The sequence below is a fragment of the Equus quagga genome, chromosome 12 (assembly GCF_021613505.1).
Source record: "Equus quagga isolate Etosha38 chromosome 12, UCLA_HA_Equagga_1.0, whole genome shotgun sequence".
Classification (NCBI taxonomy): domain Eukaryota; kingdom Metazoa; phylum Chordata; class Mammalia; order Perissodactyla; family Equidae; genus Equus; species Equus quagga.
In genome coordinates this window covers 38,317,757-38,461,935 of record NC_060278.1, presented here as the reverse complement: position 1 = coordinate 38,461,935, position 144,179 = coordinate 38,317,757, and the positions used below count along the sequence as shown (strand labels likewise).

At 41.5% G+C, this 144,179-nt stretch overlaps 3 protein-coding genes across 3 annotated transcripts in view; 2 read left to right on the top strand and 1 right to left on the bottom strand.

The window, feature by feature from the left end:
• The window catches only part of AHCTF1 (AT-hook containing transcription factor 1), an 87,133-nt gene extending 75,777 nt beyond the window's left edge, over positions 1 to 11,356 (top strand). The window contains exons 33-36 of the mRNA XM_046678290.1: positions 1,634 to 3,470; positions 8,000 to 8,133; positions 9,930 to 10,012; positions 10,892 to 11,356. Coding sequence (XP_046534246.1) covers positions 1,634 to 3,470; positions 8,000 to 8,133; positions 9,930 to 10,012; positions 10,892 to 11,081 — 2,244 coding nt within the window. The 3' untranslated portion in view covers positions 11,082 to 11,356. The remainder of the gene's footprint in view (positions 1 to 1,633; positions 3,471 to 7,999; positions 8,134 to 9,929; positions 10,013 to 10,891) is intronic.
• A 17,949-nt stretch (positions 11,357 to 29,305) lies between these two features.
• LOC124248155 (kinesin-like protein KIF28P) lies at positions 29,306 to 80,767 on the top strand. Its single transcript, XM_046678009.1, has 23 exons — positions 29,306 to 29,338; positions 30,828 to 31,022; positions 41,051 to 41,254; positions 44,786 to 44,821; positions 48,865 to 49,089; positions 50,435 to 50,589; positions 54,079 to 54,190; positions 55,877 to 55,944; positions 57,986 to 58,095; positions 59,655 to 59,776; positions 61,190 to 61,280; positions 62,276 to 62,330; positions 63,836 to 63,959; positions 65,086 to 65,230; positions 67,585 to 67,703; positions 68,334 to 68,441; positions 72,723 to 72,997; positions 74,243 to 74,377; positions 75,633 to 75,799; positions 76,036 to 76,144; positions 76,401 to 76,546; positions 76,847 to 77,037; positions 78,227 to 80,767. Exons 1-23 carry the CDS (start codon positions 29,306 to 29,308, stop codon positions 78,377 to 78,379), a joined length of 3,078 nt encoding a protein of 1,025 aa, XP_046533965.1. The 3' UTR covers positions 78,380 to 80,767.
• A 131-nt stretch (positions 80,768 to 80,898) lies between these two features.
• On the bottom strand, positions 80,899 to 119,502 carry SCCPDH (saccharopine dehydrogenase (putative)). Its single transcript, XM_046678731.1, has 12 exons — positions 119,227 to 119,502; positions 117,482 to 117,594; positions 110,274 to 110,354; positions 107,768 to 107,897; positions 105,387 to 105,436; positions 94,880 to 95,010; positions 94,095 to 94,212; positions 92,635 to 92,754; positions 92,489 to 92,545; positions 83,988 to 84,099; positions 82,587 to 82,668; positions 80,899 to 81,535 (listed from the first exon to the last, which is right to left on the bottom strand). Exons 1-12 carry the CDS (start codon positions 119,414 to 119,416, stop codon positions 81,430 to 81,432), a joined length of 1,290 nt encoding a protein of 429 aa, XP_046534687.1. The 5' UTR covers positions 119,417 to 119,502; the 3' UTR covers positions 80,899 to 81,429.
• Positions 119,503 to 144,179: the final 24,677 nt, after the last annotated feature.

Sequence of the window (144,179 nt, the reverse complement as noted above, 5' to 3'; positions counted from 1 at the left end):
TTATAAAAATCTTTGTTAAGAAAACATAAGCGTATAAGTATTTTGTGGAATACAAAAGAACATATCCTTTAAGTAAGAAATTGTTTTTCATGAAAACCAAAAGGGTGTGTTAAAGATATCACAGTTTTAACAGTTTAGTTTTTGTTTAGTATCTGGTTCAAATAAAAGTTCTTTTAGCCATGAGAAAACAGATACTAGCTGCTTCAGAGACAAGTGTGATGCTAAAACTGTTCAGAGCTTGTATTTGAAAACAATTGAATACAGTTAAATAGGGTTTTCCTCTCGTGCGTACAGTCATGCACCTCATGGCAGAGTTTCAGTCAACAGTGGGCCAGAATGCATAGCTGACGGTGGGTCCCGCAAGATTAGTACCATAGAGCCCAGGTGTGCAGTAGGCTACACCGTCAAGGTTTGTGTGAGTACACTCTGTGATGTTCACACAGTGACAAAGTTGCCTAATGATGCATTTCTCAGAACATAGCTCTGTCGTTAAGGGATGCACGACTGTACTTGTGGGAGAGTGATATTCAACTGGTTGGGGTTTAATTTCTATACACTCCAGAAAGAAATTTTTTTTCCGGAATTTAATGATTTATGGTTTCTGAAAATTCCACCAAATCTCTTTAATTATCATCAGGCAACTTTTATATGATAAATGAATTTAAGATGAAGAAAAACCACCTCTTCTCATTATTTATAGAAATTTGTATGGTATTTGGGAAGTTTCTTGACTCATAAAAATGTTGTGGTTCTCCATATTCATTTTCATGAGTATTCTCATTGTGAAATAGATGGATAAAGTCCCTAATCCTTCAGCGGGGAAGCTAATAAAAACCGTGGGCATGGTGTAAGCGGGAGTCCTCATTTCTGGATCTTTCCAGTCTTTCATCTCACTGAATGTTTGGGGAATGGAAAATGTCATTGTCTAGGTGGGTGGTAATGTTCTACCTTCTTGGTCAGGAGATCTCTCTGTTACTTTCTGCCTCCTCCTTTTTCTCCCCTTCCCTTACCAAAAGGTAAATGCAAGGACCATTCCTTCTTCCACCAAACCCTTGCAGGAGAGGTACTGAACTTGAAAGCCTTAGGAATTTCATGGTTTATGCAGCCCCAGCAAAGGGAAGAGGATTGAGTCTAGCCCAAGGGAGCTTATGTAGGTGAATTCTTCTTCAACCTTATGGGGATCATGCTGTTTAGAAAAAGTGTGGTTAGTTAGGTAATATGGGGTTTATCATTAAAACACAGTTTGGGGGTTGTTTCTTTTTCTCCGGTTAATTTTTTTTCTTGGATGAGAATAGAATAAGTCCTTAATTCTTCTCACAACTGTTAGCATCATAATAATTTTCAAAGTTATGTTAAGACTGTCTTTTTTAGCCAGAGAAATGTGGAATTTCTACTTTAATTCCATTCAGAATCTCAGAATCTTTTTCTGTCTAATTATTTTGCCTGAGTGAGAAAATCTGCTTAAATGGATATTTTATAAAGTAAACCCATAAGTATATGCCATTATCATATTTAGCTTATGTTTAACAATTCATACACCACAAGTGAGATGGTCATTAAAAAGCTTTATGCTTTTGGTTAAAATAAATATGTACATTAAAATTCCTAATTTCGTATCTTTAATTCATTTTAGGTGATTGAACGTGAAGAGCTGGAAGTTCAAGATTCAGGACAAGAGGCTAGAAGTCTTTCATTTAATGAGTTGTATCCCTCAGGAACTCTTAAGCTTCAATATAATTTTGATACCATTGAGCAACAGTTTTGTGACTTGCCTGATAATAAAGACTCTGCTGAGTGTGACATTGCTGAAGTAGATGGGGAACTTTTTGTGGCTCAGAGCAACTTCACCTTGATTTTGGAAGGTGAAGAAGGAGAAGTAGAGACGGGTGATTCTGCAGCATCTAATGTGTTAGCTAAAGCAGCTAACACAGCACCTGAGGAGAAACACGTATACAGTGGGGAGAACGATAATCATGGACATGCTGCAAGTCTGCCATCTGTCATAACTAGTGATCACGAGTCCCAGAAGGTGGAAACATTACCATATGTGCCTGAACCAATTAAAGTAGCAATTGCAGAAAATTTATTAGATGTAATTAAAGATACAAGAAGTAAAGAAATTACTTCAGATACAATGGAACAGTCTATTTGTGAAAACAGACCTTTAATAAGCCAAAAGGTAATGTGTTCTACCAAGTTAGTCAAATCTACATGTAAGACTGTTCAGGAAGCAAGTACAGTGACTATAAATGTCAGCCCGGTTAATGACATGATTTCCTCCAGAACTCGCACAAGAGGACAACGTGTCCGAAACCTGAATGTCAGATCAGCACAAGAGGAAGAGTCAGCAGACGTTGCTGCCCCTGAGCTGCTGGGGCTTTCAGTTACCAAGAAAAGTCGGAAAACAAAAGAAATCTCCGAGGCTTCTGAAAGTGCCTGTGCTGATGTCAAAGGAACATCTCAAAACCAGCAAATACCTCAAAATTCTGTTACTCCTAGGAGAGGAAGGAGGAAAAGAGAAATTAATCAAGACACATTGGAAAGTATTAATTCTATGGAACAAGGATTACAGGTTACTCCAGGTAGAGAATTAAGAAGGTTAAAATCATCTCAGCTTGTGGAACCTGCAACTGAAGAAACTTCTTTTAGAAAAGAAGTTAACCTTTCATCTGTTACCAAAAGGACTCCTAAAAGAGCTAAAAAATCTGTAGAAAATCAGGAAAGTGTTGAAATTGTAAGTGATCTAAAAGTTAGTAAAGTAGCAAGTCCTGGCAGAAGTACCAGAAAATTAAGAAGTGCTAATTTAGAAGCTTCTGAGAAAGCAGGATATGAACAAGCTGGGAAGTCCATTGAACAGCAGCTGCCTACTCAACACAGCAGAAGGGTTCAAAAGCGAGAAGTCGGTGCGTCGCATGTCGAAGACGACTCTGAGCTTGAGTCGTCTCAGTTGACTCTTCGGGCAGAAGTTGATACGCCTGCTACACCCAGGAAACGCGGTAGACCAAGAAAAGTTAATCCGTCTCAAGATGTAGGATCTGAGGCTGTTAAGGAAGTGAGTCCCAAGAAGAGAGAAACTCCCAGCATCCCGAGGAGATCTACAAGAAACACCCCGGCTAAACATGACAGAGCTGACGTTGGAAAACCAGCTTCAGAAAAATCCATTTTAGTGCCAAATGAGGAACTTGTTCCAGTGATGAGCTCTAAGAAAAAGCTTACAAAAAGGACTGAGAATCAAAGCCAAAAACATCCATTGCACTCAATATCAGAAAAATGCGTGGATGAAGAAATAACACGCAAAGAACCAAATGACCAAGAAGAAAAATTACTTGTCACAGCTGCTTTGACTAAATCTTCCCGTAGCACAAGGACTAGATCTAGCAAGGCCATCTTGTTGCCAGACCTTTCTGAACCAAAAAATGAGTCTTTTTTATTTTCTCCTCCTTTGTCAAAGGTTCCAAGGAAAGAGAAAGGTACTTTTATTTCTATTCAAAGCACAATTTTCGTCTCATTCAGAGTCTTCAACATAAAATTCTATTGTTTTAGGCCCGATTTGATTTAAGGCAGTAATTGGTTATTTCTCCTAAAAATAATTTGTAGTTACAGGGAATTTCTCCCCCCCTCCAAAAAAAAAATAATGGTAAAATCTAAAGATTTTATAGTTCAAAGTTCATTTTTAGATTAAAGAATTTTCTGGTTCATTATGACTTTTTAAATCTTATGTCACTTGACATAGGTTTAATTTTTTAGAATAGTATCATTTCTCTTTATTCTGCCCTTACATCATAAGTGACTTAAATTTACTTTCTCCACAAATAGAATCAGCATTTTATTTTTATTTTTTTTGCTAAGGAAGATTTGCCATGAGCTAGTATTTGTTGCCAGTCGTCCTCTTTTTGCTTGAGGCATATTCGCCCTGAGCTGCCATCTGTGCCCATCTTCCTCTATTTTATATGTGGGTTGCTGCTGATGAGTAGTGTAGGTCTGTATCCAGGAACCAAACCCAGGCCACCAAGGTGGAGCATGCCAAACTTGACCACTAGTCCAGGGGACCAGCCTCAAGAATCAGCATTTTTAGTCTTGTGCTACTGTGTTTGGCTCATGTCCCAGGTGATGGCCACCATCTCAAATTGTTTTGAGGAGAAACAGCGATATAATTGTATTGGTTAGGATACAAAAATTATTTAAATCGGGTTCCCCATTGCCCAGAAGCTGGCACACCTGCACACCCAAGCTCCCTAATTGCCCGTGATGAGCTAACGATTGTATTGTCTGTTTGGTGTAGCTCTTAGCTTCTCAACAGGAGTGATGTCTCCCAAAAAGGTGAAAGTACCTTACTCTTTATGTGTAAAGCACAAATAGTCGTAAAGTACACAAACAGGTCTACAACATATCTGTGCTGTTAAGATTTCTTGGAGGAAAAAATTTCATTGAGGGAGACAATTAAGAAAAGTCTCAAAAGGCAATAATGAAGAAAAGCTTGAGACACTGGTGTAAGCTGAATAGATCCCATTAGGATGGTTCTTTGCAAAAGTGATAAAAATGATTAAGTAAACTAAATGTAGTTGGTTATTAAGTTGTAGCTTAAGATTTGGATTTCAGCACAGCAAGCAGCTCAGGGACTTGTAAGTAAAATGGGTGGCTTAGTTGTCTTATTTTATTTAAGCTTTTTTAATCTGTTGCATGTTTTTTTAAATGCATTAGTGAACATCCTATATAGTTGCCTCCTGACTTGAGGAAAGCCAAGAGAATGATAAACCATGTTAAAAAGCTGCAACCAGAAATTTTCTGTCTTTAGCATTCACCATGCAAAAACCTCTTTCTTTCTTTTTTTTGGTAATTATTTTAGATTGTTGTTGAAATCATCAAAGAACAGAGAGTGAGCAGACTAAGCCAAAAGCTGAAACCTGAGTGACTCTTGAGTATTAGAGCTTGTTTTTTAAAAAACCCAATAAACTGTAGTTTATGTATGTGTGTATATTCTGCCCCCTCGACTTATTTCATGAGCATTTTTGGATACTCTCAAATATTCTTCAAAACCTGAGTGTTCATGGTTTTGTATTTTTTCTTTGTTTAGAGCCCATATGTGACATTTCATCTCACTGCTGTGCCACAGATTGCTTAAACATTCTCCTGTTCAGTATTTGAATTGTTTTCAGATTTTCTAGTATTAAAAATAAGCCACTTTGGAACCGGCCCTGTGGCACAGTGGTGAAGTTTGGTGTACTCTGCTTCAGTGGCCCAGGTTCATGGGTTCAGATCCTGGCCATGGACCTGCACCACTCAACAGCCATGCTGTGGCAGTGACCCACATGTAAAGTAGAGAAAGATTGGCTCACATGTTAGCTCAGGGTGAATCTTCCGGGGGGGGGGGGGGGGGGGAGGGGGTGCAGAAAAAAGCACCTTCTAGTATGAGATGATGAGATTAGAGACAGAAATTTGGAACTGGGATTTCTGCCACTTTAGGTGGACAGAAAGTTATTTAATCTTTCTAAATCTTATTTTCTCATCTCTACAATAAAGGTAATGATGCCTAGCCCACAGGGTTCTTGTTGAGTATTCACTACATTAGCAGAACAATTACCACCATGATTAGTTTCCCTTCTTCTTTTGTCCTCAGATTATAGTTTCTACATTCTTTATAATACCTTTTGTCCCCTTGTGCCTATTTAAGATGTATTTTTAAACCACCTTTAGTGAAGGGGGTGAGAGAATAATAGATACTGAAATAAATATTAGATCTGTGATTAGAAATCTGGAGGTGGTGGTCTGTTGAATCAAAACCTGTCAAAGAAACAAGTATCTTAGAATTTTATTTAGATGTGTTTTACTAGCTAAAAGAATGTGAAGCTTGACATTTCAGTGGATTTTCTGTAGTTTCCAGGACTCAACAGCAGCTCTTTAAGAAGGGCCTGCTGTATGCCTGAGGCTTTACTAGGGTAAACGTTCATGGGTTTGTTTGCTTCTCACTACACCCCAGTGAAGTAGAAGTACTCTTACTTCCGTCTTTCCACAGTGAGGAAGTTGAAGCTCAGTGAGGCTGAGTGCCCACGTCACCCCGGTAATAAGTAGACAGTGGTGTCCTGGAGCCGACTTCTGAGTTGGTGAGGTGATGAGGGCCAATTGTTAAATGTTCAGAAGTTTTGCAGTCCAGCCATGGTGAGAACATTTATACCACAAAAATAGGCACATGCTTTAAAGCAGAGCTGCCTATTTTTTTTTCCAGAAAGTTGTTTACTAGTACATTACTGGGTTTGAACCTAGGACTTTCAAACTCCTTAAGCTTTAAGTAGCACTGGCCATCAAAACTTACCCTCAGAAAACTTACAGAGATGGGTGAGGAACTGACATACAGAGAAGTGTGATAAAGTCTTGTCTAGCTAATAGAAGCATGTGGAATGAATAGTGGGGGCTGAACGTTTTTGCACATGATAGTGTGTTTTTGTATTTCCTTATTTATTCCTTTGAAGTGGAGGGGGAAACTGTAGGTGAGGAATGTGAGCTAGTCTTTGAAAAGCCAAGAAGCCGCTGCTCCAGGTAGCCTAGAAAGAGAAAAAGAGAGTATCATTTTCATAGAATAGAGATGTGTTTGACTTTTTTAACACCAAAAGGGGGAAGTTGCCACCAGTGACCCCAACCGTTGCCATTTCTGCCACTTAGCTGAGAGCAGAGATAAATTTTATTTCTGACCTCACTCCTGGTTTTTCTTTTATTAAGAATCATATAAAAGATTTGACATCTTACAGAATTCTTGATTGTCCTGGTGGTGAAATAACATTGAACTATAATTTGAGCGTTTTATTTCAAAGGTTTGTAAATTATATTCTTAATTATAGCATCCTAACAAATACATCTGTAAAGCACTTATCATATGTCCCCCATTGTTTTAATCCTTTAATCTTCACAGCAACTTTATAGGTACTATTAATCCCATTTTATAGAAACTGAGGCACAGAGAGGTGAAGTAACTTGCCTTTGGTCCCAAAGCTTTAGTGAATTGAGAAGCTGGGGTTTATCTCCGGCATACTGGTTCAGCTGCACCATGCTGGCTCCGTAATTACACTGCTGACTGCCATTAACTTACTGGATTTGTAGTAAACACAAAACTTGAGATCAAGTCTGTGATAAATACATATTTTAAACAAGTTCTTAATTAAACCGTTTTATTTATCTGTGGAATATCTTCCTATCAGCTTGTTTTTCTACAATTTTTCCTTTTATGGTGTAGACTTTGCTGTTATTCCCCTTGACTGGAACAACTAGCTCAGAATGAGCTGGAAAGAAAGAGGGTTTGAGTCTCTTCTTTGTAAATAAAATTACTTTTGTAAGTAAAAACCTTGTCTCGGTGCCGGCCCCGTGGCGGAGTGGTTAAGTTCGCGCGCTCCACTTCGGTCCAGAATTTTGCTGGTCCGGATCCTGGGCGTGGACATGGCACCGCTCATCAGGCCATGCTGAGGCGGCTTCCCACGTAGCACAACCAGAGGGCCCTACGACTGCAATATGCAGCTGTGTACTGGGGGGCTTTGGCGAAAAGAAGAAGAAGATTGGCAACAGATTTTAGCTCACGTGCCAATCTTTTAAAAAAACAAAAAAACTTGTCTCTGGAATAGTAAGAATTATAAAGCGAAAAACTAGCTCAGGTTGTATATGAGATTGATGTTTTCCCTCCCCAGATTGATGTAGTAAAGATTAAAACTAGTGGAATAATGCAGTTTTGTATCTGCTTTTTAAGTTCTGTTATTATATTGTAGCATTATTTAGTTTCAAGTATTAAATATTTCTGAAAATTTGGTTTACCCAAGTGATGTTGGGATTTTTCCTATCATTTCTCTCTCCTAACTTGGGTATCATGTTATGATACTGGCATTTTCCAGGTTTGGGGATGTTTACATCTTTCTCACGTGCATCATTTGTTCCAAGCTTTTTTAAAATATATGTATGTGTGTGTATATATATGTAAATAGATACAGATACAGTGTGTTTTTTTCCTACCTTTCTTTAGCGAAAAAAATAGAGGCTCCTGAACAGCTGAAAGAATTAGTTTCAGATTTATCTTCTCAATTTGTCTTCTCACCTCCTACTTTAAGGACCAGACGGAAAAATGCATCTAATACATCCAAACTTGTAGACGAACTGGTAAGAAATGCATGATTTTATTTGTATGCTTGTTTAAACAGGCTTTTTTTTTTTTATTGAGTTAATGATAGATTACAATCTTGTGAAATTTCAGTTGTACATTAATGTTTGTCATTCGTGTTGTAGGTGCACCACTTCACCCTTTGTGCCCACCCCCCCACCCCACCTTTCCCCTGGTAGCCACTAATCTATTCTCTTTGTCCACATTTTTAAATTCCTCATATGAGTGGAGTCATACAGAGATTGTCCTTCTCTAACTGGCTTATTTCACTTAACATAATTCCCTCAAGGTCCATCCATGTTATTGCAAATGGAATGATTTTGTTCTGTTTTGCAGCTGAGTAGTATTCCATTGTATATATGTACCACATCTTCTTTATCCAATCATCTTGCTGGACACTTAGGTTGCTTCCACGTCTTGGCTATTGTAAATAATGCTGCAATGAACATTGGGGTGCATAGGACTTTTGGGATTGCTGCCTTCAAGCTCTTTGGATAGATACGCAGTAGTGGAATGGCTGGATCGTATGGTAGCTCTATTTTTAATTTTTTGAGGACTCTCCATACTGTTTTCCATAGTGGCTGCACCAGTTTGCATTCCCACCAGCAGTGTATGAGGGTTCCTTTTTCTCCACAAGCTCTCCAACATTTGTTACTATTAGTTTTAGATATTTTTGTCATTCTAATGGGTGTAAGGTGATATCTTAGTGTAGTTTTGATTTGCATTTCCCTGATGATCAGCGATGATGAGCATCTTTTCATGTGCCTATTGGCCATCCATATATCTTCTTTGGAGAAATGTCTAAACAGGCTTTTTCTTTTTTAAGCAGTATTTCTTGTATAGACTTTTTTAAAAAGAGCAGATATTTATACTAAAAGCTTAAAATTGTCTTGTCTACACTTTTGGGGACCCTGCCTTTAAGACAGATCTGTGGTATGTTACTGATGGTGTATTATTGGGGGCTGCAGTTTAAATCACCTATTGGGGAAAGGCTTTTAAATTTTAGTGTCCCATCAGAATTAGCTAGATGTATTTATTTAAAATGCAGGTCCCCACAGGCCACACTTGGAGAGACAGTATTTCAGAGTTGATTCCATCATCTGTTGCACATTACCCTAAAATAGTTCACGGTTGACTGTGAGACCCGTATATTTACCAACATTAATTAATAAATGTTTCTTAAATTATCCGCGATGAGCCAGTTATTATGCCAGGGCAAAGACATAAAAATAATTCAGGTAAATTCCTTGTCTTTCAGGAGCTCAGTTTGATTGAAGAGACAAAAACACACATAATTATTTCACAGCATGATAAGAATAGTTTATACCCAAACAACCCTGTAGACAGAAGGTAAAGAAGATAGGTATTCCTGGAAAGGAAACAGCAGATGCCAAGGCACGGAAGAATGGCAGTGCATGGGAGTGGGGGCCTGTTCACAAACTAGCAAATAGCCATCTCCATCTTTTAAGTAGATTCTATGCGAAATGAATTCTAGAGAGGAAAAAGTAGTTGCCGGTGGACTAATTCTTATGAGATGATGAGAGACTGGATTTGGACAGAGGCAATGGGAACCAAAGGGCAGTGGACAATAGAAACATTCCCAAATGAAACTGTCCAGACTTGGAAACCAGCTGAATGTATGGGGATGAGGGATAAAAAGGAGTCCACTCGGGACTTGTTGAGTTTGAATTCATTAGCACTGTTTGGCTGTATTCCTTGACTCAAGATAGAACTTTTTCTATGTAGATTTCAGATGTTTAATTACTTAATATCTTTTAAAAATTTTAATCTATAGGAAGATGATGCTCAGTCAGTAGAAGCTGTGGGGAAGCAAAAAGTGAGAAGAGCCAGGACTGCAAAAACAAAGCAAGCAAGCAAGTATGACTTCTTCTATGCTGTAATTTTTATACATTTTGTTTCTTAAAATTAGAGTTGAGAAGAGTCTTGAATTAAAAAGAGACATTAAGCTCATCAGAAAAGGGTAATTTTTCCTTGCCTTTATCAGCACTGGCTCCTTGAGATTGTTAGGTTTCTCTATCGCATGGAAGCCCGTTCATCCTTCTGAAAGAAGGGTCTCGGGTGGGGACAGTTAAGTACCCAGAGAATCTTGCTGTTTTTGCGGGGGGTGGGGGGGATGTTTTACCTTTTTCTTAGTAAAGATAGATAACTATTAGTAAAAAATAATTGTAAACTTAAAAAAAAATCCTGTGATTATTTCACTAATAGCAATAAAACTTCATCTATGGGGGAAATTACTCCATTTCAGATTTATTTGTGCACAGTCATGGTTGAATTTCATGAAAGTACAAAGTAATCCATTTTATCTTACCTTAAAAACTGATTTAATGAGACTTTTAGCCATAATTAATAACACTGTTTACATATAAATTGACTTTGTATGTATGTGAAAAAATATATTATGAAAATATATACGTAATTGCCACTTGCTGGTGTTTGAGAGTTGCCTTTGCCGTTTCTCATACATTTCATGAACCTACTGGGCTCTCATTCCGTGGACTGACTACTGGTACTTGGCCCGTCATTGTAACCCAGCAGTATTTGTTCATACATATGAAAACGTTTAAAAGAAAATTCAGCAGTATTTGTTTTTGTGTATCCCAATTCACTTCTCTTTTATAAAATGAAAGCACTAGGATAGGGTAATCATAAGGTTTCTTTGAATATATTGGGAAGCCAATTATATTTTATATTATAATATGTTTCTTCTTACTTGAATTGTATCTTCTTTTTTTTCAGAAACACAGAAAAAGAAAGTTGGTCACCTCCTCCAGTAGAAATTAAGCTGATTTCTCCCTTGGCAAGCCCAATTGATGGAATAAAGAGCAAGCCAAGAAAAACTGCAGAAGTAACAGGAAAGGCTCTTGGAAGGAGCAGAAAGAAATTGTCTGCCTTCCCAAAACAAGTTTTACGCAGAAAAATGCTGTAATTTTTTTTCAAGTTTTTAATGTACACCTATTTGTAAAGTCATCAGAATTGTGTGGATTATTAAAAGTCATCTACTTTGGAAGAAAATAATTTATATAAATTATTGTAAATTTTTATAAACAGAAGGTCTTCAATAAGTAAAGTAACTCCATATGGAGTGTGATTCTTTTAGTCCAGGCAGTTTTTTTCTATTTTATATTAAGACTTCATACATTTATATAATATGTAAATATGGCTTACTACTGAAATGTTAAATAAAGTGTATACTTCACAGTAGTTTGTGTCTGTTAGATTTTTGAGAGGGGATTTCCGTTTTAATAATGATTTTTTATGCTAATAGATATTGATCCTATTTTCTTTCTCTACAGTTAAAAGTATTATTAGACCGCTCTTAAAATGAGGATGATTGAACTGTTGATTTTTTTTTTAAAGTTGCTGTTTTATAATTTATGCACTTTGCTTCTGTAATTAAGATTTCTAATCATAAAATGTTTTTTTGGGTTTTGGTTTTCTTTTTTTGGCTGTTACTATGTTGAAATTGAATTACGGACATGTAATTTTGCCACTTTTTTGTAGTTTAACAAATTTTGTATATTCTACCTCAAATGAGTAATTTTCCAAGTAATGCATTGGTTAAAATATAATGTTGGCATTTTTTGTTCAGCTAGCTTGGAGGCTATTACCTTTAAAGCCTCTTAATTATTTAGAGACTAATTATCCAGGTTAGACTGACCGGTTCACTGCTCACTAGCAACTTCTTACAAGGGTTTGAGAAGGAAGGGAGATGTAACACGGATCCGTTCCATGCTGTTCCATGCACCTGTGTGTGCCCTGATACTGACAGAATGAGAAGGCGGAACAAATTTTATAGTGTTCTTGCTGTGAAGGAGGTTGCTACTGAATAACAGAAGTCTCTTAATATTCAGGTTTTCAAACTTTGACGGATTCTCATAGCACCTCAGGCACAGACTATTGAGGATGGGGAAAGAGTGTGAGTGGATGTGGAACAAGGAAAAGAAAAAAAAGTGAAAAACTGTTCTCTGCAGTATGACTGTGCAATTCAGTGGTGATACTTGATGTAGGCTGTAAAAGTGATCAATAAGTAAATGTTAAATAATTTATAACAGGTAATTGATAGTATGTAACGAATGGGCCATTAATAATTGATTGTCTAGAAACAAACTGCTTTTGTTGGCTAAGCTTTTAATGTTTTAGTGTGAAGCATAAGCAGTGTGCTTTCTACATTATTTTTCTACCAAATAACAATGCAAATAATGGGAAAATGATGAAAATGCCTATGCCAAGTGTTGACAGTGTGAAAGTGGCAGTGCGAGTGCGGCCTTTTAGTCAGGTTAGTGATAAATGTTACATGGCCTTGTTGAAAAGTTAACTATGACTTTCATTTTATTAATTTTTTAATGATAGTTATCAAACTTGTATTTAAGCTGCTTGTCATTTATGGAATATTAAACTTATTTAAATGAACTTGTTAAATGAGTAATTTAAAGATCTAAACAATTCAGTAAACACTTAATTGCATTCCTTTGTGCAAGTAGCACAATAAAAAAATTGACGAGAAATGTACTGTCAAGTTAATAATTTTTTAAATCAATGCATTTGGTGAATATAGACATGTGCTATCTATTTTTAATAAATGTACTTTTTTCCCTCAGTAACAATAGATCATAAGCAAACAAATTGTCAATTCTGAATGAACTATATATTTTAAATGGAATTATGTGTAAATGTATTTATATAACTTTTTACAAAAACTGATCATTAAATTGTGTTGCTACAACATTTTAGGATAAAATATGGATTATACTCATTCTGAGACCTTGTAGCAATCATTTATCTTTGATTATCAATGCATTAGTTAAATTCCAAGATAATTCTGAACATTTGACCCATTTGGTGAACTTCTGACTTTGGGTCAAACGCTGTCCTAGAGACTGAGGATGCAGAGGGAGATCCTTTGTTCTCCAGCAGTTTACAGTCTTATGTAAGTAAATAGTTGACAGTTATATGCTGCATAATGATGCTTCCTGAAGATCAGTACCATATAGCTTAGGTGTGTATTAGGCTACGCCGTCTAGGTTTGTGTAAGTACACTCTATGATGTTTGTACAACATATGTACTTTATTTTTGTTGTACAACAACAAAATTGCCTAACAATGCATTTCTCAGAACAGATCCCAGTCGTTAAGTGACACATGACTGCATAGCACTATGTACCGTAATAGTAACGTAGATAACTTCACACCCAGAGAAAGGGGTATAGTTAATTCTGCCTGGAGAGATCTTGAAGACTTCCTAGAGAGGGAAGCATTGGAGGTGAGCCTAAGTTAGGATAATTACAGTTTGGATGTGCTAGTCAGAACAACATGCAAAGGCTTATTTGACAGTAGCCGATCTTGAATGGGATACAAGGTAACGATGACCGGATACAAGGTCTTCCTTCTCACTTGTACAACTCCCTGCTTTTTCTCTCTTGTCCATCAGTATTCGACACTGCTGCGCACGTTTTCAATTGGTATCAGTTCTGTCCTGTCCCTTAACGTTCATCTAAATTGCAGAAAAAATTCCAGCACTCAGGCAGATATATAATTCGATAACTGTATACACAGAACTAGATCTCTGTAAGTATAGCCACTGTTTGTCTTAGAAGGTGGCATGATTTCTCAGGCTGCTGACCAAAAAAAGTGTCAACGAATTAACTTGTGATCAGTAAATTAAATGTTCTGGCAAAAAAAAGGAAATAAAACCATTTTATAACCTAACCCATCAACACACTGAAAGTTATTCCAGGGCTGTGGCCTTTAATATTGCTCGAACGAGTAACTGAGTTTTTAAACAGTCAGTCAGGACATGGAAGGAGGCACTGAAACAGCTGCGTGTTTACACAGCCTTTAGGCTCCATGAAAAAAAGTCTGCCACCAGAGTTGATTAGCTTAGGTTAGACTAGTAGCAAGGAGGAAAGGGGATGAATTCAAGAGATGATTCTGAGGGCAAGAGGTTGTGGATCACACCTGGATAGCTGTAATGCCTCGGGTGACGTGGACCCTGCTTCAGTTTCTGACTTCGTATCCAGTCTGTCTTGATTATGGGATCAGAGAACCAATGTTAGGAGACTTTCTTTGCTACATATAAGAGGCAGTGCATTCTCAGGAGCCTTGAAGTCATGAACTTGGTTGGATACCTGATTATTTCACTTACCTCGTAACACTGAGCAACGTGTTGAGCTCTCTGAGCCTTGGTCTCATGTGTAAGGTGAAGGTATTGATATCTCAGAGTTGCTGTTAGAAAGACTAGATGAAATAACATAAATCAGTGAGCATCGTGCCTGACAAGTTCTCAATGTTATCTGCTATAGTTTTTCACCATAATCTCTTTTAAATGGTCTTTTTGACATATAGTTTACATACTGTAAATTCACTCATTTAAAGGGTACAATTCAATGATTTAAGTATATTCACAGATACATGCAACCATCACCAGCTGTAGAACATTTTTTATCACCTCAAAAAAGAATCTTTGTACCCTTTAGTTATCCTTACTTGCCCAATTCTAAGGAACCATTAATCTGATCTCTGCCTCTACATGTTCCTCGTTCTGTACCTTTCATATCAATGGGATTATATAATATGTAGTCTTGTTCCTGGCTGCTTCCATTTAACGTAACGTTTTTAATTAAGGTCTATCCCTATTGCAGCGTATATCAAAATTTCTCAGGGGCCGGCCCCGTGGCCCAGTGGTTAAGTTCACAAGCTCCGCTTCAGTGGCCCAGGGTTTTGCCAGTTCGGATCCTGGGCACGGACACGGCACTGCTCATCAGGCTACGCTGAGGCAGCGTCTCACATAGCACAACCAGAGACACTGACAATTAGAATACATAACTATGTACTGGGGGGCTTTGGGGAGAAGAGAAAATAAATGCATAAAATCTTTAAAAAAAAATCTCTTTACGGCTGGATAATATTCCATTGTATGAATATACCACATTTTGTTTATCCATTCAACAGTGGTTGTGGGACCTGGGCCTTGCTTGTTCAGCAAAAGCCCCCAGGCCCATTGCAGCCATGTGTCCTGGCTCCCTTCTGGGCAGGCAGCCCAGCTACCGGGATTTGTAACGATCTGGGCCTGGCCAGCCCGGATCCTCTTATCCCACGAGAAGAACATCATGTCTTACAGGGACACAGCCCCTCCATGTGACCTACTGTTCTGGGAACGCTGGTTGTACCAAGGACAGCCCCTTGGCAAGCCTGCAGCCTTTGTTCCTCTGCCTACTTAAGCAAGCTTCTCTTGGGGGCCGGTTGTGGGTGCACACTTCCATCCATCCGGCTGCAGCTGGACACGCTCCTGTAAGTAGGACCCAATAAACCTATATGTCTCGTTCACAGTCCCCGGGTCGTTTCTTCTGTCTCGGCAAGATCTCCCGCTGTCCTAGCCCAGCCGGGCCTGTGGTGGAACAGTAGATATTTAGGTTGTTTCTACCTGTGGACTATTATGAATAATGCTGCTATAAACACACAAGTGTTTTGGACAAGTTTTTTTGGACGTGTTTTCGTTTTTCTTGGTTATATACCGAGGCTTGGAATTGCTGAGTCGTATGGTAGCTGTTTAATCATTTGAGGAACTCCCAGATTTTTCCAAAGCAGCCACACTGTTTTATATTCCCACCAGCAATATAAGGGTTTCACTTTCTCCAATTCTGGCCAACACTTGTTTTCGGACTTTCTTTTAGCCATTCTAGTTGGTGTGAAGTTATCTCATGGTTTTGATTTGCATTTCCCTGATGGCTAATGATGTCAAGCATCTTTTCATGTGCTTATTGCCCATTAGCATATCTTCCTTGGAAAAATGTCTATTCAGATCCTTTGCTCATTTTAAAATTAGATTATCTTTTTTATATTGAGCTGTTCTTTATATATTCTGGATACAATTCCTATTAAATAGATGATTTGCAAGTTTTCTCTCATTCTACGGGTTGTCTTTTCACTTTCTTGATGGTGTCCTTTGGAGCACAAAAATTTTGATGAAGTCCGATTTTTAAAAAATTAGCTATGGTTTTGGTGTCATATCTAAGAATCCTTTGGCCAATCCAAGGCCATGAGGATTTATGTTTCTTTTATAGTTTTATCTCTTAAATGTAAGTCTTTGGTCCATTTTGAGTTAATTTTTGTATATGGTATGAAGTAAGAATCCAAGTTCATTCTTTTGCATGTGGCCATCGAGTCTTCCCAGCCTCATTTCTTGCAAAGGCTGTTATTTCCCCATTTTGGCAGCCTTGCGAAATCAGTTGACCATAGATGGCTTGGTTTATTTCTTGACTCTCAATTCCATTACATTACTCTGCATGTCTCTCGTCGTGCCAGTACCACACTGCCTTGATCACTGTTGGTTTGTACTAAGTTGTGAAATTGGAAAGTGTGAATTCTACTTTTTTATTTTTTTAAAGATTGTTTAGGCTATTCTGGGTGACTTGGAATTCCCTGTGAATTTTACAGTCAGCTTATCAATTTCTATGAAGAAGTCAGGTGGGATTCAGATAGAGATTGCGTTGAATCTGTACATCAATTTGGGGAATATCACCGTCTTAACGATGCTAAGTCTTCTCATCTGTGAACAGGGGATGTTTTTCCAATTTTTAGATCTTCTTTAGTTTCAGCAATGTTTTGTAGTATTCAGAGTATATATTTTGCACCCCTTTTGTTAACTTTATTCCTAAGGTATTTTATTCTTTTTGGTGCTGTTAGAAATGAAAGTGTCTTCTTAATTTCATTTTCAGATTGTTCATTTAAAGTGTATAGAAATACAATTGATTTTTGTGTGTTGATCTTGTATCTTGCAACTTTACTGAGCTCATTTATTGGTTTTAATGTTTTTTTTTAGTGGATTCCTCAGGATATTCTATATACAAGATGATGTCATCTGCAAATAGAGATCATTTTACTTCTTTTCCTATCTGGATGACTTTTATTTCCTTTTCCTGCCTAATTGCCCTGGCTAGAACTTCCAATACAATATTGAATAAAAGTGTCAAGAGTAGAAATTCTTGTATTTTTCCTGATCTCAGGGGGTAACGTTCAGTCTTGACCAGTAACCATGACTACTACTCATGGATTTTTCATAGATGCCCTTTATTGGATTGAGGAAGTTCCTTTCTATTCCTATTTGTTGTGTGTTTTTATCAAGAAAGGGTGTTGGATTTTGTCAAATGCCTTTTCTGCATCTATTAAGATATGTGACCTTTGTTTTTTATTCTATTGATATGATGTGTTACGTTAAATCATTATTTTAAAGTGCACCCAAGATTTGTTTTAATCAGATGTAGTAAGGTGACAGGTAGAGAGACAGCTGCCTTAAAATTCCCAAGAGAAGGGAGCATCCCACACTGCCTTATTGTGGTTTCTGCAGGAAGGAGTGGGCAGAGCATGGTAGGTAAGTTTGAGCAATCTTAGGATGGGATAGTGTGAGCGATTTCAGTGGGCTCTGGGCTGTAGGGTGCTCTCATCGTCAGGTACCTGGTCGTGGCCGATTTAGGGCAGGGAAAGTATTGGCTTGGTGGAGGAGTTAAATAAAGGAGGCGTTTGGGAAATGGACTTTGGATTGGTTGGTTCGTGTGAAAGGCAAGTTGTTTACTATCTCTAGGAATTCAATATCCCTAGGAGGGCCATCTCCTGGCCCCAGGTCAAAGCATCATAAAATATAGAGGAAAAAAAACCATGATTAATACAGTCATTTTCCAATGTTGAGCCAACCTTGCAGGCCTAGGATAAATCCCATTTGGTCATGGTATATAACTTCTTAAAATATGTCTGTTGCTGGATTCAGTTTGCTAATAATTTGTTGAGGATTCTTGTATCCATATTCATAAGAGATATTGGTCTGAGGTTTTATTTTCTTTTGATGTCTTTGTCTGGATTTGGTATCAGGGTAATACTGGCTTCATAAAAATAAGTTGGGGAGTGTTCCCTCTTTTTCGGAAGAGTTTATGAAGAATTGGTATCAGTTCTATAAGTTTTTGGTAGAATTCAGCAATCACGCCATCCAGACTTTTCTTTGTGCATAGTTCTTTCCTTCCTTCCTTCCTTCCTTCTTCCTTCCTTCTTCCTTCCTTCCTCCCCCCCTCCCTCTACTACTACAATCTCTTTACTTGTTATCGGTCTATTCAGGTTGTCTGTTTCCTCTTGAGTCAGTCAGAGTAGTTCGCGTCTTTCTAAGAATTTGTCCGTTCATCTAAATTATCTAATTTGTTGGTACTCAGTTACTCGTAGTATTCCTTTATAATCCTTCCTTTGCTTCTTTAATCATAGTTTCCTTTAGTTCTGTGAATATGTTCATAAAGATTTAAAGTCTTTTTCCAGCACTTGGTCACTCTCAAGGATAGTTTCTGTTGCCTGCTTTTTTCCAGTGTGTGGGTCTTACTTTCCTGTTTCTTTGCATGCCTCATAATTTTTTACTGAAAATTGGTCATTTTAGATATATTGTAGCAAGTCTGGGTACTGCTCCCCCACCCCTCCGTAGTTTATTATTGTTATTTGCATAGTTGTTTGCTTAGTGACTGGCCGGATTATTTTAGTGAGGTCTGTCCCAGCCCCACCCCTGCCTTTGTTGTTGCTCCTCAGGAAGGCACAGCTTTGGGGATGCCCTGGGCAACCTGGATAGCAGTGGTCTTGGTAGGGCTCCCTTCCTCTCTTGACCACACCAAGCTGTGAAACTCCACTCATTGCTTGCTCATTGCTCAGTTCTCTACAAACTAGTTCAGTCAAATTCTGATTCCTTTGAAAGGAATAGTTTCTGAGATCAGTGATACTTTTTCTGACCCCAGGTGGGTTCCTCCCAGCTATCTTATTCCCCGGTCTCCCCCTTGCAAACTAGAGGGCTTGTAATTTAAGCTGTATCTTGGTTCTCCCAGTTGCCTTTCAACACAACCTTCCCTTTTTTTTTTTTTTTGAGGAAGATCAGCCCTGAGCTAACTGCTGCCAATCCGCCTCTCCTCTTTTTGCTGAGGAAGACTGGCCCTGAGCTAACATCGTTGTCCATCTTCCTCCCCTTTATATATGGGACACCTACCACAGCATGGCTTTTGCCAAGCGGTGTCATGTCCATACCCGGTATCCGAACCAGTGAACCCCAGGCCGCTGAAGCAGAACGTGCGCACTTAACCACTGTGCCACCAGGCCGGCCCCCACAACCTCCTCTTTCTTGAGAGTGCCCTTAGGACTGGATTTCCCTAAGGGGGCAAATGCAGTCCGTTCCTTTGGGAAGAGACCAGGTGCTGTCCCTTCAGGTAAAATCTATAAGCCAGGGCTCTGGATTCAGGGTTGGGGACAGTGGCAAGCTGCTCTCTGAGTGACATCCCTGCTCCAGAAGCCCAGCATTTGGTGAATGTGAACAGCAGCCTGAGATCCTCTCAGCTTGTCTCTCCTGGCATGCGACCACCACCTCATGTGGGGCAAGGAGGATCAACACCCCAGTATTCTCAGCATAATGCCACCAAAGTGAGCCTCCGTTCCATGAGTGGGAACTGGGTAGAAGAGGGAACCCCAACCTCTCCCCCACACTCTCCTGGGACTGAGCCTCAATAACAGGTAGATGGAGGCGGCATGAGAAATGCTGGTATCTTGCTCCTCCCAGGAAGAAAGTCCTCCCGCTGGGACTGGGGAGAGAGGGAGCCCTGGGTTCTGGCTCCAGTGGTCTCCACCTTGCTGAGCCAGCAGGGGAGAATGGGAATGAGGAGGAGGGTGGGAATGGTCGTGCTTCAAATACCACAGATTCTCCTTTTGTTACTGAAACCAAAGTGGGTTCCCTCCCGGTGAGTTGAATCAGACTCTCCATCAGAAGCAGTCGTCACACAAAGTGAGGTACGTCTGCAGCAAGTAGGCCATGAGGAGTCATTTTCAAAGTTGTGGCTCTCCAAGCAAAGGGAAGCAGGGACATTTATTTTGGATGGAGAATGAATATTCAAAAGGGAGAGGAGGGTATCCTCTTGCGCAGGCTCAGGTGGAAACAAGCTTCCGCGTACACTGCAGGTTATGGTAACAAGGCCTAAGCTCCTCCTGGAGAGATCTTAGCATTAGAAATAAGGGCAATGTCATAGGTGTAGCTCTTGTGTGAGGCCTGGTCTGGTTCAGGGTGGTTGGTGATTTCATCTCCTTAACATGACAAAAGGAAAAAGAACAATTTGGAAAAACAATTAACTTCTTCTGAACCCACCCTCGAGTTCCTCAGGGCAATTAGTTTGGTGACAAAATCCCTTCTCTAGTTTTCTCCTGCTCCTCTTTCTTGAAGGGCACAGGTCAAAGGTCCATCTTCTGTAACTGCTTCCTGCTGGGTAGACGTATTGTCATAGGGACCAGCAGAGGAGCAGAATTTCCAGCTAATCTCAAGTAGGTTTGTGGGTCACACAGGAATGGCCGCAACGTGTTCTAACAACCATGGGTAATTTTATAGCCTCGGTGCCTGTAGTGTTTGTTTAGGATCTGGGCATGCTATCCTTCCCTCCCCTCCAGATTCCACCAGCTCCTTTATAGTCTAGATACTGGGTTGCCCATTCTTCTCTGATGGACCTAGTCTTGCTACCCAGGAACATGCAACCTCTTTGTAAGCATACCATGCCTAAGTGGTATGGGGTTGGCTGGGGCTCAGGCCAGAGCCTGGGGAGGATAGCCATTCAAAGGTTGACAGGTCATTGGGATTATTTTATCTTTATGTTGTTGCTGAAGCAAGAGTTTCAAGTCAGAGAGTAGTTTGCAGGAAAATTCAGCATCATGGATTGTCTTTGATGATCTCTTGATGTTCAGGCATGGGCATGTTTTTCACCTGTGTGTGGTAGATCCAAGGGGTGGCTCCTTCTAATTTTAGAGAAGAGTGAGTGATCAGTAACACCAAGTGAGACCCTACCCAAATAGGATTTAGCTGATCTTGGGGTGAACCGCTTTTCCAAGTTTTAAGATGGACCCAATCTCCCAGCTCATATGGTTGGAGTTTGACCTCCCTAGGCAAGGGAAGACAGAAGTTCCCGTATTTATTGAGTGCATCTACCATTTGCTCAGATTCATTAGGTGTTTGATTTCCATAGAAACCTCTGGGTCTGGGTTTGTGAGCAAATCTGTGTCTTTATGGAATGGCTTCCCATAGGTCATTTCAAAGGGGCCAAGTGGGGCCGGCTCCATGGCCAAGTGGTTAAGTTCGCATGCTCTGCTGCGGCGGCCCAGGGTTCGGATCCTGGGCGTGGACATGGCACTGCTCATCAGGCCATGTTGAGGTGGCGTCCCACATCCCACGACTAGAAGGACGTGCAACTAAGATATACAACTGTGTACAGGGGGAGTTTGGGGAGATAAAAGCAGAAAGAAAAAAAAAAAGATTGGCAACAGTTGTTACCCAGGTGCCAATCTTTAAAAAAAAAAAAAAGGGGGCCAAGCTTCAGTTTGCCTTTTGGAGGTGCCCTTATCTGAGGGCTATTGGCAGTAAATTTAGCCATTTTTCCCTACGTCTCTTGGCACAATTTAGCCACGGTTTTCTTTAAAGTTTGATTGGACCGCTCAGGTTTTCCAGACGATTGTGGTCTCCAGGCAGCTTGTAGCCTCCATTTAATTTTTAAAACTCTGGCTACTTCAGAGTTTCTTTTTCTTTTTTGGGTTCATGATAGTTTTCATCATTGTGAAATTTCAGTTGTACATTATTTCTTGTCTGTCACCACATACCTGCTCCCCTTCACGCCCTGTGCCCACCCCCACCCCCCTTCCCCTGGTAACCACTGAACTGTTCTCTTTGTCCGTGTGTTTGTTTGTCTTCCACATATGAGTGAAATCATATGGGTTTGTCTTTCTCAGTCTGGCTTATTTGACTTAGCATGATACCCTGCAGGTCCATCCGTGTTGTTGTAAATGGGATGATTTTGTCTTTTTTTATGACTGAGTAGTATTTCATTGTATATATATATATACACCACACCTTCTTTGTCTAATCATCCATGATGGGCACTTGGGTTGCTTCCATGTCTTGGCTATTGTGAATAGTGCTGCAGTGAACATAGGGGTGTATATGTTACTTTGGATTGTTGATTTCAAGTTGTTTGGGTAGATACCCAGTAGTGGGATAGCTGGGTCATATGGCAGTTCTATTTTTAGTTTCTTGAGGAATCTCCTTCTGTTTCCCATAGTGGCGGAACCAGTTTGCACTCCCACCAGCAGTGGATGGGGGTTCCCTTCTCTCCACACCCTCTCCAACATTTGTTATATTTAGTCTTAGTCATTGTAGCCATTTTAACAGGCGTAAGGTGGTATCTTAGTGTAGTTTTGATTTGCATTTCCCTGATGATTAGTGATGTTGAACATCTTTTCACGTGTTTATTGGCCATCTGTATATCTTCTTTGGAAAAATGTCCGTTCATATCCTCTGCCCATGTTTTGATCAGGCTGTCAGTTGTGTGAGTTCCTTATATATTATGGAGATTAACCGCTTATCAGATATATGATTTGCAAATATTTTCTCCCAATTGGTAGGTTGTCTTTTTGTTTTGATCCTACTTTCTTTTGCCTTGCAGAAGCTCTTTAGTCTGACGAAGTCCCACTTGTTTATTTTTTCCTTTGCTTCCCTCGTCTGAGAAGACATGGTATTCAAAAAGATCCTTTTAAGTTCGACGTCACAGAGTGTACTATATTATCTTCCAGGAGTTTTATGGTTTCAGGACTTATCTTCAAGTTTTTAATCCATTTTTAGTTTATTTTTCTGTATGGCCTGAGATAGTGGTCTACTTTCATTCCTTTGCAAGTGGTTGTCCAGATTTCCCAGCATCGTTTATTGAAGAGACTATCTTTTCTCCATTGTTCTTGGCTCCTTTGTCGAAGATTAGCTGTCCATAGATGTGTGGTTTTATTTCTGGGCTTTCAGTTCTGTTCCACTGATCTGTGTGCCTCTTTTTGTATCAGTACCATGCTGTTTTGATCACTATGGCTTTGTAGTACATTTTGAAGTCAGGGATTGTGATGCCTCCAGCTGTGTTCTTTTTTCTCAGGATTGCTTTAGCAATTCAGGGTCTTTGGTTACCCCATATGAATTTTAGGATTCTTTGTTCTATTTCTGTGAAGAATGTCATTGGGATTCTGACTGGGATTGTGTTGAATCTGTAGATTGTTTTGGGTAGTATGGACATTTTAACTGTGTTTATTCTTCCGATCCACGTGCATGGAATCTCTTTCCATTTCTTTATGTCATCATCTATTTTTTTCAATAATGTCTTATAGTTTTCATTGTATAAGTCCTCCATCTCCTTAGTTAAATTTATTCCTAGATATTTTATTCTTTTTGCTGCAATTGTAATGGAATTGTACTCTTGAGTTCTCTTTCTGTAAGTTTGTTATTAGAGTATAGAAATGCAACCGATTTTCCTAAGTTGATTTTGTACCTTGCAACTTTACTGTAATTGTTAATTATTTCTAACGGTTTTCCAATGGATTCTTTAGGGTTTTCTATATATAGGATTATGTCGTCTGCAAACAGGGAGAGTTTCACTTCTTCCCTCCCTATTTGGATTCCTTTTATTCCTTTCTCTTGCCTAATTGCTCTGGCCAAAAACTCCAGGACTGTGTTGAATAAGAGTGGTGATAGTGGGCACCCTTGTCTTGTTCTTGTTCTCAGAGGTTCAGTTTTTGCCCTCTGAGTATGATGTTGGCTGTGGGTTTGTCATATATGGCCTTTATTATGTTGAGGTAATTTCCTTCTATCCACATTTTGTTAAGATTTTTTTTTATCATAAATGGCTGTTGCATCTTGTCAAATTCTTAACTTCAGAGGTTATTTTCTTTTTTAGAGATTTTATGTTTCCTTCTCCCCAAAGCCCCCCAGTACATAGTTGTATATATTTTAGTTGTGGGTGCCTTCTAGCTGTGGTACCTGGGAAGCTGCCTTGGCATGGCCTGATGAGTGGTGCTAGGTCCACGCCCAGGATTTAAACCAGTGAAACCCTGGGCTGCCGAAGCAGAGCGCTCGAACTTCGGCCACAGGGCCAGCCCAGAGGTTATTTTTGATATAAAGTCAGGCCCATTATCACTCTGAATTGATCTAGGCGACCCAAAACAGGGAATTGTTTTTTTTTTAACAACACTTTTGTTACCTCATTCATTCTTTCTGACCTACAAGGAAAGGCTTCAATCCATCCAGTAAATTTCGCAAACACCAAAAGGTATTTGTATTCCCTGGGGCCGTCCGCATGACAGTAAAATCAACTTGCAGTGTCCGCCCATAAAGTTCCCCGAATTCGAGTCACTTTGGCCAGGGGATATGTGGGAGGTCTGGTTTGCACATTATTCTGCTGGCAAGAAACGCATTGTCCAGTTATTTGTTCAATAAATTCCTTTATACCTGGGGTGCTTGTGACCTTCATCAGCCAAAGGTATAGTTCTCTTTTCCATAATGGGTAGAATCATGAGCATTCTTAAGGATCCCCCGAGCTGTTTGTTTGGGGACTTACATCTTCCCTCGTTGGTTGATCATCCAGCCCCTGACTACTGGGGACCACTGGTAACCCTGTGTAGTGGCTTCCCTTACTTCATCAGGGGAATACACTGGTGTCAACGTGTAGAAGGGTAGAGTGGGAATTCATGGCAACTGGAGAAGCTCTGCTGATATAGCAGCCCTTTTTGCAGCTGCAGCTGCCAAGTTATTCCCTTTTATGGCCTCTGAGTGCCCCCCTTTGATGGCCTTTACGATGGACACAGCTACTCCCTTGGGGCCCTGTATCGCTTCTAGCAGTTTGAGGATCTCTGGCCTGTGTTTAATTTCATTACTGCTGCCGTTAAGTCCTCTTTCTTTCCAAATGGCTCCATGAGCGTGAACTACAGAGAAAGCACAGTTAGAGTTCTGCAAACCATGCTTCCTCTGTATTAGGCAATGGTTTGCTCTGGAGATCTCTGCGGCTAGAGTAAACCTGGTCAATCACTTCCAGGCAAGCATGGCTAACCGGCCCATTGAATCAAGGAGCAGGGTAGCTGGGTTTAAGGTATGACAGGGTTTCAAAGAAATCTGAGGGCAATCTAGCAGCATAGCTTGATATTGTAGTATTCTATTCTGGGATAGCCAGAGATGTCCTTTAGTCTCTGGTAGGCTAGAGCCTTGATGGGGGATCCACCGTCATAGGTGGGCCCATCATCAGTTTTTCTGCTTTCTTGATTAAGAGGCAGGTGGCAGCTACAGCTCTCAAGCTTGGGGGCCATCCTTTCACCACAGGGTCTAGCCGCTTTGAGAAATAGGCTACCGCTCTTTTTAGGGGGCCCAACATTTGGGTTAGCACTCCAATAGCTGCCCCCTGTCTTTCGTGAACATAGAGGTCAAATGTTTTGCTCAGGTCTGGTAAGGCTAGTGCAGGCACTTCCATTAGCAAGTTGTTTTTTTCTTTCCTCCCCAAAGCCCCAGTACATAGTTGTATATCCTCATTGTAAGTCCTTCTAGTTCTCTATGTGGAATGCCACCACAACATGGCCTTGGTGAGGATCAAGGGTGCCCCAGGGAGAGAAGCCCAAGGCGTCCTGCGAAACATACTGATCTGTATCATCCTCTGGGAAGCATAGGACTCCTGACCTGATCCGACCTGATTCATATCCAAAGTTATAGGACCACCCGATAACCAGACCCCACCTGCACTGACACCATTTTAATGACTTTTTAAAATGATCTTTCCTTTGTCCAGTAAAAAATAACTCACATACTTATGCCTTATAAATTTAGCCCTACGCTCAACCCATTGCAGCTCTTCACTGCCCATGAATCCCGTCCCCATGCCTGCAGCTCTTCACTGCCCACGGGTCCTGACCTCATGCTGTTCTCTGAATAAAGGAGCACTACTGATGTGGGCTCGGTGAGCCAAGGAGTCGAAAGAAAGGTTTCTTGGACTCTCAAGGTCTGGCAGTAGTGCTCTTTTATTCAGAGAATAGCATGGAGCAGTATGGGGACAGGACCCACGGGTAATGAAAAGCTGCAGTGGGTTGAGGGTAGGGCTAAATTTATAAGGCATAGGTATGTGAGTTATTTCTTTACAAGACCAAGGAAAGATCATGAAAAAATCATTAAAATGGGATCGGTGCAGGTGGGGTCTGGTTATCGGGTGGTCCTATACCTTTGGAGAGGAATCAGGTGGGATCAGGTCAGGACTCCTGTGCTTCCGGGGGGATGACAGAGATCAGTATGTAGTGCAGGATGCCTTGGGCTTCTCTCTCTGGGGCAGCCCTGATCCTCATCACTGGTGTATCCTGTAATAGGGCCATAAGCTCAATTCCCCAACTTTTGGGGACTTGGATCTCTATTTTGTCTTGTCCCCAGCTTATTGAGGTCTCTAACTTAGATAGCACGTACTTCCCTAGAGGGGGACAGGGCATTCTGGTGCATACAGTTTTGATCCTATTTCACAGGTCAAGGGCTCCAGAGACCTTTTGGTCTCTCCTTTTCCTGATACCTGTTTTATGTCACACTTTCCTTTAGAAAGCTTTCTCTTCTGGGGCGTTCAATATGGAGAATGTGGCTCCAATATGGAGCAAGAATTCAACATGTTCTTCTCCTACTGCCAGGGTCACTCAGGGCTCCTACAGCCAACTGGGGAGCCCCACAGCCCCATCACATCTCATCTGTATGCTAACTGATTAGTCCCCAACTTTGTTGGTGGCTTTCTGGTGCTTTGCTGGGAGCCAGAGTCACTAACCCATGTCACCTTCCTTCTCTTCCTCAGGTTACCTTGAGTAGACTGGAGGGCCACAGCTAACAGGGCAGCTTGTGTTTTCATCATGTCTTCTTATTTTATTTTATTTTTTTGAGGAAGATTAGCCCTGAGCTAACTGCTGCCAATCCTCCTCTTTTTGCTGAGGAAGACTGGCCCTGAGCTAACATCCGTGCCCATCTTCCTCTGCTTTATATGTGGGACGCCTACCACAGCATGGCGTGCCAAGCAGTACCACGTCCGCACCCGGGATCTGAACCGGCGAACCCCGGGCCGCGGAGAAGCGGAACGTGTGAACTTAACTGCTGCCCCACCGGGCGGCCCCCATGTCTTCTTTTTCATTCTTAGTTACATCCTGGTTGTTGAACACCCTAAATGCAGCCTCTACTAATTGTGCAAGATTACTATCAGGACCTATGGCCAACTTTTGGAGTTTCCTATGGATGTCTGGAGCACTTTGAGATATGAAATAGGTATTAAGGGGCTGGCCCAGTGGTGCAGCGGTTAAGTGCCCACGTTCCGTTTCGGTGGCCTGGGGTTCACCGGTTCGGATCCTGGGTGTGGACATGGCACTGCTTGGCAAGCCATGCTGTGGTAGGCGTCCCATGTATAAAGTAGAGGAAGATGAGCACGGATGTCAGCTCAGGGCCAGTCTTCCTCAGCAAAAACAGGAGGACTGGCAGCAGTTAGCTCAGGGCTAATCTTCCTCAAAAAAGAAAAAAGAAAAAAAGAAAAGAAATAGGTATTAAGAATCACTGTACTGCCCTGGGCCTGGGGATCCCAGTTTGTGAATCACCTGAGGCAGTCCCACAACCTCTGAACAAAAGCAGAGGGGTTTTCCTCAGGGCCCTGTTGGACCTCTCTTAATTTAGACCACTTAATGGGTGGCTGGCTTACTATTTGCTATTTGCATGGCTTTCAAAAGCAGACCCCGAAAATGTCCTGGCTTTTCTTGATCATCAAGGTCATTGAGATGACATCCAGGGTCAGTCTCTGACACAGCCTGTTCACTAGGCCTGCGGATGTCCGACCCTGGGTCATGTTCACCTTCTGCTTGTTCTCTACCTTTTAATGGAACAGCTGACTTCTCCTCGGCTGTAAAGAGTGTAGTTGACGGGCTTTGAGTATCTGCCCGGTTGGATCATGTGTGGCGGGTTTATGAACTCTTCTGGGTCCGTCCTCAATCCTTTACTGTGTGCCTTCCAATTACATAGATTAGAGGTGGAAAAGGGGATGTGCACGTTAATAAGTCTCCCCACACTGTCAGGCACCTGTCTTAGGACCTACATCCCACGTTTGTAACTGGTTCCTAATCTCGTTGTACTGTCTGGCAGAGGAAGGTGAAGGGTCTTGGTTGTTGGAGAGTCAATTCCCTGTAGAGGGATTGCTTGCTGGTGGTGGCGGGGACAGGAAATGGTTTGGACCTGTTATGGCCTCCGGAGTCCCATGTTTCCCTGATTTGGAGGAGCAGGTCCTCCTCGTAATATGGGAAGTATTTTTGAAGTCTTAGATTCAACCTTCAACCCTTCATTTAGACATAGTGCCATGAAGCACTGGACATAAGGGATTTCTTCCCGTTTCTTGGTTCTTTTGCAAAATAGATCCAGTTGTAGTATGGGGTTAACACTTAGGGGCCCATATTCTGGCCATCTTTCCCCATCTTCCCGTGAATACTGCGGCCAGGCTCAGTTACAGAAAAGCATCATTTGCTCTCGGGTCAATGGGGAGTACCTGAAGGCCTTCTAGCTCTGGAGGGTGCAGCACAAGGGGCTTTCCTCTGGCTTGGAGCTTGCTCCCCTGTATTCTAGCGTCTTTCCTTATGGTCTGTTTCCAACCTCCCAGGAGCAACTTGTAACGGTTAGTGGTGACGCAGACGCCACAAGGTTTTCCCCAGAGGGGGTTTAGCACCCTAATAGCCTGAAACTAGACCCGGGCTGAGTAACTAAATCCTGATAGAGAGGGCAAGGGGAAAAAAAGGACACCTAGGAGTCCAGAAAAGCCAGACTGTGGAAAAACAAGGTTCATTTTGAGTCCTCAACAAAAACAAACAAACACAAAACAGACTCAGCAACTCCAGAGGTGGTTTAACCCCATCTAAGAGGACCCCTCCTCTGATCACAGGTGCAACACAAAGACAGATTCAATGACTTTGTGGGAGGGTGGGGGGGTGCCTCGAACCCCCACCTCGTCACTCCAGAGGAGACTTGAACCCAGTTAATGACTAGTCAACAGGGATTGCTCCTGTTCGTCAGAACAGAGCAGCACTCCTTCTGGAGTGGCCCGGTCATGCAATCCTTCCAACCAGAGGGAACCCTCACTCCCCTGAGCCAGGCTACCCCCGGATGAGGACTTGAACCTGGAAGCCAGGCTCCAACCAGCAAACTTTGTGAGAAAACTTAAAGAAAGAACTCTTACAGCCATGCTGTGGGCTTGGCGCCCCTCTCCTCCATTGAGAGTGCCCCCAAGCAAAGCACTCAGTGCAGCCACTGGGTCTCCCGAGGGGGCAGCAATGTCAAGCCAGCAGCATAAGCACCACAAAGGGGTAAGCCCCACGTTGGGCACCAGATTTGTTACCAAAACCAAAGTGGGTTCCCTCCTGGTGAGTTAAATCAGACTCTCCACCAGAAGGAGTTGTCTCACAAAGTAAAGTGTACTTGCGGTGTAGGAGAGGAAGACATTTCCTCTACCCTCTCTGGGTTCTTCTGGCCGGAGAATGAATTAAATTCACATAAGAGAGAATAGCAGGAGAAAATTAAACAAAGCTTTATAACATGTATACATGGGAGAGGCAAGCTGAGCAACTCATCAAAATGGCTGAAGCCACCACCTTAAATATCATCTTCAGCTAAAGACAAAGGAGGATGTTGGGGGTGGGGGGAGTCAGTTACAGGAGGTTACCAGACAAGCACAGTAAACAGGAATAAGATTATTATGCAGATCTAAGTCCTTGAATTCTGTATTGATAGGAGTTTCTAGAGATAAGGTCATCTCCTTTCTTCTTCCTGGTAGAGAGGGAGATATCTTTACAGATGGAGATTTCCTTTACAATGTAAATGTTTCTTAACAAAGGGTAAGCAAGTTCCACTCCTCAGAGCCTCCTTCCCTGTCCGAGTTTATTAAAAGTAACCAACCCCAAATAATCCTCATGCCAAAAAGACATATCTTGGGGTGGCCAATTCCCGGCCCCCACAGTGGCAAATAAGAGAAGATGAGGAATCATTTCCGGAGTCATGGTGTCCCCGAACAAAGGGAAGCAGGGACATTTATTTTGGATGGGGAATGAATATTTCAAAGGGAGAAGTAAGTATCCTCTCGCGCAGGCTCAGGTGGAAACATGCTTCCACACACATTGCAGATTATGGTAACAAGGCCTAAGCTCCTCCTGGAGATATCTTAGCATTAGAAATAAGGCAAAGGTCCCAGACTTTAGCTCTCTGGTGAGACTGGGTCTGGTTCAGGGTGGTTGGTGACTGCATCTCCTTAACATAAGAAAAGGAAAAAAGCCATTTGGAAAAACAGTTAACTTCTTCCGAACCCACCCTTGAGCTCCTCAGGGCAATTAGTCGGTGACACTTTACCAAATTTTGATAGATTTTCTTGAATAGCTATTTCTTTATTGGCTGTTTCCCCTTAGGACAGAGGCTTTACATGGCTGTTTTTTCATTTTCATTTTTTTATTGACAATTTTCACTGGTTTCAGCAGGGCGTAGGACAGTGTTGCTCCTTGTGTTGTCTTGCTGGGAGTGGATCGCCGCCTTCACAGCTGTAGTTTTTGCTATCAGTGTAGCTGGCTGTTAGATGCGCTGTTCTCAGAAAGTTAATACAACTAGAGACAAGCCTTTCAAAAATTCTGAGGGAGCATAAGAGCAACTGTTGTCATAACAGCTGCTGAGAATAACATAATTAGAGAACAACGAGAATGAATGGTAAGTTCCTGGCTTAATTTCTTACTAGGCATAAAGACTTGCAAAACAATTGGATGACAGAGAAAAGCGATATTGATTGACTCTGAATTTGTGATTTGACTGTAGAGAGAGAAGAATTCTGGGAGCAAGTGTGTGATTTCCATGCATTCTGGGACCACCACCACTATACAAGACCCTAAGAATCCAGAGCATGTGAAGACATTTACTTTTGACCTGGCCTATTGGTCTCACAGTGGATTTCAAATGGATAAAGATGGTGTGTTTATTTCAGCTGATCCTAGTGGTAAATTTGCAGGCCAGGTAAATTTCTTTACAATACTACTTCAAGCAACTATTCTTTTTCTTTTTTTATCAAGTGTTAATGGTATAACAGTACAATAATTTGTTATGCAAGCACACTACAATAGATGCTTCCATATTAAAGTCTGATTTTAAATTTATCCCTTTTTCATGCTAAACATGAGGTCTAAAAGTGCAACTATTGCCTATATAATTTTTTAGACACTCAAATCAGTTGATTTCCCAAAGTACTGACATTTTGAAAAAGGAATGTCAGTGAAGTCAATTATATTTTGTCTCTCTGAGACAAGCAAAATAAGAAAACTTGTGAGGCACTCAGCATTTGGGAACTTGTGTTTATCGAATATTTGTCAGGTGCCATCCACTGTTCTGCCTTAAAGTTGCTCATGAATTGGTGTGGGGAGACAGCCAAATAAGTGCATTCAAATGTTACACATTCTGTGATAAGAATATGTATGGAATACAATGGGGTACAAAGGAGACGTGGTCATTTCAATGACCCTTAAGCTTCTTAGATCTGTGGGTTTATAGTTTTCATCAAATTTGGCAAAATTTCAACCATCATTTCTTCAAGTATTTTTTGTTCCCCCCATTCCTTCTGTGACTCCAATGACCTGTGTGCTTAGATGACCCCACTGGTCCCTGAGGCTCTGATCATCCCCCCAACGCTTTCTCTCTGTTCTCCTTGTCTGCCTGCTTGCCTCTAAAAGATCAGCCCAAAGATTATAACCTTATTAAACCACCCCTAAAAATACCCTCTGCCAATATTTCTGACTTCACAAACTCACTGAAAGGATCTCATGGACCCCAGAATGCACTTTCAGAACCTCCATCCTAGAACTATAATAAAAAACATCAATCAAACAGAATATAACTAATGAGTCAATTGAGGGAAACGGAATTATGAAAAACTCAATCCAAAATATGGCAGGAAAAGAGGGAGAAAAAACCAAAGAGTACACAAGATAAGTAGAATGCAAATAGCAAGATAGTAGATTTAACTGCCAGTTATTATCTCAATTATTATCGAGAGATTATTATCGATTATTATCTCAAATGTAAATAAACATGCCAATTAGACATCAGAGATGATCATATTTGATAGGAAAAGTAGGATCCAACTCTTATCTGTCTATAGAAACCCAATTTAAATATAAATAGATACCTACCATGTAAACACTAAGAAAAAGAAAACCACAGAGGCTATGTTTACATCACACAAAGGAAACTTCAGAACAAGGAAAATTTCATAATGAAAAAGTAATCAATTCATTAAGAAGACATACCATCCTAAATGGGGGATGCACTTAATAACGAACTTCAAAGTACCTAAAGCAGAAACTGATAGAAATTGAAGGAGAAATAGACAAATCTACAACTGTGATTGGTGATTTCATCATCCCTCTCTGAATAATGGATAGAACAAATAACCAAAAATCAATAGTAACATAGAAGACCAGAACAGCACTATCAACCTCATTGACAATTATAGCACACTTCTGCTACCCCAGCCCAACCACAGCAGTACACATTCTCTTCAAATGAACATGGAACTTTCATTATTATAGACCATATTCCAAATCATAAAACTGGTCTCAAAAAATGTAAGATAACTGACATCATACAAAGTATGTTCTCTGACCACAGTGGAATTAAACTAGAAAAATGACAGAAAGATATTAGGAAAATCCACAATTATTTAGAAAATAATAGAGTGCTAAATAATCCATAGGTCAAGAAATAACCAGGGGGCCAGCCTCATGGCCAAGTGGTTAATTTCACGCACTCTGCTTCGGTGGCCCAGGGTTCGCCGGTTCGGATCCTGGGCGTGGACCTACACACCACTCGTCAAGCCATGCTGTGGAGGCATCCCGTGTAGAAGAACTTGAAGCACTTACAGCTAGGATATATGACCAGGCACTGGGGCTTTGGGGAGAGAGAAAAAAAAAGAAATAAACCACAAGGGAAATTAGTAAATATTTTGAAGTGAATGAAAATCAAAACATCTATCAAAATTTAGGGGAGGCAGCTAAACCAGGGCTTAGTGGAAATGTTATAGCATTAAATGATTTTTGTTGCAGAAGAAAAATCTCAAATTAACATTCTAGGCATCCACTTAAGAATTTAGAAAAAGAAGCACAAATTAAACACAAAGCAAGCAGAGGAAGAAATAAGGAAGATAAGAACAGTAATTAATGTAAAACAGTAAAATAGAGAAAAATCAATGAAACCAAAAGCTAGTTCTTTGAAAAGATCAATAAAATTGATAAACCTCTAGCCAAACTGATCAAGGGAAGGAAGATACAAGGTACCAAGATGAGAAATGAAAGAGGGACATTACTGCAGATCCTATAGACCTAAAAAGATAATAAGGGAATATTACGAACAACTTAATGCCAGTAAATTTAACGACACAGATAAAGTGGACATAAGCTATTGAAGTTCACATAAAAAGAAATTGATAACTCAAGTAGCCCTATATCTATTAAAGAAATTGAATTTATAGTTAAAAATCTCCTCACAAAGAAAACTCTATGCCCAGATGCCTTTGCTGTGAATTCTACCAAGGAAAGAAATTTTTTTAAAAATCTTGCAAATGATAGAAGAAGAATATACACTTTTTGAGGCCGCTATTGCACCAAAACCAGCCAAAGATATTACAAAAACACTACAGACCAATATCCCTCATGAACATAGGCACAAAAATTAACAAAATTTTATCAAATAGAATCCCACAATATATTTTTAAAACATCTCTATCAAGTGGGACTTTTCCTGGGAATGTAAGATCGGTTTTAATATTTGAATATCAATGTAATTGATCAAATGAATGGAATACAGGAGGAAAAAAAATACGTGATCATATACAGAGAAAGTATTTGACAAAATCGGACACCCAATCATGATAAAATCTCTCAGCAAACTTAAAATAGGAGAGAGCTTCCTATAAATAGAACTTCCCTAAAATACATACATAACATCACATTTGATGGTGAAACACTAAATGTGTTCCCCTAACGTTGGGAACAAGGCAAGGAGGTCCAATTTCATCATTTCTATACAATATTTACTTCAGGTCCTAGCCAGGGCAATAAGGCAATTAATAGGAAATAAACGATAAGCAGATTGAAAAAGAAAAAGCAAAACTATTTGCAGGTAACATGATTATCTATGTAAAAAACTCTAAGGAATCTACAAAATAAAAGCTACCATAGTTAATAAATGTGTTTGGCAAGGTCAATATACAAAAATTAATAGTATTTCTCTATGCTGGCAGTGAACAACTGGAAGTTGAAATTTAAAAATATTTACAACATCAAAAACATGAAATACTTTAAAGATAAATTTAACAAAATATGTGCAAAAGCTGTACACTTTATAGTTTTATAACATTACTGAAAGGAAAACTTAAATGAGTCAGAAGACTGAATATTATTGAGAAGTCAAATTGATCAATAGATTCAAAGCCATCCTAGTCAAAATCCCAGCAGTAATTTTTTGTAGAAATATACACTATTTCAATAATTTAAATGGAATTGGAAAGGACTTAGAATAGCCCAAATTATTTTGAAACAGAATAAAGTTGAAGAATTTAAAATCCACTATAGAGCTACAGTATTCAAGACAGCGTGGTATTGGCTAAAAGATAGCGAAATAGGTCAATGGAACAGAATAAAGTGTCCAGAAATGGATCTTCATATATCATCAACTGTTTCTTCACAAAGGTCTGATAATGGGTTGAAAAGAGTTCCCCCCAAATTTACGTCCACTCAGAATCTCGGCATGTGACCTTTTTGGAAATAGGATATTTGCAGATGTAATTAGTTAGATAAGGCCATACTGGATTAGAGTGGGCCCCAAATCCAATTCTTGTAAGAAGAGGGAAATTTGGGCACAAAGACACACGGGGAGACGCCACGTGATCATGGAGGCAGGCTAGAGTAATGCAGCTATAAGCCAAGGAGGACCAAGGGCTGCTGGGAGCCACCAGAAGCCAGGAGGAGCCTAGGAAGGATTCTTGCCTGGAGCCTGCAGAGAGAGCATGGCTTCGCCAACACCTTGATTTTAGATTTCTGGCCTCCATTGCTGTGAGAGAATACATTTCTGTTGTTTTCAGTCACCCAGTTTGTGGTAATTTGTATGGAAGCCGCAGCAAACTAATACAGGTGACAAAGTTCTTCAAAAATAAAATCTTTCAACGAGTGGTGCTGGAGATATTGGAGATCTGTATGGAAAAACATGAGCATTTATCCTTTCCTCACACCATGCACAAAATGAACTCAAAGCGGATCACAGCCCTAATGAGTAGAGATAAAATTCTAGAACCTCTAAAAGAAAGGATAGGATGAAATTCTCATGATCTCAGATTTGGCAAAGATGTCTTAGATAGGACACAAACTATAGAAGAAAATATTTGATAAGTGAGACTCATTAAAAAAAAACAGCTTTTGCTCTTTGAGAAATATCAGTAAGAACATGAAAAGGCAAGCCACAAAGAAAATATTTGCAAAACGTATATTGATAAAGTGTCCAAAATATTTAATGAATTCCTACAATAAAAAGGGGAAAAAAGACAATTTTTTTAGTGGCAAAAGATTTGGTCAGAGGCTTTACCAAAGAAGATAGAGAAATTACCAAAAGCCAATGAAAAAATGTAAAACTTCATTAGTCATTAGGGAAATGCAAATTAATACCATAATGAGATAATACTGCACATCCATGAGAATGGCAAAAATTAAAAATTGATAATACCAAGTGTTGATAGTGTAGGGGAGGAAGACATTTCCTCTACCCTCTCTGGGTTCTTCTGGCCGGAGAATGAATTAAATTCACATGAGACAGAATAACAGGAGAAATTAAACAAAGCTTTATAACGTGTATACATGGGAGAAGCTCAGGCAAGCTGAGCAACTCGCCAAAATGGCTGAAACCACCACCTTAAATATCATCTTCAGCTAACGACTGGGGGGGAGTCAGTTACAGGAGGTTACCAGACAAACACAGTAAACAGGAATAAGATTATTATGCAGATTTAAGTCCTTGCATTCTGTATTGACAGGAGTTTCTAGAGATAAGGTCATCCCCCTTGTTCCTGGTAGAGAGGGAGACAACTTTACAGATGGAGATTTCCCTTACAATGTAAATGTTTCTTAACAAAGGGTAAGCAAGTTCCACTCCTCAGAGCCTCCTTCCCTGTCCGAGTTTATTAAAAGTAACCAACCCCAAATAATCCTCATGCCAAAGAGACATATCTTGGGGTGGCCAATGCCAGTCCCTCATAATATGCATGTGGAACAACTGGAATATAGGGCTTATGGCAATGTAAAAAGTTTCAGTTATTTTAGAAACCAGGCAGTTTCTTTAAAATTTAAGCATATACTTAACCATACAATCTAGCAATTCCAAGAGAAATAAAAATACGTCCTCACAAACACCTGTATGCAAATGTCTATAGCAACTTTATATGTAAGAGTCCCAAACTAGAAACTCAAATGTCCATCAACATGTGAATGGTTAATAAAATTGTGATATATTTATAAAATAGAATATAATTCATCAGTGAAAGGAACTCATGATTACATGCAGCAACATAGATGAATCTCAAAGCATTATACTAAGTGAAAGGAATCATATACAAAAGGCTACACACTGTACAAGTCCAGTTAAATGGCAATTCTAGAAAAAACGGAACTACAGTTGCAGGAAGTAAATCATTAATGGCCAGGGGCTAAAGATGGAGGAGGGGCCTGAGTGCAAAGTGGCACAAAGGAACTTCTCGAAATGATTAAAAATTAAAAAAAGTCTTAATTGTAGTGGTCATCACATGGCCGAACACATATGTCAAAACTCATGAAACTGTATACTTTAAATGAATGAATTTAATGAATATTAATTGTACTTCAATAAAGATAGTTTTTTTCAAAAAGAATAAAATACCAAGGAATAAATTTAAGCAAGGAGGTGAAAGATCTCTACACTGAAAACTATGACATTGATGAAGAAAATTGAAGATGACACAAATAAATGGAAAGATATTCTGCGCTCATGGCTTGGAAGAAGTAATATTGTTAAAATGTCCATAACACCCAAAGCAATCAACAGATTCAATGCAGTCCCTATCAAAATTCCAATGGTATTTTTCCACAGAAATAGAACAAAAAATCCTAAAATTTGTATGGGGCCACAAAAGACACCAAATAGCTGAAGAAATCTTGAGAAAGAAGAACAAAGCTGGAGGCGCCACACTTTCTGATTTCCAACAATATTACAAAGCTATAGTAATCAAAACAGCATCATAGTATTGGCATAAAAGTGGACACATCAATCAATGGAACAGACTGAAGAACTGAGAAATAAACCCACGTATATATGGTCAATTAATTTACAACAAAGCGACCAAATATATGCAAGGAGGAAAAGATAGTCTTTTCAATAAATGGTGTTGGGAAAACCAGACAGCCGCAGGCAAAACAATGAAACTGGACCCTTCCTTACACCACTCACAAAAATTAACTCAAAATGGATTAAAGACTTGACCGTCCAACCTGAAACCATAAAACTCCCAGAAAAAAACATAGGTGACAAACTCTTAGACAACAGTCTTGGCAATGATTTTTTTGGATTTGACGCCAAAAGCAAAAATAAACCAATGGGACTACATCAAACCAAAAAACTTCTGTACATAAACGAAACCATCAACAACACATGGAATGGGAGAAAATATTTGCAAATCATATACCTGATAAGGGGTTAGTATCCAAAATATATAAAGAACTCATTCAACTCAATAGAAAAATACCAAACAATCTGATTAAAAAATAGGCAGAGGGACTAAGTAGACATTTTTCCAAAAAAGGCATACAAATAGCCAACAGGTACATAAAAAGGTGCTCAACGTCACTAATCATCAGGGAAATGCAAATCAAAACCACAATGAGCTGTCTCCTCACACCTGTTAGCATGGCTGTTACCAAAAAGACAAGAGAAGTGTTGGAGAGGATGTGGAGCCCTTCTGCACTGTTAGTGGGAAAGTGCATTGGTGCAGCCACTATGGAAAACAGTATGGAGGGTGCTCAAAAAATTGAAAATAGGGGGCCAGCCTTGTGGCCGAGTGGTTAAGCTTGCATGCTCTGTTTTGGCGGCCCGGGGGTTGGCTGGTTCAGATCCCGGCTGCAGACCTATGCACCGCTCATCAGGCCATGCTGAGGTGGCGTCCCACATGCCACAATTAGAAGGACCCACAACTAAAATATACAACTATGTACTGGGGGGCTTTGGGGAGAAGAAGGAAAAAATTAAAAATAAATAAATAAAACTACCATATGATCCAGCAATCCGACTTCTAGGTGTTTTTCTGAAGAAAACCAAATCACTATCTTGAAAAGGTATCTGCACCCCCATGTTCACTGCAGCATTATTTACAGTAGCCAAGACATGGAAACAACCTAAGCATCCATCGATGGATGAATAGATAAAGAAATGTAGTGTATATATATATATATATATATATATACAATGAAATATTATTCAGCCATAAAAAAGAAGAAAATCTTGCCACTCGCGACAACATGGATGGACCTTGAGGGCATTATGCTTAGTGAAATTAGTCAAATAGACAGATAAATACTGTATGATCTCATTTATATATGGAATCTAAAAGCAAAAAACAAAAAAAGGAGATTCTACACTTGAAACTAATGTAATATTGTCTGTCAACTATACTTACATTTAAAAAGAAAGGAGAGCCTAGATACAAAGAACAGATTGGCAGTTGCCAGAGCAGGGAGTGGGGAGTGGGTGAAATGGGTGAAGAGAGTCAAAAGGTCCAAACTTCTAGCTATAAAATAAATCAGTCCTGGGGATGCAATGTACAGCATGGTGACCATAGTCAATCATACTGTACAGTATACTGTGAAAGTTGCTAAGAAAGTAGATCTTAAAAGTTCTCATCACAAGAAAAAATAATTTGTAACTATATGAGGTGATGGATATTAATTAAACTTATTGTGGTGATCATTTGCAAAAATACACATATATCAAATCATTATGTTGTATGCTTAAAATTAATACAACGTGGTGCTGGCCCCATGGCCAAGTTGTTAAGTTTGTGCACGCACTCTGCTTTGGTGGCCTGGGGTTTCCCTGGTTTGGATCCTGGGCGCAGACCTAGCACCACTCATCAGGCCATGCTGAGGCGGCGTCCCACATGTCACAACGAGAGGCACTCACAACCAGAATATTCAACTATGTACTGGGGGCCTTGGGGAGAAGAAGGAAAAAAATTATGAATTAAAAAAAAATTAGTACAATGTTATATGTCAATTCTATCTCAGTTTATAAAAAGATAGTTTTAAAAGAATGCAAGAATTACGCTGTAAAGAAATCTGATTATCTTTGTCAACAGCTTTTCCTCTCATCCCCAAATGACGATAACCATCTATTTTTTGCTAACCGCCTATTAAGATACTGCGGAATTCACACACTGTAGTGTAGGGACACATTTCACATAGTTGATTACAGGATGGTGAGTAGGAAGAAATTAGAAATGTAGTTCTATGATGTCTTGGCTTATCTGATATACAGATAATTGATCCTCAAAGACATTTCGATGGAAAACTACAGAAAAACTGTACAGCTAACAAAATTTATAGAATGATTCTATTCTCCAGGATTTTATTTCATGAAGTTCTGTATTACTTGTTTGAAGTTTTCAATCCATAAAAATTGACAATAAAAATATTTCCCCAAATTTCTAGCTAGCACAGAGAAGAAAAGACAGCAAAACTAGTTACTGTACTAAGCTAATAGCTCCTAAGGCAGCGTAGATAGTCGTCATATAAATACATTTTTCTGGTAGAAGTATGACCACAATGTTCTGGGAAACCACTGGTTAAATTCCACGTTTTAGGCCTGGAGCTCCCCTAACACTTGTAATATAATAATTTTTATTCCTTTCTCATAAGAAATGAATATTTAAGAAAATTTGTTGCATCTACTGTCCTTATATAAATCACACTAAGTTGGTATCTGTATCTTTCTCAGAAATAAAAAATTATATAAATCACACAAATGTACATATTGTAACAAATGAGTAACGCTTACTACTGTTTTATTGCTATTAGAGAGTAGAGAAGAATGTACTTTTAAAACAGCCTCAAATAAGAGAATTATTGCTGGCTATGGCCATGGCCCTGATAGCAAGAGAGCCAGCTCACACCCTCTCCTTCAAGCAATTGTGGGCACAAGCGCCTGTGTCTCCCACTTAAAAAGAAAGTGTGCACGTGCATATGTGTGTGTTGGAGAAATGCTTCAGAAATGCCGGGTCTTGTGAAAAAAGAAGAGTTCAACAGCACAGGGCTAAAATTACCATGGGAATTTTGTGTTGTTACTGTTTGGATTAAAGGGTAAAGAAAAAGGAGAAAACGCTCTGACTTGTTTCTGCCCCTTGATGCCTTGAAATTTTTGTCCAATTGCTGAATTTTATTTATTTATTTTTAATTTTTTTTTAAGATTTTATTTTTTACTTTTTCTCCCAAAGCTCCCCAGTACATAGTTGTGTATTTTTCAGTTGTGTGTCCTTCTAGTTGTGGCATATGGGATGCCGCCTCAGCATGGTTTGATGAGTGGTGCCATGTCCGCATCCCAGGCTTCGAACTGGAGAAATCCTGGGCTGCCGGAGCAGAGAGCGTGAACTTAACCACTTGGCCACGGGGCCAGCACCATAATTGCTGAATTTTAAAGACTTTAGCCTACGCTTGGGCAAGTCTGTAAATTACGCAAATTCATTGTTGATGGCTGCTACCTAGTGGAAGATCCATGGTCATCCACCATTATCAGTGTTTTCCAAATTGATAAATCTCTTTTTGGTTTCCAGCTTTATTCCATTGGTTCTAAGGCAGCATCTGAGTTATACTTCAAGTCAGTCCTATGATACTAATGAAGGTGGAATTCATTAAACCAGAATATTAGATTTTAAGCGTATTATGAAAAGCCTGAGCTGAACACGATGCCTGCCATCTTCTTTCCAGAGAGATGTCTTCCGTGATCTTGGTGGGGGAATTCTGGACAGTGCTTGGCAAGGCTATAATGCTACCCTCCTGGCCTATGGCCAGACCGGCTCTGGAAAGAGCTATTCCATGATTGGGTTTGGTGCAAACAAGGGTCTCATTCCGAGTGTGTGTGAAGAGCTTTTTCAAGCAATTGAGAACCGAGAGAGAAACCAAGAATACCAGGTATGTATTATTCTAGCATCCCTTCCTTAAAGAAGTTTTTTCATTTTGGAACTCCCCCACCCCAAATGGAAGTTATAGGCATCTCTGTTTTAGGCTAATGCTAATTTTCCATACCGAAATCTTTACACGTTTACAAAATCGAGTCACAGCTAAATAAAACGTTGAATTTTTCTGGTTCTATGGAGACAAACTCAGGGAAATACTTTTGAAGGCATTTTGAGTATCGTAGAAGTAGACATCTTCAATCCTAATACTAACAGGGGATTCTTATTGAGGCTTATAACACAACCCTGGCTGACTCAAGTCTACGTTTCCTTTGCTTCCCTCTTCTACCAAGGTTGTGGGTGTGTTCCCATATTAATTTACTGATTTTTTCCTAAATAAAGAATGTTATTTTGTTTCTTAAGTGTCCCAGTATAGCTTCTCACTTGCCCCAGCATAGAAAGCCCAAGACTGAATTTTAGATTCATTGAAGGTTGGTGACATTTTCAAGATGGTGAGTAAACATTAATGTAATTAGCTTTGAAACATGACAGTAAAGGGGGCCGGCCCCATGGCCGAGTGGTGGGGTTCACACTCTCTGCTTTGGTGGCCCACAACTAAAGGACCCACAACTAAAATATGCAACTATGTACTGGGGGGCTTTGGGAAGAAGAAGGAAGAATTTAAAAATCTTAAAAAAAAAATGACAAAATGTGAATAAATACCTGTAAGCATAGTTTGTTTCTGCTTCCTCTAAATGGCAGAAGAGTTTAAATTTGTGTTATGAAAAGTCAACATTGCATCATCTTTTTTATCTTTTTTCTGATTTTAAAAATAATGCATTCAAGTTAGAGAACAGAAATTACTCATAATCACCCAACTAAATACTATTAACATTTCAGTATATTTCTTTCTAATATTTTAATTAAAAGTTTATCAAAGTAATACAAGTATCATTTAAAAACGATAAAAGCCAGAGAAAGGAAAGCCTATATCCACATGAAAACTTATCCAGGAATATTCCACAGCAACATATTCACAGTGGCCAAAAAGTAGGATCAACCTGAATGTCCATCAACTGATGAATGGATGAAAACAATGTGGTATGTCCATCCAGTGGAATATTACTCATCAGAAAAAAGGAACATAGCATCTGATGCATGCTACAACATGGATGGACCTTGAAAACGTTGTGCGAAGTGAAAGCAGCCAGACACAAAAGATCACATATTATTTGATTCCATTTATATGAAATGGCCAGAATGGGAAATCTACAGAGACAGAAAGTACATTAGTGATGGCCTAGGGCTGGCACGGGGGGCAGAGGAGGGGAGAAGGTAGAGAATGGGAAGTGACTGCTAATGGGTGTCTTTTATGGGGAGACCAAGTGCTCTAAATGTAGTTGTGGTGATGGTTGCACAGCTCTGTGAATATACTGAAGACCATTGGATTGCACACTTTAAATGGGTGAACTGTGTGATATGTCTGTCATCTCTCAACAGAGCTCTTTAAAAAATGGTCCTGAGAGGCTTATAATGGAAACCACCGGTCTCCTGCCTGTCCCTCCTCCCCTTTCCATGCCACCCCGCAGGTCACCTTCTTCAACTCTTTAGCTGTTGGCCCTAGTCTCTATCTCCATATTTTAAAATAATTTTGGTTTATCTTTTTTTAGAGAAATATTTTTAGACATATCTACTCTCTTCCCACCGTGGCAGAAGAGAATTTCACTCTGTCGTGCTAACACCCCCACCACGATACTTTTTCCCACACACCCCCTGCATTGTTAGTAAGTTTGGTTAAATCAGTAGTGTTTAGCATTTCAGTTGTGCAAATATTGTTCACTGCTGAGCCAAGTAATACATACATCCTTTCCACACTTTTTCTTCGAGTTCTGAACTGCCTCTTGTGTGTATGTCTAGTTTCTACAAATCTCTCTCTCTGTTTTTCTGAATGCTCCAAACCACTGTCACCTGCCTATTAAAAATATTTTCCATACACTCAACTTATGAGTTCCATTATTTTGGGGGGGATGGGGGTGTCTCAATCAGCAAGAGTCTTTTATTCTCCTGCCACAGTTTGGAGCAGTGTTTCTCCAAGGCTACTGCAAAACTGTCATTCTGGAACCTTATTTCAACATTCTTCTTTGTTAGTGCCTCAGACAACCAGATCCAATATATTCCCTGTCTTGGTTTACCCTCTCCTTTTGATGCAACTTCTTTAGAAAAATGTGCATCAAGGGTACATTGTTTGCATCCTCGCATAGCTGAAAATATCTTTTCTTACCTCCACACTTGACTGCAGTTTGTCTGGAATAGAATTCAGATCTCTGAGAATATTGAGGACATCACTCCATCATCTTTTAACTTCCAGTGTTGCAGCTGAGAAGTCTGGTGAGATTCTGATTCCCAGTTCTTTGTATGTGACCTTTTGGATTGCCAACTTCTCTCTCAGCTTTTAGGATCTTCTCTTTATGCTCGATGTTCTGATGTGCCTGAGTGTGAGCCTTTTTTCACTCATCATGCTGGACACTCAGTGGATCCTTTTCAATCTGGAGATTGCTGCCCTTCAATTCCGGGAAGTTTTTCTATCACTGTTTCTTTTACAACGTTCTTCCCTCTGTTTCTTCTGTTTTCCATGTCTGGAACTCTTATTCATTGGATTTGGGACCTCTTGTACTAATGTTCTGATTTTATTCTCTTACTTCCTGTTTTCCATTTGTTGGTCTTTTTTTCTGCATTCTAGAAGATTCCCTCAACTATATTTCATAGCCCTTCTACTACAATTTTCTTCTGGCTATCTTTTATTTGTTTAATTTACAAACACTCTTATTCTCTGGTTGTTCCTTTTTAATAGCATCCTGTTTTGTCATGGATATAATTCTTTATCTCTCTGAAGCTATTATTAATAGGGCTTTGAAAAATGTTTTCTTGTACTCTCTGCATTGTCTGTTTTCTCTGAGTTCCTTTTTTCTCTTGTTTGTTTTGATCTCTCTTTCAAATTGGAGACTTTCCTCGTCTGCTCATCTTTGGCCATTTGTTTATTTTAAATCATGAGACACTCTGAAGCTAGCTGGAAGCTCTGGGTATGTGAGGTTTGACTGTCAAGACACACAGGGTGACTAACAGACAAGCCAGCTTTTTCAGAGGTGCGGGATGATGGCAGAAAATGTTGGTCTCTTAGGGCCTTTTCTCTAGACTAGAGTCGTTCAGATTCCTCCACTCTCCTGTTTAAGAGGTGCACACTTGGCTAGCAGTGTTCCAAAAGCACAGGAGGCTAAAGTTGGAGAGTGAATAATGAAGAACACCTTTTTCTGTTCCCAGTTGAGACTGAAACACAAACACACAGTCTTGTATCTGTTTTTAATTTATATTGAAAACTTCATATCATTAAAGTGATTATTTGAGAATCTCATATTGCATGTAAAATAGAGCTTTACTATACTTAATATTAGCTTTACTTTGTTGGACATTATGTTGTTTTCATATTAAATTTTTTCAAAGATAACTGTTTCAAGAGAATCTAATTTACTTTATGTTCTTTTCTGCGCAGGTTACATTCAGTATGCTGGAAATTTACAATGAACAGGTAAGAGTGATTCTATTTTCTGACACACAAATCTGAGTGACGCTCAGCAGCTTAATAAACATCAGGGGCTCCCCTTCACCCATCCCAGAGACGACGTCACAACTCCAGCCTGGCCTTGACTGTCCAGCCCTAACCAACCTCATTTTAGGTCCAGCTTCATTTTGTGTTCCTTTATCTTCACACATCTATGCTTCAGCCACATAGAACGAACCTTCCTTTCCCGAACATGTCTGCCCTTAAAGAAACCACTAAATTTCCAAATCCAGTTCAAATATCAGCTCCTCTACACGTCCTGAGGCAGGTGGCTCCAGTCAGCACGGTGTTGTAAAAAGATTTTTCTTCAAAGGGCCACAAAGTGAATATTTTAGGCTTCGAGGGCCATAGCATCTCTGTTGCATCCCCTCAGCTCTGCCACGGCAGCACAGAAGCAGCCACGGACGCCATGAGGGTGAGCGGGCTGTGTGCCATAGAACAGGCCTTAAAGGACTTCACTCAAGCTTGAATGTCACATAATTTTCACCTGTCAGGAGATAGTTCTCTTCTGACTTTTTTCAGTCATTTCAAAATGTGAAAAACCTTCTTACCTCAAGGATCATACAAATACAGGTGGTGGGCTGAATTGGGCCCAAGGCTATAGTTTGCCTACTCCTAGAAATAGAAAGAACGTGGTTTCAAACCCCAGTTCTCTCATTTACTAGCTGTGTGGCTTTGGCAAATCACTCTAAGAGCTCGGTCTGCTCATTTATGAAAGAGAATTTAAAATAAGACATAAAGGAAACACACTAAGATACACTAAATTCTGAATTTCTAATGCAGGGCCTGGAAAATACTAGATAGTCAGCAAATGTTCTTTCATTCTGCCCTTTCCTTTTTGCATTTATTATACTGTAAAATTTTATTTACATATTTATATCCTCAAAACAGGTAATGGTTTCCTTGTGAGTCCTGAAAGCACGATTTGCTGCACTTAGAGCAGGATTTGGTTTAGAAAGGGCGCTCCCTAGTGTTTGCTGACGGGATAGGTCGACAAAGGCATCTGTAATTGTAAGTTTCTCTTGGGCAGAGACCACATCCTAATAGTTTTTGTGTAACTCCAAGCAGTATCTACAGCCTTGCACTTAATCGTCACTAAATACATATTATTAAGGCAATAAATCTGTCAGTGATTTTCTCTTTATATTAAGGAGAGAGAATATCCATGTGTTTCTTGTATGTTTCCCTGAGTCATTTATTACCACTGAAAGTTAACAGTAAATTCAAACGGGTTATTATGTTAAAGTCACTGATTAAGTTTTGATTTCTTTCAAGTCTGTGAGCTTGGAAGACAGTACGGCTCCTTTTTCACACCAATAACTTGAGGAGGAAACTTTACTTCCTTTATGACCGGGTTCTTGTGGGGAAGACTGCGAGGAGCGGGGTCTCACTGTGGTCTCCCTACTGATACCTGTTTACCACGACGCTCTCTCTGGAATTCTGTTTTCTCATCTCTAAAATAAGAACACGGGACATCCTAAGAACCTTTTCACGTCTTGTATTCTATGAGTCGCTGGTGTTTTTCCATCAGGTACTTCAACAGTCAATTAAAGTGGTGTGTTAGATATAGTTAATATTTCAGACATCATACCAGATTCTGAGGATGAATAAAACCTAAGACGCGATTCCTGCCAGGGAGAAGTTTGGTGGAAGATAAAACACCTGCTCCAAACTTTAATGAAATACTATGTGTGCTGCACGAGTGGTGAAAAGAAAGGTGTAGAAGAGGCGGGGCCGGCCTGGTGGCGGAGCCGTTAAGTTCCTACGTTCTGCTTTGGCGGCCTGGGATTCGCTGGCTCGGATCCCGGGCGCGGACATGGCACCGCTTGGCAAGCGATGTTGTGGTAGGCGTCCCACATATAAAGTAGAGGAAGATGGGCATGGATGTTAGCTCAGGGCCAGGTTTCCTTAGCAAAAAGAAGAGGATTGGCAGCAGATGTTAGCTCACGGCTGATCCTCCTCCTCCTCAAAAAAAAAGAAAGGCGTAGAAGAGGGAGTGACTGATACTGCCTGGGATGTTTGTGGTTTGTCAACAGAGGAGTTAGAATGGGCCTTGAAAGATGTTTATGAGTTTGGTGACGCAGTGGATGAGTTGAGCGTGGTGAGTGCAAATAGGGGCACTTTAGGTAGCAGGATTACTATGAACAAGTCCAGGACCTACGGAAGTACGCGGCAGTTAAGGGAACAGAGAGTGCCCTGTGCAGCGAGTTGGGGACGTGGGGGGAGGTGAGGGGGGAAGCATGAGGAGGTGAAACTCTACATAGGTTGCCGAAAAGTAAAGGGCCGTCGTCTCGTAGGCAATGGAGGATGAAGGAAGGATTTTGGATAGGGGAATAAGGTCATCAGATTGGGGTTTTAGAAGATTTCTCTAGCAGCAGAGTGAAGTTGGATTTGAAGCAGCACCACGTAGAGGCAGAGCCAGGAGAGTCTCACGAGAGCCTAGGTGAGTGATGCAGGTCTTGTGAGAAGCATCAGTTCAATCTCCAGGTACAGCCTGGACGGTCCCTGTCCAGGCTCTGCCCTTGTCTCTGGGCCCCTACACTTCCAGCCCAGCCAAACAAACCTACTTACATTTTTCTACTGAGCTTTATTCACCCGCATCTCCAGCCTGATTCGACTTCCTACAGTTTATGCGACTCAGCGGAAGTTATGGAACAGGCTTCCCAGCTAAGGCAGAGTTGTCTCTTTTTGATGTTCCCTTGTCTCTGGCCGTTCTGTCCACCATCCTAATTGTGCCCAGACTTCAATTTGGGATCTTGTCTTGACTCTAGGACTTAAAGCCATAGAAAGTCGAGCTGGGGGAGGTCTTAGAGATCATTTAATCCATCCCCATCCCATTACGAGGAGAAAACTGGGAATGTAAGAGTTTCCAAAACTCTCCCAGTTTGGAGGTGGAACCAGGACTAAGCACCCAGGTCTTCTGACTCCCAGCCCAGATCTCTCTACACCGTCTAACCCCGACTACCCCCTGGCGGGCCTCTGACTCTCCCAGGCCCCCGTAGCATGACCCTACTTCATCTTGTCAGAAGCAGCTTTTTGCGGGCAGAGGCGACATGGGCTTTTCCCTGAGCCCACTGTCTGAGTGTGACATCACCCAAGTCTCCAACAATAATAAGATCCGAAGAACTACCTGGATTCTCTTGCTGGGTTTGGCTGTAGCAAACTGGTGTTTGGGCTGAACGTTCCCCGTGGCGGTAGAGATGCAGGATGATGGCATCTAACCTGGGCAGAACGGGTCCTCTGCTTCCATTACGTACTTTGAATGTTACTAACTTCTAGTTATTTTTATTTTCTTTTATCCCTGTTCTCAGGAAAGTGGGACTTCATTACTTTGTAATACAAAATTTCTGATAATTCAGAAAGAGGCTAGGATGACTTATTTTTATATTATCCACAAAGGAGTTGCTAACAAATGAGTGAACGAGATTGCTAGGAGAATATTTACGTTAATAAGAGAACCGTGTTTTCAAGCACGAAAGCTTTAGAAGCCCCCTTTTAAAGTCAGACAACTGTAGCCACCTCCTAAAATGTTTTCTCATGCCACAAAAGCAGTTCCCTCGATACCCTACATGCCGTGTATGCAGCACTGTTTGTCAGCCTGGCTCGTTACCCCATTCTCTCAACAAGCATTCACTGAGTGCCTGCTGTGTGTCAGGAACTCTGCTGAGATTTACTAGTAAAAAGACACGGTCCCACGCTAAGGCAGTTCATGGTCTGGTTGGAGTGCTTTAGGTGTGTACTTAAAACAATACAACTGAATTTCTAAAAAAAATTGTGCTTCTGATTTCACTAATTACAACAGGTTTTCATATTTTCTTGCCTCCCATTTCTCTGATTCTTTCTTAGCTAAATTATGAGGTTGTCTAGCACCTACGGAAATTTAACATTTATTCATTCATCCAATAAACATTTATTGAGCACCTCATATATTCTAGGCAGAGACATACCAGCGAAGTAAACAAAAATCCCTGCCTCTCTGAAGTCTCCGTTATTTGTTCTCTTTTCCTCAGGTAAGAGATCTGCTGTCTAGAACCAAGAAACCTGGAGGCCTAAAAGTAAGAGAAGACCAGCAGCTGGGCTTTTATGTGGACGGTCTGAAGTCAGTGCCTTGTGAGAACTATGCACAAATCGAGAGGCTGATGGAACAAGGAACGAGACTAAGGACCACGGCTTCGACCAACATGAACGCCAGCAGCAGCCGATCGCACATGGTCATTACCATTCAGTTCAAGCAGGTGAGGTTCTAGTGAATGCCACTGTCCTGATCCCCTACCAAGGGTGGCCCTTGGGAAGGGTTCCCAGTAGTGTAACGGGCTGGTGAGTATTACGAGATCCTTTCAGATTTGACCTATGGACTTGGGTGGCCACTTCCCACCATACACTATAGGGTCAGAAACAGGAGAAAGTGAGGCATTTGCCCTTTTCCTACCTCCCACCACGTCCATGCACCACCATGGCATAAGTGGGCCCATTACTAATGGTGGGGCTGTAGCAAAGTCCACAGATCCCAGAAGTGCCCATGGGACTAAAGGCTGCTTTCCCTCAAGTAAAGTCCATGCTCTTAGGAATGAATTTTTACCCCAAGCTGATCACACTGGAGATCTGAGTGCAACTCCATGGTTCATCATGGAGAACTCTTCCAGTAGCCTTTCTGTGCATCACCAACAGAGTGATGACCAGCTTTCAGATCCACAAGCCTAGGGAACCAACAGATGCTGAAGTACCTTTCAGATATTTGAAAGTACCAAAATAAAGTCTTTGAAACCAGGTAATCCATGTAACTCTCCACTAACTAGAATCTTTGATAAACTAGAGCACACTTTTCTCCTCCATCCTCCTTGGTGGGTATCAGCAAGTGATGTCTACAATATCCCCAGTTTGAGTCAGAAATGGTTATTCACAAAGCCTGGGTAAACGTTACAGTTAGCTACAATCTCACCACCTCCGTCCCTAAACCACAGCAAGTAATAGATAAAATAGTAATAAATGAAGATTGTCCTGCTCTTACCAGGAATAGTGGAAAAACACTGGACCTTGTATGGCTCTTTGTTTACCAACTTTGAAGCTTTGAGAAATAACTTTCCCTTCCCGAGTCTCGGTTTCCTCTTCTGTAAAATGAGACGAGTAGCTGTACTCACAGGGGTGTTGGGAGGCTTAAATAAGACACCGCATTTTAAAGATCTTTGTCAACTTTTTAGTGCCATTCACTTGATTTTACAACGTTAGTGAAATTCATAAACTTTATAAATGGTTTGCCCTGCTATTTGTTTTGTTTTCTTTTTTTAAAGATTTTATTTTTCCTTCTCCCCAAAGCCCCCCGGTACATAGTTGTGTATTTTTAGTTGTGGGTCCTTCTAGTTGTGGCACGTGGGACGCCGCCTCAACATGGCCGGATGAGCGGTGCCATGTCCACGCCCAGGATCCGAACTGGCGAAACCCTGGGCCACCGAAGCGGAGCACGCGAACTCAACCACTCGGCCAGAGGGCTGGCCCCCCCCGCAGAAATTTTAAAGGTAGACTAGATTGACCTCATATGTAGCCTGCTACCACTCTAAGAGCATGACTGGTGCTTTCCCACAGGTTTTCCTCGACAGAGAGCTCACCAAACAATCCAGTATTAATCTGGTGGATTTAGCAGGAAGTGAAAGGCAGAAATCTTCAGGATCCGAAGGAGACAGACTGAGGGAAGGATCACGAGTTAACTTAAGTTTAACCAATTTAGGAAATGTTATCAGGTAAATAATCAGCTGATAAGTATTTATTTGTGCCATAAAATGACCACAGATAACAAAAATTAGATGAATCATAACCCTTGGTTTATGACCCACTGTCATCATTGGTTCATGCCTGGTCCTCCCATATGTTTTATTTTAAAATAATTGATTGTTTTTTAATAAAATAATAGACACTAATAAAACCACCACCCAAGCCAGGAAGTAGTTGGTATTCCTCTCCAATGCTCCCCTTGGAGATAACCACCATCTTGAATTTTATGTTTATCCTCTCTCTCTGTCCATCCCTGCCTTCTACTTTCCTTCCCTCCCTCCCATCTTTCTTTCATTCTTTCTTATTTTATCCCGTGTCAATATTATTATTTAGTGACACATTTTTGAACTTTATAAAAAGGGTAAAATATTATATTGTCTTCTGGACCTACTCTTTTTTTAAGCTATTAAGGTATAAATTACATGAAATGCATAAATCTTAAATGTCACCTCAATGAATTTCTATACATGTATATATCTATGCAGTTACTATCAGATCAAGATATAGCACATTTCCAAAACCCAGAAGGCTCCCCCATACCCCCTCCAAGGCTTTTACTCCCAGCAAAATAAGTTGATCTTGTCACCAAAGATTGGTTTTGCCTAACTGTATTGATTTTCATATAAATGTGATCATTTATATGAGGTCAATGTCTTTTGCACCTGGCTTCATTCACTAAGGATTGCGTCTGCGAGACTAACCCATGTTGTTTCATGTAGCAATTAATAGTCCCTTTTTCATGTCACAATTTATTTATCCATTCTCCTATTGATGGACATTTAGTTTGTTTCCAGGTTTTGACTACTCTGAATAAAGTTGCTACGAATATTCTTGCACACACACTTTGGGGAAGATCATTACTCATTCCTCTTAAGTATATACTCAAGAGTAGAATTGCTGGGATTTGCTTTTAGACTCAACATTACTAACAATATCTACCCATGTTTTATGTGGCTAGAGCTCATTTACTTTCTTTCGCTAAATGTTGTGTCTGTGACATGCCTCCATGTTGTTGCAGTCGTAGTTGTTAATTCTTTTTCATTATTATGTCGTATTTCATTGTGGGCAAATGCCACAATTTATTCATTCATTCTCCTGTTTGGCATTTTGATTGTTCACAGGTTTCTGTTTTTCACTGTTACAAACAGTGCTGCTATGAACATTCTTGTACAAATCACTAGGTATCAATATACTAAAGTTTCTTTTGAGTATAGACAAAGAACTGAAATTGTTATATATAAAGTTGTGTAAATACCTAATTTTTCAAGATGGTGATAAATTGTTTTCTAAAATGTTTGGACCAATTTACATTCCCAGCAGTAATGTATAAGAAATTCCATTAATCCACATCATTTCTACGGCTTGGTATTGTCAGGTTTCTTGATATTTACCAACTAAATGGGTATAAATATATCTTATTATGGTCTTGATATTCCTGGTTACTAGCAAGTTGGAGCATCATTTGATATGTTTATTAGCAGTATGTTTCCTCTCAAAATACCTCCTCTTAGGTGTTTCCCAATTAGTCTATTGAGTTATGGTCTTTTTCATTGACTTGCATTCTTTACATATTTTTTATTTCTCTTTTTCAAGTATATGTACTATAAATATCTCCCCCCAGTTGGTAGCTTGGCTTATCACTTTCTTTAGGGTGCCTATTTATGAGCAGAAATTATGGTTACGAATTATGTTTTGCATTTTTTGTGTCTTGTTTAAGAAAACTAGAGCCACAAAGATATCTACCAACATTAGACTTAAGCTCCTATCTGTCTGGAGTTGAACTCTGTGTGTAGTGTAAGGTAGGCATCCTTTTCATTACTTTTTCCTTATAGAGTACCAATTCTTCCACTTACATTTGTTGAATAGTCCCTACACTCCCCAGCGATTTTCTATACTACCTCTGTTACATACCAAAATTCAATATCTGCCTAACTGTTTCTTGGCTCTTTAATCTGTTCAGTTGGTGAAAGTCTAAATATAATAAATACTATATCCTCTTCCTGGATAATACAAGGATCTCTATTCTGCATCTGTAATTGTTGATATGTATTTTAATTCTTTTCTTCTTTAACCCCAAAAGACATTATTATTACTCTTTTCCACAGTATTCATCCACATTTATCCGTTTTTAAAATTATTTATCCCTTCTTAAACCTTAGAGCTGCTCTCTAAGATCAATTTCCTTCTGGTTGAAGTATATTCTTTAGAATTTCCTTTAGTGATCATCTACTGACAGTGAACTGTCAGTTTTTGTTTGGTTGAAATGTCTTTCCCCTCAGCCTTGAAAGATAATTTTGCTGGGTGTGCAGTTCTAGATGGGCATTTTCTTGCAGCTCATTAGGGATGCTATTCTCCTGTTTTCTGTTGTTGGTCTAATTGAGATTCCCTTGAAGATAATGTCTTTTTCCCCAGCTACTTTTAAACTCTTCTTTTTAGGGGTTCTCCAACTTCATTATGTTGCATTTGGGCATGGATTTATTGCCTCCATAACTCTATCAATTAGTGATTTTCGTCAACTCTGGAAAATTCTCAACCGTTATCTCTCGCATATTGCATCTGCTCATTTCTCCCCTCTTTTCTCTTCTGGAACTTCAGTCAGACTATTTGGAACTTCTCATTCTGTCCTCCATGTCTCTTAGCCTTTCTTTCTTGTTTCCCATCTTTGTGTCTTTAGGCTGCCACCTGGATAATTTCTTCAGAACTATACTTTACTAATTCCAATGATAGCAGTGTCTAATTTGCTGTTAAACCTATCCATGTTGTCTTTAATTTCAAATATTGTGCTTACTCCTTTCTAGACGATCATTTTGTTTCTTTTCCAAATCACCTAGATTCATTTTTTAGATTTCTCTGTTTGTGACTATAATTTCTCATAGGTAGGATTTCTTCCTTCCTCTTCCCCTCTCTTTTCAATGCCGATTCTGCTTTCTTCGCAATCCCCTGGAACGGGGTGGGGACTGAGACAATTATTTCTCGTTCACTCTCACTCTGGTGCTGTAGTCATATGGGGTCCTGACTTCATGGGCTCTTCTTAAGGCAGTAGGAGAAAAAGGCAAGAAAAGGACTTCAACCCACTCCCCGTACCTGTCTTTATGCTGCTGGCCTGTCACTCTCTTCCTCAGATCACAACCCTTCTCTATACACATTCACGATAGCCTGCAGGCTCTTTAGGTTTTCCTCACAGGTTTTAGGGTGTTGGTCCCTCAGATCTGGGCTCTCCTCTCTCGTTATCATTTCTCCAGGGTTGTTCTTGGAGAGGGAGCCAGCGGCTGTGCTGGGTAGCCATCTTGCTTCTGCATCTGTGTACAGAAGGTGTCTCAACCATTGGGTATTATTTAGAGTCACATCTCAGGTCCATGGGGTCAAAGAGAGGATTTGAAGGGTGTTCTGACTTATCCCCAGGGAGGCAGGTTTCTTCTGGATACATTTTTTGAGTTTGTATTTCCCTTTTCGTTCAGTGCTCTGGCCGATGCAGCCATGGGGAAGAGAGTCTTGCACGTCCCCTACAGAGATTCTGTTCTGACCAAGCTGCTGCAGTCCGCTCTGGGTGGGAACAGCAGGACCACTCTGGTAAAGTGACTTTCTTACAACATTTCAGACTGATTGAGCTGTTATAATTGTTGTTGTTATTGCTATGGAAATTATTCTCCGTATACCACATTTGCATTTACACCACACATTCTCACCTATTGTCTCATTACTCCTGCAGCTCTTTCCACCACAATGTTCAAGTCAAGTTTCTATATTGCTAATTTTCATATTCTTTTCTGTAGTTTTCAGGTTCTCTACAAGCAACATATATTACTTTTATTATCAGGAAAAAACTAATACAATTTTAAAAATAACACTAACCATATTGTATTATTCTAACCAGTGGTCATTTCATGGCAAGACTGGAAATCACTTTGACCATGTTAGACACGAGCCAGGGGTGTAGCCCAGAGAGAGGCTGGATCGTGTCGTCTCAGCAAAGACTCCAAGACTCAGTGTTGAGTGTTGCCAAGTGGGTATAACGTGCCATGTGTTAAAATCAGGGCTCTCTGCTCTTCAGCCTCGTGTGCAGGGAGGGGCAAAACTGGTGGATGCTGCCTCCAGCCTCGCACTGACCTTGGGTCTGCTGTCCTGGTTAGGAGAGAGACGCCCCCTGCTGGGACCTGCTATATGCACCTGTCTCCAAAATGTGCAGGAAAACACATCCCTAGTCTTTATCATTTAATCTTGCCTAACTACTTTTAAATATTTCATTTTAAAGTTTTGCTGGTTGTCAGTACCTGTGGGCCTCAATGGGCCATCCCCCAAGAACCTGGAATCCAAGGAAGTCCATAAGGTGCCCTCTGAACTACAGAATCAAACCTGACGGGTCTGAGCCCACGTGGGCATAGTCCCCTGAGAGGACGACTGCGGGTCTGCAAGATGGGGCTCCGGCTGAGGAGTTAGAATGTTGAACAAAAAAATACGTGGTGGGTAGGAGGTGGGGGATGGTCATGGATCATCTCAGGAGGCAAATGAAAAAGAGAATCCGCAAAGCCAACATCCCAGCTCTGGAATCTCTATGGCTCCAACCCCGGTTTCAGCGTCTTAAAACCTCATTTTCTCCCTTCCTACAGTGGAGATAATGACAATAGCCACTGGGAAATACTGCTGTGAGAATTAAATGAGGTGATAGAAATGAACAAGCTTTAAAAGCCACGAAGCTAAAGAAAGATGAAGCAGTATTCACCAGGCTCTTATGTGCTGGGCCATGGCCTCCAGGTCCATGGATTACATGCTGCCATGTGGACAGTCACCCCTCCTATTCACCCTCAGCAACCCTGCCCACCTCGAGCTCATCAAAAAGCTTGTTTTCTCATCTGAATTCTTGAACAATTAATCCAAAGTCAACAGCCAGACTTGAAACCACGCAAGTGGCTATCCAGTAACGAGCAGTTTTATGGGTCTCTGCGGTGGCCACACTCCCCTGTGATCTCAATCCCTAAGCAAATCTGCTGGGGACTCAGGGCAGAGGGCGGTGTGGCGCCGGGGTCAGCAGCACAGCTGTTCACGTCAGTCAGGGCTGGTTCAAGTTCCAGCTCTGCCAGTTATTATCCGTGTGACCTTGGGCATATTATTTTTCTCTAAGCCTCAGTTTTCTGTCTGAGTTGTAAAGTTCGAACAATACTGTAAATTACAGGACGTTCTGTGAATGTTTGCTGTATAATATCAACAACAATAAATCCCTATATAAATAACAAAATCTGAAAGGGATATTTTTCACAGATAGCAGCTATCAGTCCAGCTGACATCTGCTATGAGGAAACTTTATCAACATTAAGATATGCTGAAAGGTACGTTTATGAATATTTATTCTCCACAGTGGGTCTAAAAAGTTCGAACCCTGGCAAACTCTCTTCTAGTGCCCTTATACTTAATGGGTTGGTGTTTGGGGAAGAGGTCCAGGGTTAAGCAGAACAAAATGATGGGTGAGAGAGGAGTGAGAGAAAAATAAAACAAGAGGAGAAAGAACTGGGGCCTCAGGGCCCTCCAATTCCATAGGAGAAAGCATTGATGCCAACCCTGGTGTGGTTAGTTATCTGTCTCCCTGTATTTTGCCGCCGAATACCGTGGGTATTAACAGATTTCTTCTTTAGTCCCGTGGGACATGGCTAGAGCATAGCGGCAGGCAGGGGACTTCATGCTAACGGTAGATGAAGTTGAGCATGTAAGACGCAACCCCGAGGCTGGCACCCAGTCACCAGCCCTGCAGCTCTCTCTGTGTTTGTTCTCATCTCTCTAGGCCCCATAATACAGGTTAGATGCTTTGGAGTAGGCGTGAAGGGCTAGGTCTCTTCTCAGGGAGGGGCAATCATGGCCAGCTCCTTCCCATCCAACTGGCCCAGGAAACAAACCCCTGCAGTTAGCCTGGCGCGAGGCTGTGGCCGTGCCACATTCCTGCTTTTCAAGGCAGGCATCCGGAGCTTATTCCAACCTGCTTCTCCTGACCCTTCTAAGAAAGGGAGGTGGGCTATGGGGAGAGGGAGCCTCTAACCGGGGAGAGAAACTCTCCCGCAGGCCTCCACCACTCCTCCTTCCCACCGCAGGGCAGACACGAGAACCCACCACTGCAAGGCTCCCATCGGGTCAGACAGGACCCTGGAATTCTCAGGCCTGCGTTCCAGGCAGCTGGAGTTCCATGGGAAATGAAAACATTTGCCCACTCTAATATGTCCCTGTCCAGTTGAGGGCCTGTGCTGCAGACAGTGTCTGCCCCACCAGCTGTGTGACCTGGATCTCCCCAACCCTCAGTGACCTCTCACACTGACGGGGTGGATACCTATTCACAGCATTGGGGTGAAGGCCATATGAGATGGTGCATGAACCGTTCCTGGCCGAGTTCTGCCTGGCGTGTGGTTGATGCTCAGAAACCGCAGATGTTATTATGCCACCAAGCGATCGCCTCTCCTGTCTTTCCCTGGCTCTCCTCTGAGGGAGGGAGCCCCTTGCATTTAAGTGAGAATACTTGTGTTCTCATCCTCCACTGTGCAGCCTCAGGAACATTTCACACCGGTAGACGTTTTCTTCCAGCATCTGCCCAACAGGCTCAGATCTTTAGGTCGAATTTTGCCTTCAGTAATATCTAGAATGTTCGCTTTCTCTCTGCTTATCAGATGCAAATCTGGTGCTAACAGTTTTTACATGTGATGAGAGACTGTGATGTACAGGAAAGAGAAAATGGTACCCAGAAGTCCAGGGCTCTAGTCCGCGCTCTGCCAGACTGTGTGACTTGGGGCAAGCCTTGTAAACTCTCTGTTCCTCAATCTCCTCTGTGTAAAATGAGAGGAGGAAGGTGGCCAGATTTAGCAAATAGACATTCAGGATGCCCAGTTAAACGTGAATTTCAGATAAAGAGCAAGAATGTTTTAGCATAAGTACGTCCCATGCAATATTTGAGGGCGTCCCATGTTTTCTCTGGCAACACTAGAAGGAACTGAGACAGCTCACCTCTGAGACCCCGGGACTGGGCGCACAGGGCAGAGCGGTGCCGGCAGCCTTCAGGCTGAGTTATCACAGCTGCCACAGGAGGGAGGGAGCAGACTTTGTCATTCACTGAGGCAGCCCAACTGGCTGAGTGTGTTCAGGGCCCTGGACACGTCAGGGGCTGGGCTCTGGGCTCTGGGCTCCAGCTGAGCTGCTCACCTTTATTTGAACCACGAAAGTCACCGAAGTCCCTTTTGGTCTTAATGGCTTACTGGGACCCGACTTGGTGGAATCTTGAGTCGTCCGGGGGGAGGGGCTCCCACCTTGACCCTTGCTGCCCAGGCCTCTGGGGTGCTGCTCCAGCTGCAGCAGGCCCAGGGCCTGAGTGTGTGTCGTCCTTGCACACGGAAGGGCTAAGAAGATCCGGAACAAAGCCGTGGTCAACACCTCAACGCTGATGAGAGAGTCGAGGACAGAGAACAACAAACTGCTGCTCGGATGTGGAAACTCCAGCATGGCAGGTAAACTGAGGCAGGAGTCGATGTTGAGTAAAAGCCAGCAGTAAGAAGGCTGGGGACAGGAGGGAGTGAGTGACCAGCGTGGGCTCAGGAGGGGCCTGGGGGCAGAACACCTGGTTAGAATCTGACGGGAGCCCCAGGGCCGGCCAATGGTGGCCTCTGGGACTTTGTCAGGACATTTTGGCCCTGACCTTGGGGAAAAAAACCACTTTAAGGTAAACATAGATTTATATGCAGTTGTAAGAAACAATGGCCCTGCCCTTTTAAAATGGTCATTTTAGTCTTGTATTTTATTGCCATTTTTATTTTGAGGCCATTGTTTTGACTTTCCTCACCAGATTTGGACGGTAGCCATTTGACGTTTATTCTCCTGGTGGCCTCACGTGGTTAAGTGATGTCAGCAGCAGCACGGTCTCCTGAGACTGTTCTCAGCCCTGGCTGCGCTTCAGAGTCACCTGGTGACTAAGTGCCACCCAGACCAGTTAGTCAACCCCTGGCACCGCAGTCCTGCCTGAAGGCCCCGGGGGGCTCTGGGTACAATCGTCCAGAGCCGCTGCTTTGAGCTAGGCCTCAGATTTCAGTTTGGCAGCATGCAGGTATATATAATTTTATGCCTGTTAATAATTTAGAATGGGATGGATAAAAAAGCAAAATATAAAACTGTTGAAGTAAAATTGGTAGAAGTGTTCAGCATCGAAACAGCAATATCGGAAGTTACACAACACCCCCCGGCCCCGCCATGCTGCCTTGGTGGGTGCCAGGCTCAGAGGTCACATCGGCTCGCCTGGCCTATCTCCAGGCTCCCATGTCCTGACTCACTGAGGCTGCAGCCTCCACCAAGCCCTTCCTCAAGGGAGTCAGTGCCTCACCTGGCCCACGCACGGCTCTGCTGGGTCACAAATCTCTGTAACGTCAAAAGCTGGATGTGCTGGTTGTTGACCTAAACATAACATCCAATGCCCATTATTCAGAAGCACAGACACAGAATATGTGAAAACACTGTGAGACCAGCTTCGATTCTTCCCGAATCCTCTGGCCTTACAGGAAGTCCCTATAACACCTACACGAATGAAAAATAGGATGCTGAGCTTTGGGGCTCCTCCTACAAAGGACCTCCGTGCCCTAGTTTCTTATGGATTAAAAGGTGATACTACTCTTGGCAGAACTTACCAAGCGATTTCTTTTTCACACAAAGCGCAGTTAAACTCCTCACTCCTGCCAAGAGTCCTGGGGTTTTTTTAATTTTTAAAATTTTTAAAAATTTTTTATTTATTCCTTTTTTGAGGAAGATTAGCCCTGAGCTAACTCTTGCCAATCCCCCTCTTTTTGCTGAGGAAGACTGGCCCTGAGCTAACATCCATGCTCATCTTCCTCTACTTTATATGTGGGACACCTACTACAGCAGCCAAAGCAGAACGTGCGAACTTAAGCACTGTGCCACCAGGCCGGCCCCTGAGAGTCCCGTGTTTTGACTTAGAGGGGAGTCGAGAGTTACTGTTGTTATTCTGTGCCTCACCTTTGACACTGCTGGCCCGTCACCTAAAACACCTCCCTCCTTCCAGGGCAGCCGGCCTATCTGCTGGCCGAGCACGGGCTCGGGCCTCATGCTGACCCGATGAGCTGGGCGCACCAGCTGGAGCAGGCTCGGAAGGAGTGGCAGCAGCAATACGTGGCCATTGCCCGGGTGAGCTTCCCGCCTCCACCTGTGGAGGCCGTACCTGGGTCCGCGGCCTGGCACTCCACCGGGACTTACGCTGCTGTCAGGGCTGCTGTCTGGTGGATGACAGGGATGAGTGTTTTTCGTGAATGTGTAACATGTGAAACGTGGCACATGACTTACAATAACGTTATTGGCAGAGTTAGTGGGGAGAATTGCAGGGCGGGAAAGAGAAGGAAGCAGAGGCCTTGGTGCATACTGATGAGAGAGGCTGAGGATAGAAATCGAGGCCACTGATCATTAGAGTTGGGGAGAATCTGAGGAATACGAGTTGTCTTCTGGGGACGGTATGTTGTGACCCTGAACCGTGGCATTCACTGCCAATACCACATCCTCAAGGGCCTGTGATGTGAATTTCCTGCGTGGGTCAGGGAGATGCCGTCTCTGCTTCCCGTCAACGCCGCACCCCCACCATGACCTTATTCCCCAGAGTCACGGGCCAGACCTGGAACTCTGGGAGTGGTGGGAGGGTCTAGTCTCGATTCTGAACAGCTCATGAAGCCCCGAAAAGATGTGAACCTCTGATGGTGAGGGCGGAGTCGGGGGGAGGGTTGTGGCATCAGGAGGCCAAGTCAGGCCGGTGTCCAAGAATCGCAGAGGTGTGGGTGCAACATGGGGTGCACGCAGCAGCTAGAGTGCTGTTCAAGTAAGCCTCTACGTAATGGGGCAGCTGGATCTACAACTCTTAGCTGCAAGGACCGGGTAGGATTCCCAGGGCAAGAACACACGAGTTTGTTCCGGTGGACTGGAACAACAGAATGGATTTTTCTCCTCCTTACTCTCCATCAGAATTTCAGGATTTAAGAGCTCTCCTGCTGGTGCGTGGTTTGCTCCAGGTCTGTGTGACTGTCAATCCTCTATGAGCACAACGCCCATCAATGCTGTATTAAAGACTGAGGTGCATTAGGTAGCCAGGAGAGGGCCATCGACAGCTGGTTGTCAGGGGGGCTTCGGGGAATGAGATGGAGCGTAGCCGGTTCAGTGGAGGCCCCAGGGAAGGACTGTCCAGGTGGGGTACCAGAGGGGGGCATCCTGACAGCTGGGGACACTGGGAGCCTGAAGAAAATGGTGGGGTAGAGGTGAAGGTGGAGGGACAATGGGAGGGCGGCTGGGAAGGGGGAGCAGAGTGGGAAACTGGCTATGCTTCAGAGCAGCCCTGTCCAGAAGAGCTCAGGCCACTGACCCCTGCCCTGCCGAGGGCTCACCCCTGCTATCAGGGTGCCCCCATCCCCACTTGGCTCACCCCTTCTGGGCTTGCTCTACCAGCCCATTTCACAGGAGGCACAGACAGACGGATTTGATGAGAAGTGGGCAGGAAAGGAGCGTTTCTCTGAGTGTGCTGGCTGCCTGGTGACGGGAACCCTCTCTGTTCTCCTCCAGGAGCGGCAGATGACGGAGACCCTCCCTCACCTTCTCAACGTCAACGAGGACCCACAGCTCACTGGCGTCCTCAAGTACTTCATTCAGCCCGGTACTCTCTCCCGTGACTTACTCTGGCCCTGCTCCTGCTTCTCACCCCAGGAGCATGGTGCTTTTCTTTAAAATTATTTTTTGTGGTAAAATAGACATAACATAAAATTCACTGTGTTAACCATTTTTAAGTGAACAGTTCAGTGACATTAAGTACATTCACATTGTGCAACCATCACCCCCATTCATCTCCAGACCTTTTTCATCTTCCCAAACCGAACTCTGTACCATTACACAATAGCTCCCCATTCTCCCTCCCCCAGCCCTGGCACCCACCCTTCCACTTTCTATCTCCATGAATTTGACTATTCCAGGGAACTCACACAGTGGAATCATGCAGTATTGGTCCTTTTGAGACTGGTTTATTTTACTTGGCATAAGGTCCTCAAGATTCATCCATGTTGTGGCACGTGTCAGCATTTCCTACCTTTTTAAGGCTGAATAATATCCCATTGCCTGCATAGACCACCTTTTGCTTACCCGCTCATCCACTGGAAAATGGCACCCGTGTTGCAGTAACATCTGGTTCTCCCCGCCCTGGCCCTGTGCACACTCAAGCCAGTAGAGGGCTCTTGAAGCACGGCAGCGGGGGCCAGGCGGGGGGTGCAGCACGCGGGAGGGCCGGGTGGTGCCCTCTGCACTGTCCCGGGGTCAGTCACAGACAGAAACAGACCTTCACAGACTGGGACCCTCCCTGTGGCCAGCCTTCAGCGCATCTCCTAAGGTCCAGACTCAACGGCTTCTTCCTCCAGAATTCCCGTGAAGAAGGTGGAACTTTACAAAGGTTAAGAGTCCCACAAAAAGGGAAGAAAGTAGAACAATTATCCCTAAGCAAGGTGATGCCCAAATACCATTATGATCGAAAATCCCAGTGGGAAAATCCCTTCCTATGATCCTGTTGGAGAGGAAACGGCCCTTCCCAGACATCAGACCTGTTCTCTTGTTAAGACCAAATCCTGAAAAATTTTCAAAGCAATTTATCCTAATTCTTTTCAGGTTCATGTGATGCTGGTCAGGCTACTTCAAACGCCATCACTCTTCACGGTTTGGGGTAAGTTTACATGAACTATCTTCGTCCAGCTTCGGAGAGTTGTGACCAGACGAGATTCCCAGAATTCATCTGGTCAGCAACAGGCCAGGCCACAAGTCCTGCTGGACAACCAGGAGCAAGAAATTCCCACCTCCCTCAGCGACCCGCTCCAGTGCTGGTGGAAGGGCTTCCATCCTCTCGCCGAAATCCCTCCTGCTGTGCTCACTGTTTCCTTGGTTCGGATCTTGGCAGAAAAGGGAAAGTCAGTTGCGAGACACAGTGTGATAATTCCACACAAATAGGTTTGCCCAGGAAATGAAGAGAGCTGAAAGCAGAGGCCCACCGAGGCAGCTCATGCCTCTCACAGTCTCACCACTGAAAGCAAGAGCATCCTCAGATCTCTGAGCAAGCACCAACTGCACTGACAGCAAGCCCAGGCTCGGAGGTGACCCCTCCCCAAGGAGTCCCTCAGAGCCCTCCGGGAGCCCCTGTGGAACCCTACGGTGGGGTTTCATAAACTCACAGCAGTGTCCCACCTCTGTGGCCTCTCTACTCGGAAGGCCACTGCTCTAGGGCTCTCTCTCCTCCTTCCAAGACCACTGTGTCCTGGCTGCCCACAATTTCCAGCCAATAGGCTCCATCAGCCCTTACAGAGAGTCCTTGCTGGCCAGTCCCCCCAGCTTACCTCAGCCCTCTCACGCCAAAGTGTGGGGGGTTTGGGGGGGAGGGGACAGTGCTGACTGAGGGGCCAGTGGGCACCACCTCACCTGCACCACCAGCCTCCAGACCCCTTCTCCTGATTCTTCCTGGGGATTCCCCTCATCTCCCTTTCAGGCCACTTCCTGTGGGGACCCCTAGTCCAACACAGAGGTCTGTAAGTGGCTGAACTCCACATAAGCTGAGGTTAAAAACTTTCCTATAGGATCCCTGGGCCCCAAGCAAACAAGGGATATGGATGGACAGGCGTCTCAACATCCAGAACATTCCATGACAGCCGAGGAGTGCTGGAACATTCTAGAACAGTTAGGAATACAATCACTCAGGGCACACAAATGATGTCCACTGGGCAGCCAATCTGACAACTAGTCCCAAATCCTGTGACATACAAAGTCTGGATTTCTAGAACAAAGACCCCGAAACAGATCTAGACTTCTCTGCAGTGCCTGAGGCTCATTAGTCAGTCACCTTCCCAAGCGTCTCTTCTGAAACTTCATTTCACTTTCCCTCCATCAGTCCCACTAGCCCGTGAGTTTTGAGGACTCTGGCTGTGAGCCCCCATGTCTCCAGGCTCCTTGCAGCTATCGGCACTCAGTCGGTGCTGGTTCTATTAATAAAAGAATTGCCTCATTCTCTCCCAAGTCTGTGTGCAGGGTCCTTCTGCACCCGCTGTGGCCACGGCACACGGGAGCCCACAGATGCATCGTCAGCAGCTCTAGACCTCACTGAAGTGTGTGAGTGAGAAAGAGAACTTAAGCTGTTCACTGAAATCTTTCTTTGGTCACTTAGACAAACTCTTGTCCTTTTAGAATTTCAGAAAAACACGCTTCCTTCACAAATTTGGATGGTAAAGTGACAGTCACGCCACACAGCAAATGCAAGGTTGTCGTTAACGGGGTGCCCATCACGACCGCGACGAAGCTGCAGCATTTGGTAAACTTTCCTGCCTGAGTCCCACCCAAGAGCTGGAAGAGGTCCTTGTGAGGAGCCCCAGGCCTGGAAACTGGAGCTAGGGTTGGGTGGGCTGGGCACCAACCGCCTCGTGCCCCTCGGCTGCGGGATCACGATAATGACACGGTCACAGCTGTGAAGTTGGGAGATCTGATAAGAATTTGCTGTGTGTTCTTGGCAAGTTGCTTCGCTTCTCTGGACCTCTCCTATAAGGCAGAGCGGGGTGAACTGGATGATCACCAAGATCCCTTCCAGCTTTAACATTTTATGACTTTTTGGTTTTTAAAGAACCTGCCAATGAGAGGGGTTGCACAGCACCTTGCAAACGTCAGCCTCCTGCCATCTCCTCGCTACCGCCCTGGCCTGCGTCCCAGCACCCCAGGCTCCTACCAGCCTCCCTGCAGCCCAATCGCCCTCCAGTCTGTTCTCCACACCGTGGCCACAGAGAGCCTCTTAGACGAGCAGACTGCATTAGGTCACTCCCTTCTGAAGTCCTGCAGGGCCTCCCTTTGAGGACGCCTGCGCGAGCTGCCCGCCCCGCCTCCTCCAGCCGCGCTGCTCTGCGCGCCTCCCTAGTCACGCTGACCTACTGGGTGCTCAAAACACCCCAGGCCCTGTCCGCAGCAGCCTTCCCCGCCTCGCAGAAACCAGCCGCACTGGAATTCTCACCTTAACAGACCACCCCCGAAGGGGCCTTCTCTAATCCCCGGATAAATGCGGCCCCGCGGCCCCGCTGCAGAAGCCCCGCCCCTTTCCTCTAAGCGCTCTCACGGGTAGTGGTCACGTCGTTAGTCTGTCAAGCGCTGCTGGGAGGCCTTGGGTCTGTTTGGCCCCCACTGATTCCCAGTGTTTGATGGAGAGTCAGCGCTCAGTGTGGAATAAGGAAATAAACTGAAAGCATGCCCGCAGAGGCAGGATGCCACCCCGTCCCTCCTCACCCATGGGTCTCTCCCCTGTTTCGGGGGCTCAGGCGGGTTTTGTGACTTAACTCAGCTGGGCTGGGCACAGGGCCTTGGCCCTGCTGGAGCAGGCTGACCTGGCCCCCTCTGGCCTCCGAAGGGTCCTGTGAGGGCAGCCTCCTTCTCTAATCCGACTCTCTCCTCCCTAGGACCGAATTATTTTAGGCTCCAACAGTGCCTACCTCTACATCGGGTTTCCCTCAGAGCGAGGCAGCGACGACTTGAGCAGATTTGATTACGACTTTTTCCAGCTGGAGAGAGCAGCTGCGGAGGGAGTGAGCGTGGACAAGCTCGGTGAGCAGCCTCGGCCTCGACTTCCGGCATTCACCATGGGCTGATCTGAAAGCAACTGCTTTCACTGTGTGCTCTCCGGCTTTGTTAAGGAAATAATCTTCTATTGTGTCAAAGTACAATGTTTAGAAAGTTAAAATATGATTTCCACACAAATATAGAGCGAGCACACATCAAAGATTTAATTCATTAAACTGATTCCCTCGTGAATGGGGGTATAGATGGTTCCAAGGAGTTGGGGGGAGTAGTGTATATGGCACACGGGGAAAGGACGCTGGGGTGAGATTGCCGAGTCAGGCAAAGCTAACCCATGGCCTTCAGGCAATAATCTTCTACGGATAAAAATCATTTTAAATTGCCGGTCTTTGACAAAGTAACATCTAACAGCTCAGAGTCCAGGCCCTAATGAATAGTAAGTAGTAAGTACACAGTGGGACATTCCCCTAGGGAAACATAGACGCCTACACAAGGCTCTGCCAGGACACTTAAAGGACAGCCGCCCTTCGCCTTATGTCCATGTTTCGGATGATCTTTCTTGACGGCTCTCCCTTGCACTTGAAGCCTTTTCTTCTGTGGTCATCGCGTGGCTCTCTCGTGGGCACAGTCCCCACTGCGTCTTACCCAGGAAGTCAGCAGTTGTCAGCTGGCCTGTCCCCAGCCTCACACATGTTCTGCCCTCGTTTCCCAGAGCCTCTTGCCATGGCAGGGAAGCATTTGTCTCTAATTCTTAATTTTGAAACAATTTCTTGAAATGTGCAAAAACGTTTCAAGAGTGGTGCATAGAACTCTCATACACACTTCACTCAGGTTTCCTAACATTTTACTACATTTGCTTTGTTATGGGGGGGATGTGTGTGTGTGTGTGTGTATACAGATACGCGTATATAGATAATTTGTTTCTAAACCCTTTGAGAGTAAGTTGCAGACATGATGCTAGCAATCTGGGATTCCTCATACGCGAGAGCGCTCAGAAACCCTACCATCTCCCTCGTCCATCTCTTCCCACGCCTCTGATGGAGGCTCCTGAGCACCTTTGCTCCCCTCCCCTCCTTAGGCCCCGGTTCAGTCGCTCAGGTGAGCTGTGGTCCCAGGGCTCCCCCGGAAGCCAGGGGAGGTTGGACTCCACTGAGATCCTCGTGCTGTGCTGGGCTGCCCAGAGGAGGAGCATCTCTCACGTGCCAGCACCTACCCTTTCCTCAAGCACACGAGCTCTCCCTGAACTTGCTGTAACAGACCCGTGGGTGGAGGGCAGTGGGGTGCACACACATTTGTGCAAAATAGTTCCTCCCTTTTCCCTACACCAGAGGTTTTTCCTCAGAATTTTAGCAAAATAAATTGATTTGAAATTCACCTCCTTGCTCATTTTCTGCTGAAGTTCCTGACCGAAAACAAATCAGCCAATAAACGAGACTCTGTAGTACCAAGCCTGGACGCTCCATCTATTCATTTATTGATTTACAGGGTCGACTGCACACCTGTCTTCCCAGCCCAGAGCTGGTGGTGCAATGTGGGTGAACACGCCCCAGCCCCTGGGTTGAAGGTGCTCAGCATCTAAGTAGACTGTGGGTCCTCAACAAGGCAGCCGGCGGGCAGTTCTGGGGAGTCACCCCTCAGGGCCACAGGGCACGGTGTGAACCCATGGGCAGGGAATCCCTAAAGAGCTGAGAGTTCCTGCCACAAGGCAGCACCAACCTGGGTCTGGCAGGGGGATTGCTTCTCCCAAAATCTCCATGATCCCCTCCTCCAAGCCACCCCAAACTAAATAGAAGTAAGAACAGGTTGCTCGCTGTGCCAGCTGTAGCTTCAGGATAAATCCCCAGACCTTCTTCCTAGACAACCATTTTTTACCTCCCCAACCCCTTCGCCCTGGACAGTCTGGAGCCACCTTGGGTCAAGGACCTTGAGACAAAGCATGGGAACCCAGGGCAGAGAGCCTCCTGTCATGAAGCTGCCAAGATTCATGGGTTGAGATGAGCAACTACTTAAGTAAAAGCTAGGCAACATCTTTTTTTCCTCACTTATTTAGGTTTTTTTTTAAATTACATCCTTGTCCGGGGCTGGCCCCATGACCAAGTGGTTAAGTTCTACATGCTCTGCTTTGGTGGCCCAGGGTTCAGTTCCCAGGCTTGGACCTATACCACTTTTCAGCAGCCATGCTGTGGTGGCAACCCACATACAAAATAGAGGAAGATTGGCACAGATGTTAGCTCAGGGCAAATCTTTCTCAGCAAAAAAAAAGAAAGAAGAAGAAAGAAAAAGAATCAAAAAATTACATGCTTGTAAATGTAGAATGAATGAACCAATGAGCATCCCAGAGCAAGTGACTGACTTTTCCTTCTGTTCTGCTTTTCCCCTAGGTGCTGTGAACAGTGGAGATGGGAAAGCAGACCCCAGTGTCCTGGCTGTGTTCCAGGACTACATCAAACTGATGCCACTGGTTGCAGAAGCAAATCAAATGAGTGAAGAGCTGGGGAAGGCAAGAGCTAGAATTGGCATGTCAAGTCCAGAAAGGACCTTGGGGAACAGGTTCCACACCCCCCACTCCCACTGCCTCAAACTGGCTTCATGGTATAGACGAAGATACAGAGGCCTGGGGAGGGGAGGTGCTTTGCCCAAGAGTCCACAGTGAGCCAGTGACAGAACCTGGGCCAACACCCAGGCCTTCCCAGTCTCAGCCCCTAGAGCCATGCCTTCCACCTCTGGCCCATCAGAGCCACCAGAACCATCAGGACCCCAGACCAACCCTTGCTCACCTGACCACTCGATCCCAGATTGTCCTCCCAAGTGGCCTCTCTGGGTCAGGGATTATGGTGGCTTCTACACCACAGAGAAGACCTGGGATAGGTTAGCTCCCTGGTGACACAGGAACCCCGTCATCGGGAAACTCATAAGGGACAATCACTTTGGTAAGGGCTACACGTTAGTTCCAGAATATTGAGAAATTCTGGTGCTTTGTCATTTCTTTTGGTGGCAATTCCAATGCGCAAGAGTTGGACTATTTTCTTTTAGAAAGCCTGAGTGTGAAGAGAATGAAAGAGAAATTGCAAAGATGGTGTAGGCTGGTAAATGTAGGATTTTATTTAGTGAGTAGTGTTTCTCTTACCAGGGACTTAAAATGGAATTGAAAGTGAAGAATCTGGCTTTGTCAGATTCCAGGGGCTACGACCTACAGAAAGAGGTCATGGTGAAGGTGACCAATCAGAGGACTCACGAGGTGAGGGTGCCGCAGTGGGCGGGCGTGGGCCTCCACAAGGGGTTTCTGAGCAGGTTTCCTAAGCACCCAGGTTAGTTTTACCAGCTATAGCCTGTGGAGACCCAGCAAAGGGGCTAGATGTCTTCCAAGTGTGAGCTGGGATTCTGGGGGACAGACTCCAGGGACAGGAGGATGCTCTGCCATGTCTCCCCTCCTGAGCTTCTCTGCCACACAGCACCAAGTTCTGGAATCTTTCCTAACCACTGGCAGTGAGCTCTTTCTGTTTATTTTTAACATGACTCAAAGGCTTTACTTTCAGAAGGGAGTCTGAAAGTTTATTGAATTGGTAATGGTGTCCCTGTGCGTATGTGTGTGTGCATGACAAAGAGAGATCTGCCATTCTGAAACAATGAGAAAATCCACACTGTCATTAAGATTCCAGAAAAGTCCATTTCACAAACTCCACTGGCTGATCCATTCCCGTGTTTGACATTCAGGAAGGAGCTTTTTAGGAATTGAAGACCTGTTTCCTCTCCCTCTGCTTAACAGAGAAGAGCAGGCCCATCTTTTGGTGTCCCTTGTGTATGTCATGCTTTTGGAGCAGCCCTCAGACTTCCGGCTCCGGGAGAATGCTCACTCCTTAGCCCGTCTTCAGAGGACGTGCCTCTAATTCTCAGCTGACCTTTGGGTGGACTGCTCCCTCCCAGATCCTCAGGGCACACACACCCCTCCTTAGCCATGAGTCTTGCAGCAAACATGCACTGGAGGAGGGGCTGGCCACGCTGGGGACTTTTCGGTCACTGAGTGATCTGCTCCACTGAGCAACTAACTGATGCTTCTCTGGGTTTAACTTTTCTGCTCATTTCCTAAAGTTGTCAACATTTTCTGGGTCAAGACCAATTTTAAAACTTTTAAAAATTATGAAATATGAAAAACACAGAGAAAAGACTATAAATGTGTATGTTCACATTATATTGTAAATCCCTAGGTACTTACCACCCAGTTCAAGGGGTTTTGTGCTTCTGTCTGCCAGGGGCCGGAGCCGGCAAGTTCACCACTGGAGTTTAACTGGCCCCCAGGCTGTGAGTGCCCAGGAGCGAATCTGGGTCAGGGCCATTCTGGAGCGCAGCTTCTCAGAAGCTTTTCCTTTCTCCCTCTGACCAGTGCCAAGGTGGCCTCCTCTACATCTCCCAGGGTTGGAGGAAAGGGAGAGACGGTGTCTGAGTCTGTTTGGGCTTTATAGCAAAATACCAAAGAGTGGGGGCTTAAACAACAATTTACTGCTCACAGTTCTGGAGGCGAGGGAGTCCCAGATCATGGCACGGGCAGATTCGGTGTCTGGTGAGGATTTCCTGGCTCACAGACAGCCGTCTTCTCTGTGTGTCCTCACTCGGGTGGGGAGGGGGGTCTCTTTTATATGGGCACTAATCCCAGTCACAAGGGCTGTACCCTCATGACCTAATCACCTCTCAAAGGCCCCACCTCCTGATGCCATCACACGGGGGTTAGGTTTCAACCTATGAATTTTGGGGACACACACACACAGTCCAGAGCAGCATGTTTGACGCTGGCTCACCTCGCACTCCCAGTGTAGCTCTCAGGAGTCCTAGTATGATGCGGGAGGGTCTCCTGTAAGACCCCCCCCATCCCTGGGGAGTCAGCCTTGACTTCTATGCCATGTCCCATGAGGCCTTCCGAGCTGAGCTCTCAGTGGGTATGTGGTTTTGGTTCTGGTGTTTTTGGCAAATGCCATCAGGGCAAAGAATCTCTGGTGATCCAATATTCTATATGCCTCTTTGGGGCCAGGTGTCCCCCAGAATTTGGTCTGGCAGTTTCCTACTGTCTTGTCTGATCTTGTTTTAAGGAGATTTTTAATTTTTAAAATCTGTTTTCCATATTATTCCATTTTTTATTGTTTATTTCTTACTATAGTTTAAGGTGACTTGGAAACTACTTTATTCAGCCTTGTTTATTGTTAGCAGAAGGGTTACCTAACACACCCAGCCGTTACCAGAAATAGAACGGCATGACAGTGTTACATTTGATTCTTGAGCATGTGGTGTGAGAGCTGAGGGCCTGGGGACATTTTGTTTTCTTCCTTCAGCTTGACATCCCTGTCACAGTCACAGACAACTGAGTGACAGGACTGCTCCTGGGTAAACCCCACTGGGTTCTTTTTTTATTTTTTTGAGGAAGATTAGCCCTGAGCTAACTGCTGCCAATCCTCCTCTTTTTGCTGAGGAAGACTGGCCCTGAGCTAACATCCATGCCCATCTTCCTCTACTTTATACGTGGGACACCTACCACAGCATGGTGTGCCAAGCGGTGCCATGTCCACACCCGGGATCCGAACCGGCCAACCCCGGGCCGCCGAGAAGCGGAACGTGTGAACTTAACCGCTGTGCCACTGGGCCAGCCCCTGGGTTCACGTTTAAGGTTTTGTGCCCTAATTACTTTTATGCAATTTTTTTCTATTTTTCTTTTTTCTCACGCAGTGAGTAGTCTTACTGATCTGTCATCTTTAAGGTTGTCCATTTTTATCTTTTAAAAGTACCAGTGACCTTTCCTCAAATTAAGCTCCACCTTCCTCAGGAGCCTCTGAAAGGCTGGCAGTAACTCCTGGTGGTTTCTTGGAACATGTGTGTGATTTGAAGGCTAAAGGAAAAACTGGCGGCGAGCAGCAGCGGGTCCCAGGCACAGACACGAATGGCACTCCTTTGGTGGCTCACCTTGTAAATGTTTGCACTGGGACCCCTTGGGCGGTGAACACTGCCGCAGCTGTTGGGAGGAAAGAGTGCCTGTGGGCAGTTCTGTGTGACTGTCAGAGTCACAAATCAAGGAGAAGCTGAGGAGCGAGCCCAGGCGATGTGAGGCTGGGGAGGGTCTTCTAAACTGGAAATGTTGCCAGCTTGAGGTTACTTTTCAGCAGCACCTGCCCAAGTGTCGGCTCAGGTGACAGGCACTTCCAGCCAGAGTGTCTGCTCCTGCTCTGCAGGGCCACCCCGGGAGGAAGGGTCCCACAGAGCCTTGCTGACCTGCCAAGGGTGCCATCGCTTCTATCTGTCCCAGGCCTGCGCTCTATCCGCTGATCTCATTAGCTGGATTCCCACTATCTTAGTTCCCTAGCCTGAAGGTCTCAGAACCCACTAGAATTCCTGTTGCACTCTGCTGCCCATAATATATGCCACAGCCAGGTTCTCATTTTGCCTTTATGATGCCTCTGGGAGAGGAGCACTGTGTTCTTCAATTTACTTGAGAAAACAAAAAAGGAATGAAGGCTTTTTAGTGTCTAGAGGAGGTCCTTTCTATGAAGACACGTAACACTAAGAGAGAATGACTTATCTGTCAGTTTTTGGGGTTTTTTTCCAAGTTGCTCAGAGGAGGAGTTGCTATTTTTACCTGGTTACCACTTCCGACGTGACATCATTGGTCAAGAAATTTTCTGTCTAACTTGAATCCCTCATCCTGTGGCTTATGCTCATCGCTAACCAGTGCTCATGCAGAGGCCCGCTCCCTCACCAGTGGCAGGCCTTGTCCTGGGCTTTCTGCTCACGGGTGTGAGCGCACAAGTGTATCATCCTACAGTTCTGTACGTTACAGTCCGACACACACCTCCCTGGCTACGAGCACAGTGGCAGCTGGGCTGCCTTGCTTTCTGGAGGTGCAAGGGAGAAGCTGTTTCCTCGCTTTCTCAAGCTTCTAGAGGGCTGCCAACATTCCTTGGGTCATGGCCCCTTCCTTCATCTCCAAGGTCAGCCACACAGCATCTCTCCTGCCCTGCTTCCATCACCATCGTGCTCTCTCTGACCCTCTTCTGCTTCCTCTTCCACATTTAAGGCCCACACATTCGGCCCACCTAGATAATCCAAGGCAATCTCCCTGTAATCCAAGGTCAGTTGATAAGCAGACTTAATTCCATCTGCAGCCTTGTTTCCCCTTTGCTAGGTAAAGTAACATATTCACAGGCTCCAGAGACTCGGACATGGACATCTTTGAGGGCCATTCTTCTGTGTACCACAAGCCGCAAACCTTCATTTCTCCTAGGAGGGTCTGTTTTCTAACTCCTTCATCATCTCCTCTAAGTCATTTCCTGGACTCCAGCAACTCAAGCGATGCTGAAGTAATAGTTCCAGGAAGAACATGGTGCTCTTGAAGGACCTCACCAAAGCTGTTTGATGAGTGTTATGTAGTCTTGGGTACCCAAAACCCAGCCCACAGGGGGCACACTGGGAAAAATCATAGAAATGACTTGAAGAGCCACAGATGAAATCAAATATTGGTGAGTGACCTTTGTATTTCCAGGTGTGGATTTGGTCAAAAGCCAAGTTTATCAATAGGAAATTCCTAATGGAGGAGCTTTACCAGCGCTTTCTAGATGGAGAAGACAGCCACGTAGCTCAGGAAGATGACCCTTTCTGGGATCCTCTCGAGGTCATCCACTTGGGCTCAGCTCACATCTGGCTTCAGTCGCTTGCCTACTGCATGAAGCTTGAGGAGCAAGTAGAGTTTCTGAACTGCGACGGGCTGGAGGAGGCAGTGTTGCATATCCACATAAGCCCCTGCTCCCCGACAGGACAGTAGGTATCTCCTCCCCCTTGCCTAGTTCTGTCAAACATGGAAAACTCATCTCAAGCCTGGGTTCTTCTGGAGGGGGTGGTCAACTTTGCACCCCAAAGAGGTCATTCATGAGACAAATGAATGAACTTATTCATTCATGATTTGACCTCATCGAATCTGATTTTTGCCATGGTAGCCAAATCAGCTGACCTGAAATATTTAAAATCCCTGCTGATGAGGCCCAACAACCAGGAGCAGAAAGCTGATCTTCCAGCTCACCCTCTCCCCCTCCTTGGTACATGCTCTGATCATTTCTTTGCTCCTCTTCTCAAGGCAGGGACTGAGGTGTATTTGTTGTCTGGCCTCATTCTATGCTGTTATCTGATCTTTCCGTGGGCACAGGCTTTGTTTTAACTCTGCTCCATTACCTGTTACCCTCCTCTCCGAATATCTCATCTGTTTACTCTCTTTAGGCCATAGGCAGTCAGGCAGTTTTTACAAAAGCTAGTTTCTTAGCAGTTCTAAGCAAAGAGGCTGGCACGGGGGTCCTCAGAGGCACCGACTGAAATGTTTTTGTTTTTCTGAAGAGGAAATAGGCTCAAGAAGGGAGCAAGAGAACCATAAGGTCCTGTGACTGAGAGACCACCCTGACCATTGGTTCACTGCCTTTACTGGGACTCCAAGCAACTTTCTGGTCATTTGGCTACCTCGGGCGTCTTGGCTGCCTGACGGTTATATTCCCCAAAGCAAATTAATACAGGAGCATTCTAGTTTATAGGTTCCAGTCTTTAGGAGTTGTGATGTGAGAGAGGTCCCCATTGGAAAGCTGTCAAGATCAGTTTTCGAGCTTGTAGGCCTAGAGTCGACTCTGGATTATGAAGAATTCACCAAGAAAACTGACACCTCGAGACTGCATCTGGGCGGCCTCTGTCCCACTGAGAACCTACCTCCATCTTTAATGCTCGTTTAGCACCCATGTCTGAGTGCAGTTACTGCACGAAGCTGTGATACTCCCGTCTCCTCCTGGAGAAGGCTGTGAGCGCCCTGAGAAGGTCCCTATCTTACCTTGAAGTACCAGCAGGGACTGGTTTCTTGTGAAGTGTCTCTTGAATGAATGAATTCTGTAAGCTGATAATGTTACTATTTCTCCTTCAGCGAACTCAGCCATCTCTTACGGAGTCTATGTAATTCCCTTTGCCATCACAGTCCTAACTTGCTCGGGCCCAGGCTAACCTGTGATCAATGTTCACCTCTTCTGTTTGTAGAGCATGTGGTGAGGAGGATGTGGTCATTGACCCTTTGGAGCTGCTGGGCAAGAGGATGGATTTCCAGATTCGCATTGTGCGATGCCTTGGCGCCAAGTGGCTAAAGGAAGACGCAGAGCGGGGTGTTCAGATTGGGTACCAGCCTGCCCTGTAGAGTGGCTGTGCACAAACCACCCACCTTGGAGGCTCCAGGGGAAGGGAGTCTTTCTTCAAGTTTTAAAACTGAGTTTATCATGAAGTTTTCTTAAGTTTCTCTGCTTGCTCAACCACAAAATGACTATTTCCCTCACCTGTTTTTAATAGAGAAGCTGCAAGTCCCTCCAGGTCGCTGGACTGCGATCAATGTTTACTGATCTTTGAAGTGATTGAAACAACAGTCATAAATTTTAATTATGAAAAAGAATATCCAGGGAGCCAACCCCGTGGCCCAGTGGTTAAGTTCGTGTGCTCCGCTTTGGCGGCCCAGGGTGTCGCCAGTTCGGATCCTGGGCATGGACATGGCACCGCTCGTCAGGACATATTGAGATGGCGTCCCACATGCCACAACCAGAGGCACCCACAACTAGGATATACAACTACGTACTGGGGGGGAGGTGGTTGGGGAAAAGGAGGAAAAGAAAAAGAAGACTGGCAGCAGATATTAGCTCAGGTGCAAATCCTAAAAAAAAAACATAAGAATATCCAGTAAAACTGTATTATCTAAGTAGAATTTTTTTTTTGAGTTGGGAACAAAAGGACTGTACTACAATATGGCAGAGTGCCAGATATGCTTAAACTAATTAGACTAAAAGGCTATGAAGAGATAAAGCAATAAAGAAAAGGAGACTTTGAAGGACAAAAACCAAACCACCACCTGACATGGAAAATGAACAATTTTAGATTATCTAGGTAGAAAGTGTTTCTCAACTCCCTCCCCCCCTTTTTTTTAAAGGTTGGCACCTGAGCTAACAACTGTCACCAATCTTTTTTTTTTTTTCTGCTTTTCCTCCCCAAGTCTCACCAGTATGTAGTTGTATATTTTAATTGTGGGTCCTTCTAGTTGTGGCATGTGGGATGCCACCTCAGCATGGCCTGATGAGTGGTGCCATGTCCGCGCCCAGGATCCAAACCAGTGAAACCCCGGGCTGCCGAAGCAGAGCGTGTGAACTTAACCACTCGGCCACGGGGCCAGCCCATTTTCCTCTTTTGTTAGACATTTGATATGATGTATGCAGTGATGAGGCTCATGTTGAATAGCTGAGATGTTGGGAGGCAGTAATCATGAGAATCAATTACAGGTCAGCTTTTACCGACTAACCCATGCAGGCTATAATTCTTTGGCTTATCTGATCTTTTTCTTTACAAATGTGTCCCTTTTGGTTTTAAATTATGTTTTATGTTCTTTTCTCAGGTACAGAATTTATGATCTTCCAAACACTTTATATACCAAGCCTGTATGGAAAACTGTGAATCCCCAAATTGAAGAGACTGTGCAATTTACGGCCTTAAATGCATCTCAGGAGTTTCTGAATTATTTACAGACAAATGCTCTCGTTGTTGATTTATGGGGTCTTCAAGGTACCATATTTATTGCATTCTTCAATCAGATTTCATGTCAGTATTTCTAGGGCTGCAGAGGAGGTGGAGGGAGGTGGTCAGGGTCTTAACAGCAGTGGCCAAGGGCCATCTTCTCCTGGTCCCTGGGTTCTAGTCCACAGGTGATTGATTACTTGGTTTAAACATCTCCTCACACAACACTAGGGCTGGACAACTGAGACGTTCCTTTCCTTAACGGTGTCTCCTCCGCACTGTAGAAGGCTGTGCTGAACTGAGCTGCTGTGAGCCAGACCTCATGATCACAGGCGAAGGCCACATCATGGTGGACACCAAGAAAATCTCCACTGTGATGGATACAGGCAAGGTGTGTACATTTATGTGACATTAAATTGATGTCACTGATGACTAGAAGATCTCAGAGGACAGCTTGGGAATCGTCAATGTTCCTTCTTCTTAACAGACGTTTTCTAGATTTACTCCTGTATACCGTGAGGGGCTTTGACCCTGCTCACTGCAGCGCCCCCCCATTCCCCTTAGTTTTCATGTGGTAGTAAAAACTGCCAGTCTCAAAGGAAATGCAAATAATCCAGCAAAAGGCTAAACTGACATGTTTTTTGTAGAGTACATCGAACCAGATATCAGAACTCTATCTGAAGCTGCTCAAGTTAGAACAGGAGACAGAGCTCCTCAGAAACATTAACAGAGCGCTTAGAGAGGAAAATGTGCTTCTCAAAGCATCACTTGAGAAAACTGGTTCTAGTCAACAAGGTGAGAGTCTGCTCGAGTCTTGGTGGTTTAGTCTATCTGTGAACTCCTACATCTGCAAGGAGTATTTGTCTTTCTAAGAAGTGGATTTTTTAACGAGTTAATCTATATCTTGTTTCATTAAAAAAAAAAAAATGGAGAACTTTTTTTTTCCTTCTGCCTTGTAAGATTTCTTTGAATGGGTCCAAACTGGTCCCTGATAAATGCTGATGCAGTAAAATGCCACCAAGATAAATAAATGCATCAATACCTGGATAAGTAACTAGGTGGATAAATAGATGTCATCTTTTCTTTCCACCTTAGCACATAAGCCTTCCAATACCCTGAAGGTAACCGGGATGACAGAGCAATTGCCAGCAGCCAGAGATATTAATCAAGTGTGCAGCCAGCAAGCCAGCTATGACAGAGAATTTGCCAAAGCTCTCAAGGTGTTCTACCAAAGCATGAACATGGCAAGAGGGCAGTTTCTCCGATTGAGACTTTATAAACCTCCTGTAAGTAACCAGAATCCTGGGAGCAAAAGGAGTTTCTTTCCATTAAATTTAGGTATTTGATATAACTGCATTGCCTGCGCGTGGAGACGTGTGTATTTAAGCAGAAGAGCATGTGGAGCAACAGTGTGAGTCTACTGCTCTCTCAGCCTCCATCCACCTGTGCTCTTGCTTTTTCATCCAGTGGACATCTGCCTGGTTCCAAGCAGCCATGGCCATTGCAGGGCTGACATTCATTCACCTTATGATATACAGAATATCCCAGAAATGCAAGATCAGTTTATCGTTATAAAACCAAACAGATATAATTCATCACATTAAGATATTATAGGAGAAAAATCATGATTACTTCAATAGATGCAGAAAAAAGCAGGGGAGGGGATGACAAGGAGGAGCTCGACAGGCAGAGCTGTTTCCTGAGCAGGGGTGTTCACCCTCACTGTACCCACACATACTCTTTTGTATGTATATCTCACAATAAAAAAGAATGAAAAACTGGTTAGATAAAAGACATTACAAATAAAGTTTAAAATAACCCAGAGCCTTGGAGAATCTACTTGTATTATTTATCATCAAAGATTAGTATCCCAAATACGTAAACAACTACTTTTAAAATAAGAAAAAGACAACATGTTGGAAAACACATTAGAAAAAATGGGCAAAAGACCTGAGCAAGCATTTCACTACTAATCAGGGAAATGGAAACTAAAATGAGATGCCATGACACACTATCTGCCCTCTGCCCGCTCCCTTCTCAGTAAGCATTGTCACCACCTCCCCCACCATTGGTCACTGACACTCTGGCCCACAGACATCCCTATAAATCCCTTCCCAGGGATACCTGCTCCCACGGGGCAGAGGAGACATCAGGCAACCCGACTAATGGGAGAATCCCCATCCCACACAGTCCTTTGCAAACCTTGGAACTTGCACAGTATTAAAAGAATATATCCCACTCCAATCTGAAGTACGTGGACTACCTCACCAGTCTGCTCCGCTGGCACTAACTACGGCGGCCTTCCTGGAACTGCACATGCTCTCGAGGACCTACTGCCTCTGCTGGCAACTCTCAAAAGCAGCCTTCTAGCCCAAAGGGAGAACTTCGTGGGCACCCCCTCGTGCACACACGCTATTTTCACTCTAATGACATCAGTCTACTACTATCATTCTTTTTCTTTCTTTTATTTTTTAGGAAGACGATCAAATGCTTCGACCATTTGTACACCAACAGTCACAAATGCTAAAGGACTTTGGGGACCTACTTGAATCCAGCTTGTGGAAACTGAAAAATGATGTTGCTCTTATAGTGAAAAAGAAGAGGGAATGTTTACTGCGTGTCGAATAAAGAAGATACACCAACTGAAAACATTTGAGCTGTGAAGATTATTTGTGCAGCTAATGAGCTTATTTAACTTGGCGATCAGAGCTGAATAGTGGACTCAACATATCCAACTCTTTCACTACTTACTCAACCTAATTCTTCTACCATTTTTAAGCAAAACTCCTCTCCTTCAATCTGATCTAAAATCATGTAAAAATGAATCCGTATCCAGGGTGAAGGTGAGGTGGTTACTGGAGGTGAATGGTTAGGGCTCTCAGTTCTGGGATCGGACTGCCTGGAGTTAAATCCATCACTTCTCAATTGTGTGATTTGGGGCAAAAGATGTGCCCTCTCTAAGCCTCTCCTTCCCTATCTGTTATATGGAAATAACAGTACTTACTGCAGATGGTTAATGTATACAAAGGAATATAAAGTGCTTAGAACAGTGCCTGGCACCCAGAGTCAATCAATAAGCATTTGCCATTAATATTTTCACAATAAACAGTTTGAAACTTCAAATAAAGCTCTTTTGATAAATTTCTTGCTGTGAGAGCTAGAGACAATGGTTATTTCACGCCCCTCACTTTGTATCCTGGCTCTGAACAAATTTGATATTCTACCTCCACTTATTTTCTGTCTTCACAGGTTTATTTTAAATACATACAATCCACTTAGCAGTGTTAATGCCTGTACTGTGGGATCCGTTGGGCACAGGGGCCTGGGGCTGCAGAGTTTGAGTGTTGGTGAGACCTGCCAGGGGTCAGTCCATCTCTAAGGGATCTCGAGTCCACAAAGAATTGACTGATGGGTCTTAGGTAAGACTGACAGGCACTGAGCGCTCTGGGGAAAGACTGTGAAGAAACCTTTTGTGACCAAGGAGACTCCTAATAATGACAACAGCAGTGAGACTTAATGCGTGCTTACCATGTGCCAGGCACTAATCCAAATGCTCAACACGTGTTAGCTTATTTAATTCTCACCATAATGCTATGTGTTCGACACTATTATTTCCCCTGTTTTGAGGCTTTAAAGGTTAAATAAGTGAGGTTTGTCCAGGCCACTGCGAGTAGGCCGTGGGCTCACTCGAGAGACTGCATTCCTACCCACCGTGGTCTGCTGCCTTAACATGCAGGACTATCCCAGGGAGCGGCTACACTGACTGGCATAAGAAACCAGGACGGAAGAAATAGAGGTGACAACCCAATCCCGGCTCCCTGAAATAGGAAGGCAGGGAAATCAAATGGGATGATGCTGAAACTCTCCTGTCAGGAAAAGCTATCAAGGGCTCCAGGAAGGACTCTCCCTGGGAAGGTGGGGGATCTGGCTGGTCGTTTCAGCTAAATATCAGGGCCCAACAGCTTATGGGAGAGGCCTGGATTGTGCCTGCAGCTCAGGTCCTGACTGAGTATCCACACATGAACTGAAAAGAACCTGGAACTGTGGAGCCCAAGCATGAAGCTCCCTGTGGTGCTGGCAGGGACAGGGGTCAGCAAAGCCTCATGGAATCCCGGAAAGCCTGTCAGTGAGGCAGAATAGCAGCGAGGCCACGGGAAGCAGGAACGGCTTCTCCCTCCTGGACCGAGCCTCAAAGTTCTTGGACAATTTGCAGATAGTGTATTCCTTGCCTCAAACAAGTAATATACTTTCTGTAAATGAGAGCAGGTGGAGACTTGAAGGGTTAAAAAGAAAATTAGAACAAGACACACTTGTATCTCAAGCTGGAGGACGGGGTCACACAGGCTGTCATACATCAGTGTCAACGCTAGAGCAGAACACAGCATTCACTGCAAAGCTGGGAAGACTGCTTACCCAAGATTTAGCCTCCCCAGTGGCTCCCAAATGCAGATCTAAACCGGATTCCGAGGCCCCAATCTCCAGATCTCCTAAATGCAAACCACTGGGGTCCACTGGGGAACCTGTTGTTATGAGATTCTGATACGCAGCTAGTCATGAGATCTGCTGCCCCTGTATCATCTCATTTTAGAGATGATAAAAACTTTTCTAAGGTCCCACAAATTAGGGCAGAGTTGAGACCAGATCCAAACCAGCCCTGGACAGAGGAAGCAAAGTGAGGATGAACTACCACCAAGAGTCTCCCTCTTCAAGTTGGAGAACTTCTTTCTTCTGTAGGCAGCACAGAGGGTCTCCCCACACAAATAATATTCCTATCTATGTCACACCTCTCATCGTGGAGTAGAAGTTTCATAAAGGTAGTGGCTGTCCTCTTTATGTAATGAACAGCACAGAACACTGTGTATGTGTTTATTATATGCTTATTACAAAAGGAGAAGTCCTTTGCCTTATTTTAGAGCATCGACAGAAAACCTAGTTAAAATATGAAAAGTAAATTAGACAAAAATTCTGCTTAGGCAGTGAAAATCAATAGAAAATAACCAGCTGTATCCTTACAACTAATCACAGGTACAGCAGCAGGGAGACGAATGACAAGCCCAATCATTCACGGTACACAGGTCGGACGGCTCAGGAAGCACATTGCTACCATGACTCAAATACCCAGGGGGACCCAAACATAAAACCACCACTCAACTGACAACCCTTTATTACTCAACTTAGTCCAAAAGCAGTCAGCATAGATAGGCAAAAACTAGGCTAAAATAGCAAAAGAATACAGTTTCATCTGGCAGAGGCCCACACAATTGACAGGGAAACTCACCGGAAAGTGAGATCCCACTCAGTAGCATGGAAGGAAGCAGCAGGGACTGCCTTACAGAACAAGCCTAGGCACCTCATCAAGGAATCTGTGAGCGACACATACAGACATACCCTCCCCACCCTCTAATCTGCCAGCTTACTTATAAACACCGACCATGCATTCTTCAATGAAAAAGTCAGTCAAATATCAGTTCTCTCTCACAAGCAATGAAATCACAGAATCAGCTAAGATTTGAAATTTAGGGTAAGCTAGTACAATTTCCTGCTTTTAATGTGTACACATTTTAAATTTGACAATCTTTTCCACATACAGTCAGACAGGCTTATAGAAGAATTTCAAATATCAAATAAAAAAGCTGTTAATTCATGCATTTTATGACTTTGGTTAATTCTGTAAATGTTTAGACTTCAGAGCTGCTAATGACACTAAATTCAATGCCACGTTGGTTGAGTCTGTCAATCAACTTTGTTCTGGAGAAAGCTGCTCCAGGTGTGAAGACCCCGCCCCTGGAAGACAATAACAAGATGAAACAGTGCATAAAGCCCATTGCCCGCCCTTTCCTCTGCTCGTGTGATCTGCTGGCAGACTAGCTATCAAATCACTGCAGAGCTCATGAAAACCTGAGTCCTGATTCCATCATGGACCAGTTTTGGTTCCATTCCTAAAACCAGCTAAATAAGCAAGTAGCTTTATTCAGGAGGAAACCAGCGCCCCAGCAAACCCCTCTAGATGGGTTCAGCGACTAATGAGACTGTTTCCATATACTGGTGTGCTCGAGGGACACACTGAGGGTCACCAACCCGAGTACCTGCTGCTGTTCATACAGACAGTCCTCAGACCCAGGAGGAGGAAATAAAGACCTAAGTGAAATAAATCTAAGTACTCAATTATTAATAAAGCACAAACAAGACTTAAACTGGATAAAAAAGAAGTTTGTTTAAATGTAATGGCTAACATTTATAAAATGCTAAATATTTTCAAAGGGTATACAAGTATTTGAAAAAATTTAATTAGGTTTTGCTTTGTACAATTTTTATGTTTATTACTTAATATTGTTTCGGTCATACCTAAATTCTTTTATTTCTAAGCCTACAGGCCTATGCTCATTTGTAAAGCTGGCCTACTTTTAGGGCAACAGCTAAAGGCTCCAGTAAGACAGTCCACTCGACAAACACCTAGCCAGGAGACCATAAATCAGTTCACGCTGGTGTCAGGGTCCCACTGCCAGCTGTATGGTCTGCAATGATGAGCGTCCTGTGAATACTACTTAACAGCGGGGACCTTTTTTGAGTAATGGGCCCTGGACTTGAGCTATTTTCACAAGGAACCAAAGCCAACTTACATGGCTCTCAAACTTTTCTGTCTCCTCTCATTTACCTCTGCATTGTTCCCAGAGGCCAATAAGGAATTGTCCTTCTCACAATCCTAATTTACCTCTATCTTTGGATCAAAGGGACTGTAAATGCTTACGTGCAGACCTGAAAATTGAATCAAAATAAGCTAAAATATAACATAGATGCAAAAGAGATCTTCAAATTAGAAGAAAACCAGACTTACGCCTTAGGAAGGTCAGAGGCATCACTTAGGAGAGTCAAGGCTGCCTGGACCATGGCTATGGGTGTGGCCACATAGCCAGCCTCTGTGGAAACAGTTATCAAAGACAAAGGAAGTACTCATGAAGTGTGCATTCAACAACACCCAAACATCAAATGGTAGGTTTTATATCTAACTCTAGGTATAAAGAATTTTCTCAATAAATACTCTGTTCACTTCATAACAAAAATAACAATTAACATTTACACAGTACTTATTAAGTGTAAGGAGCTGTATTAAGTGCTCTAAATCTATTACATTCATTTAATTCTCCTAATAATTATATGAGGTTAGTATTATTTTTATCCCCCTTTTACAGATAAGGAAACTAAGGCATAGAGAGGTTAAGCGACTCATCCAAACTCACAAAGTTAGGCAGTGGCTGAGCCAGAATTGCACCCAGGCAGCTGGCTCCAGTCCACGCTCTCACCCACTACACTGCACTGCCTTGTGACAATAATCAAAGCCAATGATTCTTGTTTCTTGTTTCTCAGTTACTACACTAAACTGATCTTGTTTCTCTATTAATACACTAAACTTCACTTTAAGAAAAGGCAGTTTCTTAAAGAAAAACAACTGAGTAACTTTAAAAGAAGTCAAATTTTAAGAAGAAATAACTTTAAAAAAAGTCTATAAGAAAGTGGAACATTAATGTTTACATTTCTGTCAAATAATAAAAACATAGTCAATTTATCTTAAAAATCCAGGTGGGAATTTGAAAAGAAGGCAAGATGCAAAGATATCTTTGCCATCTGGCTTAATTAAAACTATAGAACAGACCCCTATGATGTATCAGGGATGACAGTAATTAAACTTATAATTACACTATAATTCACAAGTGGGACTGTCTCTGTATAGTTCTCTAAAATCTACAGCAAAAGTTCTTGAACTTTTTTGAGTGACCGTTCCTTTTAACAACCTATCAAAAGCTTTTACTCTCCAAAATGTACATGTGCACTCACATTTTACAAACAATGTCAGAGTGATCACAGATTCCAAAGAAACCCTGGATCACAGCTTTGATTTATGCTAAAATTATACTGCTTTAAAGTGACCCTGAGAATGAGAATAAAACAGATAAACATCAACCAGCCCCTTGTCTTAATAATATTAAAATTCGTCATTCAGAACTATTGAATCATACTGAAAAAGAAAATCAGAGGGAGAGAGGCACTAATAAAACTGGATTATACCAATAATTTCATCCCTTCTTTTGACAGAATCATTTATCACTACTTAAATAATCTGTGCAAATTTATTTCTAAAACAATTAAGCTTTAAAAAGAATATATTATAACAATATACCACTTTATAGCTTAAGACAACATAAAACTCCCAAGCATTCTTAGGTCATACGTGAAATACCTGGTCCTTTCACCTGAGTACAAATTCTGATATTTGGTTTGTTCTTATCAGGGCCAAAGCCTTGGCTGTATCCTTGACCAAAAAATGTCATTGTAAATGATGAGGCATCAATCTGAGAAAACAAAGCAAAGGTTTTATTTAATAGACATGTCATTTCCTCCCTGAACACAATAAAACCTACCATTCTACTTCATATGAGACATTTTCAATAGATAACAACATCAATATTCTATCTGCCATAATATCCTGCCATCTTTTAAGCATGGAGCAAAAGCTAATTCTTTGAAGACGCAGGTTTTGATGACCGGTGTGATGACGGGGTGAGGGAGGAGGTGAGGAACAGGGACGGGGTGAAGATGATTCTTAGCTTGTGGCTTAAAGAAGGACAGCACCATTAAAACAGGCAGCTTCAGAGGAAAAGCTGGAGGCAGTTTTTATTTTAGGGTGGTAGAAAATGGTAATCTGGTTTTAGATATCTGTTTGAGGTGACAAGACAAAAACAGTCAGCCAGTAAGGGCAATATGGGCCTGGGGCACAGATATATATGCCTCACTCGGAGATATAAAAATTCAATTCAAAAAATTAAATTCTAGGGGCCAGTCTGGTGGCGTAGTGGTTAGGTTTGCGTGCTCCACCTCAGTGTCCCAGGGAAATTAAATTCTAGAAGACTTATCCAAGCACCTTTCACAATCACTCATTTAGAAATACGGTAAAAAAGAATTTAGTCATGGGCAACAAATTATTTATTAAGTATCAACTAAGGGTCAGGCTCTGGGTTACGCCCTGAGGCATAAATAAAATACAGTTCCTGCCTTTCCTGGAACTTACAGTTTAGTGGGGGAGATATATATATAAACAGGTCTAGTAACAATACAGATACGAATTAAAAGAGGCAGGACTAGGTCAGAGGAGGGCATTAATAAATCTACGGAGGAGGAGCACAGGGTTTTGAAATACGCACACACACCCCCCCCCCCCGACACACACATTCTAATAGATGTTTATTACACAGAAAAGTAGGGTAGTTCCAGAAAGGAGAAACTATTATTTAAAGGTAAAACCAGACAAGGCTGCCACAAGAAAAGAAAATTACAGGCCAACATCTTCGATGAACATAGACAGAAAAATTGTCAACAAAATATTTGCAAACTGAATTCAATAATACATTAAAAGAATCATATGCCATGATTAAACGGGATTTATTCCAGGGATGCAAGGATGGTTCAACATCCACAAATCAGTCAGTGTGATACAACACATAAACAAAATGAAGGATAAAAATCATATGATCATCTCAACAAACACAGAAAAAGCATTTGATAAAATTCAACATCCATTTATGATAAAAACTCTCAACAAAGCAGGTAAAGCAGGAACATACTGCAACATAATAAAGCCCACATATGACAAGCCCACAGCTAACATTAAACTCAATGGTAAAAAGCTGAAAGCTTTTCCTCTAAGATCAGGAACAAGACAAGGGTGCCTACTTTTGCCACTTTTACTCAACATAGTATTGGAAGTCCTGGCCAGAATAATCAGGCAACAAAAAGAAAGAAAAGGCATCCAAATTGGAAAGAAGTAAAACTGTCACTATTGGCAGATGACATATTATATATAGACAATCCTAAAGACTACATCAAAAAACTGTTAGAACTAATAAACAAATCCAGTAAAGTTGCAGGATACAAAATCAATACACAAAAATCTGTTGCATTTCTATACAGTAATAACAGAACTTAAGAAAACAATCTCATTTACAATTGCATCAAAAAGAATAAAATGCCTAGGAATAAATTTTAACCAAAAAGGTCAAAGACTTATATATTGAAAACTATAGGACATTAATGAAAGAAATTAAAGAAGACAGAAATAAATGGAAAGATATTCTATGCTCATGAATTGGAAGAATTAATACTGTTAAAATGTCTATACTACCCAAAGCAATCAACAGATTCAATGCAATCCCTATCAAAATTCCAATGGTATTTTTCACAGATACAGAATACACAATCCTAAAATTTATATGGAACTATAAAAGACCCTGAACCAAAGCAATCTTGAGAAAGAACAAAGCTGGAAGCATCACACTCCCTGATTTAAAACTATATTACAAAGCTATAGTAATTAAAACAGTATGGTACTGGCATAAAAACAAAGATCAATGAGCAGAATAGAGAGCTCGAAAATAAACTCATGCATATATAGTCAATTAATTTATGACAAAGGAGCCAAGAATATAAAAATGGGGAATGGACAGTCTCTTCAATAAATGGTGTTGGGAAAATCGGACAGCCACATGCAACAGAACGAAAGTGGACCACTATCTTATATCATATACAAAACTTAACTCAAAATGGATTAAAGACTTGACAACCAGACCTGAAACCATAAAGCTCCCAGAAGAAAACACAGGCAGTAGGTTCCTTGACATAGGTCTTGGTTATGAATTTTTGAATATGACACCAAAACCAAAAATAAACCAAAAATAAAGTGGGACTACACAAAACTAAAAAATTTCCACACAGCAAAGGAAATCATCAACAAAACGAACTGGCAACCTACTGACTGGGAGAAAACAGTTGCATATCATATATCTGAAAAGGAGCTATTATCCAAAATATACAAAGAACTCATACAACTCAATAGCAAAAAACCAATCTGATTAAAAAATGGGCAGGGGCAGGCCCGCTGGCATTGCGGTTAAGTTCACACGCTCTGCTTCAGTGGCCCGGGGTTCACAGGTTCAAATGTCAGATACGGACCTATGCACCGCTCATCAAGCCATGCTGTCGCAGCAACCCACATACAAACTAGAGGAAGTCTGGCACAGATGTCAGCTCAGTGCCAATCTTCCTTACCAAAAAAAAAAAAGAAAGAAAGAAAAAAGGCAGAAGATCTGACTAGACATTTTCCCAAACACATACAAATGGCCAATGGTTACATGAAAAGATGCTCTACATCATTAATCATCAGGGAAATGCAAATCAAAACTACAATAAGATATCACCTCACACCTGTTACAATGGTTATTATCAAAAAAACCCACTAGAAATAACAAGTGTTCGTGAGGATGTGGAGGAAAGGGAACCCTTGTGCACTAGTGGTGGGAATGTAAATTGGTACAGCCATTATGGAAAACAGTATGGAGGTTCCTCAAAAAATTAAAATAGAACTATCATATATATGGTCCAGCAATTCCACTTCTGGGTATTTATCTAAAGAAAATGAAAACACTAATTCAACAACATATCTGCACCCTCATGTTCACTGCAGCATTATTTACAATAGCCAAGATATGGAACCTACGTGTCCATCGATGGATGAAGAGACAAATACAATAAAATATTATCCAGCCATAAAAAAGAATGAAATCTTGCCATTTGCAACAACATGGATGGACCTCAAGGGTGTTATGCTAAGTGAAGTAAGTCAGAGAAGGACAAATATTGCATGATCTCTCTTACGTGTGAAATCTAAAAAAAGATAAACATATATATATATGCAAACTAAGCTCACAGATACAGAGAACAGACACTGGTTGCTGCCAAAGGCTGGGGGTGGGAGGTGGAAGAAATGAGTGAACTATTTTGGAATGTTTTCAGTTTAAATAAATGGAACTAAAAAAAAGAAAGAAAAAGATATGAGCTTTTCAGTACATTTACCAAAATTAAATGACTATTGTTTAAAAGAAGCAATAGAATCAGCTACTCATGTATTTCTAAGGTCATATGCTGTCAAAGGTCAATACCAAAGAAGATGACTTCCAAGTGAAAATGGGAGGAAGCCAAGTTGGATAAGTTTCCCAAAAGAAATCAAGCAGATTTCCTTGGTGCCAAGATATCTGGCAGACTTCTCAGGCATGACTGCTTCTTGTTCCCATTTCTCTCACTTTATCCTACAACATGTAGCCTTATAAACACCTGGGCATTAAATCATAAACTGTAAGTCAGCTCATGAGATCTGAGCAGCAATTATCATAAAATAATAGAATGGCACCCCGGCCTTTCAAGGCCTGAATGTACACTCTACTCTAAATCTCCTAGAATTAGTGTTGGCCAGCCTCTGAAGTAGAGGAGAAAGAGAAGGGTAAGAGCAGAGAAGAACGGAAAAGAGAAAAGGACAAGGGGAGAGGGGGAGAAGTTGTTGGCTTTGCCTGTCCACCATGGTCCAAGGGAGAGGATATCTTCCAGGCCACCTGAACTGTACCTGTAGTCCATCTGACAGCAGTATCTCTTGTGGAAACTGATTCCTTAGTCAGCAAAAAAAAACCATGTTAATAATTTGTCTTCTGTAATTTGCTTAAACGGAGAGAACCAGCAAGCAGGACAATGCCCTGTCCTGAAACTATCCTATCTACCTAATAGATATAGTTCTGACTAAGTTAACTAACTGTATTCTGGTTTATATACCTCAGACTCTTGTGAATTAGCTGGAGTGAGTAACCAGTTCTCCTGGTCATGATGAATCTGGGACAGCGATAAGAACCTGTATCACAATTGGTTAAGTTTCAGGGCTGGAATCAGGACCAATGTAAGTTCTTCCTTCTTTTCAAACTCACGCTGCTTCTACACCAGTGGTTCCTAATTTTTTTAATTCAAGGACTGCTTTGGGGAAAAAAAAAGGCAAGAAGGGATGTAGTAGCCTGGTCTATCGCAGTCTAACATGGCTAGAACATACAACTGAAGAGGAATGGGGTGGCACTAACCCCAGCGTCAGAAGTGCAGACAAGGTCCGACATACATGCCAGAAGCTGTCCCCTCCCCAGACTGAGGCACACATGCTACGTGATCATAACTCTCCCGGGCTAGGCACACATTCAGCTTTAGAACAATCTTCAACACAGTCTCCAGGGTGCTACTACCAGTCAATCATAGTTAGCATGAACAATGAAACCCATCTGCCATTCAGGACTAGGTCATGAAGGGCCTCGCACCTCCAGAGATGGACTTCCAGCCAGTGGTGCTCTGGGGGTGTGAACCAAAATCACCCAAACCTGACATGGAACCTTCCTACCTCCACGTCAGGGATTCACAAACTTGTCAGCACATTAGCATCACTGGGGAGCTTTTAAAAAGCCCAATACCCAAGCCACATTCTGGACCAAACCCAAATCTCTGGTCATCAGTTTTGGGTTCTCTCCCAAAGTTAAGAATCACTGCTCTATACTTCCAGGCCCCACCCCACACCTACTGAGTCAGATGTCCAGATGCTAGGGTCAGGACATGTGTTTGAAAAAAGCTCCCTGTGTGATTCTAACATATAAAGTCCCAGATAAAAATCACTGCCAAAGCAGTAAGTCAGGGAAGCATTTTAAAGAAGTTGATAACAGAGTCAGATTTGTGTCACAGATCTCTTGAATAGCAGGGGGAAGATGGATTAGAAAGAAATCACAGGACAGCTATGTACAGTTCATTCCAGAGATAAGGGCCTGCATTATCAACAGAGTGAAAAGACAACCCAAAGAACGGGAGGAAATATTTTCAAATCACCTATCTGATATGGTATTAATATCCAGAATATAAAGAGAACTCCTAAAACTCGACAACAAAAACACAAACAACCGATTCAAAAATGGGTGAAGGACTTGAATAGACGTTTCTCTAAAGAAGATATACAAACGGCCAATAGACACATGCAAAGACGTTCTACACCACTAATCATCAGGAAAATGCAAATCAAAACCATAATGAGATACCTCACCCCAATAGGATGGCTACTATAAAAAAAACAAACAGGAAATAACAAATGTTGACAAGGATATGGAGAAACTGGAACCCTTGTGCACAGTTGGTAGGAAGGTAAAATGGTGCAGCTGCAGTGGAAAACAGTTTGGAGGTTCCTCAAAAAATTAAAAATAGAATTACCATAGGATCCAACAATTGCACTTCTGGGTATACACCCAAACTGAGAGTATGGTCTTGAGATATTTGCACACTCATGTTCATAGCAGCACTATTCACAATAGCCAAAAGGTGGAGGTAACCCAAATGTCCATGGAAGGATGAATGGATAAGCAAAATGTGGTGTGTATACACACACACACACACACACATATATACACATACACACAATGGAGTATTATTTAGCCTTAAAAAAGAAGGAAATTCTGACACATGCTCCAACACAAATGAACCTTGAGGACATTACGCTAAGTGAAATAAGCCAGTCACAAAAAAACAAACACTGTATGACTCCATTTATATGAGGAACTTAGTCAAAATCATAGAGACAGAAAGAAGAATGGTGCTAGTCAGGAGCTGGAGGAAGAGGGGAAAGGAGTTATTATTTCATGGGTATAGAGTTTCAGTTTTGCAAGAGAAAAGAATTCTGGAAATGGACGGTAGTGATGGTTACATAACAGTATGAATATACTTGATACCACTGAACAATAAAAAATGGCTTAGACAATAAATTTTATGTTATGTGCATTTTACCACAATTAGAAAAAAAAAAAGAGAGAGATAAGAGCCTGAACCAAGGCAGCTGTGACAGATTTGGAGAAAAATCTAGAATGATGCCTACGTTTGTGACGGGGCAGATGACAGAGCCACTAACTGAGATGGGAAATACAGAAGGAAGAAGAGGGTCTGGGGGAAAGAAGTTCAGATTTTGACGTGTTAAATCTGAAGTACTTGAGGGATACACAGCTCAAGGCCTCTAGTAAAATAGCTGGATATGTAAATCTGGAGACTAAGTGTGCCTGTAAGAGCACTGGTGAGATCACTTAGGGAGGGTGAGCAAGAAGTGGGCCAAGGATGGAACCCTGGGGATGATCAACATCTAAGGAGTAGAAAGAAGTGAGGATACAGCAAAGGAAGAGAAGGAATAGAGCAGAAACTCTGAAGAGCAATGATCTCAGAAGCTAAGGGAAATGAATATTTCAAGGACAATAATGTCAAAGAGAATAGACTAACTGAGGATTAAAGGAGCCAGCCCCGTGGCTGAGTGGTTAAGTTCGGCAGCCCAGGGTTTCGCCGGTTCAGATCTTGGGCGCGGACACGGCACCACTCATCAGGCCATGCTGAGTCAGCGTCCCACATGCCACAACTAGAAGGACCCACAACTAAAAATACACAACCATGTACCGGGGGGCTTTGGGGAGAAAAAGGACAAATAAAATCTTTTAAAAAAATAAATGAATAAGGTTTCAAAGCATGCAATGCACTTAGCAGTTGTAAGGCTAATAGTGACTTTAACAAGGGGACAGTGAAGGGTGAAGGAAGGGCTGAGGACTCTTTTTTAGGTTGGAAAGGGCACTGGCATGTTTATAGGATGAGGAGAAAGAAGCTGTAGGGAGGAGGAGGAGAATTTACAGGAGAGAAAAGGAATGATCAACTGATGAAGTCAGGAGGGAATCTAATCGAAAGTAGCAGGAACGGTAAAGACTCAGGCTGTTTGACTCCAGGATCCACCACATTCTAGCTATGTGAACTGGGGCAAATAACACCCTCTCTGACTACTTCCCGAATTTTAAAAAGTGGATGATAATAATACCTTGACCTAAATGGTTGTTGGAGGACTAAATGAAATGTAAAGCACTTAGCCACACACCTGCCACACAAAGACGCCTGCATTTTAAAGAGCAGAGGCAGCAGGATTAGTCTTGTACAGGAGAATACTTCTCTGAGCGAGGAGGAAAGAAGGTGCAGATGGGAGCAATGGCAATAGGTCTGAGGACAGGAATCTGAGGGAGTGCACAACAGGGTTCTCAATCCCATCGGTAAAGAGGGACTTGTGATAACTGCAGGTAGGGAAGAGAGTCAGGCTGGGCAGATTGTGAAAAAAGCCCCTGAGAGGAGATGGAGAGATGACTAATGAAAAGTAAAAGGATCAGCAAGTGATGCTAAAAGTTCCACTGAGGGGCAAGAACGAATTTGTGGTGCTAGCCTCCCCTCAGCGGTGGAATGCCCCCCCGCAGTACCTCGTATCAAGGGGATGAAGGCTAGACGACCCAAGGCCTGACTCAGGGTTGGGATCTGTAAGTCAAACGGTAGAAAACGAAGCAGTCACATTGTTGAGGATATTGGACAGACAGTAATTCAATTTATCCACCATGGGGATCCAGGGTGTGTGCAAGAGGAAGGGGAAGGGAAGCTTGGGGGAGACGGGGAGGAGGTAAAAAGGAGGAGATAACAGAGGAGAAAAATGGAAGAGCAAAAATATTTGAAATCTCTATCAAATAAAGAGAATACAATTTCTGGAGCCAGATGGCTGGGTTCTCACCAGTTTGGCCATTTACTTGCGATAGGACCTTGGGAAAGTTTCTTAGCATCTCTGTGCCTCAGTTTCCTCATCTGTAAAATGGTGATAATACCTACCTCAAGAGATGTTCAAAAAGACTAAGTGATATAATTTATATAAAGAATGTAAAAGAGCTTTTGAAACACAGTAAGTGCCCCATCAAGTCTTAGCTGTTATTGTCACTGCACTGACGAAAAGTAAAAACAAAACAAAGAAAAACATTATTTTAAAGAACTGGGTACAAAAGAAAAGGTTACCTGTTTTTGTGTTGGACCTTGTTTGGAAAAATAACCAAAGGAGAAGAGCCATGGGAACTAAAGGGAAAAAAAAAACCCTCAGTGATATTTTCTTAAACTCATGGAAAATACTTCTAAATATCTAATTTCATAAAGATATTACTTACTTTTATGAGAAGTTGCCTTCCAATGCCAAACTTCACAAAGAATAAGAAGAAAAGGCCTGCAAACATCAGCTTAATAACAGAGGTGATGCCTCCCACAGTTACATAGGCAGCATACTGAACCTAGACAAAGAGTACAAAGTCAGAAAGTTACTCCCTACTTCTTTAGACCAAGTAATACAAAAATGTTAGCTACTTATAACTTACTCTGTAGTTACAAATATTGAACAAAAGCAGGTGACACTTTATGAATGTGTTATATTCACATATTCAAGCTTCTGAAAGCTTGTTCAGAAACCAGACATTGAGAGAATTTTTTTTTAAAGATTGGCACCTGAGCTAACAACCGTTGCCAATCTTTTTTTTTTTTTTCCCTTCTTTTTCTTCTTCTTCTCCCCAAAGCCCCCAGTACATAGTTGTATATTCTAGCTGTAGGTCCTTCTGGTTGTGCTATGTTGGATGCCGCCTCAGCATGGCCTGACAAGTGGTGCCATGTCTGCTCCCAGGATCTAAACCAGCGAAACCTTGGGTCACCGAAGTGGAGAGCGTGAACTCGACCACTCGGCCACGGGGCCAGCACCAGGAGAATATTTTTTAAAGAAAGTGTTGCAAATGGTAATTAGCTTCCGTTACTTGAACACAGAAGTCCATGTAATCTATATATAAAAAGTCCACAATAATATACCTGAGTTTAGCAAGTATACATTACAGAACGTAGACAACACTTTCAACCTCTTCTATGAGAAAATACTCTGGTATCTTTTAACTTGCGATAGTTTCCTCTTCAAGTCTCAGCAGTGGGAACAATTACTTCCTTCTCCAAAAGGAGTAGGACAGTACTGCAGAGGTAGCAAGGAGAGAAGAAAGAAGAACCCAGACATCTCCACAAGCAATAGAAAATATTCTAGCAGCTGAAACTCTAAATAAGATTGTCCGGTGTTAGGCACCAGGAGTTCCTGTACTGAACTTGCGGTTTGGTGTTACATTAAAAAGCTATTCAGATCTGAATTACAGGGGGTGGCTACTACCACCCCACAAAACGCAAAATGCTCCACACTATTGATTCTGTATACTTTCAGAAACTGAAACATGCCTTCATTAGCTCTTTCTTTGCTTTATAAATATAAAAATCCTACATTAAACAGATAGGGGAACTGTAACAAACATAGAATACTCTTTACTAAAAATTAAATCATAGGGACCAGCCTGGTGGCATAGCGGTTAAGTTTGGATGCTCCACTTTGGTGGCTCAGGGTTCGTGGGTTTGGATCCTGGGCACGTACCAACACACCCCTCATTAAGCCATGCTGTGGTGGTGTCCCACATACAAAATAGAGGAAGACAGGCACAAGTGTTAGCTCAGGGCCAGTCTTCCTCAAGCAAAAAGAGGAAGATTGGCAACGGATGTTAGCTCAGGGCCAATCTTCTTCACCAAAATATATACATAAATTGCATACACTTACAGGTGATTCCTCTAAATTTTCATGCAAGTAACGCTGAGTCCGTCTCACAACAGACGCATCCGCTCCCATGAAAGGAATGGAATAGCTGTTGAGTTCTCTGCAGTAAGAAATTGGCCACCTGCAAGACAGACTCATGTTGCATTTTCTTCATTTGCAGTGATCACAACTTTAACTGGCACATTTCTGATTAAAAATTTTAACTTTTCTGGAGGCAGTAAAAACAATGATGACAGATCTGCTCTTAGTTAAAATTTATTTCAGTATTTGTTCTTTGTTCTCTATACCTAGACCCAAAAAAGTGACAAGTGGAACAGTGTGGTATTCCTCACACCATGGGCACTTAACACATGTAGTTTAACTAGGTTTTGCCCCATCAATTTCCCTAGACAATGATAAAAAGAACATACATTTCAACTGCCAAACTCTTGAGTTTAGAGTTCTCACATATAAATATTATTAATAGACTGAATGATTAGTCTACATAAATCATCACACTTTAAGATAGTGATTTTACTACATAAAATGCAATTGACATTTAATTTTGATATTGACAGTGAAGAATCATAAAATTCATTTTTGCCCAGGGTCTGAATGTATTACTATATATGAAGTACTTAAGCTTAGGGTAACATATTAATTATAGTTTATTTACCTTTGGAAACAATCCTGAACTTACTACAAAATAGTCTCCAGGCTTTTCTTAGTAGCACACTTTATTAATAGCCAGATCAACAACAATATACTTCAACTAGATATACCAAAGAATAGATTTTGAGTTAACATACCTTCTTTTCAATTTTGGACCAACAATTGGGACAGGTTTCAGATTTGACTCATTTCGTAGTTTTTTCAAATTACTCTGATCTCCAAAACCATAAATTGCTGACTTCCAGGTACCATCATGAATGCACATCCCCTAAGAAAATAATTCAAGAAAGAGTTAAAGAAACATGTCTTAAGCAATAATTGCTAAAATGTAAAGCCAAGTAACTTCTAACTGACACGAGGAATATTTCACCTCTACTTGAGCAGGCATCATCCCTTATTCAATAATCTTGAGATGAACTTTCATGACTGGCTAGGGACCAGTAACACTCATTAGTTTGACTATATTCAATATTTACACCAACATATGCCCTTTCTTCTTCCCTCTTACCATCATTTATGCTCTTTTTATAATAAAGCCATTGAGTTTCACGTCACCATTTCACTCAACTGACCATATGCTTCAAAATTAACCTCTCTAATCCCTATCCCTATGTTGATTTCCCAAAATTTCAAGACACGTTCACAAACACATTTATGAATATGTACACAATGTACTGCCATCTATCCCTTCCTTGTTGTACTTGGTGCCCCACCCGCCCCCACATCCCTTACTCCAGCCCCAAGTTATATAGATGTCTTCCACAGAAGTGTTGTTAAAATAATTTAAAAATTAATACGATTTATATTTTAATTTCTTTCCCTAATTCCTCAAATTCTTTCTGGTACTGTACTCAGCATAGAATCCTTGCTTGATCTTACCAGACTCTAATTCATCCACCTAGTTTTCATCTCTTTCATGAGACTCTCAGCTTTTGGTGCCTTCCATTCTCCCAATATAATCACCCTCCCACAACCCTCACTCCAACTCCAATTAGGAATGAGGGGGAGAAAGAAGAGCACAGGTGTAACCTCAGAACTTACAGTCTTAATGCCAACCCTGCTTCAGCTAACTTCTAGGTGGGCCTTTTAATTCTCTATTATGTAAATATTTTTAACTTAATTTATAATTTTGATTGTATATAACTGTATTATGTCCTGCCTTATATGTTGTTTACCTTGTTTGAATGAACAAAGCCATTTAGAAAGATTCAAAACCAACTTTGAAAGAAGAATACCAGTAAAGCAGATGTGAAGATATTGTTGATTGCTAATAAGCAGAATAAGAGAAACAATAAAACCATCAGAATATTTGGGTTTTTATATCTTAGCTTTGATGACATTGAAAAGCAGAGACACCAAACCAATTTTCCATTTTGATACAGATGAATTTCCTCTGTTTTGCTAAAACTAAAACAGAGCTAAAAGTCTTGAGGGTTTGATTTGTGAAACTATTCTAAATCTGGGCCAATTCGACCTATGTGCAAACATAAAGACTAGCAAACACCAGCAGAAAATGGCGTTTTAAAAACCTAAGAATATCTTCTTATACAAATAAGCCACCAGAAAGGCAAAAATTACCTTCTATTTTTAAACTGTTACCTTATTTCGTTGAAAAATATAACATAAAGAAAAGTGCACAAGACATCTGTGTACGCTGTAATGAAAAGATGAAGCAAACACCCACGCAGCCCAGAAGGGCCCCCTCCTGCCCGCCTTCACGGTGATCAAGAAAAGCCCTCGCTTTCTTCAGGTTCCCACCTAGGTGTTTATTCCTGAACAGTACATTGAGTTTTGCCTGTGTCTAAACTTTACAGAAAAGGAATCATACAGTAGATATTCCTTGACTTTGGCTTCTTCTGCTCAGAACCATGATATTAGGATCCATCATGTCTTAGAAGTAACTCCTACTCTGCAACTGACCTTTCCATTTTGTTAATGGGGTCTTTTTTTTTTCTTTTTGTGGCTGTGATAAATTTTATTTAATACTTACGTGTATCCTGGTCTCATTGTGTCAACCAGGATTGAAAACTGACTGAGTATATATAATATGACTATAGAACTGTGATAAAAGAATTGCCCCAGGAAAGGTCCTTCAGATTTTTTTTTTAATTGAGGTTATAATAATTTACAACATTGTGAAATTTCAGTTGTACATTATTGTTTGTCAGTCATCTTATAGGTGCGCCCCTTTACCCTTTGTGCCCACCTCCCATGCCCCTTTCCCCTGGTAACCACTAAATAGTTCTCTTTGTCCATGTGTTTGTTTATCTTCCACATATGAGTGAAATCATACAGCATTTTTCTTTCTCTATCTGGTTTATTTTGCTTAACATAATACTGTCAAGATCCATTTATGTTGTTGTGAATGGGACAATTTTGTCATTTTTTATGGCTGAGTAGTATTCCGTTGTGTGTGTGTGTGTGTGTGTGTGTGTGTGTGTGTGCGCGCGTGTGTGTGTGTGTATCATATCTTCTTTATCCAATCATCATTTGATGGGCACTTAGGTTGCTTCCATGTCTTGGCTATTGTGAATAATGCTGCAATGAACATAGGGGTGCATAAGTCTCTTTGAATTGCTGATTTCAAGTTCTTTGGATAGATACACAGTAGTGGGATGGCTGGGTCATATGGTACTTCTATTTTTAGTTTTTTGAGAAATCTCCATACTGTTTTCCAAAGAGACTGAACCAGTTTGCATTCCCACCAGGAGTGTGTGAGGGTTCCCTTTTCTGCACAACCTCTCCAACACTTGTTATTTTTTGTCTTGGTTATTATAGCCATTCTAATGGGTGTAAGGTAGTATCTCATTGTAGTTTTGATTTGCACTTCCCTGATGATCAGTAATGATGAGCATCTTTTCGCGTGCCTGTTGGCCATCTGTATATCTTCTTTGGAGAAATGTCTGTTCACATCCTCTGTCCAATTTTTGATCAGGTTGTTTGTTTTTTTGTTGTTGGTTGTGTGAGTTCTTTATATATTATGGAGATTAACCCTTTGTCAGATATATGATTTGTAAATATTTTTTCACAGTTGGTGGGTTGTCTTTTGTTTCAATCTTGGTTTCCCCTGCCTTGTAGAAGCTCTTTAGTCTGATGAAGTCCCACTTGTTTATTTATTCTTCTGTTTCCCTTGTCCGAGAAGACATGGTGTCCAAAAAGATCCTTTTAAGACTGATGTCAAAGAGTGTACTGCCCATATTTTCTTCTAGAAGTTTTATAGTTGCAGGTATTACCTTCAAGTCTTTGATCCATTTTGAGTTTATTTTTGGGAATGGTATAAGAGAATGATCTACTTTCATTATTTTACATGTGGCTGTCCAGTTTTCCCAACATTAATGGTGTCTTTTGATAAACAGACATTCTCAATTTAAATGTACACAAATTTATCACTTTTTCTTTGTATTTAATACCTTCTGTGTCTCTTTTAAAAAGCCATTCCCTCTATAGCATAGTGACTATAGTTAATACTATATTGCGTATTTAAAAGTTCTCATCACAAGAAAAAAAATTCGTTTAACTATGTATGGTGACAAATGTTAATTAGACTTACTGTGATGATCATTTTGCAATATACAAAAATATCAAGTCATTCTGCCGTACACCTGAAACTAATACACCATGTTATATGTCAATTTTTCCTCAATTAAAAAAATAAAATTTATTTCTGTGGGGGAAATAAAAGAAGCCATTCCTGACCTTGAGGCCATGAAATATGTCATCTTCTAAAAGCTGTACTATTTTGTCTTTCACATTTAGGTCTATAATCCACCTAAACTTGATTTTCGTACACAGGGCAAAATATGAGTCTGATTTCTCTTTTTCTCCATAGAGATACCCAATTGTCCCAGCATCATCTCCTGAAAAGCACTTTTACCATAAATCAAGTGTCTATATATGAATGAACTACTCTGCGCTCTTTATGCTGTTTCTCTGGTCTACTGATATCCCTCTGCCCATGTAACACACTTACTCAATATTCTGGATATCCCAAAGTGTTTTTCTACCTTATTCTCCTTCAAAAAACGTCTTGGTTATTCTTGGCCCTCTGCATTTCCACATAAATTTTAGAATTAGCTTGTCAAGTTGCATACCAAAACAAAACAAACAAACCCTGTTTGCGATTCTGATTGGATTATATGAGATTATAGATCAATTTGAAGAAAACTGACATCTTAACAAAATTGAGTGTTCCAATCCATGAATATGGTAGATTCTTCCATTTATTTGTCTTCTTTAAGGTCTCTCACTAACATTTTATAGCTTTCTTTACAGAAATATTGCACATTTTCTATTACTTATTCTTAGGTACTTGATTTTTCTATGCCATTATAAATAGTATCTTTTTCAAAAAAAATCCATTTTCTAACTGTAGCTGGTAGCAGAAATGCAACTGATTTTTATATAAATTTTGTATCCAGCAACAATAAAGACTAGAGTGAAAATAAATTGAGCCAAGAATAGAAAAATAGAGAAAAATCAATAAAATAAAAAATTGGTTCTTAGAGGAAATCAACCAAATTGACAAGCCTTTAGCTAGACTGACCAAAAAAAAAAGAGAGAGGAGAGAAAACTCAAACTACGAAAATCAGGAATCAAAGAAAGGACATTAATACCAACTTTACATAAATAAAAAGGAGTATAAGGGAATACTATGAACAATGGCATGCCAACAAATTAGACAACCTAGAGGAAATGCATGAATTCCTAGAAAGAAACTTATGGATCGAATTGCATCCCCCTAAAATTTATGTTGAAGGCCTAACCTCCAGTACCTCAGAATGTGACCTTATTGGGAAATAGGGTTGCTGTAGATGTAATTAGTTAAGATGAGGTCCTACTTGAGGAGGTGGACCCCCAATCCAAAACGACTGGTGTCCTCATAAAAAGAAGAACTTTGGACATAGACATACGCACAGGGAGTACATCACGTGAAGACAAAGGCAGAGATTGGAGTGATGCAGTTACAAGCTAAGGAACATCAAAATAACAGAAAATCCTAATAAACCTATAAAAAGTAATGACATTGAATTAGTCATCAAAAAACCTCCCACAATGAAAAAGCCAGGTCCAGATGATTTCACTGATGAATTCTACCAAATATTTAAAGAAGTAACACTAGTTCTTTACAAACTCTTCCCCAAAAGGTCAGTATTAATTAGCCTGATACCAAAACCAGAAAGACACCACCAGAAAACTACAGACCAACATTCCTTATAAATATAGATGCAAAAATAATCATCAAAAAATACTAGCAAACTAAATCCAGCAATATATAGAAAGGTATATACTATGATCAAGTGGGATTTATCCCAGGAATGCAAAGTTGGTGTAACATATGAAAATCAATCTTATGTAATATACTCTAAGAATAGACTAAAAAACAAAAACTGCAGATCATCTCAATAGAACATCATCTCCATAAAACATAATACTCTTCAATTAAAAGCACTCAGCAAACCAGGAATAGAAGATTAAAAGCATCTACGAAAACCCTCAGCTAATATCATACTTAATGGCAAAAGCCCGAAATATTTCTAAGATCAGGAACAAGGCAAAGATGTCAGCTCTTGCTACTTCTGTTCACCATTGTGCTGGAGGGTCTAGCCATCGCAATTAGGTAAGAAAGAGAATTTTTCCAGCTATTTATGAAACTCTTTTATTAATTCTCATATTGCCTGCAGATTCTTTTGAATTTTCTACATTCACAATTCTATCATCTGCCGAAGACAATTTTGTTTCTTCCTTTCTAATCTATATACAGTTTATTTCCTTTTTCCTACCTGACTGCTCTGGATAGGATCTTGCTGAAGTAATGATACTGTGCACCCAAGTCTTATTCCTGAGCTTAGAGCAAAAGTTTTCAGTGCACTGGCTATCATATTTGTTCTAGCTTTTTCTAAAAAAGATAATGTTCCCTACTACTCCTAGTTTGCTATACGATTTAATAGCAAATGGATGCTACATCTTAGCAAAAGCTTTTTCTCTATTTACTGAGATGATCATATGATTTTCCTCCTTTAACCTGTTAATGAGGTGAATTACAGTGATTATACAATGTTACACCTTGCATTCCTTCTCTAAAACCAACTTGGTCAAAAGTTATTCTTCTTCTTATATATTACTGCTTTTAATTTGCTAATATTTTATTTAGTATTTTTACATCTATGTTCCTATGAAACTGCACTGTACTTTTCCATTTTGAATTGTTGTTGTAGGGTTTGGTTGCTGAAGTTAACCTTGTTAATCAATCATTCAACAAATACTTACTGAGCTGCTATTATGTGACTATCACTGCTAGGTGCTTGGTGAATTAAACAGAGAAAGGTCCATCTATTTGCAGTGCTCATATTTCAGAAAGGGTGAAATAATCAATAAAAAAATGGAGAATTTAGAAGGTGAGAAGTACTATAGGAAAAAAGAAAAAGGAGAGTAGGTAAGATGAATTGGGACTGCTAGGCAGAGGATTAGTTTACAATTTAAAATAGGGTGGTCACGGTAGGCTTCATCAGGAAAGTGATATTTGAGAAAAGACTTGAAGGAAGTGAGGGAGTTAGTCATGCAAGTATCTCTGAGAACTATTTTCAGGTAAAGGGTACAGCCAGCACAGAAGCCCTACGGCAGAAGTGTGCTGGCGTGTTCAGGAGTAGCACAGAGGTCAGTGTAACTGAAGAGTGAACATGGAACAAAGGGTGGGAGAGGAGGTTGGAGAGGAAACTGTGGCCAGACCACTTTTAACCTTGCATGCTACTGTAAGGACTTTGGCTTTCATTCTGAATGCAATAGGGAGCCACTGAAGAATTCTGAGCTAAGGAGGGACAGGATTGGAGTTATGTTTAAAAAGGATCATCCTGGCTGTGGTATTGAGCACAGACTGTAGGGGAATAGGTGGTAGCAAGAGAAGTGGTGAAACATGGTCAGATTCTGATACATTTTGAAGGCAGAATCCACAGGATTTCCTGAGAGACTGGATACGGGTTTCAGAGAGAGGAGACAGCAATGACCTCACTGTTTGACCTGAATATTTGGAAGGACATGTCACTGTCAACTGAAACTGATAAAATAAGCTGTGGTTAGAGAGCATTTGGGAGGGAAAAGCAGGAGGTCAGTTATGGACAAGTACAGTTTGAGATGTCTATCAAATGTTCAAGTGGAGATGTCAATTAGGCAACAGGATATCTTAAGTCCAGCGTTTAGGAAAAAGGTCTGGGTTGATGATACAAATTTGGAATAAATTTCTTAATACCCAAATATACAGAGATTTTCTTGTAATCTCTTCATCGATTTCTAGTATAACTGCATCACACTCTCGAACATACTCTAGAACAGGGGTTGGCAAACTATTTCTGTAAAAGGTCAGACTAAATGTTTTAGGCTTTGCAGGCCACATATGGGCTCTGCTGCATATCTTCTTTGTTTTTTATTATAGCCCTTTAAAAAGGAAAAATTCCTTCTTAGCTTACAGGCCAAAGAAAAGCAGGCAACGGGCTGACCCCTGCTCTAGAGCTACCCTATCCAGTACGGAAGCCACCACAGAGCACATGTGAGACATTTTCCTCACTGTGGGAAGATCTGCTACTCTTCTGGAGTACACAACTTCAAGCCTCTGAAATTCTTCGAGTCTTGGCCCAGCAGATAGTCTATGTTCCATTTTTTATGTAAAATAAACAGGCTTAAGGGGAAATACAGGGTAAGGAGTGGCAGGAGAACAAGCTAGTGTCAAGGGTTGCACAGAATTACGGGAATTGTCTCTGTCCCATCCTTGTGAAATAAAGGCTCTGCATTTTGCTTCGAGGGGAATAAGAGGGAGCTGCATGGCTGTGGAGGCTTCAACTTGCTTGTTCTGAGTTAAGCGCCAGCTTTAAGTCCTTATAGTAACTGTGGACAGCAATAACAAAACGGAGTAACTATTTAGGCCTGTAAAATGAAGCTGGGAGGGCACCAAGGAAGTGGAGCTTATGCATGCCTCTACCCAGACGGCACGCAACTTTTAAACTGTATTTCACTGCTGTCACTGTGACCTTTCAAGCACAGATAAGGACTTTTTGCCTTAGAGATGGCCTTAGCAACCAATCATGTATATCCAAGAAGTAACAGCTGTCGCTGGCACCAATCACAATTCTTGCAAAACAACCTATGTAATTGATCTCTTTTTGCCTTTATAAACCCTTGTCTCCTTTGTCTTCCTTGGAACATATTTTGGGTTTCTACCTGACTCTGTGTCTCCTGAATTGCAATTCTAATCACCCAAATAAATATCTGCTATTTAAATTGCAGTGGATTTTTGGGACAGCCCTGGTGGCCTGGGGGTTAAGTTCGGCGTGCTCCACTTCAGCAGCCTGGGTGTGGACCTACACCACTTGTCTGATAGTGGCCAGGCTGTGGCAGTGGCCCACAGAAAAAGAAAAAAGGCAGAAGACTGGCGATGGATGTTAGCTCAGGGTGAATCTTCCTCAGCAAAAAATAAATAAATAAATTGTAGCAGATTTTTCCTCAGTCAACATAATATTTAATAACATTTATTGAGCAATTACTAAGTACCAACCATAATATTTAATAACATTTATTGAGCAATTACTAAGTACCAACCACAGTACTCATTTATATTCACTGACTAATTCTCATAGCAACGATATGAAGTAGATACTGTTATCATCTCCTATGAATGAAGGACATGAGGCACACAGAGAATAAGTTAACTTGCCCAAGGGCACATCACTGAAAAGTGGCAGACACGGAACTCAAGCCCAGGCAATCTAGTTTCAACATCTGTACTCTTAACCACTCCGGGAAAGATTCCTAACTTTACTTGGTAAGAACCATCTACCCAGCAGCTCTTTTATTGCTTCTAGTAAAGGGAAGAGACCTTCATTAGCTCTATCTGGTCTTTCCAATTGCAACACCTGCTGCTCTTTCAAAAGAAGCCTCTTTTCTAGCTCTACTTATCTTCTATCTCCCTGCAGGGGACATCTGTTTTTTGTCAGTCCTGCACTATTTCCCTGCAACTCCCTATCCCATCTTCTGCTTAGAAAACTCTCTTTCCTATCTGGAACTTATTCCATGTTGTTCAGATGGCCTTGACCCTATGATCTTCCCTCCAGAGGCTCATGACCCAGGCCTCGGTAATCTGATTACTCCATTACTCCAGGTCACACCGACTGGCTCAAGAATGGCCAAATGACCCAATACCTGACTAATCTTCCCTATTATTTGATACATAAATTGCGGTAGCTGTTCCTGGGAAATCATGCACCTTAAGGATAATGTTTACCTGGGGCTCTCAGCACCTTCCCTGCCATGTCTAGAGCCTACACAGAGGAACACAGAAGAAATGAAAGAGACAGAAAGAGGAAAGAAAAAAAAAAGAGCTCTGATAATACCACTTGAACACCTAGACCCAGCCATACTAGTCTTAGCAGACGTTTGGTGACATGAATCAATAAATTCCTTTCGTTGTGTTGGTTTAAACCAGGTTGAGCTGGGTTTCTAACACATGCTAATATTTCTAACATTCTAACACATGCTAACAAGAGCACCAGCCATGTCTTTCAGGTTGCTGCCTCTGACCTTCCAAATGCCATTCACTTGTCAAGGCTAACCTTAGGCCTTTATGAGGCATTCCCAAATTACTCAGGCCTACACCCTTCATTCTGATACTCTACTGGATATTCTCTGTAACCACAAATTTTAGCATGTTTTATACAGTTCTTTGTGTTTATTAATCTGAACCCACAATCCAGATGAATAGAACCATTACTCTTATTTAAACATGCTCCACCCCACCCCACAGGTATGTCTTTATTATACTATTTCCTCTCCCTTAACCACACCTCCACAGCACCAACCTTTAAAATTCAGTCCATAGCCCAGCTTCTCCAAAAAGTTCTTGACCTCTGGCCTCCCAGCCAAACGTCCTCTCCATTCTCAGACTCCTACAGTACTTCAACTGATCTCTTTAGTAAACACTTCCTATCTCCCGCCCAGCTAAATTATTATATTTTTAAGGGCAGGGTTTGCATCTTATTCATTTATGTGTCACATTATCTTGCACTACTATATATACATATATACTTGCACTACTACACAATATTTGTTGAATGAATACTTTTTACAGAGAACAAATACTTATGAAGCCTCAAGCGTAGACACAGAATTGGATTAGACATTACTAGCAAATAAAAGTACTATCATAAAACATGAATCTTTCCCAGAAATGCAACTATCTTATGTTCCCAGATAGACTATAAATTTCATAAGATTACAATTCCACCATACATTTCTTGTATGGCCCAACTCCAAGATAGGTACATGATAAAAATGTACTGACTCAGGCTTAGGTGATAATTTTCTTGGATGACAATATTTATTATATAACAGTGATAGATACTTTAGTGTTAGGACCATGGTAATTCATTCTTACATTATGAATTATGCAGTTGACTTAAAATAGAATTTATTTTTAAAACAAAGTAATTCTCAACAATCTAGTATATTTACTTTTTAAAATTAAATGGTGACTTTCATACACTAAAAATTACAAATATACATAAAATTTAATTAATCTAAATCTTTTTAAAAAGACATGTATTATTTCCAAAATGTTTTTACTATTAACTTAGAAAACACTTGACAAACAGAGAAACCAACCTCAGGTCCTGAATGTACAGTCAGGAAACTCTCCACAGCAGTCAAAGTACCTAAAAGAGTAGGAAAATGGTGAAACTAAAATCTACTTAGCCAGGACAAGTAATAATAAACTATTCCTACTCATTTCAGGACTGCTTTTACTAAGCCCACAGCTGACATGGTCAGAAAATCTGTACTTAAAGCAGTTTCATTATGTTATCGTAAACAGACCTTAAAAAGCAGCTGAAGCAGGTAAACTGTGAGAAGAGGAGTTGAGCACAAACTCTGCCAGTCCTGACAAAATCTTGTCTAGTATTCAAACTGACAAGGCTAAAACTCTGTTCAAACAACGCAACGACTTAGCTCACTCATTCTGAAAGGCTATCAGAACACAGTTCTCAAAAATACATCTACGGGAATTATTCTGTTTTCCAATGTGACAGTTTTCAAGGAGACTTATTAGTAGTGACTTTCAATGAACATACAGAAAACCTATCAAAATGGTCTTCGTGATGGCTTATAAAATACTTAAGGCTTTTAAACAGCAATAAAAATATAACAAATATAAAATAAAAATAGAAAACCAAAGCCAGAAAAAGGGGAGAAATCACTTATAGTAACCATGAGGTCTAATATATAGGTATAATGATTAAGCATTTAATCTTTGAATTGCTTGAGAGCAGTAAGAAAAAAGGAAAATGTAATGGATAGCTAATTCTCAAAATCTGATAAAATAAAATACACCAACTTCTTAAGAGAGTTCCTAGTTTTAATTCCAAGAGAAAATTAAAACATGGAACCTTACAAAGTTGACTGAGTAAGATAACAAATAACCACGTCACCAACAAAGACGATACAGCAGATGAGAAGTGTAGCCACAAAAATGTCACTAGTCTGACCACTGACAAAAACCAAGAACAGATCATTAAGGTATAACTCACTGGAGATGATTCTGAGGGTTGTTAAGAGAATGTGGCCTGGATATGTGCCTCTATGATCTAACCTTATCCACAGAAAGAACATGGACCACCTAAAACAGTATGTAACAGGATGTGGACCATTTGCATCAAAAATCAGCTGGGGTACTTGTCAAAATGCTGACTCCTGGGTTTCAGTATCTGAAGCAAAAGTTTTTAAACAAACCTTAAAGTAATATTTCTCCTTTAAAAAGAAAAAGACCTATTCAAAATAACAAAAACTATTAAATATTTAGGAACAACCTCAAAAAGAAATACATAGGACCATTCTGAAGAAAATATCTAAACTTTACAGACTTAAAAGAATTTTATTAAAAAATAGAGACATACTACGTCCATGGATTGGAAGACAAAGTATTTTAAAGATGTTGAATTCATGTTCTTTTTATTGCGAATGGTTTGTGTTTCATCATTAAGTATGATGTTGGCTATTGCTTTCTGACATTTATTATGTTAAGAAAGTATTCTATTTCTTAATTTCTAAAAATTTAAAATCAGTAAATGGCATGAATTTTCAAATAATTTGAGATGGACATATAGCTTTTCGCCTTTGATATTCTGATGTGAAGATTATGTAATTTCCTAATAAATCTTGGTCCTGATATATTACTCTTTTAAAATGCCATTGGGTATTTGGTAAAATTTTATGTAGCTATTTTCTTTTATTACTAATTTCATAAGCAAGATTGATTTGTAGCTTCTTTTGGTGTGTGTCCCATCTTTGCTGGGCTTTGGTTTCAGAGTTAACTTTTTAATATAAAATGGAACACTTTCCATCATTTTAAGCTTCTAGAAGAGTTTATATGGCACTGGAGTTATCTGTTTCAGGACATTTTCTAAATGGACACCTTTAAATATGTATGATATTAGTAACTTCTATTGTTTCACCATAGTAAATGACTTTTTCCATTCTTAAATTATTGTCTCCACTTTATAAGTGGGGTAAAAAATATGACAAAAAACTTTGTTTAATACTTTCTAGTTTTGCTGGTTAAAAAAAATTAAAACCTTAAATTATAATATCTATATAAATTATACTTTATGAGACTGATGTGCTGCCTACCGTGCTAAGGATGCAACTCAAATTATACTTTAAAAAGTGTTAATTCCTACACAAAGTAAGTTTGAATTTATATTGAGTGCCCAATTTTTTTTCCCAGAAATTTTACAGTTGTAACCATAACTAAATTAAGACAATGGATAATTCCTCACTTTAGAACATTTCTAGTACTATCCATGTCTCAAAAAACAATAGTGTCAATAGTATTTTATAACAAATATAGCTGTATTAAAAACATAACATGTTTTAACATTATCCATTTATAGTTATGTTTCTTTTCCCAACCAAATCTTAGTTCATCACAATTACAAACATGAAGCCTTTCTATTATTAAATTCAATTATTGCTTATTGATCAATAATTACCATTCATTTTATTTCTGGTATATATTACTCCCAGATCTGCTGGAATGGAGTCAAAGCCACTGCTTCCAACAATATAAACACCTTTTTCTGCAGCTTTCTCATGATACTTCCAATACATCAGCTCCAGAAACTAAAAAATTCAGGACAGAGGATTGAATCAGAGCTATACAGAAACATCTAGACCAATATTAAATGATTTACATTTAAAGATTTTATTTTTTTCCTTTTTCTCCCCAAAGCCCCCCAGAACATAGCTGTATATTCTTAGTTGTGGGTCCTTCTAGTTGTGGCACGTGGGACACCACCTCAGCGTGGCTTGATTAGCGGTGCCATGACCGCGCCCAGGATTTGAACTGACAAAACCCTGGGGAGCCGAAGTGGAGCACGAGAACTTAACCACTCGGCCACGGGGCTGGCAATGATTTACATTTAAAGACAAAGCAATTAAACTTTGAAAATGCTAACCAGTATGGTTCTGCAGTGAAATATTAACTGTCAAAATGTCTTCACCTATTCAGGAAACATTTACTGTATATCTACCACGAGCCAGGTGGTGTGGGCGATATGCTGATCTGACTTAATGACACTATTAATTTTTCAGAATGACTTTTAAACACAAAAGTAATACCTATTATGAAATATTAATATAGAAAAACACAAAGAAAGCAAAAAAAGTTCTCCCAAATCACATTACCCAGATGTACAGCATTACAGCAATCTATCTATGCACATATATAAATAGGAAGAAAGCGCTAGGAAAGGAGGGGATGTGAGAGGGGAATAATGTCTATTCAAATCCTTTGTTTTAGATTTACAGAAAAACAAGTAGTAGAGAGTTCTCAAATACTCCTCAGTAAGTTTCCCCTATTATTACATCTTTTGCATTAACATTTTTAAAATTAATGAACCAATATTGATACGTTATCATTAACTAAAGTCCATACTTTACTCAGATTTCCTTAGTTTTCACCTAATGTCCTTTTCCTGTTCCAGGATCTCATCCAGGATGCCACACTATTACACTTAGTTGTCATCTCCTTAGGATCCTCCAGGCTGTGACAATTTCTCAGACTTTCCTTGTTTTTGATGATGCTGACAGTTTTCAGGAGTACTCGTGAGGTATTTTGTAGAACGCCCCTCTAATGGAATTTCTCTCACGTTTTTCTCATGACTAGACTGGGATTATAGGTTTTGGGGAGGAAGACCACAGGGGTAAAGTGCCATTTCATGACAACATACCAAGAGCACCTACTATCAACGTGACCCATCACTGTTGCTATTGACCTTGAATACCTGGCTGAGGCAGTGTTCGCCAGGTTTCCCCACTGTAAGGTTCTTCTTTCCTTCCCCTCCCTTCCACACCGCACTCTTCGGAAGGAAGTGACTATGTGCAGCCCACACATAAGGAGCGGGGAGTTATGCTCCCCCTCCTTGAGGGCAGAGTAGCTACATGAATTATTTGGAATTCTTCTGCACAGATCTGTCTCTTCTCATCCCTCTGCCCATTTTTTAATTGGGTTATTTGAATTTGTATTACTGACTTACAGGAGCTCTGTATATTCTAGATCTTTACTAGGTTTTGATATCACTTTTATGGTAGTTTATAAGATAATTTAGAAGCTTTTCAACATCTCTTTGCTCCAGGATATTTGAAATAAGATAGAAATTGGCTTTTGTTTCATTCATGTTTCCCACCTTCTTGAATCAATCTTGGTAATTTACACTTTCCTAGTATTTTCCAGTGTACGTTATCAGTTGATAAACTCCAAGTACATACTATATTGGCACACTGATGATGGTAATCAGCAGAGACTAGAGGGACCGATGAGGTTCCAGGTTTAACAGAGGTAGTAGAGCTTAGTGCACACGAACACGCACCACTGCCTGCAGTCAGACAAACCTCAGCTCAAGTCCTCGTTTTTCCACTTAGGAGTTGCATGACTCTGAGCCAGTTATTTAACCTTCCTAAGCTTCAGTTTCCTTGTCTATGAGATAGGGAAGGTGATGATACCTACTTTATAGAGGAATGTTGGAAAAGTTACATTAAATCCTTATTTAGCACACTGTAAACATCCAATAAATGCAAACAGTTAAAATTTTTAGGATGACGGGTTTTGACAAGTATTTTTCAGTACTGTTGTGAAAGTGTCTGATTTTAAAAAGGGAATTCATAAGGAAAAAGTTACAAAAACAAGATCCTGAGAATTAGTCATAGCGCATTATTTTAAGTAATTCCATTTACAGCATGCAGTAGCTGTAAAAATCAGCACATCCTATACACAAAGGACTTGAAATACATGAGGTTACAGGGAAGAACAAAATTCAAGAAAACTGAAGCAGTACCTTACCATTCTGCTCTCCTTCAAGCCATCGATGGAATACCATCTCCAAACACTAGGAGGAGGGATCAGCTTCTAAAATAAGTCTGCGAAACTGCACTAAATATTTTCCACTTTAACACAAAGTTGTGTTGTCAATTCTGTTCTTTCTTTTTCATTTTACATACCTGAGGTTCTCCACAGATGTCAATACAGCTAGCTCCATTTTCAATACATGCTTTTACTACAGGTTCTCCATAAAATCGATACTGAGGGAATCAAGAAAACAACAGTTTACTCTTACTTAGCAAGCCTAAATGAATGAAATACCATCGGGTTTTGGAAGTACAGTCTTGGTTATTAAGAAATCAAATATTAATAAAGTTGCCTAAAGACAAATTGAGACAACAATGTAAGTACAATGTAACACCTCTCAAGTGTAAATAAAGGCATGATGGAATTAGAGTATGTACTTACCTCTAACTGAAGACAAAATGGGAAGTTTTATAGAAGTGACTCATTTGAGTTGAATTCTGAAGAGAAAGGACATTCCAGGAAAAAGAAATCCAGATAAAGGAAAAAGTATATATAAAGGTGTAAGAAAGGGGGCCGTTCAGGATACCTGAAGCACAGAGGAGTTGAGAGGGGAGTGGGCCGGCTCAGGTAGGACCACTAGCGACATGCTATCGAGACTGAACTCTATCTTTTCGGGATTACTAGGCTCTCCTGGAGGACTTTAAACAGGACAGTGGTGTAAGATTTAGAGCACAGATACATCACTCTGCCTGCGGTTCTGGAAAACAAAACTCGTGACAGCTAAGAAACAATGGAGGACAAAACTAAGGAAGGAGAAGGATATCCTAAGGATGAGATATGCTAAAAAGGCAGCAATGACTGGACTTCCTGATTAGCTGGACAAGGGCAACAACAGCTAGTGGCACTATTAGCCAAAATAAAAGAAAAACAGGAAGAAGGGAAGGTTTGGAGGGGAGAAGTTTAATATAGGACAGGGTAAATATTCTGAGCCTGCACGATTTTGGATATCCCAAATTAGTTGTTGCTCAAACTCAAGGAATTAAAATATAAAATTTAATGTGTAATAGCTAACACATCAGGATCAGTCCTAATTCAAAGGAAGCATGACAAATTTTTCCCTTTGTGAGGGTAGGGTAGCGAGAAGCACAAACTCCTCTGCTTTTCTCATTCCTGGCAGCATAAGATGGAGGAAGGAGATCATCTTTTCCTTGTAGCCTTCAGGAAACATGTAAAGGGACACTTAAAACAAAAGACAGGGAAATGCAAGGACCGACCTTTTCAAGTAGTCAGATAGGCTGTCTTCTTTATCTAACTCCACAGCCTCCCCTCCACAGCCCCCTCCCCTTCCTTTCTTTTCCTTTTTCTCCCCAAAGCCTCCCGGTACACAGTTGTGTATTTTTTTTTTTTTTTGGTTGTGGGTCCTTCTAGTTGTGGCATGTGGGATGGCGCCTCAGCATGGCTTGATGAGCGGCGTCATGTCCGCGCCCAGGATTCGAACTGGCGAAACTCAGGGCTGCTGAAGCTGAGCGTGCAAACTTAACCACTCAGCCAAGGGGCCAGAATGCCCCCCTTCTTAAGAAAAGCAAATGACATTGGAATTATAGGACTGAAAAAGCGTATTGAACTTCTAGTTTCTCCTCTGCCATCAATCAACCACAGAAATTTACTGAAGCACTTAACTTCTGAGGCAACATGGTATAAGGGAACAGATCAAGGCAGCAAGATCCACGTTCATGCCCTGAATCCATCATCTACTGGCTACATGAATTTATTTACAAATCACTCACATGGACTACTACACTAATATAATACACATTTTAAACATAAAATAGGAATAAAGTTGAAATTAAAATAAATATAAGTCAAAGCTCTTTTTCTTTCTGCACCCAATGGACCATCTTGGGTAATCCTTAAGGTTTATACACATCACCTGTGAAACTCAGAGATTTCTTTGGTCTTTCTCTTGGTTATCTTACCCCAAAGTTTCTCAAGTTGGCCAGCGGTCCACCTGCATTGGAATCACCTGGGTCAACTGTTAAACACGCTGGTTACTCAGTCCCACCGCAAATCCCTCCCAAATCAGGTTTTCTGGGGTGGACTCCAGGAATGTGCATGTTAAAGAAGCCTTACAGTGACTCTTCGGTACATCAGACGTGGAGAGTCTCCCTGGAAGATCTCATCTGCTCTCCTGACTTCACCTATGGCACGAATGCTCATGACTTCCAACCCCATCTGATGTTCCCTGATAAGGTTTCCTCACCTGTGGTTTCTGGTAGAAAGTTCAGGACCAGCAAAAGCACAGGACATGGGGCATGAGTCACACATAAAACTAATCTGACTTTGGCTTCATTTTCCCTCCTTTTATTTTCCCTTTACCCTTATTTCCTCACTTACTTAAAAAAAAAAATTCCACTATATTGTATGTGTTTCCTATCTTAATTGAAGAATGCCTAGCAGACATCCCAGTTTCAGCAGGTCCAAAATCAACTTCATCATGTTTCTCTCAAAACCAGTTTCTCCTCCTCCACAACCTAGCACAGGAGACAGTACAGCATGATGCTTAGAAGTGCAGGCTCTAGTTCAGACTGCCTGGTCCCCTCCTGACATCTGTTCTGATCTACTCAACTAGGGATGACGGGGACAAAACTGTGGGACCGGCGGAACTGCATGGGTGTCTACAGCATGCGCTTTTAAAGTCAGGCCCATTGAAATCCAGGCTCTGCACTCACCAGCTGTGTGACCCCGGGCAAGTCACTTTACCTCTCTAAGTTTCTATGTCTTCACCAAATAAATAGATAATAACAGCATCTACTTCACTGGGTTGTAGTGAGGATGAAGGAAGATAATACAAAAAGTTCAGCACAGTGCTGGGTACACAGTGCTCAGTAAATGTTAGTTTTATTCTTTTTTGTTATTAATGGAATCACTCTCCACACAATTCTCCAGTGAGAAATTCGGAATCTCTTTTTGATTCTGTCTGTCCTGGAAGTCACCAAAGTTTATCAAATTAGTTCCCTAAAAATACCGCAAATCAGTCCCCTCCCCTCTCCAAGTCCAAATCTTACTTCACACCCTTGTCACCTCTCATCTAATTTATTACAAATAGTAACTCGTTTCACTGCAGCCAATCTAGCCCCATCTCCAAAGAAATACCAAACTATTATTCTAAAAGAAAAATTTGTCACCTTTGCTTCCATCATATATATACATATATCTCTTAAGATCCTTCACTGGGTCTCCAGTGCCTCTATCATATAGTTCGTATAGTATAAAGTCCAAACCTCTTAGCATGTCACAAAAAGTCCTCAAGAATCATGTCACACTACAGCCCCTTAATCCCCACGTTCCAGCTGTTCTAATTGCTCCATAATCTCCTGAACATGCTGTTTCTTCACACTTGTGTGTTTTTGCTTCTACCACCTACAACATCCTCCGCTCATCCCATGACTCCCTGGCTAACTCCCAACTCCTCCAGGTCAGCCTTCTCCCGCAGGTGAACTTCCCATGCCTCAGCTAGTGAGCTACAGCCTTTCAGCTATTCGGCTTCTCTAGAAGTATTAGAAAGCTGCAGTAAAGCATTAAGGAGCTTTTAAAAATAGTAACAGCTCCTTTTGGAAAGACCATGCATTTTTTTATTCACCATAATCCCCCCATTCCTTATGCTGTGTTCTGTCACACCAGGCCCACTTCCCCCTTGGGTAATCTGAGGCTGAGACTTCTGCACTAACATCCTTATATTATGATGTTTTAATTTTTCTCTATTTAGTATCCTTGTGCTTTTACGAGATAAATGGACAGAGTCAGCGTAGCAATCTTTGATCTCGGAGGAGACATTTCTCCCCAGTGAAGCAAATTAGCTTATAGGTCAAAATTGCAATCCTGCTCTCAATGTTCCACGTTCTAACCCAGTGGTCTCCCAAGTAGGTGTTCTTACCTCCAGGGGTACATAAAACAACCCAGAGTGTGGAAGTAAACATTAACTTTTATTCCTCCTAATTTTTTATAGGAAACGCAAAGAAAAAAATGAAGTTTCATTAATAGTTAATATACGGATTGACTACAGCATGTTTCCTGGGCCACGTCAAGTGGTCATGTGTTGCAGGATACAAAGGGCATCCTGAGGGCAGGTGGGAGAGTTCCACAGCACAGAGCGGGCCACCCTCAGGCATTCAGTCACTTTTAGTAGATTTCGACTAATGCTCCTTCACACACAGCTGAATAATTTTACAGGTATCATTTGGTTTAACGAAATAAACCCTCACAAAATAGACAAGTAGGTCAAAGAAATACCTGCAAGGAAATAAGTTACGATCCCAAACTGGCAAAGCTGACACTTCCACGCCTGGGAGTATAATTCTGTTACCTATATTACAAAGTGAAAAGTGACAATCCAAGTAGAGCTCAGGGAGGAGCAGGTTTTGGTGGCAGAAACCTAGAGACTGAACTACCGAAGTGGAAACATCAGAAGAAGGTAGTTCGATCCACCAGCCTGGAGTTTAGGGGGAGGTCCTCACTGGAAGTGAATTAACGCAAAACTCCCCAGCATGTGGATGGTATTTAAAGCTATGGCTCTCCGACCTTTTTGACTACAGCCCATGCTAAGAAATTCACTTCACAGAGCAGCTCCACACACGAATATATCCAACTGAAACAAAATTTGATGAACAGTACTTACATGTATTATGTGTAATGCACCCTATTTTCTATTCTAATCTGTCTGATTTTTCCTTTTTAATGCTGAGTCTCAATCCATGAAATTGATTTCATACTGTTTAAAAAATACTGACCCACTTAGTTTCTGTCTGGGATGATGAAAGTTCTGGAAATGAGATGGTGATGGTTATACAACATTGTCAACGTACTTAATGCCATTAAAGTATACACTTAAAAATGGTGAAAATGGTAAATTTTATGTTATGCATACTTTACCACAATAATAATAATTAATAATAATAATAAACTAGCCCAGAGAACGTAAACAGAGAAGAGTTTCTAAGGCCTGAGCTCTGAGGCCTCTGGCATTTATAGGAGGATAAAAAGATCCAACAGAAGAGATTGAGACAAAGCCAGTGGAGAGGAACCCCAGGAGAGGGTAAGCACCCAGAAGCCAGATGAGGAATGGAAAAAGTGATCAACTGGAACAAATGCTGAGAGGTTTATTAAGATGAGGACTGAGGCCTGGATCTGACAGGAAGGGGAGCATGGCAGAGTAGCTTCATGGAAGCAGTGAGGATAAAAGACAACAGGAGTAGTTTAAGATAGAGTAGGAGGTGAGGAAGTGGAGATGGTAAGTAAAGAGAACTCTTGCAAGGAGTTCTGCTAAAAAAGGGCACAGAAGAATGGTGTAGTTGAAAGAGTATGTGGAATTAAGGGAAGTTATTTTTTTTTTTAAGATGGGAGATATAATCACATATTTGTATGTTGACAGAAATAAGCCAATAAAGAGAAAAATTTGATGATGATAGGAACACATAACTGTAAACATAAAGTCTTGGAACATTGCTCCCAACACGAGCTGGGGCAGTTTTCCTCATAGCAAGAGGTCAGAGTCAGGCTAATGCAGGTAGGTAGGCAGGCAGATCTCGGCGGTGTGGGAATGAAGAAATTTTTTTTTTTTTTTTTGCTTTTTTCCTCCCCAAATCCCCCTCAGTTGTATAGTTGTAGGTCCTTCTAGTTGTGGCTGAAATTCTCTTCTGAAAACTTTTGTTTTCATAGTAGAAAAAAATAAAAAAATAAAAGAAATAAAATCACCCGATAAGAGTGAAGAAAAAGATGAAATGCTAAAAGTATGAGGAAAAAGAAGTTGTAAAGCTGCTGCCTCAGCAGGAGAGACAATAGCGTAGGGAAATGGAGGAGAACTGCTGGAGGTGCTGAGGCCTCACACGATGTTTGTAACCACATATTTAAAATGGGACCAGTCAGCATGAGGATGCATTTTTCTCCAGACACACTGGATCACTCACGTTCAGGTGAAGAGTAGGCAGAAAGCTGGAATAACCAAGCTTGGGGTTTCTCCAAGTACTGGGGAGGGAAGGGCAAGGCAGTTGGCTGAGGATGCACATGAGAGCAATTCAAGCAAGGAACCACGGATTCTAAGCTAGTTCAGAACGAGATAATCTAAATAAGGAACAATTTAAAAATACTTTTACTTCGTAACAATCAAAAAACCTTTCTGCTTTCATTTAAAAAAAATTATCAACAATTTTCCAGATGCTTAGTTTTCAAATGTTTTGCCAACTGTGATGGCTTCCTCAGATCAGTAAATGTCACCAACACCCACCCTGTTATACAGGCCAAAAGCGTCCCTTTCATATCCAGTACGATAGGAGAAGCCAGTGGTTCTCCTCTCAAAATATGCTCTGAACCCAGCCACTTCTCACCTCCTCCACCACTCCCACCCTGTGCTCGCCCTGCTGGCATCATTCCACTATTGGTCCCCTCCCATCTATTTTTCCTCTCAGAAGACAAAGAATTTCAAAACTGTAAGTCAGATCATGCCCTTGCTTCCAACCATTCAATGACTCTCATATTTAGAAGAAAATCCAGACGCTGACCTTGACCTAGCTCCGAGGTACCCTGCCGGTCCAACTTCCCACTCTCTGCCCTGCTCACAGCCCAGCCCCACTGGCTCACTCACATGCCTCAGTCTTGCAAAACACATGCTCATCGCAGGACCTTTGTATCTGCTCTTCCCTGGAACACTCTTTTCCTCCAATATTCACAGAGTTTACAACTTCACTTCATTCAGTCTCTATGCAAATGTCAACTCATCACAGAGACCTTCCCTGACCATCTATCTAAGAGAGATTAATATGCCAATCTCATTATCTCCTTACCCTGCTCTATTTTTCTTCAAAGCACTGATCACTACCTACTATTCTAACCTTATTTTCCTCTCTCCCCAACTGGACTATAAGCTTCATGAGGGATTTTCTGTTTTGTTCACCATTATGTCCCAGGTACCTAGACTAGTACAGTTTACATATAATAAATATTAAATAAACCAATGAATTCTTTTTTAATCTCTATTTCTGTACATGTCTTTAACATATATATTTGTAAATAGGAATATGATTTATAAAAAAAACTATATATTTTTAAAAAGGTTGGCAATTATATCTGTAAGCAATAAACAAACCAGCGCACAGTCCCTGAGTGTGGAATCACAGACAGCCTGTCACCCTCTCTCTCAGGAGACTTTGGTATCCATTTGTTCCTTACAAGCAAAAACTCCCCATATGAGGTTAAGGGCCTGAACCAGCTCTTCTGTCCCCTGCGTCCCTCTGGAATATAAAATACCAGATTCTGCTGGAAATGAATAGATTGCTTGTTTTGATACAAAGAAGGGCTGATTACTTACTGGGCCTACGCAATTGAGGACAACGGCTGCCTGTTTAGCCATTTCATCAAGTGAGGCTGGATTAGTGATATCACAAATTATTGTTCCAACTTCAGATGGCAGCGTCGGTCTTCCTAAAATAAGAAATAAATGGTTTTAAGTAAATCCTGATACAGTATTAGATTTTTCAGATCTTTTTTTAATAGTAATCAGTGATGACATGCTTACTAAATATACTGAAAGCTAATTCTCCCTCTCAAATAAAAGATAAAACTATTTTTAACCAGGTAATAAAAAAAGGAAAAGGCTATGAGGAAAATGGGGTTCATATTATGGGTTACTAAAAAACATTACTAACCTTAAAAAAAAAAAACCTAACATAAGCAATGTGTAAATGACAACCCTGTGTAAAATGATAATTTCACAATCGTTTAAATACTGAGTAGATGATTATCCTGAGTTCCTCTGCGAAGTATTACAAAAATAATTTCTCAACTATTAACAATTACATATGAGAAAATTATGAGGGCAGAAGGAAGTTAACATCAACATAATAAGAACAAAAGAGGACTCCGAAGTGAAAAGCACAGTCTAGAAAAGAACACTGAAGCTCATAATAAGGAAATAATTGGGATTAACCGAATAACACCGGTTTCGATGGGTCAAGGTGTATTCCTCGCAGTAAGTTGATCTGGGCATTACAAGCGGTAGGGCATTACAAAAACTAGGCTACACCTGTACAGCCTTGCTGAGCAGGGGAAAGAAATGGAGGAATTATATTTTCATAGTGAAATTATTTCTTTTGGAAAAGTAAAGAAAGAGCAAAAAGCTCTCTGGTCAAGATTCTGTGTGTTGGTAGTGGCAGCAGGAAGAGCTGTAGGAGAGTCCAACCCACATGGTATCTTCTATACATAACCACAAACAAAACGGATTCTATACTCCCGCCATAGGCAGGGCTCTGAGTGGAATCATGAGGAAGAAAGAGATGAGGATTCAGCAGAGGACTGAACCAGAACGCTAGCAGGTGCTATTTGTCTGTACGAGAGGCGAGTAGGGTGGAAAACCTGTAGCCAAATTTAAAGGCTACTGAGTCCTAAATTAGATGCCTCCCTCGACCACGAGGGTAGGGTCCGTGTGTGTGTGTTTCTCTCTCCCATGTCCGTATCCCCAGCACTTAGAACAGGACCTGGCATAGAAAAGACCACTCAATAAAAATACGTTGAAGGAACGCTGAAAGAGTAAGCAAACGCTCAAACCAGAAATACAAATTTGGGATAAAGAGCAAGGCTGCTGGACGGTTCCCACAATCAAAAAAATGAAAGCCACAACCCCCTTATCAGTAAAACTCGGGCTTTCCCTCCCCACTCCAGAACACAAGGCGGAGGGAGAGGACGAACAATCTTGAAGCAACCATGCTCCACTGTTCTATCGATCTGTTTTATAAACCTGTTTTATCTAGTTTTCTATCAAATATCAAGAAACCTCCCGCCCCACCGGCTACCCCTGCTCTCGAGTGGGACAGGAGAGGGAAAAGCCGCATGAACGCCTTGATTGTCTCGCCAGTGGGACCCCCCCAAACCAAAGGAGAAATTCAAAAGAGCGGAAACCAATTTTAACAGTTTTCTTAAATTTAGGGGGTAGAAGAAAGCCTTGACTCTCTCCGAAGCACCCTCTCTCCGCCCGCCGTCAGCCGGGCTCGGGCGCCGCCGGGGGAGGACCGCGACCCGCGGAGAGGGCCCCGGCGCCGTGCCACCCCGCCCCTTTACCCAGCCTCAGGGCAGCCCGCTCCAGCACGCGCTGCAGCTTCTCCCGGCAACGGCCCGCCACGGCCCAGGGCAGGTGGGAGCTCCGCCCCGGGGACACCTGCTCCCGGGCCACCTCCTCGGTCACGAACTGGCCGGTGAAGCCAGACGCGCCCAACACCACCAGCTGGAAAGGCCGCGGCTGGGTCTCCATGACGAGCCCACAGCGAGCGGAGGCCCCGGGCAGGCGGAGCGCACTACGCCTGCGCCTCAGACAGCGACCCAAGTACCGGGCGCAGCAACCGCCCCTGACGTGACCGCCGGCGTCGCTGCCAGCTGCGCGCCGCGCTCCCGAGGCCCGCGCGCCGCCGCGCCAGGGCCCCGCCCCAGTCCCCGCCGCAACGCGCCCCCTCCCACCCCTCCCCTCACCGCGCCTCCCCTCGGAGGCTTCGGCCTGGCCGCGCGGGTGGCCGGTTCTAGCGGCTGGACCGCGGCGGGTGCTGACGGGAGCTCACGGGTGCGCAGCCTCGGCGCTGGCGTCGGTCCCGCACATCTCTGACCGCCTGAGACGCAGCATCCTCTTGCCCTCCCTGAGGCTGGAGGCGGTGGCTGCGGCTGATTATCCCTGTTCCACCCACAAATAAATTCCGGGAAAACCTGCTGATGACTGGAGGGGACTGCCTGATGTGGCTCAAGGCTGCTCTAGGGAGAGAAGCCCAAGGGGTCCTGGTCTACATGCTGATCTCTGTGACTCAATTCATATCTAAAGTTGTATGACGACACAATAACCACACCCCACCTGCACTGATACCATTTAATGACCGTTCACATCATCTTTCCTTTGTCTAGTAAAAATTTCAGGTACATATGCCTTATAAACTTAGCCCTAACCCTCAACACATGGCAGCTCTTCACTGCCCTTGGGTCCTGTCCCCATGCTATTCTCTGAAAAAAAGGAGCACTACTACCACACCTTGAGAGTCCAAGAGATCTTTCTTTGGACTCCTCAGCCTGCTTAGCCTGCATCATGCCGATGGCCAAGAACTCCTTTTGCTTTCGAAGCCCTTCTTGGCCAAGTGATGTCTGTGAAGCCGGGTGGATGTGGAGCGTGAACACAGGCTCTGGGGTCCCCACAAACCACCTTGTCGTCCTGTGCTGCCAGCCCCTGACTCCACCGCCTGGCGCCCGTCACCTCCAGGACCCCCTCCTGGTTGATGACATGGTTGTTCATGTTGAAGCTCCATGTGTTACTGAACCTAAAGTGAGTTCGCTCACCCGTTGTGCAGCAAGCCAATCTCCGACACTGGGTGTGGTGGAAGAAAGTAGGAATTTTATTTTTGTACAGCGCTGAGCAAGGAGAGAGGGCAGCTAATGCTCAAATCCCAAACTCCCCGAAAAGCTAAAAGGAAGGGTTTTTATTTGGGGCTTTAGGTAGGGGAGGGAGAGCATATGGCCTTGCTGGTCAGCAGCTTTCCCATCAGCCCGTATCTCTTTGTGGGAGGAGATAGTCCAGGTGCTTGTCCTTGATGGTGTCTGTCTCCATGGAGGATAGTGGATTCTGGAGCCAGGAAGCCAGAGAGTAAGCAGGGAATTGGTGTTTTGGTTTTAACCCCATATATGCTGGGTTTAATGTGGGGAAACTGATATCAGGGTCGATATCACATGGTAAATAACCCCTACGGCTGTGCTGCAGTTTGAGCAGCGAGGTAGTGAATGGTGATTCAGGAAATCCTTAAAATACAAAAGATATCGGAAGTTTCTTCAGCAGTGTTATTCATATAGTCAAAAACATTTTAATATAATTGAATAAGTAAATAGGAAAATGGGGAGAAGAGACAACTCTCCCAGCACAGAGGAATTCCAAATGATTGGTGTAGTTACTACCTCCTCTGGGAGAGGAGCTTACCTCCCTCCCCTTTGAATATAGATTTTGCTTAGTGACTTGCTTGCAAGGAGTAGAATATAGAAGGAGGGGGCAGGGGGATCGCTTCACAGCGGGGAAACCTGGTAAACACCACCTCCGCCAGCTGGTCAAGGTTATCATCATCAGTGGTAAGTCATGTTGATAGTATGTATCCTTGATAGATGTCTTTAAGAATGACACTTCATCTCTGGGCTCTTCCTCCCAAAAACCCATGACCTCAGTTTAACCATGGTGAATATTCCACAAAATACCTGACCAGTACTCCTCAGAATTGTCAAGGTCATTGAAAACAAGGACTGTCTAAGAAACTGTCACAGACCAGAGGAACCTAGGATGACTAAGTGTAATGCGGTATCCTTAAACAGAAAAAGGACATCAGAGAAAAGCTAGTGAAATCTGAATAACGTGTGGAGTTTAGTTAACGACGATGTACCAGTATTGGCTTCCTAGTTGTGGCAAATGTTCCGAAGTAGTGTAAGATGTTAACAAAGGGAAAACTGGGGAGGGGCATAAGGGAATGCTCTGTACTATCTTTTCAACTTTTCTATAAACCTAAAACTAGTCTAAAATAAATGATGTATTTTAATAACCATTTCCATGCATTTGTATCAGATGCATGTAAATATGTCGTCTGGTTTAACGCTGTTCAGGGAGCATTTCCAGGGAGCCTAACCCATGTCAAGCCCTAAAATAGGTCCTGGGAATACAGTGATTCCTTAATTGGAAGGTAGACAGTTTAATTGCAGTATATGGGGCAGAGGAGAAGAGGAGCCATCTCTGGGGCAGAAGAAACACTTGTCCTAGGTTACCTGTTGCCCAAAACTGTGCTAGGGACCCTTCGACGTGCAGTAATGGGTACAGTTCACTGAAAAGGGAGTCTTCAAGAGGAACTTGGCCTTGAGTTCAATTAGCAGGGCTTAGATATAGAACGACTGAGAGAGGGACAGGTATTCATTTATTCACCAAATAAGCATTTATTGGGTGTGTCATTTGTACCTGGTACATAAACCAGGGCCAGATTTTTTTTTTTTTTTTAAAGATTGGTGCCTGAGCTAACATCTGTTGCCAATCTTCTTTTTCTTCTTCTTCTTCTTCTTCTTCTCCTCCTCAAAGCCCCCAGTACATAGTTGTATATTCTAGTTTTAGGTCCTTCTAGTTGTGGCATGTGGGACGCTGCCTCAGCATGGCCTGATGAGTGGTGCTAGGTCCAGGCCCACGATCCAAACCTGTGAAGCCCTGGGCTGCTGAAGTGGAGCGCGTGAACTTGACCGCTCAGCCACGGGGCCGGCCCCCAGATTTTGAAGTAAAGTTGTATTCTACTAAACACCAAGAAATCACTTGATAAGATGCAACATCCACTCCTGATTTTGTTAACTCTTGTTAAAATAGGAATAGATGGGTGCTTTTTCAAATTATGAAATATATTAGTCATACAAAAAAGCCAAAAACAGATATATTCCCACTACACACACTTCTTAAGAAAAATATTCCAGAGAGTGAGGCTTCTGGGCACCCATTCCTGAACACATTCCCTATCCTATCCCCAAGGAGGCCACTTGCCTAAATTTGGTGTTTATCACTCCTGTTTCTCTCTATTTCTGCTATCTATGGATTTCTAAACATTATAGTATTGCCTGTTTTGACTTTTTTTATAAGTGCTAATCCTTGTGCATGACCTTCTTATTTGATCATGATGTCTTCAGCTTGTTCTCAAGTGGTTCAGAACAAAAAATAATGTGTGGTATACTTGTGCAGAGGGAGCTAGTAACACATGCAATGATATGATGCTTTTGGACAATTTTTGTACAATACAATACAAGGTCTGCTATAGTGAAATTCTTAGAGATGTCTCCTTGAGCACATGTGCAAGAGTATATCCTAATATACATCCATCAATGAAAATGGTTAGTCCTAGAATGTGTACATTTGGGAGGTTATCAAATTGTTCTCCAAAGCAAATGCAGTAATTTACACTCTCGGCAGGATATGAGAATTCTCTGCTGCTCCACATCCTTGCCCACACTTGGTTTTGTGAAACTTTTAATTTTTGTCCATCTGGTGGGTATACAATGGTAGCTGCTCACGTATTAATCAATACTTTAAGTATTTAAGTATTCAAGTAACAATTCTTGAGTACCTACTATATTCAAGGCAGTAGGAATAAAATATAGGAGATGTTGCAATAAACAAACCAAAGCCCTGCTCTCATGAAATTTACATTCTACTACAGTAGACAATCAACAAATAACCATCTGACAGATATGCACTAGTTTGCAAAAATATTTATGCAAGGATGCTCATTGCAGCATTGTTTGTAATTACAAAGACTAGAAACAAATGAAATGTCCTTCGTCAGAGGATGTGTTAAAGTGTAGCTTCATATCCACTCAATAGAAACTATGCTGTTAAAAAGAATGAGGTAATTCTATGAGTAGTGACACAGAAAATTGTCCAAGATATACTGTAAGTGAAAAGTACAAGCTTCCTAACAATATGAGAGCACAAATAGTTTATTGAAGATGAAAAAGATGTGTGTATATGCATACAGAATGGGACAAATCTTAATAAGATGATGAATCTTAATGAAACAATAGCTGTAAAATGCTTAGAAACAAGCCCTACACAGAGCTGGGAGTAGTAGTAATAATGATTATTAGTGGGAAGTGGGTTTGTATGAATTATGCAAGAGGAAAGGGACTTGTAGTTCTTACCTTTCTAAACTCTTTGAACTTTTGGTTTTTTAAAGTATGTGTTACTTTTATAATCATACTTTTTAAAAAGGAGCAGGTGCTGGCTTTGCGGAAGGGGCTGAGGAGCAGCTCTGGGAATCACCCTTCATCGTCCGCAGTCCTGCCACTGAGGCCAGGTTCCTGTTGCCACCAGGGCATGTTTTTTGGCCCATTGTAACACACAACAATATGAATGAATCTCACAAACACTAATTTGAGCAAAGAAAGGGTGTATCTGTATGATTCCATTTATTTAAATTTCATAAACAGGCAAAACCAAACTATGATGACAGGAGTCTTGAAAGGATTTGCTTTTGGGTCAAACAGTCCAAAGTCTCAGGCTCTTCTTGAAGTAATCCTCCATCTGAAGGATTTCCAAGGAATTCTTTCTCTCCAGGGGCCAGCATAGAGGTTCATCTCAGCTCTAAGGGTAGCACCAAGGAGAAGGAAAGACCCCTCTTCCTAGAGAGAAGACAAGGTTGACTCGTAGAAAAGTCTGCTGGCCACCATTTTCTGCTCACTACGAAGTTGGAGACCTGGCCCTCTGAGGCTCCGGGGTGAAGGGTATAACTGGAGGCTGGAGAGGAGAGAGGAATGCCTGGAACATCAGCTGTGAACGTTTGCCAGCCAACAAAGACTTTCTCCTTGATCAAACTCTAGCCAGGCTCCTCTGAGCCCTCTTCTCAACCTTGGCCTAAAAGACGTGAACAAACACCAATGTAGCTTGTAACAGCTCAAGGCCACATCCCTAGGATGACACTAGACTCCCTTAAACCGCCTCCCTAAGAAAACTCAAGCCTGCCAAAGTAATTTACTGTTTGTTCCAGCCAACGCCTGCAGATAGGGTCCCTGCATTCCAGCCTCCGTGGAAGGGTAGGAGCCTAACCACTTAGCAAATCCAGGTGGGTTTCACATGAACCAACCCCCTTTCCCACTTTTTGTAATTGTTCACTTCCCTGACTCTACTGAACCCCTGCTCACCCCACTCCCTGTTCCCTCAGTCTCCCTTTAAAATGTCCACCCCCCTCACCTCTGTTGCATTCAGTTCACACTGGACTCTTTTTCCCTACTGCTATAATATATTACTGATTAAAATCTGTCCTGACCACTTTAACTAGTAGACACTAGTTTATCTTTGACATAGTAAATCAGAAAGAGATAAAGGAACATCGAGGTAGTTCTCAGGGTTTCAAGCTAAAAGAAAGAAGAGAACTACACTTGCAATGTGTCATTTGGGCTGCAGCCCTCTGGGGTCCGGTAGGCAGAAAGCAGATGTGGGTATGACCCAGCCTTAGGAAATGATGCGGCCGCTATGGCTATATGTGAGGGGAAGAAGTAAGGGGGAGTCACTTAAAACTTTGGGGTTTTTGGTGAAGAAGATTAGCCCTGAACTAACATCTGTTGCTAATCCTCTTCTTTTTGCTTGAGGAAGATTGTTGCTGAGCTAAAATCTGTGCCAATCTTCCTCTATTTTATGAGGGATGCCACCACAGCTTCACGAGCGGTGCTGGCTCCGTGCCCGGGATCCGAACCTGCAAACCCTGGGCCCCTGAAGCTGAGCGCGGGAACTTAATCACTACACCACCGGGCTGGCCCCTTAAAAGTTTTTTTGATTGCCACAATTTGATCTTTAGTGGATAATGCCTCTAAATATAAACAGAAAGCAGAGGAAGCAGCTAATACAGGTCAGCAATTCCCTCACGTGCTACCACCTTGTAGAACACATCGTGGTCTTAGGATAGTGAAAGTTGCAGAATAGTGCAACACGGGCCCATCTCCCAATACCCAGAATTTCTACCATCCTCTGTCCTTCAGGCTGAAATGACTCCGTGAAAAGGAATTAGTCTGGGGTGATCTTTTAGGGAAGCAAGAGAAACTAAGTCTTTTTGGTCAATTAGGGTAGGTATTTCTATCTCTTTTTCCTTCTCTTCCCTTTTATGTGTCATTTTCTCCTTTTCTCTACTATTAAATTAAAAATCTGTTAATTAAAAGTTCTCTGTGCAAACCTCAGAAATCTATGATTTATTTATTTTTTTTTATTTTTTCCCTTTTTCTCCCCAAAGCCCCTCAGTACATGGTTGTATATTCTTCGTTGTGGGTCTCTCTAGTTGTGGCATGTGGGACGCTGCCTTAGCGTGGCTTGATGAGCGGTGCCATGTCCGCACCCAGGATTCGAACCAACGAAACACTGGGCCGCCTGCAGCGGAGCGCGCGAACCTAACCACTCGGCCACGGGGCCAGCCCCCTGAAATCTATGATTTATTATTTGTAACGTTTTTATTTTTAGTAAATGAGGTATCCAATGGCGCAAGAAGGCCATTCATACTGACTCATGAGAGCCGATTGTTAAATTTGCAGGCGTTTTGTGAGCCAGTTGAAGTCACACTGGAAACATGAAATCAGCTGTGGTTGGGAGTATTTACACCACAGAAACTGGCAAACGTTACAAATCAGGATCTTTGCCTCAGAGAGCCCATTGTTAAATATTCACCAGCACAGCACTAGAGGCATTGGAAAGAAAAAGGATCAAGAATTTTGTGGAAAGCAAGAGAAATTTGCAAAAAGCTCTTTTAAAAAATTTAAAATTAGTTTAATAGAGAAAGAAGTCTCTGTTTTCCTGACTCTGTCAATGATTCACTTTGGTATAGACAAATTATTTAACCTCTGGTTTCTTGGTTTCCTTTTGGGTAAAAAGATAATAGGGCCTGATGACAAGCCCCTGTTTTATAAGAATCTAACAAAGCATGCACATCTTTAAGCAGTAATAATTTTCACTTGTGAAATTAATGTCCATCATCATACCAGTGGTATGAACTGGTCAGGTAACACCATCCTCAAACAACGACCTGAGGGATTGGTGGTCTTTCCCAATCTACCTATTTCTAAATTTAAAAACAAAGGGTTACAACGACATGATCCTATGAACTGATGTATAATATCTTAATTTTCCAATATGCACAAAAACAATAATCCTTCGGAAAGGTTCTATTCATGCCTACCTGCCAAGTGACAAAAGTCAAACAGCGTTTTACTCTTCGACACTGAGAACACTGAGCCTTCAACTCTGAAGGTACCAGCAGAAACGTCTCACAGACTCTTCTCGCCTTCAGCAACCTCTGTGACATTCCAGCCGAGGCACACCTCCCGTAATGAGCGCTGTATTGATACTTTTGTACCGCTATCTGTAATTTTTAATGAGTATGATACGTTTAAAGCATACCCCCCCAAATTAACCTTGTGTTGAACTGAGTGCCTACTGTGTTAGGAACCGTGCAACTCATTTCAGACACTGCTATTTCTGGGAGGAGGTAGAGACTTAATCTAGTCAAGCTGTTGTGAAAGCAAACTCTCCGATCAAGCTTCGAGCCTTGTGTTGCAACGACCAAATTTTGAAACATTGATCTATTAGGAAACTCTAAGCCGCACCACACTACCAGTTTCCTGGGCAGTGAGACGTATTCATCCTGCATTTCCAATGGACTCATAGTATGGATAGCCGCCTATTATCCACCAGTTATATGCCAGAAACTTTACAAATACTTACAACTCCGTAAGTTACACATTCAAATCTCGTATTCGAAATGAAGACTAAAGAACTCCACCAAACCCAAACGCATCATTGACAGCAAGGATTTGAACCCAGGTCTCTCTCATTTCAAAGTCTTGTTATTTTCACAATAGCACAATGCCTCTTTTCTATATGAATTTCCCCCTTTTTTTCCAGTACTTGTTTTCCAGAAAAAAAGACATTTTCAAACTACAAATGTGTCAGGTTCAAAGTTATGAAATAATTAGCAAAAATTGCATTCTTGCATGGAATGAGATTAAGAAATAGAAAACATCTAACATTTCTATGGTGTTTCCAATCTGTTTTTACTTCTAGCACTTCTGACTTCAAATGTGTGGGTGTTTTTTCCCACACCAACCAATTCTCTAACACCAACTGTGTATCCTACAATTCAATTCTATTCCAACACTACCAACCTGGAGGAGACACAGACCCCACAGGTTAAGAGTTCAGTTGCACAAGACTGCCCCCCGCTTCACATGCAATCACCCATCCTGGGCCTCCATACTTCTGACTCACTGGCTGTAAATTGGGGGGTCACTGGGGAATGTCGACAAGGGATTTCTGTAGAATAGAGGGAATGAAAATCTTAAAGAGTGAAAATTCAAGCAGTTTTATTGTAAAGAGAAAAAGAGACAAAGGGCAATAGCTTAAGGAAGAAACAGAATCAAGAGAGATTTATTGGTTTGTCTGTTCAATTTGCTTTGTTTGCTTGTATGCTGATGCAAATGATCCAGTAGAGAGAGAGAAACCTATGCTGCAAGGAGAAAAGGGAAAAGTGCTGGAGGGATATCTGTAAATAAAAACCAGGATGGGGGCTGGCCCTGTGGCCTAGTGGTTAAGTTTGGCACACTCTGCTTTGGTGGCCTGGGTTTGCTTCCCAGGTGCAGACCTACACCACTCATTGGCAGCTGTGCTGTGGTGGTGACCCACAAACAAAATAGAGGAAGATCGGCACAGATGTTAGCTCAGGGTGAATCTTTCTCAAGCAAAAAGAGGAAGATTGACAATAGATGTTAGCTGAGGGCAAATCTTCCTCATCAAAAAAAAAAAAAAAAGAGAGAGGATAGAATCTAGTGCACACCTGGATCCCAGACAGGTGTGATGTCAGGGGAAAGGTTATATTATTCAGGCATAAATGAAGGTGGAGGAATAGATATAGTTGTAAGAGCTCGTGAAAGTTCTCTTCTGATTACTTGACTTTTTGCAGTGAAGTAGGAAGCCAAACCTCCATATGAGGGGGAGGCTTGAGGAAATAGAATCAAAATGAAGGGGTCATCTAGGAGGGCTCTATGTCTAGAGAAAGACAGTGTGACCACCATTCTGAGTTACCACTAGTAACTCTCCTGCCCTCCTAGATGACCTTAGCATTCTGAGATGAGTCATCATAGATTTAAGGCAAGACTGATCAGCTGTGGTTGTTTCCTCAGCCGTGTTCAGTTGCACAGGTTGGGTGTTGAGTAAGCAAAGAGTTGGGTTCAAACAGGATTCTGGCTTAAGCCAGGTGTTGTAATGAAGCAAGAGGTGATAGCTCACCATTAATTATGTATTTGGATAAAGAAACACACATGCAAGTAAAATAATTAATGAGGTTGGGGCTCCAGCTCTCTAGAAAGAAGACAGAGACGAAAATGGTATCATCCAGGGAAGTAAAGTTAGTTTGTTTATGGAGCTTCTATTATTCCCTCAAGTCTGTATCAGGGTTTCTCAGTCCAGGCACTATCGACATTTAGGGCCAGAAAATTCTGTGTGTGGGGCTGTCCTGTGCATTGCATTATGTTTAGCAGCATCCCTGGCCTCTACTCACGAGATGCAAGTAGAAGCCCCCTACTTATAGCAACCAAAATATCTCCAGAATGTCCTCAGGGGTGGGGCCGGGGACAAAAATCACCCCAGCCAAGAACCACTTTGGCCACCCAACACTTGCTAGTGCTTAGCAAGAAGAGGAGTGGTGGGAGATGGGTAAACCCACGTATTCATCTTCATTAGAAGTATCCGGAGGCTTTTTTGGGCCCAGGTGGGAAAGGGAAGTCAGGTTCATTGGAAGCTTGTCAGGCTGGTATATTCTCTAAACCAGAATATGTTATTGACCACATGATGCCTCAAGTAAACACTTAAAGGAGAAAAAAAAAAGTATGGGAAATTTAGGTTTCCCAATTGTTTGTTGGTGTGATGGTTAGTTAATATTATGCGTCCGTTTGGCGAGGCTATCATATCTAGTTTTGGTCAAATACAAGTGTAGATGTTGCTGTGAAGGTGTTTTTAGATGAGTATTAACATTTAAATCAGTAGATGTTGGGTAAAGCAGATTACCCTCCATAATGTGGGTGGGCCTCATCTAATCAGTTGAAGCACCCTCTGGATACCTATTGGTACCCTCATGATGTGCCAGCATCAGTTAGAAAAGCTATTTTACAGTATGGAGGCATATAAAGCTCAAACTGGTGTGTAAGGCATGAATGGGTCAAATAATATATATATTTTTTACAGAGGACATCCAGAAGGTGTAGGGAAAGATTAGCCAAGAGAATTTTGCAAGGATAGATGTGTGAGCCAATAGGCAGGCTAAGCCTCAGTAACAACTGTCATATAAAATCATGGTTAAAAATCTCAGAACAATTTGCCTCAAGTCCTAACGACTCTCAGTAGACAATGTACAAATAAGATGGGGAACTTCTCAGGATGGGCATGCGTCATGCTGCTTCAGCGGATGTACTTACAAACCAGTGATTCTTAAACTTTCACAAATTGCTGGGCTGGGATCTGAGAATCTGCATTTCTAACATGTTCGCAGGTAACGCTGATGCTGATGCTCCAAGACGACTTTGAGAACCACTCTTAAAAGAGATTGCTTCAAGAGAAAAACTAGAGGGAACGAGGATGAGACACTGTACGTTTGGTGGGTATCGTCGGCACGCACCAGAACTCCTTATCTGAAAGTGCTAAATGATGTCAACACAACCATCATTCGCTGAGCATCTGTTAGGCACAAGCTGGGTGCTGGGTATGTTAAAAATATCAACGAGCCCTGCCTTCTCCCTCTCATTACCCCTATGCACTTGACAAGGGAATCTAGAATGTTATAAGAGCCCTATGGGATGTGCACCACACTCCAGGATCTGGCCCCCGTGTACGATGCCTGCTCTCTGTCCTAGCGCGACTTCATCATTTAATAATATTAAAATGCCTGCAGTTCCCCAAGCTCACAATATTATTTCGCGTCTTCATGATTATGCCCGTATTCTTCCTCCTGAGCAAAAGGCCCTTACTATCTCTTCTTGCCTCAATAAATCTGACCTCAAAACTTAATTCAGGCTTCCTGAAACCACCAGGTTGGAACACCCCAGATGCCCCACAACACCCTAGATACACCTTTCTCCATATGATTAGACAAGAGCATCTTTCCCACACTCTTAAGGTTCCATACGGAGGGAGTTGCCCCAGGGTGATGCTCCTGGACTCCCTTCCCACCTCTCCCCCAGCAGAGGAGGAAAGTTTACCTGCTTGGTGAGTCTGGAGAAGGAACAGGGTGTTTCCCCTCTCTTTTCAGACCCTGGTGTGCAGCGTTTGTCTGCTCTGCTCTCTGCCATGTCCAAGCATGTCGGTGCCTGGATGGCAGCGCCTAACTCAGGGGTGAAGGATTAGGAAGCCCACCACGGCCACACATCCCCCTTCATCAGCTCATTATTGATCTCCATCTGTCTGACTCCATCCCTTATCTCTACATGAGGTCCCACGTGGGGCTGGGGAGAGAAAGTTACCCATTGTGTTTCTCCAACACCAACATAAATTACACCATACGATCAGCCCACTGTATGTCTACTAAGCTCATTAATGACTATGACAATCATTTTTGTACCCTCATTGAACAAAAATGTATTGAGTACCTACTATGTCAAAGCACTGTCTTTAAAATTATTTAATATTTTATACTTATTTTATATTTGTATAATAACACATAAATATATAATATATATTTTTTATACATTTTTGTTATATTTTCAAAAATGCACTGAGTACCTACTACATGTCAAGGACTCTTTTAGGCACTGGGAACAAAACTGAACACAGCAGACAACAACGTGTGCGCTAATGAAGTTTTCATTTAGGTAGGGATGGGGAACAGCGGGGAACAGACAGGAAACTAATAAAACGTGCACTATACCAGGTGGGGGTAGGAGCTATGGGGAATAATAAAGTGGGTAAGGGGGACAGGCGCCAGCACCCAGAGGGGGAGGGCTTACTGTTCTAATCGGGTGGATGGCAGGGAAGGGCTCACGGATAAGGTGGCACGTGAGCAGACGCCTGAGGAAGGTAAGAGACCAGAGCCGAGAGAGTGGGGCAAGGCTCTGAAGCAGGGCCTTGTTGACTGTGTTTGAGAAACAGCATGGAGGCCAGCCTGGAGGGACCAAGTGAGCCTGGAGGAGAGAAGGACATGGGGTCAGAGGGAGGTAGGGCAGGATTTTGGTTTTTCCGTTGGGAAACCATTGAAGGGAGAGCTTGCATGTTAACAACCAAAGATCTTATTTTCAAAACCAAAGTTAGGGCCATGAGGAACTTTTTCAATATGTTAACCAGGTGGTTCCCCTGGTCTGAAACTCACGGAATGTCCTAATCTCCTGTAAGAAGGCCCTCTTTTTTACAATGTTATTTAATTTTAAAACATTTCATTCATTCATTCATTCATTCATTCGTTCGTTCATTCCTTAAATAAATGCCTCAAGCCATGTTGTAGATCCTGGGAACACAAAGGTGAGCCAGATGGATACAGTGCCTGATCTCATGGATTTCTAGTCTAGCGGAGGAAACAGTAGAATTTTTAATTATCAAAAGAATTATGCCTACACTCCCACCAAAGATTTGCAATAATTGGTTTTGGTCCCCTCTGGTCTTTATCCACATGTGCTCGTAGTTTGCACACGGTCAGAAGTGAACGTGAATACAATCTTGTATTCTGTGTTTTTCTTCTTAACATTTTTAATGAGCATTTGTTCTGATTTCATGTTATATTCAAATTTATGAAAAAATTCTGCACAATACTGAGAGACAGAATTTCAGTAGTTCTCTATAAATGTGCATTTAGACTGTTTCCAATTTGTCACTATTATAAATAATGCCACTATACACATCTTTATAGATAAAGCTTTTTTCTTCTTTCAAATAATTTTATTAGAGTAAATTTCCAGATCTGAGATGACTGAGTCAAAAGCTCTTGATGAACATATTCCCTCCGTGGTGTGTTTATCAAGGGGTCTCTACTGGATCATCTTGAGCTTCTTTACACATATCAGTACTGTATGCACGGGAACTGCTTTTCAACTTGACATTGCCAAGCAAAATCTTGGTGAATGTACACTTTCCAGAATTGGGAGAGGAGCATCTTTCTTTGCATATGAATTGTGGCAATGAGGAATAGGTTATTTAGCTTTCCTAAGTAGAAAATAGATTCTGACTCACGTTTTCTGTGGCAGAGGAGGACTCCCACAAGACATTCAGGCAGTGTTGGACATTGTTCGATGTACCTGCCATTCTTTCAGTACTGCCTCACTATAGAAAAAGCTATTTTTTAATAAATCTTTTAGCAAGAAGAAAAAATCATATTATTAAGATATTTTTACATTAAATTCTTTTCCCCCAATGTTTATTTTTGAAAATTTCAAAATCTACTGAAAAATAATAATACAGTGGAGCCCATATAACTTCTTCAGTCACAAATTGTTGACATTCTGCCACTCGTTCTCTCTACCCTCATCATATATATATATATATATTTTTTTTTTTTTAAAGATTTTATTTTTTTCCTTTTTCTCCCCAAAGCCCCCCGGTACATAGTTGTATATTCTTCATTGTGGGTCCTTCTAGTTGTGGCATGTGGGACGCTGCCTCAGCGTGGTTTGACGAGCAGTACCATGTCCGCACCCAGGATTCGAACCAACGAAACACTGGGCCGACTGCAGCAGAGCGCGCGAACTTAACCATTCGGCCACGGGGCCAGCCCCTATATATATATATATATATTTTTTTTTTTTTGCTGAATCATTTGAAAGTAAGTTGCAAACACAGCAATCTTTACCCTAAATTTTCCAGCATTTATTTCCTGAGAATGAAGACATGCTCCTGCATAGCCATAACGCTATTATCACACTCAGGAAATCTAACATTGTACAATAATATTAGCTAATAGGCGGGACACATTCAAATTTCAAGTTGTCTCCAAAATGTCTAAGATTTTTTTAAATGTAAGATCCAACTGAGGAACATGCATTGCATTTGGCTGTCATATCTCTTTAACTCCTTGAATCTAGAAGAGTCACCTTGCTTTTTTAAAAAGTTATTTTATTGAAGTCATCATGATTTATAACATTGTGAAATTTCAGGTGTACATTATTATTTATCAGTTTCTGTATAGACTGCACTGTGCTTACCACCAAAATTCTAGTTTTTATCCATCACTATATATATGTGCCCCTTACCCCTTGTGCCCACCCTCCAACACCCTTCCCCTCTGGAAACCACTAATCTGTTCTCTTTGTCCATGTGTTTATCTTCCACATATGAGTGAAATCATGTGAGGTTTGTCTGTCTCTGTCTGGCTTATTTCATTTAACATAATACCCTCAAGGTCCATCCATGTTGCTGCAAATGGGACAATTTTGTCTTTTTATGACTGAGTAGTATTCCACTCTATATACATACCACATCTTCTTTATCCATTCATCAGTTGATGGGTACTTGGGTTGCTTCCACATCTTGACTATTGTGAATAATGCTGCAGTGAACATAGGGGAGGCTTAAGTGTCTTTGAATTGTTGACTTCAAGTTCTTTGGACAAATACCCAGCAGTGGGATAGCTGGATCATATGGTAGTTCTATCTTTAATTTTTAGAGAAGTCTCCATACTGTTTTCCATAGTGGCTGCACCACTTTGAATTCCCACCAGCAGTGTAAGAGGGTTCCATTTTCTCCACATCCTCTTCAACGTTTGTTATTTTTTGTCTTGGTGATTATAGCCATTCTAACAGGTATAAGGTGATATCTCATTGTAGTTTTGATTTGTATTTCCCTAGTGATTAGTGATGTTGAACATCTTTTCATATGCCTGTTGGCCATCTGTATATCTCCTTTGGAAAAATGTCTGTTCAAATCCTCTGCTGATTTTTCAATCGGGTTGTTTTGTTGTTGTTGAGTTGTATGAGTTCTTTATATATTTTGGAGATTAACCCTTTGTCAGATATATGATTTGCAAATATTTTCTCCCAAATGGTAGGTTGCCTTTTCATTTTTTTTCCTGGTTTCCTTTGCCTCGAAAAATCTCTTTAGTCTGATGTAGTCCCATTTGTTTATTTTTTCTTTTGTTTCCCATGCCTGAGTAGACATGGTATTCGAAAAGATGCTGCTAAGATCAATGTCAGAATGTACTGCCTAAATTTTCTTCTAGGAGTTTTATGATTTCAGGTCTTACCCTTCAAGTCTTTAATCGATTTTGAGTTGATTTTTGTGCATGGTGTAAGATAATGGTCTACTTTCATTCTTTTGTATGTGGCTGTCCAGTTTTCCCAAGGCTATTTATTGAAGAGACGTTCCTTTCTCCACTGTATGTTCTGGATCCTTGGTCAAAAATTAGCTGTCCATAGATGTGTGGTTTTATTTCTGGGCTTTCAGTTCTGTTCCATTGATCCGTGTGTATGTTTTTGTGCCAGTATCAATGCTGTTTTGATTAATATAGCTTTGTAGTATATTTTGAAGTCAGGGATTGTGATGCCTCCATCTTCGTTCTTTTTTCTCAGGATTGCTTTCACTACATGGGGTCTTCTGTTGTTCCATGTAAATTTTAGGATTCTTTGTTCTATTTCCGTGAGGAATGCTATTGGGATTCTGATTCTGATTGCATTGAATCTGCGGATTTCTTTAGACAATATGGACACTTCAACTATTTTTATTCTTCCAGTCTGTGTGCATGAAATACCTTCCATTTTTTTAACGTCTTCTTCAATGCCTTTCAATAATGTCTTATAGTTTTCAGTGTATAGGTCTTTCACCTCCTTGGTTAAATTTATTCCTGATTATTTTATTCTTTTTGTTGCAATTGTAAATGGCGTTGTATTCTTGACTTTTTTTTCTGTTTGTTTATTAGAGTATAGAAATGCAACTGATTTTTTAAGTTGATTTTGTACCCTGCAACTTTGCTGTAGTTGTTATTTCTAATAGTTTGCTATTAGAAAACTATTCTTTAAAGTTTTCTATATATAGAATCATGTCTTCTACAAACAGCGAGAGTTTCACTTCTTCCTTTCCAAATTGAATACCTTTTATTTATTTTTCCTGCCTAATTGCTCTGGCCAAAACCGCCAGTACCATGTTGAATAAGAGTGGTGAGAGTGGGCACCCTTGTCTTCTTCCTGTACTCACAGGGATGGCTTTCAGTTTTTCCCCATTGAGTATGATGTTAGCTATGTGTTTGTCACATATGGCCTTTATTATGTTAGGTACTTTCCTTCTATACCCATTTTATTGAGAGTTTTTATCATAAACAGATATTGGATCTTGTCAAATGCTTTCTCTGCATCTATTGAGATGATCATGTGATTTTTATTCCTCATTTTATTAATGATCACTTTATTATTAATCATCACATTGATTGATTTGTGGATGTTGAACCATCCCTGCATTCCTGGTATAAATCCCACTTGATCAAGTGTATGATTCTCTTAATGTATCGCTGTATTTGCTTTGCCAATATTTTGTTGAGGATTTTTGCATCTATGTTCATCAATGATATTGGCCTGTAATTTTCCTTCTTTGTGTTGTTCTTGTGTAGTTTTGGGATCAGGGTGATGTTGGCCTCATAGAATGAGTTAGGAAGTGTTCTGTCTTCCTGAATTTTTTGGAATAGTTTGAGAAGGATAGGTATTAAATCTTCTTTGAGGTTTGGTAGAATTCTCCAGAGAAGCCAAATGGTCTTGGGCTTTTGTTTTGGGGGAGGTTTTTGATTACTGTTTCAATCTCTTTGCTTCTGACTGGTCTATTCAGATTCTCTGTTTCTTCTTGATTCAATTTTAGGAGGTTGTATGAGTCTAAGAATTTATCCATTTCTTCTAGATTATCCAGTTTGTTGGTGTATAGTTTCTCATAGTGTTCTCTTATAATCCTTTGTATTTCTGTGGTAGCCATTGTAATTTCTCCTCTTTTGTTTCTAATTTTATTTATTTGAATGTTCTCACTTTTTTTTCTTGGTGAGTCTGGCTAAGGGTTTGTGAATTTTCTTTGTCGTCTCAAAGAACTAGCTCTTAGTTTCATTGATCCTTTCTACTGTTTTATTGGTTTCTATTTCATTTGTTTCTGCTCTAGTTTTTATTTCCCTCCTTCTGCTGACTTTGGGCTTTGTTTGTTCTGCTTTTTCTGGCTGTTAGGTGTAGTTCAATATTACTTATTTGAGATTTTTCTTGTTTGTTGAGGTAGGCCTGTATTTTACTATAAACTTCCCTCTTAGAACTATTTTTGCTGCATCCTGTGAGAGTTGGTATGGTGTATTTTCATTTTCAGTTGTCTCCAGATATATTTTGATTTCTTCATTGATCCAATGGTTGTTCAATAGTGTGTTGTTTAGTCTCAACATATTTGTGCCTTTCCAAGCTTTTTCCTTGTAGCTGATTTTTAGTTTCATAGCATTACAGTTGGGTAAGATACTTGATGTGGCTTCAATCTTCTTAAATTTATTGAGGCTTGCCTTGTTTCCCAACATGTGGTCTATCCTTGAGAATGTTCGATGTGCACTTGAGAAGAATGTGTATTCTGCTGTTTTTGGATAGAGTGTTCTATATGTATCTATTAAGTCCATCTGGTCTAGGTTTTTCATTTAATTCCACTATTTCCTTGTAACTTTCTGTCTGGTTGATCTATCCATTGATGTAAATGGGGAGTTGAGCTCCCATACTATTATTGTGTTGCTGTTAATTTCTCCCTGTAGGTCTGTTAGTAGCTGCTTTGTGTACTTTGGTGCTCCTGTGTTAGGTGCATATATATTTATAAGTGTTATGTCCTCTTAGTGGAGTGTTCCTTTTATCATTTTATACTGCTCCTCTTTGTCTCTCATTGCCTTTTTTATCTTGATGTCTACTTTGTCTGCTATAAGTATGGCAACACCTACTTTCTTTTATTTGCCGTTAGCTTGGAGTATTGTCTTCCATCCCTTCACTCTGAGCCTGTGTTTGTCTTTAGAGCTGAGATGTGTTTCCTGGAGGCAGCATATTGTTGGGTCTTGTATTTTAATCCATCCAGTCACTCTGTGTCTTTCGATTGGAGGGTTCAATCCATTTACATTTAGAGTGTTTATTGATATAAGAGGGCTTAATACTGCAATTTTATCACTTGTTTTCTGGTTGTTCTGTATTTCCTTTGTTTCTTGTCCTGTGTATTTCTGACTGCCAATTCAGTTTGGTGTTTCTCTATGATGGTTTTCTCTTCATTCATCATTTGTGTCTCTGTTCTGATTTTTCATTTAGTAGTTACTGTGAGGTTTGTATAAAAGATCTCATAGATGAGATAGTCTATTTTCTGATAGCCTCTTATTTCCTTAGTCTAAGCAAGTTCCATCCCTTTCCTCTTCCCTGTCTAAGTTATTGTTGTCACAACTTATTCCATTTTGTGTTTGTGAGTTTGTGATTAAAGTGAAGTGATTATAGTTATTTTTGATGCTTTCCTCCCCTTTATCTTTAATGTTATAGCTAAGTGTTTGCTAACCTGTTCTGATAGAGAGCTGCAATTTTCTGATTTTGTCTGTCTATTTATCTCCTTGCTCAAGGCTTTGTAAACTCTTTGGGTTTTTTCAGGTGTGAAGGCCTTCTTGATCATTTCTTGTGTGTGTGTGTTGGGGGGGTGGTTCTTGTGGAGATGAGCTCCCTCAGCTTTTGCTTATCTGAGAAACATTTTATTTCCCCATTGTGTCTGAAGGATAGTTTTGTTGAATAGAGCATTCTTGACTGAAAGTTTTTGTCTTTCAGAATTTTGAATAGATCATTCCACTCTCTCCTAGCCTGTAAGATTCTGCTGAGAAATCCATTGAAAGCCTGATACGGGTTCCTTTGTAGATTATTTTCTTCTTCCTTGCTGCTCTTAATATTTTTTCTTTGTCATTGTCTTTTGCCAGTTTTACTAATACATGCCTTGGAGAAGGTCTTTTTACACTGATGTAATTAGGAGTTCTATTAGCTTCATTTACATGTAATTCCAGCTCCTTCCCCAGATTTGGGAAGTTCTCAGTTATTATTTCTTTGAAAAAGCTCTCTGTTCCTTTCTCCTTCTCTTCTCCCTCTGGAATATTTATAATCCTTATGTTGCATTTCCTAATTAAGTCAGATATTTCTTGGAGAATTTGTTCATTTCTTTTTAGTCTTATCTCTCTCTCCTCCTCCATCTCCAGCATTTCTATATTTCTGTCCTCTAAATTACTGATTCTGTCCTCCATAATACCAGCTCTGTTGTTTAAGGATAAGATTTTTTTTTTTTAAAGATTTTATTTTTTCCTTTTTTCTCCCCAAAGCCCCCCGGTACATAGTTGTGTATTCTTCGTTGTGGGTTCTTCTAGGTGTGGCATGTGGGACGCTGCCTCAGCATGGTCTGATGAGCAGTGCCATGTCCGCGCCCAGGATTCGAACTAACGAAACACTGGGCTGCCTGCAGCGGAGCGCGCGAACTTAACCACTCAGCCACGGGGCCAGCCCCAAGGATAAGATTTTTCTTTATGTCATTCATTGTGTTTTTCATCTCCAACATTTCTATTTTTTTTATAGTTTCAATCTCTTTTGTGAAGAATTCACTCTGTTCATTAATTTTATTCCTGAGATCATTGAGCTGTCTTTCTGAGTTTTCTTGTAACTCACTGAGTGTTTTATAATAACTATTTTGAATTCTCTGTCATTCAGATTGTAAATTTCTGTGACTTCAGGATTGATTTCTGGGTACTTGTCATTTTCCTTCTGGTCTGGAGTGTTACTATACCTCTTCATGCTATGTGATTGGGTGGACTTTTGCACATAGTGGTAGTATCTGGTCTCAGATTCCACCTGCCACCACTGGGAGTAGGCAGGAGCTGTGTCTTCCCAGCCTGCTGCAACCCCTGGCAGATGTGCCTGTCTGGTGGAAGCTGTGCCAAAAGGGGCTGTCTGTGTTTGCCTGCTGGCTGCTGCTGCCTTTCACATGTAGGCACAGGCTCTTTGGCGGGGATCCCCTGCTCTGGCTGCCAGTGTGCCAGGTGTGTGTGTGGGTGCTTTCTTTCACGTGTGCAGTCCCATGCACTCCTGCTCTGCACTCACTGTCTGCTCTGGGCTCTCAGCTTAGTGTGAACTCCCCCAGGGTTGCTTTGCCACCTTGGTGTGGAGCATTCCCACAGGCTGGGAGGTGACTCTGAGAGTGCAACCATTCCTGCAGAGGGCTGCTTTTCCCCCTTCTCTCAGAGTCATGTGCCAGCCACTGTGTGAGGTCCCATGCCCTAGATCACTGTTGCTGAGGGGATCAAGCACCCCCACTTTCAGGCATATGGCTGTGTGGATCTCTCAGATCTCTATTATGTTGTGTGAACATCCTTTTTATCATATCTTAGGGGGTTTATGAATGTTCTTTTCACTGTATCTTAGAGGGGAGAGGCTAAGGGAAGAGCTCACTGTACCATGATGCTGATGTCACTCCTCTGTCTGTGTTTTGCTTTGTAATTGAATATGTTATAATCTATGTTTGAGTATAATCTATGAGATATGTTTTATGTACTGTGAAATGTACAAACCTTAAATGTACAATTTGAAATTTTAAAAAGTGAAGAAACCTGTGTAACCAACACCCAAACAAGTTATACAACATTTCCATCATCCCAGAAACTTCTTTATTGCCCTTTGTCAGTCAATCCCTTCCTCAATAGGCAACCCCCATCCTGATTTCTTTCATCATAAACTAATTTTGCTTGTTCTTTCTATGTCTTTTTAATGTACCCCCATTAGTCTTTGAGCATTTCCTTCCTTTTGAAACAAGAAGATGTTTCAAGTTCACCTTAAGTTTTGTCTCACAGACCTGGAATTAGCTGTTTCTCCAAGGACCCCTGTTCCTTTTAGTGAGAAGTGGTATCTAGAAGCTAAATCTGAATGTCCTCATTGTTATTGGGATATGATTGCTTCTAAGCCTTTTCAATGGACGGAGTTAGAAAATAACAAACTTATAGAAAAAATAGAAGTATATTACAAAACCAATTGAAAATAAGTTCTTGACCTGATGTTGCATTACTCAGAATATTCTAGCATGTATTTCCTACAGCAAAAACATTCTCCTCCATAACTCTGATACAACCATCAAAATCAGGAAAGTGAGGGGCTGGCCCCGTGGCCTAGTGGTTAAGTTCGCGCACTCTGCTGCAGGCGGCCCAGTGTTTCGTTGGTTCGAATCCTGGGCGCGGACATGACACTGCTCATCAAACCACGCTGAGGCAGCGTCCCACATGCCACAACTAGAAGGACCCACAACGAAGACTATACAACTATGTACCGGGGGGCTTTGGGGAGAAAAAGGAAAAAATAAAATCTTTGAAAAATCAGGAAAGTGAGACTGATTCATCACTACATTTAATCCTTAGACCCCATTCAAGTTTGGCCAATTGTCCCAATAATGTCTTTTATAGCAAAGGACACAAGTCAGGATCATGCATTGCATTCAGTTCTCCCATATCTTTGGTTCTCTTTTTTACTTTTATGACCTGATATGACTTTTTCATATTACAGGCTCATTATTTTGTAGAATATTTTCAATATTGGTTTGTCTGATGTTTCCTCATGATTAGATTTGGGATGTCAGATGATGTCACTGAAAAATTGTGCTGTAAGAACCTCCGAAATTTCTCCTCTCACTGAAGATTGCACAGTGAGGACCTCCAAAATTCTCTCCTTTATAGAAGCAACAAGAAAACTGGCAAAAATTGTCAAAATAAACTTTTTCAAAGCTTCTGAAATGTATCAAAGTCTTGTAGGAATCCAGGGATGATTTATTCAAGAAAAATGGCTAAATGTGGGGAAGAACAGTGAGCTTTGCAGTGTTTCAGCTTACTCTATTTTACCTTGGAGCTCCTCTCCAGCTACCAGTAGCCTGCAATCACAGTGAAAGTCGGCAGACTGGCAGCCACTGGAGGAGACAGAATGGAGCCGGAGCATCTGCAAAACCCCCTTCTCAGAGAATTGTCATTACACCCATATGATGGTTTGCAGTAAGGCCCCACTTGCAAGGCTACCTTTATTTGACCTAACTAGGAGCTCACCCAATGTGAAAAGCCGTTTTCCGGGGCATTTTTAGAAAACACTTAAAGACAATTCTTTAACTTTGCAGCTGCCTGAGGTGGTGGCTAATGTTTTGGGGAAATAGGCTAACAAAAAAACTTAAAAGGAAAAGCTGGAGAATGAGATGTCAGTGAGGGCTTTGAAAAACTCTGACTTAATCCTGGGAATCTAGAAGGCCATGCACATGCAGAGGGCCAAGTGCATGCTCAGGAAAGATGTGGGAATGTCCTGAGCTCTCACCTCAGGCTGATCTTGAGGCTCTGTGCAAGGTGAAGGTGAAGGTTAAGGCAGAGCTGTAAACTGGTTGGCTGAGTGTTGAAGGTGTGTCCCAACACGTACACAGAGCTCCTCAGCAAAGACTGGGAGACTTACTGGTTCCAGCCATTAAAGAAATTTCTGTCCACTCCGTAGTTGACCACTAAGTTAATTGAACAGAGACTTCAGTGGCCACACACAGCAAAGAATACAGGCCTTACAGAATTAGTTCATAAACATAACTGAACAAACAAACAAATAAACAACCACAAAACCCTGGGGAGGGATGAGAATATGATTTCCAGAGTCACTTCATTACATTATTTGAAATGTCCAGTTTTCAGACAAAAATTATAAGATATGAAAAATTATGAGACATAAGAGAACATAGTACATCCACAGAAGGGAAAAGCAATCAATAGGAACTGTCCTGAGGAAACTCAGATAGTGGATGCACTTGACAAAGGCTTTAAATCAGCTATTTTAAATATGTTCAAAGAACTAAAAGAAATCGTGTCTAAAGAACTAAAGGAAAGATAAGAATGATGTCTCACCAAATAGAGAATATCAATAAAGAGAAAGAAATTAATAAAAAAAGAACCAAAAAGAAATTCTGGAGTTGAAAATACAGTAACTGAAATAAAAAATTCACCAGTGGGGCTCAAGAGCAGATTTAAGCAGCAGAAGAAAGTATCCGTGAACTTGAGGACAGATTAACTGAGATTATCCAGCCTGAGGATCAGAAAGAAAAAAGACTAAAGAAAAATGAACAGAGCCTCAGAGGCCTGTGGGATACCACCAAGCATACCAACAAACACATGCTGGGAGTCCCAAAAGGAGAGGAGAGAAGGAGAAAGGGGCAGAAAAAACACGTGAAGAAATAATAGCTGAAAACTTCCCAAATGTGATGAAGTAATTAATATACGCATCAAAGAAGCTCAACAAACTTGAAGAAGAATAAACTCAAAGAGATCCACACCTAGACATATCATAATAAAACTGTCAAAAGACAAAGACAAAGAGAGAATCTTGAAAGCAGCAAGAGAGAAATTACTCACTAAGTATGAGGGACCCTCTATAAGATTGACAGCTGATTTATCATCAGAAACCATGGGAGGCAGAGGCAGTGCGATGACTTATTCAAAGTGTGGAAGGAAAGACTGCCAACCAAGAATTCAATATCCAACAAAATTATCCTTTAAAAATGAAGGAGAAATTAAAATATTCTTATATTAAGAAAAACCAAGAGAATGAATCTCTGGCAAACCTGCCTTGGAAGAAATACTAAAGAGAATCCTCCAAGTTAAAATGAAAGAACACTAGACAGTACCTTGAATTCATATGAAATAAGGAGCTCTGGTAAAGGTAACTACATAGATAAATCCAAGAGACAGCCTAACTGTGTTCTTTTTATGATTTTTTTTCTTCTATCTGATTTAAATGATGACTACATAGAACAGTATATAGATCTGAGTTGATGGGCATATAATGGCTAATGATGTAATGTGTGTGACAATAACAGCACAAGGAGCAGGGAGGGAATGTAGCTGTACAGCAGTAAAGTTTTTAATACTATTGAAGTCAAGTTGGTGTTAATTAAAATTAGATTCTTATAAATTAAGATATTAATTATAACACCCAGGACAACCACTAAGAAAATAATTCAAAAATATATAGCAAAAAAATTGAAAAGAGAATTAAAATTGTTCATGATAAAATATCTATTTAAGACGAAAGAGGACAGGATGAAGAAAGAGAGGAGCAAAAACAAAAAACCCGTACGACTTAAGAAAATAAATAGCATAATCGCAAACGTAAATCCTACTTTATCACTAATTACATTAACTGTTAATGAACTAAGTGCTCCCATTAAAAGGCAGAGATGGGCAGTATGGATAAAAAGAATGATCCAACTATAGACTCTGTACAAGAGACATACTTTAAATTCAAAGGTATAAATGGACTGAAAGTAAAAGGATGGAAAAACATCTCCAGATCCATTTCCAGACTCTGGGGAGCAAAATTGCCCCTAACTGAGAGAATTACTGATTACACACACACACACACACACACACACACACACACGCAGAGTGAGAGAGAAAGAGAGAGAACTCTGGATATCTAATTCCAATTCAACACCACAGGGTTTAGTTTCCTCTTTTTTATAGGAGCTCTCTTTTTGTTACCTTTTT

Bases quoted from the DNA above. Each gene is read 5' to 3' on its own strand.
- LOC124248155 (XM_046678009.1), top strand. From the start codon at position 29,306: ATGTCAAGCCAGCAGCATAAGCACCACAAAGGG. The intron at 41,255-44,785 runs GTATGTATTATT...TTTTCTGCGCAG, and splicing joins AGAGAAACCAAGAATACCAG to GTTACATTCAGTATGCTGGA. The intron at 68,442-72,722 runs GTGAGGGTGCCG...TTGTATTTCCAG, and splicing joins CCAATCAGAGGACTCACGAG to GTGTGGATTTGGTCAAAAGC.
- SCCPDH (XM_046678731.1), bottom strand. From the start codon at position 119,416: ATGGAGACCCAGCCGCGGCCTTTCCAGCTGGTGGTGTTGGGCGCGTCT. The intron at 95,011-105,386 runs GTTGGTTTCTCT...TTATTTTCTTAG, and splicing joins CTGTACATTCAGGACCTGAG to GGGATGTGCATTCATGATGG. The intron at 94,213-94,879 runs GTATGTTAACTC...TCTGTCTTGCAG, and splicing joins GGTCCAAAATTGAAAAGAAG to GTGGCCAATTTCTTACTGCA.